At 37.7% G+C, this 144179-nt stretch overlaps 5 protein-coding genes across 10 annotated transcripts in view; 2 read left to right on the forward strand and 3 right to left on the reverse strand.

The window, feature by feature from the left end:
* The first annotated feature begins 999 nt into the window (after positions 1 to 999).
* On the forward strand, positions 1000 to 26605 carry pdzd7a (PDZ domain containing 7a). The gene is made up of 15 exons (XM_082153619.1): positions 1000 to 1290; positions 2095 to 2232; positions 2370 to 2544; positions 3912 to 4088; positions 4219 to 4366; positions 5909 to 5969; positions 7034 to 7495; positions 9143 to 9349; positions 9919 to 10094; positions 10523 to 10614; positions 10740 to 10831; positions 11034 to 11105; positions 12853 to 13428; positions 14445 to 14545; positions 21812 to 26605. The coding sequence occupies exons 1-15, from the start codon at positions 1107 to 1109 to the stop codon at positions 21974 to 21976; spliced, it is 2826 nt and encodes a 941-aa protein (XP_082009745.1). The 5' UTR covers positions 1000 to 1106; the 3' UTR covers positions 21977 to 26605.
* On the reverse strand, positions 23601 to 84486 carry lzts2a (leucine zipper, putative tumor suppressor 2a). 2 transcript variants are annotated; one of them, XM_082153640.1, is made up of 6 exons: positions 84038 to 84486; positions 56080 to 56187; positions 30112 to 30645; positions 28300 to 28872; positions 27928 to 28197; positions 23601 to 27849 (listed from the first exon to the last, which is right to left on the reverse strand). In XM_082153640.1, exons 3-6 carry the CDS (start codon positions 30616 to 30618, stop codon positions 27070 to 27072), a joined length of 2130 nt encoding a protein of 709 aa, XP_082009766.1. In that variant the 5' UTR covers positions 30619 to 30645; positions 56080 to 56187; positions 84038 to 84486; the 3' UTR covers positions 23601 to 27069. The 2 variants fall into 2 exon arrangements, with proteins under 2 accessions (XP_082009766.1, XP_082009765.1); XM_082153639.1 differs by lacking the exons at positions 56080 to 56187; positions 84038 to 84486 and adding an exon at positions 44963 to 45168.
* Positions 84487 to 106757: 22271 nt separating this feature from the next.
* Positions 106758 to 142455, reverse strand: sema4ga (sema domain, immunoglobulin domain (Ig), transmembrane domain (TM) and short cytoplasmic domain, (semaphorin) 4Ga). Its single transcript, XM_082153625.1, has 15 exons — positions 142269 to 142455; positions 135439 to 135739; positions 124721 to 124869; positions 122308 to 122370; positions 122135 to 122233; positions 121930 to 122023; positions 121698 to 121811; positions 120971 to 121125; positions 117971 to 118146; positions 115616 to 115763; positions 113757 to 113979; positions 113369 to 113484; positions 113045 to 113199; positions 112389 to 112450; positions 106758 to 111806 (listed from the first exon to the last, which is right to left on the reverse strand). The coding sequence occupies exons 2-15, from the start codon at positions 135563 to 135565 to the stop codon at positions 110893 to 110895; spliced, it is 2595 nt and encodes an 864-aa protein (XP_082009751.1). The 5' UTR covers positions 135566 to 135739; positions 142269 to 142455; the 3' UTR covers positions 106758 to 110892.
* The window catches only part of LOC309486368 (uncharacterized protein), a 43324-nt gene continuing 27031 nt past the window's right edge, over positions 127887 to 144179 (forward strand). Inside the window, exon 1 of the mRNA XM_082153651.1 lies at positions 127887 to 129091. The gene's annotated coding sequence lies outside the window, so the exon portion shown is untranslated. The remainder of the gene's footprint in view (positions 129092 to 144179) is intronic.
* The window catches only part of slf2 (SMC5-SMC6 complex localization factor 2), a 14692-nt gene continuing 13341 nt past the window's right edge, over positions 142829 to 144179 (reverse strand). For all 5 annotated transcript variants that reach the window (XM_082153616.1, XM_082153612.1, XM_082153614.1 and 2 more), the window contains exon 22: positions 142829 to 144066. In XM_082153616.1, the coding sequence (XP_082009742.1) occupies positions 143542 to 144066 (525 nt within the window). In that variant the 3' untranslated portion in view covers positions 142829 to 143541. The remainder of the gene's footprint in view (positions 144067 to 144179) is intronic.

Genomic DNA, 144179 nt, shown 5'->3' on the forward strand with positions numbered 1-144179 from the left:
TACTTGGGATGCTTATCAAAGTACTCATATATGCTTGTTGGCTGCTTTTCTTTCACTGTTTAGTACAGGCACAGTTAAAAAAACCTTCAATTGCAATTTTTTTTATTTATTTTTTTATCATGATGCAAAACATTCATTCAGTCTAAACTTTTGACTGGAATAATGTATGATAGAAACCTATGTAATGTAAACACATTCAGTAACATAGAAGTGTCTTTTATTTTCCAAAATATGTAGAAAAATTAAGTAATAATATAATAATAATATAAGCCAAATTTAATTTAATTTTCATGATGAATCCATTAAGTGTATATATACTGTATATAATATTAATATATATAACCAATTACCCAAAATTGCTGATGCAACAACACCCTTTATGCATTCTTGGGCTAAAAACAAAACAAAAAACAGGTCCTAACATATTAGTGTCCCACATAAGCTCAGTATCTCTTGCTGTGGAAACAGTGCAACCCTTAGCTTTCCAGAATGCAATAATTGCTGATATCACTTTACCTCCCATGGGAAATTACTCATTGCGCGGCTGGGTTCTCACAGATCTTTCTCTGTCGTCTTGGATCACTGGCAGGTAAAGGTGAGACACTGAGGCCTGGGAGGACCAGATGACTGACTCCTGCCAAGCAAAGCTCCACTGGCCGTGAGGAGGGACTCCAGCCCGATGCCCCAGTCTAACCAGCAGACTTTCAACTCAACAAAAAGACCTGAGCCACCATTATACATCCTCTGTTTTTGTGAAGCTCTCTTCCGAACAATGCACATACGGATACACTTTGCGTTGCCACTGCTTGGATAATAGAATTCATTTTTTCAGCTACTTTATGAAATGATTATAATTATGTTGGAGTCCTTCGGATCAAATCACTCATCACAATATGGCTTGTAATCTAAAGTGAACAATGCTGGATCCATCGCAGTTTCTTCCTGCATGATTGCAGCAGAGTTTCCTTTTGTGGAACTAATCCTGTGGACTGTAATTCTCCTGACTGGCATTGACCCACCGGACCTCTAGTTTTCCCACTCCACCCGTGTTCCTTTTAGGAGCTCAGACCCTGGATGAGGGTCAGAGGGGAGGTCGGCACTTTGCCATGGCTCATTCGTCTGACACGGCACGCAAAGACATGACGAATGGGGCTCATCCCAGTGCCCAGCCAGGGCCCTCGGGCACCTCTACTCTACCACGCTACCTGCACAAGAAGCAGCAGCGCCAGAGAGGAGTGAGATCTTCCTCCCCTATGGGCAGGGTCATCATCATCAATGCGCCTGTCGATGGTGAGTCTCCAACAAACATTTGCACCTTCATATGATATAGATGCATTGGCGAATTGGTGGCAAATTCGTATTATTTCATATGATATGATTCATATGATTTTGTTCACCATAAAGGCTTAGTTTTGATCTAAAAATCATGTTTTTGTACAAATCAAATCATGCAAATTCATATGAAATCGCCAACTTTCTCATGAGAACTGGTTTATTTATTCCATTTAAGGATTAACAAGTTACATACTAGTATCATATCGGTTATCTGGTAATATTAGTTGTTTTGTTTTTTTTCGGTAATTGGTATCAGTCAATATTGGATATTTAAAAAAGTGGCTTATTTCAGTCTTTAGTGTTTTATTTTAAATTTTTAGATTAAATAAAAAAAAAACACTACATAGTATACAAATATAATATCTGCCATTTATTGGTTATCAGCCACAGTGCTTGGGGTAACAAGTAACACTATTACGTATGTAATCAATTACTTTTCTAGCAAAGTGACACATTACTTTTAAATTTACAACAAAGTATCTGAGTTACTTTTCCAATTTATTGACTGACATCTCTTCTGTCCCCATGTCGAGAGAAATCGGGAGTAAGAGGCAGAGGCGTTGTGTGCGCTGTGAAAACATGATGATTATTGTAGTTCTAGACTTTATATTATATTATATTATATTATAAAAACCTTTTTGCTAAGAAGTGAAAACTTGTGCTTTGAATTAAGAATTTGTAATGAAAGAACTTGTGCTTTAAATTAAGAATTTGTTCTCAGAGGTTCCTTCTATTTGTGTTTGATGTCATGTACTGTAGGTGGGGATGACTGTGAAGACATTCACACAATTACTGTGGACAAAAGTGAGGATGGCAGGCTGGGCTTCAGTGTGCGGGGAGGCTCTGAACACGGCCTTGGAATCTTTGTTAGCAAGGTGGAGGATGACAGCACTGCAGGTACACCTGACAGCAGAATAGTGCATGATGACACAAGACTGAGATTTCCATCCAAAATGTTTCTAACATCTTACAACCTGTATAAGCTATCAATTAGTTTCATATCCATCATTTTGAGTCCGCATTCCTCACTTCAGAGTTGGCAGGCTTGTGTGTTGGGGATAAGCTGGTCGAGGTGAATGGCATAAGTCTGGAGAGCATCACCATGAGCAGTGCTGTAAAAGTCCTGACGGGAAACAATCGTCTGCGCATGGTGGTAAGACGCGTGGGGAAGGTGCCTGGTATCCGCTATTCAAAAGAGAAGACTACATGGTAAGTGGTTAAAAATATTAGGTCATCATTTGAACTTGATTAGCTATTTTGTATGTTTTGTATATTTTGTATCAGGCTATGCACATTCTATCAGGCTGTAATGTTACTTCTGCACCAGTGGTTCTCAAGTCCTCCCATTGTATAACATATTTATTGAAAGGCAAAGATATTCCCTCTGATATTATTGCTTGTAACACGGTTTGTTGTTATGGGAAGAAAGAGGTGGGAACTGGCGAATGTTCACAAACTTCAATAATCTAAAATAAATAAATACAAAACGAAAGTAAAATAATATAAACAAAATATAACATAAATAGTCCAGGCCTGGTCCCCTCTCGTCCTTCACTGTCGTCGCTCCTCTTTTTATGCTTCCGAAGCTCCTCCGTGAGAGATACGAGACCGATGCGTCGCACAGGTGGCGCTCATCAGTAATCTCGTCCTGCTTGTCACAATGCTATAATTCTATTAGTGTTGCTTTTTTTAAAAAACAACTTTTTATTAACAGTTAAAAATCAAAACTGCATGCATTTTGCAGAAGAACATTGTTTTGGCTGTGCTTCGGCTCTGCGTGACTGTGCAGATGAATATGACCTATCACAATAGATAATACTTGTCAACTTGTCATACTAGATACATATGTCAATTTATCTGTTCAATAAAATACCTTACTCACCTGTTGAGTAATAAAAACACCATCTCTGCGTTGCTTTTACAACTGCTCAAATCTAGACTCAAATCTACAACTGCTCAAATCTTCAAGGGGTCTTTTGGTGGCCTGTTTGAAATACTAGTACCTTATTTATTTGTTGCAGATGTGCTTAATAAGAATGACTGAACTAAGAAGATAAGAAGAGTGTAGTGATGGGCTGCCGCCCCCCTGCCTTGACTAACGGGGTGGAAACCCTGTGACTCTTGGCCTTTGCTTGTTATCTTTTCCTTGAGCTTCTGTTTCAGCATACAGCGGTGGTAGAGTTACCTCAGTGGTCTTCTCAGCCATTTCATTAACTAATAGTAGAGCAAGCAAGTTTATTACAGAAGTATATGTGTGTCCACCTAAATGTTTATGTGTGTGTGCTAGCGTATTTTCTTTTTTCTATCTTAACTTAATATCCACAGACAACTATAAGTAAACCATTTGTAGGTTAATATCCTCAAAGTGTGAACACTGTGGCTCTGTGCCATATTCAAAAACACTTTTGATACATTTGAATGCATCCTTGCTAAATAAAATAATACATTTCTTTCAACAACAAAAAAATAAAGACAAAATAAAATCTTATTGACCCCAAACCTTTGAATGTTTGTAATTTTGTTGTATGACTGAGATTATTTTGTAACTTATGTTTATTAAATATATATGTATGCAGGGTAGATCTGATCCACCGAAGGATGGTAGTGGAAGAAAGTGGTCGTACACCTTCAGAGGCCAGTTCAGATGGAGCGCTGCGCAGAATAGTGCACCTTTACACAACCTCAGATGACTATTGCCTGGGCTTCAACATCCGTGGTGGCAAAGAGTTTGGTCTGGGCATCTATGTCTCAAAGTAAGACAGAATGACCAGGCATTTGGGGCATACATTTTCATGTCTAAAAACTATATGACAATGGTTGCCTAGATGTTATGGCTAATTATTTAACTTTTTCATGTGATGATTTGTTTGATTTTGTGATAAGGCTGGACCCTGGTGGCCTGGCGGAGCAAAATGGAATTAAAATGGGCGATCAGATTCTGGCAGCCAATGGAGTGAGTTTTGAGGACATCACACACAGCAATGCAGTTGAAGTGCTAAAGAGTCACACTCACGTGATGCTGACAATCAAGGTGAGAATCTTTCTTTATATATATGTCTATATATATGTCTCTGTGTGTACTACCGTTCAAACGTTTTGGGCAGTTTTTATTTATTTTTGTTAATACTTTAATTGAGAATGCATTGATAAAAAGTGACAGTAAAAACTTTTAGATTGTTACAAAATATTATTATTTCAAATAAATGATGTTCTTCATTTGAACTTTCTATTCATCAAAGAATCCTGAGCATTCTACAACATATTAAGCAGCACAACTGTTTCCAACATTAACATTGATAATAATAATTAATGTTTCTTGAGCAGCAAATCAGCATATTAAAATGATTTCTGAAGGATCATGTGACACTGAAGACTGTTGAAACCTTGGTCATCACATGACATTTTAAAATATGTTCAAATAAAAAAACATTATTTTAAATTGTAATAACATTTCACATTATTACTGTATTTACTGTAGTTTCCATCAAATTAATCTAGTGAGCAAAAGAGACCAATTTTGAATGCATTTAAAAATCTTACTGACCCCAGAATTTTGCTGTATAGATAGATAGATAAATAGATAGATAGATAGATAGATAGATCGATAGATCGATAGATCGATAGATAGACAGATAGATAGAATTACAAAATATTTCAAAATAAAAATGGAGACAAAATGTAATGTCATATTTCAGTGATGCAGCATCTTCTGCATCTTCTGATGCTCTATCTGTGGAAAACATCTTAGTTTATCAAGACAAATGATTTCCAAAGTGCTTTGGCATATTAATTGCCTCCACAGCATGTTAAACAACACAGCCTCTTATTGCGTCTGGGAGTGAGAAAGCATAGCAAAGCAGACAGCTGGCATTTAGCCGTCACATTCCTGGTTGCTCGCTTTACTCAGGCAGAGCTCAGGTTCCACCTGTGAAAAACAGCCAGCGGGTGTGCATTATTCACCAGGCCTTAGGGATCAAGTTATAATCAGCAAAAAGCCTCGTTTTATAGCCTTTTCTCATTGCCCCCATGGCAAGGCTCTATTAAACCTGCGGCGGCGCTATAAGTATATAGGGCTGCTAAATGCCTACTTTGTTAGCTATTGATGCCACTTCGTGGTGGTAAGTGTGAGCTCTTCTGCTGGTAAATGAAGTGACAATGTGAGAAAATGTCTGACAAGGATCAACACAAAAGGAGAAAGGGATGTGTTTTAAACTGTGCTGCAGTCTGTTTGAATGTCCTCACAGTGACTTATTTTCCCACAAGGCAGATGAGGCTGCCACCTACCATCATCTTAATGGTGTTCAAGTTTGTTTATGTTTATAGAGGAACAAACTTACTGTGACCTCATGAGAACCTATAGTGAGGTCAGCATACACCTTGGGCATCAAAAAGGAGGTCATATCCTCCTAGTGGAAAATGCTGTTTTAAGTAATTTTTTAGGCTGTTTATACTTTGCATGTAATTTGCACAATGAATTATATCCAACACAGGACATTTGAACTTGTATGCATGTAATTAAGGCTGTATATCTTTTTCTGACTGTGATTATGTCTTGTGTAATGTCCTGTCCTAGGAGGCTGGCCGATATCCTGCTTACAAGGAGATGGTGGCGGAGTACAGTTGGCTCAATAAATGTATGTAAACTTTACCCTCCAAACTGACTATTTAATATCTAATTACTTAATGTTACATATATTAAAGGATAGGTTGCATGCTTTGTGTGACCCACTCATTTGCACTTGTATCTTATGTTAGAAACACAATTTTCATAATTAAATTGATGGTGTGCACTGGGATGCTCCATCTCCAGATTAAAGCTGAACACCAAGCGGCCACATGACAAGCCAGGTTTTACATTGCCCTCTGATTCTCCGTTTTCCATTTAATATGGGCGGTTTATAAAAATAGCCACGGATTAGACCGTAATGTTCACATTTGGATAAGTCATCTGGGATTGTGCTTGTTTGTAGCATCAGGGTGATTCAGGAGTATTTAGGTTGCAGGACAGAAGCTCATGTAATTCTGCTCCATATTTAATACTAGTGACATTGATATAATGTTCGTTTGGATGCAAAAGTGCATTAGGACTTTCTTTAATATTTATTAGGCTTTTAGACTCCATGTCTGTTGCTTATTTTGTTATGCTTTTATTTATTGATCTATCTATTTTTAATGTATTTTTTCAATAAGGGGTACCACTCAGTTGGTGCCCTGGACACTGTAAAAAGTGGTTGCAATTGTTACCTTAAAGAACTCTTTCTACCTGATTTAACACATAACATTTGTTTTGTTGTTATAAATCAATGTATTTAGGTGGATTAAATGATGTTAAATAATTGAATATGTACAGTTCATATATATGTTACCAGTTTTTTTTTTTTTTTTTGGTTTAGGGTGAGATCATTAAAATTAAAATAAATTAAAAAAATAAATTGGTCATTTTGATGATTTTCACAGCTTTTTATACAGGCCCTTTTTCCCCCATCAATTACTGTGTAACTTAATTATCAAAGATACCAATAATTGTGTTTGCATTGAAGATAAATGGAAGCTGTTGCATTCAAAATCTGAGTGTGCTGAATTGGCATGACTGGTGTTGTACTGTAATGTACATCTAAGTTCTCAAGTGTAATGAAGTGGACAACAGATTTCCAGTCTCTAAAAATATTTTATGAAAGTCTCTCTTTTTCCCTCTTAGTGTCTAATGGAGGGCAGCCCTCTTCCTCCCAGGGTTCAGACTCCTACTCCTCCACTTCCTCTCTCTCTTCCGGAACGCCGGTCAGCTCTCTCAGCGGCCTCTCGCAGGTCATGTTCCCTCCTGTATTTGGCTCAGAGATGGTGGATGTCTGTATCTCCACTGAGGACCGCTCACGCAGGCCCAGCTCTGAAAGGATAGAGACTGCCATGCAGACTGACCCACAGGAGTTTGACACCACATCAAGATCTAGTAGGGTAATAACCACAGAAACCAGCCGAACAGTTGGCGAAACTGTCCTGTTGAAAGACACCGCGATCCGGAGTGGGACCAGCCACTCTCGGACAAGGACCTTCTCTGCTGGGGACAAAGAGACTCTGGAATCCCCTAAAACAGCAGTCCTGATGGCTCTCAGCAAGCCTCGGAAACCCATCCGCAGATCCCAGAGTCACATCACTGTGTCAGGTATAGTAAGGCTGTTTTGAAGAGATAAAAAAAAGAGGTTGTGAATCAAAATGAGGTGAGCTACACAAGGCCGTACTCTGTTTGTGTCACTGATGTAACTCATATCTCAGTTGTAGAGCCCGGGCCCAAGGTCACAACCAGATCAGTGATGAGGATCTTGGGTTATTTGATACACACACCATGCTGTGGAAGCTCTGCTCAGAATAGAAAATGCATTGTCGAAAACCAGCAATTGACCTTTAGAGCCACTATGCTACGTCTGTTTGTCAAATAAATAGCAGTGTGCTGCCATTGTATCTCTGAATTTAAATGAACTTGGTGGAATGCATAATACATCAGCATTACTGCATGGGATCTCCCCATGAAAGATTAACGGTTCAGACTGAAGAATCTGATGCCATGAGAAATGTACGCTCAAAATCCACACAGCAAAGTGTATATCATCCTGTTTTATTTGCCAGGCTTAATACCTCACACTGAGATAAATGACTGGAGGGTTTGTGGCCTTTAACAAATACATTCAATCACAAATTCACATAACAGGCTCTTCCTGGGCGAATCTCACCAAAACATGTCCAGGTCGTATTTCAGTAAGAAAATAAGAACTAAAGCCTATTTTAGCACCATTAACTTTTTTGCATGACTTGCATGTCACATTTCTACGGAACCCGGTATAATCCGGTAACGTGAGAAAAAAGATAATGTGGCCAAAAACGTATTAAAGGGATACTCCACCCAAAAATCATTTACTCACCCTCATGCCATCCCGGATTTCAGATGAACACAAAATAATCCATCTTTGAATCCATATAATAGCTTGCATGCATTATCTGGACCTCCAAAGTTGACACTTCAAAAACCACATAAAGTAAATATGATGGTAATCCATACAACCCCGGTTGATGTCTTTCAAAGTGAAACGATAGGAGTGTGAGAAAAATAAATACTAACATCACTTCCGGCCAACTGAACAAATTCTTATATCTTGTTTTTTCCCCCAAATGTGATGTGTTGGGCTCTTTAAATTTCCCATAATTTGCATTAATGTATCTGGATAAAATTTTAATTTGAAAATGTAATGAATTTAAAAAAGGTAACACATTTAGACATTCTACTAACGATAAGCAACTTTGCAACTACATGAAAACCCCCAGTCATGAAACTATTAGTAGATTGTCTGCTTAATATCTGCTAACACTTTATTTTGATGGAACCCCAACAGACATTCTACTGACTATAAGTAACTTTGCTTCAACTAAATTCAACTAACTAACCCTTACCCTAACATAACAGCCTATTAATACTCCGATGAGAGTTAGTTGACGTGTAGTTGCAAATCAATAAAAAAAAATGTATTACTACCTTGATGTGTAAATACAATACCATTGAAACAAGTCAGATGATAGCAATAAGAAATGGCCTTAAATTATGCAATTAATCAATGCACAGTAGCAATGAAACAGAAACTCCAGTTTCTGGGTCACAATCGCTCAGGACTGAACTTGCAAACTTTGCTACCTATAATACATGTATTTTATCACTTTGGTGCTTTCCTAATGTTTATTATTCAATATAGTTAAAATTTCTAATTTAACTCCTTTGCCTGGAGGCTTTTTTTTTACACGTTTCTGTTTGAATGTTAATCAGAGGACAAGCAGAAGAAAAGGAAACATCAGAAGGACAAGGTAGACAAGGAGGGAAGCACCCTGCAGCGCTCCAAAACCTTTGTCAGCTTGCTCTTTAAGAGTGGACGCAGGAGGGAAAGGTCGTCTTCTAGAGATAGAAAGGACACCGGCACAGGGGACGGACACAGAGGAAGATCCAAATCCCCGAAACATTTAGATAACGAACCGGGTGAGTCCACATATGGTTTAACTGACTTTGATGAGGACCACGTTCTGTGGGAACCATAGCTGAGGAAGAGATGAGACCAAGGGCAGAGATGGATATTTGCATTTGAAAAGCCAGAAAGCAGTATAATAAGTTTTTTAAGAGGCTAAATTTACACGGATCTGCATTAATTTCCTTGGAGTGGCCTTGAGTCCGACCCCTATGGTTTTGCTCAGCTAATGATGGATTGCATTGCTGTCTTCTATACAGTGCCTGCCTACTGCAGCAACACACAGAGTCAGACTTAGAAACGCATCGAAAACTCCAAGCTAATCACAGCTTGTCAGCCAGTCAGATTTGTCAATTCAAAGCACATAGTAACAAAGCATAGTGGTCTTTATGTAATGTTGTAACCTTGTAACACTACAATACAGTGTACATATTTGCTGTTGGTTACATAAAATGGCTATTTTAACTACTGTTATGTTTATGAAGGCAGCTGATAAGATCAGACAGTATTATTTTTATTATGCAAATAAAACCTTTACTTGCGGTCAGAGCTTGTAGACTTACTCTAGCATTTGTGTCCTCAGGTAAAGAGCGAGGTCGACCTATAATTAACCTGTTGAGTTCTCCCAGAGAGACTCGTGCTGGGATGAGGGAGCACAGCGCCTTCCTCAGCCCGGAGACCATGGCCATGTTGGAGGACATGGCTCGCAAGCTTCTCAATGAGGATGAGGTGGCCGCTGTCATGAGACACTGTAAAAGGGTGAGTCAGCTAAAAGTCTGCTGAGTTGGAAAATGTCTCATTTATGACTTTATACAGATACTTTATTCCAAATGTTTCTGGCAAATCAATGTGGCTGCTGGTCATGCTTATAAAATGTGAATTTGCCTTGCCATTTACGATTGAGATCAAGTGTTCTAGATCATCCAAGCTCTATTAACAGTGCCACACTTGGTCACTTCAACACAGATATCAATTCAGGAGTCATCCTGACATTAGCTGAGGTTTAAAACTGCTGTTTAGTACTTTATTGATAGCGTGTGACCCTAAATTGCAAGAATGCTTAATGCTTTAGACAAATTTGGTGAGACTGTCTGATCCCAGTGCTTGTGATTGGTACACATTATCTAAATCGCTTGACTCCAAATGTTTACAATGAAACTAGGGCATCTCCTCTACCTGTTCTTTAGTTTCTAGTTGAGCGTGTGGTTGAGGATCTGGTGCGCCCCCTGCTGGCCATCTTGGACAAGCCTGAGAAGCTTCTGCTGCTGAGAGAGATCAGGTGAGGAGAGTTACATCGTCAACCTATGTAATAGTTCACTAACATAACTCATGTTTACACCATTCATGCAGTCACTTGCTTTGTGAGCAATGTTTGCATCTAACATCTAACTTTCTTTTATGCAGAATGATCATCCCTCCCACAGATCAGGGTCGTTTTGACAGTATGGTTTTGCCCTTTGAGCTTGAAGCCTATGACATACTAAAAAGCCGTTCTGGTAAAAAAAAACCTTTAGCTTTTTACATTTTAGCTGCCACAATATAGTACTTTCAGTCAAAAGTTTAGATACCTACTCATTTTGTATTATTAATGTTTTCTCTCTTTTAGAATACAACTGTATATATGTCAAGCATTTACAGTTTTTACTGTATATTAATATATCTTATAATGTATATCATATATACGTCTTGTTTTTTCAGTGAGGTCTCCTGTCCTGAGATCTCCTCGTCATGGTGGAACACCCCGTCGCCATCTAATAACGCCCATCCCAGGTAACATCCCTGCTGGTGTGAACTAGAATGTCTCATTCTTTTTTCTCTCGCTTGTTTTCACTGTTTCCAGTGCTGAGTCATGTCCTTAGATTGATCCCCATAGGAAATTACATAACCAGAAGACACAAACTCTCCTCTGCACTAGCCATTTCATATCCTGAAAATCATTCACATACTACAAATTTCCTGTTGCTGATATTTAATCCGCACCCAAAAACACACACAATCCCTCTGAGCCCTTGTTACCTGTACCCTACCATCACTTTTTTTGATAAGGAGTGTGAAGTTTTGATCATTGTAAGCTGCCATTTGGGACACCAGTGCATCATCAACATGCATCAATGCCAAAAGAAGATAATCTGTGTCTTATTGTCAAATAGCCTGCCTGTTTCTTTCTGCTGCTGCTGACACTGTGTGACCTCCTGACCTCTAACCCAAGGAGCGCACAGTCCCGGCTGTGATTGTGCAGAGTGTCGGACTGCATGTGCCTCTGACTTTTGAATGGAAGTCGTTTCTGAAATGCAAGAAAGGCGCCTTGCATTGTTTAACCTTCAAGCGTCCACCCACGCAGGTCTGAAGCTTAATGCAGCCCCTTTGTACCGTCCACAGAGGAGTAATTCAAAACTCTCTGTGCTAGAGGCCCCTGAAATCTGAGCGAGATGTGCGTGTATGCAGCGCCACACCGCTGCTTACTCAATGGATATGAATGTGTGATTGTCACTCACATTTCTGGATGAAAGGGAAAGTGTGTGTGTGCGAGGTTTTGTAACATCTGCACTGATTTAAGGAGATGCAAATGAATTTGAATGCTGCTGAACCATTTGTACATGTTGACAATGTACAATGTTTGTGGGAGGAGGATCTTGTGTGTGAACATGATGAATTCTCGATTTTATGTATATATCTATAAATTTGCCTGTGTCTGTGGTGCTACCATGGTAAAATTATGATATCAGATGTTGGCATGTACCTTGTTATCGGTCAGCCCCCAAAAATATTTGGACATTTTTCTGGATGTGATTCTGCTATATCGCAAAATAGATGACACTTTTCAAGAAAAATATTTTAAAAAACATTTAGATATAGATATGATTAGTGCTGGGCAACGATTAATCTCATCCAAAATAAAAGTTTGTGTTTACTTAATGTGTACTGTGTATAATTATTTTGTATATATAAATACACACTCATGCATGTGTATATTTAAGAAATATTTGCATATATATATTGCATATATATTTATACATAATTTATATTATATATAAATATTTTATATATAAATAACAAATTTTTCTTAAATATAAACATGCATTTGTGTGTATTTATATATACAAAATAATTATACACAGTATACACACATATATTATGTAAACACAAACTTTTATTTTGGATGCGATTAATCGCAATTAATCGTTTCCCAGCACTGGATATAAAATATAAAATAATTATATTAATACATCCAAACAACCATGGTACATTTAATTAAATAAATCAATAAGTTAAAGGTATAGCGGAGGATGTTTTACTTCCTGGTGGGTAGTCTAAACTATTGGTCCTCCTAATTGTCAATCATTCTGGTGAATCAATCAAACTTTTCAAAAAGTGGAGAGGGCGGGTCTTATCTAAAATTTGGAAAGATCCTCCGCTATACCTTTAATTTATTGATTAAAATCACATGTTATATATTTGTAACTTGTGTAAGAGTGTATGGGAAATGGTTTTAATATCCTCTTGTATCTTCTCATAGATTACAGGGGTGGATTCCACCTTCAGCCAGTGCAGGATCTGGAGAGAGAACGGCAGCTCATTGAAGATATGGAACGACTGCGCTTGGCAGGTTTACCGACTGGACGACTTCCTCCACCTCGGGCTTTCACACCTCTCTTGGATGTACCGGTGGACACCTACATCACAGACTCGCTTCGTAATCGCTCCTTGAGTCCTGCTCGATCCGGATGGCCGCAATCAGAGTCCCATCACAGCACAGAACGCCATGGACGCTCCCCACAGAGAAGAGACAGTCGTTTTCCACAGACATCACACCATGACTCTTTATCCAGCAGGGGGGATTCTGTCCCAGAGCGAGGAAGATCCCCTCATAGGAATGGACATAGAACGAAAACAGACAAATCTCAGAATGGTAAAGAGGTCAAATATACCGTAATGAGTGCACGTCACCGAAGCAGGACACCATTGACCCAGGTGTTTACGCCCAGCTCAGATCAGGACTGGAAAGAACCAGTCAATGGACACTCAGAAAGCCAAGCAGAGCAGGAGTATGAACTAACCAAGGTTTCCATCTCTAAGACAAAGCAGTCCCTGGGTGAGTTACTTGGATTCACTGTATCCTTGCTATATGGAAATGTTTCTCAAATGAACTAATTTTTGTAAGAAAAAGTTAATGCAGTTTGTCCATGCAAATGTTCCAGCTACAATGCTATGGTGTTTTGGTGGATTCCAAGTTATTCTTTTTTGCTTTATGCTTGTTGCTATGTGGTTTATATGGTGTTCTGGGTGGTTGCTAGGTGGTTTCTTACTGGCCCAAGTTCCCAACTCAAGTCTCTGTTATATTCTGATCTATAGACATAGTTTGAGTCCTTCCTTTATTATGAGTCATGACATTTTTATCATTAACCAGGCATAAATTATAAGTTTGATCACTTAGAAAAGTAATCCCTTCCCAGAAAGCCAATTTTAGATGTCATTTATGTCAGTAACATAAACAGTGCTGGATGAGTTATGTACAAGTTAAATACTTAGGGTTAGTGGTTTGTTGAGATCTCTAATTCTGAGTAATAGTATGACTAAAGCCTATTAATACAGTAGATTTGCAAAGCATGTGATTCATTCTTGACACACAATGACTTAGTGTACACTGACAGAATAAAAAATTCTTTGTGGAAATAAAGAAGTTTTTATAATCACTGATAAATTAGTATTAAAGAAGAGATTCTCCCTCAGTTTCTCTTCTCTCCTCGCCAGAAGATGGCAGTGAATTGCCCAGTGCAAACAGTAAGCCAACAGTTATATAGTGCGCACCCTTTTTAAGACAGTATATTATGGAGTTGGAGAAAACTAAACATTATAATTTCCATTAATTTCAACGACAGTTGTTCTGCTGGAGGACATCTGTTTAGTTTGAACTGGAATCTTTTATGGAACAATCATAAGATCAGTTATTTTTTACATGCATCAAAGTAAACAGTATAAACAATACAAGAACATATAACATGTAGATGAATTGGTAATACACTGTTTATTTCATGCACATTCTTAAGAGAACTGAAGTCATTGGTTAACAGTTGTATAGCTAGATGATTTCTACTCTTTTTTGTGCAGGAATAAGCATCTCAGGTGGCATTGAGTCAAAGGTACAGCCAATGGTGAAGATTGAGAAGATCTTTCCAGGAGGAGCGGCCTCTACCAGTGATGTTCTGAAGGTAACTCCTCCTCATATAGCCTCAGCTACTAAGCAGTGTTGTAGTCGCGGCTAAGCAGTGTTGTAGTCGAGACCAGCTTATTTGAGATTGAGACAAGGAGAGGTTTGAGGCTGACTTAAGGCCAATACCAGAAGAGGGTCAAGTTCACATGTTTCCAAGTCCACTACAAAACCAAGACCATGAAAATATGGTCTTTGACTCAGACTCGGGAGCACATGGACTCTGTCTTGATTTGGACACAACCCTGTTCTTTCCACTGGTCTTGACTCGGACTTGAATGAGCTGGTCTCGAATACAACATGGACTAAACAATCTTCAGTCTTGTATTGTGTGCTTCGCTTAATGACACAATTCGGATCTGTTGCGCACCAAAACCTCCAACATCCTCCTGTCAGTCATCTCTCATTACCATCTTCATGTGATAAGTGAAATCTGATGTACTGTAATGTAACCGACTACCCCATCAAGCCTAACCATGTCCCTTTAGGGACTAAATGCGTTATTCATCTTCCGTGCCTTTCCGAATTCGGAATTAGGCTTTGCCACATCCCTACTAAACAACATCCAGGTTGCATTGCATCTGTACTAAGTGAGGCAGAATAAGGGATAAAGGTCAAAGCAGGTGAGGGCACAATACCAATGGCACCTCTGTGACCTCGCATGCAAGGTTAAAACCCTGGAATCCCATGTGTGTGTGTGTGTGTGTGTGTGTGTGTGTTTGTGTATTTGTCAAAGGAAGACGTATCTTTGTAGATCACAGCCTATCAGGTGACAGCACTTCCCTGGCCTGCTCTGAGAGGCTTGTGTTGCCACACTCAGGAGATCTGGTGTCAGGCTCAAAACCCTTCAGTTGCCAAGAACATCCACTCATCTCTGGCCTCCATCTGGGCTTGGTGTGAAAGACTAGTGGGTATTCCCATTCATTCCAAAGACTGGCTAATTCACATTCCACTCAATTCACTTGTTGTCACACCCTGAAGCCGCGACTATCTTCACTGAGCTCTCCAGATTATCAGGCCTGCAGAGGAAAGTGTGGAGAGCCCTGCTGACATACTTCCTGTTCCTGTTGTCTAACTGATAACTGAAATATCTGAGCAGCAAGTATGCTCCAGTGGCATGGAGGTCAGGTTTCTATCACACAACGTCTGCAGTCACGTTCCTCTTATGAAACGTTGTTGACACGCATGGCAGACGGAGGTCAGGTGTTGTGTATGTGTTGGGGCTCCACAGAGTCTGCTCATTCAGCTCATGTGTAATTAGTCCTGCACTTTTTCATCTTGATTATAGTCTGTTGTCTTCATCTTAGCAGTCATTCTTCAGCTTATAAATACAGAGGACAGTTTAATTACTACATTTCAACATTTTGCCTATGCAAAACTTGCCACCATGAGGTAGCGTGACAACTTTCCCAGTATTTGCTAAGGCATGGCTAGCTTAGAGTGTTGCTAGGATAATGCTTGTTGGTTGCTAAGACGTTCTGAGTGTTTTTTTTTTATCACATTACTCTATGGTTGCTAGAGTGTTCTGTGTTGTTGCTAGGGTGATGCTTGGTGGTTGCTAAGACTAAGGCCATGTAATGTACACACATTAAAGTTTCATGAGTGACAATCACATTTAAATGTGGGAGTGAGTCCCCTAAATTATCGTTCCATGTGTGTACGGTACATGACTGATTCTCGCATGTTTGTTATCCGCTGTTCTGATCAAAGAATGATTACAGTTTAGCAGGCGTCGTGTTTTGTTTATGCTTGTTAAGGCTGCTTCAAGGGCCGTTTACATGACACAGTTTTCAACTAAAAACGGAAAAAGATTTTATGCGTTTTATTTACATGACAAAACGTTTTGGGGGCCTGAAAACAGGATTCAAAGAGCAAGTTTTTGAAAACGAGAGAGTTATCGTCTCCATGTAAACTAAACCTACAAAAACATGAATTTGTGAAAACGTTGACGACATGTGTATTATGTGTTCTGTCTATAGGCGGGTAGTGCTTCTTTACAAAGTGACATCGCCAACTACTGGCCTGGCAGCAGAAGACATAACTTTTAGTCGTTTTCGTGGAGCCGTGTGAACAGGTATCGTTTTGACAACGTTGTCGTCCATACTGTCCGTATTGTATAAGCTTGGCTCATAAAGTGATAGCGTTTAAAGAGTTATTAAAGTGAGCAGGTGCGGGTTGCGATATTTTGGTCTTATTGTCAGCATAAAGCATTTGGATTTATAAGTTTGGTTTATTGTGGGCTTGTTCTTGTTCGCAGTTTTTCTAGACAGATCTGGCAACACGAATGAGTCAAGGCTCGTACCGCTTTCCCTGTGATTGTTTGCATCACCCATACAGAAGAGAGACACGTCTCTGATGCACGTCATTAACAACTAGTTGTTCAGTTAGTTTCCGTACACATTAAAAATGCGGTTGTCACTACCTGCATTTTCAGGCGTTAATTTGCTTGTAGAATGCGGTTGTCACTCAAGTAATTACTGAACTGTGTGTGTGCAGAACAGGATTAACCACGAAAAGGTGAATTGACAACGTGGTCTATGTGGTTATTCTCAGTGGTTGCTTACTGGCCTAAGTAAAAAGAGCTCATCCTCAAGTCATTATAATAATCTGGTCCTGTGGCTCAGGTGCCTCTGTTTTATCTTATGTCTAACTGCTTAGAAAAGTAATTACAAAGATCTCCTCAAGATCCACATGATTTAACATATCAATACTGTAGGTCTGTAGCAGGGTGAGGGATGAGTTACGCACCATAACGTTACAGTATTTTGCATCAAAATTCAAAATGGCCAATGGGCAATTTGGCGAAATCTTTCATTATTTTAACCAAGCTACAATTTTCAAAAGGTATAAGCATTCAAAGCATTTGGCTTTGAAGATTCAAAATCTGAAAATATTTGAAAATCTGTTTCTATTCAAACACAATGGCTCTCATTCACTAATAATTGCATACGCTGTTCGTTTTTATATGCACATTTGAACTTCTCATAAATTTGTTCTTAACCTCGTTCTAACGTTGATGAATTCGGAGTATTCTATATGAGCGACAGCGTGCCCGAGGTAAGTAATTTACATAAAGCACACCCAAACCATGTCCATATTAAGGGCATTCAGCACACATACTCAGCAAGATCCTCGAGCAGTGCCGAGAGTGCCATTCTCAACACAAGTTCAAACTCAATTAACACCTTTTATACAGACATTATAGACCTCTGATTAGCCAGCTGAACATACGCGTCTGTACATACTGTACATACAGATTTCATGCACAAATTCGTGCGTAGGCCTACACATGCTTAGTGAATGAGACCCATTGATTTCTACTCCTCCCTGAGTCATCATCTTTCTCTTCACACACACAGTGAAGTACACTGCTATCCACTGATAAATGACTCCACTTGTCCTCTATAACCATAGAATGCTTTGGTGATTTGTTTTTAGTCAAAAAGGCAGATGGCATACAGAAAAGACTGATGATGTCCCTGCGGTCTCCTTAATATAAGTGCTATTTGAAGGAGAATGTCAGCTTAAACAAATCTTAGGCCCCTTAACGGCCATAAAGGGGCAAAAACAGACTAAGTGTAATGTTTTGAAATACTCTTCATAATGCCTCTTAAGTAGTTCTGGTCTTCTGTTCTACTTTTGGGTTCACTTACCATCACTGGAATAATCTTTTGTGTGCTATATTGTAAGAATACTTGTGCAAGTAACTTTAATTTTAGTGTGAATTGATGCTATCAACCCATTTTACATCCTTTTATAACATGATATATTAATGGGCATTACATACTAAAACAAAGCAAGACCAAATGCAATGATTTAAAGAGATAAAAATTAAAATTCTGTCATAATTTTCTCACCTTCATGTCATTCCAAACCTGTATGACTTTCTTCTGTGAATCACAAAGAAAGATATTTTAAGATCTTTTTTTGTCCATACATTGGAAGTGGTCACCAACATTTTCTTTCGATCTTCTTTCAGTCTTCTTTGTTTCACAGAAGAAAGAAAGTCATATACATTTAGAGCAACATGAGGGTGAGAATTTCAATTTTTTGATGAACTATTCCTTGATTTATTTTTGCGTGAACTATCCCTTTAAGAACAACGTTTATCTCAACATTAAAGGTATAGCGGAGGATGTTTTACTTCCTGGTGGGTAACCTATACTATTGGTCCTCCTAATTGTCAATCATTCTGGTGAATCAATCAAACTTTTCAAAAAGTGGAGAGGGCGGGTCTTATCTAAAATTTGGAAAGATCCTCCGCTATACCTTTAACTCTACAATGTTCTGTCCTTATGGGACATTAGAGATGCGCGGATGGGCTATTATTTCATCCGCAACCGCAGCACAAAACTCATCATCCGTCCGCCATCCATCCGCACCAACGTTTTTGACCAATTTTCAAAACCGCACCCGCCCGCCATCCACTGATTGGTGTATACATATATTTTTCATTGGATTGGTTCAACCGCCCGCCACCCGCCCGAATTTAATTAAAATATAATTTTTCGTCACGTCATCCGCCCGATCCGCGGTTTATCCGCGGAGTCCGCGGCTGTAACCGCAAACCGCGCATCTCTATGGGACATCCCAAATGGATTTTTTAATGGAAAATATGTGGAATATATTTAAACATTGGGTACACTCTTAACTGAAAGCTTTATCAGTTTAGCCCAACTAAGAAATGTTTTCCATTTTTATTTTTGCTTGAATGCACAGAGAAATACAATGTCTCTAAGGCAGGCACGAATTAACGCACGGGCCTACTGGGCACTTGCCCAGGGCACTGGGCCAGCAGGGGGCCCTGTCAAATTTACTGTGTCTATTCTTTTCAAATACATATTTGAATTTGAATTTTATTTTCAGTAAAATTGTGTTAAATATTGAGGAATAATGTGATTTTTTTGCTGCGCTGTTGAGAGGGACATCTAGAGGCGAGTGAAAAGCATTGCGTAATATAAAAGTCATGCGTAGAAGACGGTTACTCAAAAACCAAAACAAAAATGAGTTTAAAACCTATGGGCTTATTTTTTTAACGAAATGTCAATGTTCATCTTTATAACAGAAGATAAAATACAATACAACAATCATCAAGATACAGTAAATCTTCAAATGTGTAACGGATTGTCATCTTAAAAAGTGTCTTTTGTGGTGGAACAAGCAATGCTATATAGCATCTTAATTTAATCTTTGTTTTATTATTTTAGTTCATTAACTAATTGTTAACTCAACTAATTTAACGTAAAGACCTGGATACTAGAATTACTAATTAAATAAATGTCAACTAGCCTAAATGCATTGATTAGAATTGCCATTGACTAAAGATTTTTCTAGTCGACTAGTAGTCATTCAAGCAATTAGTCGACTAATCTCACGTTAATATTAATTTCATGCATAAATCTTGCCGCAAAGCGACAAAGCAAAACAAAAGCAGGCTAATGATAATATGTCTGAAAAAAAAAAAAAACTAGGCATTTCTATTGTTTAATAATAAAAAAAATATATTTCTAAATCAGTGTCGGCTGCAATCTATATCTCCGCTGTAAAGTGGATGCGCCTTTAGAGAGAAATGCACCTTTCATATCATATCAGCCTAATCAGCCGGTATTTGCTTTCGATTAGAATTTTTTCGTTTAAAAGTGGACATTTCAAGCTTTATATAGAAATATTCATCATGTCTGTGAGGCTATACACTGTGTTTCAGTTCTTTTTTGAGACGCGCTCCAGTTCACGCCACGGAGACCATGAAAGCGCGGCCCTGTTTGTTTTATTTTATTTTACAAAAGCACAACGTTTTCTTGTTATTGTGAGTTTACAAAAATAAAAGTAGCTACTTGCGACTGATGCATTATTCTTTTCTGTATATGTCAAGTCAAGTCAAGTCAAGTCAAGTTTATTTGTATAGCGCTTTTCACAATACAGATTGTATCAAAGCAGCTTCACAGTATTAAATTTAAATAATACAACAAAGTTTGTATTATGTTTGTATATGACCAGGAAAGATTGAGTATTTCAAGTTGTTTCCACTGTTGATAGGAAAATGCAAGTGTTCGCGCCGACGCCTGCCATGCAGTGCGCGCTGCACACTCCGCACAAACACTTTGAATATGCATTTATCTAGGTTAAAGTTAGAGCGAGCTGCCATGCCAGACGGATAAGTCCTTTTCATGTTTAACAAATCAAATCATGCATTTTCTAGCTACCGCGAGTAAGCCCTGCACCAGTTTGAAAAAGGTAAAAGCATAACGAGCGTAACAAGAGAGGGGCCCCACTAAGGGGGATGCAGAGATGTTGCTGCTTCTTTATATTAACATTTCTGATTGTTTAAATGATCAGCCCTCGGGGGCCCCCTTAAAATGCCTGGCTTGCCTGCCCTATTGCTGCGCCTGTGCATACAGGTGCAACACTGTTGTCCAAAAAATTGGTGAAGGGGGCCTTTGAGACATCCGTGCCCAGGGCACATCATCACCATAATCCGTCCCTGCTATAAGGGGACAATAGTGTTAGATCTGACTGATGGAGAGCATGAAAACAGACCCTAACCTCTAAGGATGGGTGTAGAGAGAGTTCAGTAAACAGGTGCATCCTGGTAAGAGATCGTGACGGAGGAAATGTGCCTACTTTGAACTAAACTTGCGTTTGTGAGCTCAGCTGCACTTTGTACTTTTTTCCTGGCAGGAAAGACTTAATTCCAAAGACACACTCCTGCATCTGTGAGAGTGTTTAACTTTTGGGTTATGCACACCTAGAGAATGGTGTATATAATTTGGTCCTGCTCACTCTAAGTTGACTGTTCCCCCTGATTTGTAACTTTGTTTATACTGTTAGCGGTGTCAGAGATAAGAGAATGAGTTTAGAAAAGAGCTGATGGATATGTCGTGTGTTTTTGACCGGTGAGACCCAAACATCTGTGCTTAAGGGCTGCCAGTGGTTTCAATCAGAGAGAAAAACATCCATTTCTGAAGTATAATAAGCTGATGTCATTCACTGGCAGAGCTTTGACACACACACACACACACACACATGCGCGCAGTGTCTGAAGCAGACCAGATGAGATCATTCACAGGTATTAACGAAGGAGAACAAAGGAAATGAGAGGCATCCTGTGCCTGCAGCATCTGCTTTTTCCTGCCATTCAGACCACGTTCTGTCTGCACTCTGCCAGGAATACTCAGGGATGTGTCAGAAAAACAGACATCTGCATTAATGATCAAGTCTGACATCTGAACTTTTCTAGAAATCTCTCTCTCTCTCTCTCTCTGTGTAGGCTGGATTCGAGCTGATGTCAGTAGATGGAGAGTCCCTCAAAGGTGTCACACATCAGCACGCGGTGGACGCCATTCGGAGGGCTTTCAGTAACAAGGCCAAATACCCCATGGAGTTCATCGTCAAAGTTCCCAAGAACCCAAGAGACGGACTGAAAGCAGCCTGATACCAAATGCGTTTGCGCTAAAGGCCCTGATATACTCAAGGCAAAGATCTTTTTCATTCTTCATTCAGTGGGAAAAATAATTTTGAAATGCCTTTGTAGCGGTATACTGTTAGCGAACATCTCTACGCTGCTGGGAACGGCTTTTAGATGAATATGTTAAGATGTTTGATGAATAAGCTGCACGCTTCCCTCTTAATATGTTTGATTCAGCTCTGCAATTCGGCACTCCAGTCAAGTCACATTTATTTATAGCACTTTATACAATAGATTGCTTTAAAGCAAGCAGCTTTACAGTATTAAACACGGAAAGTGTTACTTTCAGTTAGAATTACAACTTCAGTTTCTACTATAAAGTCACTCTTCAGTGCGTTCATGTTTTTACTCGACGGACTGTCACTGAACAGAAGAAATGGACCAGAGAAGACTTCCATGTCAAAGAAGGCGGAGCCACACCTACCTATTACATAATCGCCACGGACCAATGGAGGCGTTCACCAGCCAAAGCTAACTTTTCCAGAAAGTTCACTTTGGCAAGCTGTTTCAAACTCCAGAAACAAAATCCAAACAAACTTCGTTTTCGGCCTGATTTTGTTTGAAATTACGTCACACCAGTCCGTTCTTTGATTTCGCTAGAAGTATATTGGGGCCTTGATGCTGCTGGGTATAAACAGAGGGTGCATGCTTGGTTTGGAAGAGAAATCATGCCATCATGTGCAGTGGGGGTTGAGGCAGACCCCTGAGCAAGAATTCAAAAATGGGCTTCCACAGAGTGCTATTGGCCATTCACAATGCTGACCTTTTCCCTTCCTATTCCTATTTCCTGTCCCTTTTCTAATTCGCATCTATTCTGTTTTCAAGAATTCTAATAAATCAGTCATAACAGTTTCACATTTAAAGGATCCGAAACCCTGGAATAAACATGATATATTGTGGGTTTCTATTTTTGTTGCGGTTTAAGCCCGAGTACACTGACATGACATGCTGATAATCATAAATCATATCACTATACATCCGGGCTACAGTCTCTACACTCATGCCTGAAAGAGATTACACACGATCGCAGCATGGATTGAGATTAGGTCTTCTTTTTTTCTTTTAAATTGCTGGTTTGGTTTAGTGAATGTCTGGGGGATTATTACAAATGAAGACCCCTGTCTCACTTTACATCCTATGCAAGTTCATGTCTATTTTTGGCAATTAATGTGTACACTTGCATTTTTTATATTTGTGCCTTAATGCTGCACATATGGACTGTGCAATTGAAATATAAACGTTGTGATGATTGTAGGATCAGTGTTATATACTGAACGTTTTACTCTGTAAGCATATAAAAAGCATCTGGTCTGCATTTTTTGCAATTCGTTTATTACAAAAGGCATTGTGTGAATATAAATAAAAAAAGTTAAATATTGCCTGTTTCCATCGTGTAAGCTCTTTTTACTCTGATTCTGACCTCTAATGATAATGCACAAATTACTAAAGCTACTTGCCTACATTCAAACTGCAGGTAAATGTGGCCCAAATCTGAACTTTTTTTGTGTGAAAATTATATTTTTTTGTAAAATAAAATTGTTGACTTGTCAGTAAAAACTGTAGGTAAATTTGAAAAAACACCATACTTAGCTTGAGGTGACTTTCTTTAATTAAAAACACATTTTTACAAGAAATATACAACATGAAAATATACATACATGACTAAAAATACTACAGATTGACAAAGGAAACATACACAAGCACATACACTAGGGAAAAAAGATTAAACGTTAATTTGCTTTGGTCTATTCACAGTGGTTACAACTTCAAAATAGATATTTTGCGTGTGTAAAAACAAAATTATTGAATGTGTCAATAATATTACAATATGAGGAATATTTACATGTTTTCATCAGGGATGTGATTGACATGTCAGGGAGGGATGCACAGGACAATGTCCAGGGGTGAAACGAGTTTTCTTACACTCATATAACATATCTGTGATACAGAGATGATGACAACAAGAGGGATGATAATCTGAGCAAGGTGAGAAATTGCCAAATTCATATTTTTGATTCTCAGGTAGTCAAAAAATACCAGAAGTGATACAAGACCAGACTAATCACAAACAGTAATCCTTTCTGACCAATACTGAAATTAATAATTTGGCCTTGAATGAAAAAATATAAAAATGATTATCACATAAATAAAGTGTCTGTTGTACTGTAGAATCATGAAGAGTATATCACATTGTTTTATATAAAAAAGGAAGCACTGAGTAAAGTGTAAATGTATTAACTACTGTATATGCTGTTTAAAAGAATCTGGAAAATATGTAACAGATTATCTTTGGTTGAGATGGCTAAAATGTGATTTTGCAGTCAGAGTTCCTCATTTAATTTTTTGTATCGGTCTTCCCTGATGTGAAAAAAGTTAGTGTCCCAAACATTGCCTTGATGTCGGGCAATGTTCTTGCCAATTTTCTACAACATGCACACAAATCCTAATGTGATAATGCTGTATATTATTAACAGAGAAGGACATGATAAATACATGTGCGGTAGACTCCATGAGAATATAAAAGCACCAACTACTGTATGAAATACTATCAGAGCTGATGGCAAATGATCCCTCTGGACAACAGTGTGTGAAATATGCAATTCAAATTTATTAAACCCACAAAGTTACCTGTGTTACCACAAAATAGCTTGATGTGCTATATATAAAAATATACATCACATATATATTTAATTTTTCATATCTATTTTGTTTTAAAGGATCTGTTCTGTAAAAACAACAAAGTTTATATTGTATATATCCCTTTAACAAAATGACCACAAACATTTGATTAGTATTTCTCAGATTGTATGTAAATCTATTATGATATATATCTATGCATTCATCAACTATGTCATTACTTCGCAGAATTGGTTGGAAAAACCAACCCACTGACCTGTGTGAAGCCATAACGTGACTCGACGCCAGACTGTCTGGCCACAGAAATGCTACGGTGTCATGCACACATGCTATTCACTCTGTACAGTGTGCAAGGCAATACTCAAAAAAAAAGAAAAAATATATTTGCCTCTATATTTGCTAGTTATGTCTGCTAATATATCATCTAATTATAAAAATAACACTTCTACATCAGTAATTAGTATCAAATGTAGTGTAAGCAGCGGGGCTGTGAGATGAGAGGTGACAGTTCTTGCTGCATAGTGCCGTAAATGGCTGAGAAATGACACAATGTTACTGAGTACTTAACACCAGCACAGCTAGAACACCAAGAATGAATTCAACAAAACGTCAGCTTCGGTGGCCTAACATGATATGCTCAATAGAGTGCCTTCAAGGCTACGTTCACACTGCAAGTCTTAGTGCTCAATTCCGATTTATTGCTCAGATCCGATTTTGGATAGCCGTTCACATTGTTGTTTTAAATGAGTCCAGTATCAGATTCCAGTGTGAACAGATCGTGATCCTGAAAAGAATGATAAAAAGATGTCACGCAGCATGCTGTCATACAGAAGTAAACACCGAGAACATTAAAGTAAGTGATTATCTGTTTATTAATAGTGTGATCTGTCTCGGAAGCCAGTGGATTTATGTGCAGGCGATATTAAAAACAAAGACGTAGGATGCGGAAAAAAAGAGAGCAGAGATTTTAAACATTTATGATGTTTTGCTCGCATATAGAGCGGTCACATAATACTTATGAGCTCTTGACACATCACTGTTCTTCACTGACTACCTTTCGCAACTGTCTTGATAACTTGGAGTATGTGACTCCCCTGAGCGCAGAATTGTAAATCTAGAGTTACATAAAAGTTGCATTCATTCCGATAAAACTGTTCAGACTGTGGTCGTATTGTAAAACATCTGACCTGTATCGGATTTAGGACCACATATGGAAGTGACACAAATCGGAATCAAAAAGATCAGATTCCATGTGTGTTTGTTCTGTTCACACTGTCATGACACAAACAGATGAGGGTCACATGTGAGCAAAAAAATCGGATTTGGGGCTTCATTTACCTGCAGTCTGAACGTATCCCAAATCTCTTCCCATCAGTGTTAATGCTGGTATAATGGGCGAGGCGAGGATTGTGCTCTTTCCATTATAGGATATGATAAACTCCATGAAACCCTTACCCTACATGCTGTATTTCTTCCTATCAGTTCTTCAATCTCATAGCCATTTCAGTATATTTCTTTGCTGAGACAGTCTTTTCTGATTGTGTGTAAGGTATTCAGCTGAACTAATGAAAATATTGTAATTAAGGCTGTGAAGTGCCAATCAATTTCAATTATGTAATCAAATGAATCGCAAATAACTGCATACATCAATATTTGCTAAGAAAAATTTCCGAATGAAATGTTACATTATTGTAGCAAGCGAGTAAAGTATTGAATAGACAGTTTCATATACTGTATGTTTGATTTGTTTCTTCATATAATTGAACATAAGCCAATCCTTGGTCTACAGTCCACAGCAACCCGTTTAGCAAATGGGTTTGTCAATCTGTCCAAGGTAGTTCACAAAGGACGCATTCTAGTGTTCTCTCTACACTACAAACATCTTTGGCCGTTACGTCTCATCTTGCTGCTCATTTCAATATCTTGTAGTTCAAAGTAGTAAAATAAACTTTGGGGGGGGGGGGGGGGGAATATTGAAAGCTCTGTATTCTGTTCAAATGTGTAGTTACGTTTTTCAACAGAAAAACACGTCTTTTGTGAACTTCCTATGTGATTTTTCTTTTAATTCATTGAACTTAATTACAGCCCTAGTTGTACTATAGGGGTTTGTCAGCAACAAAGCACCATTTTTTAGGACATCCTTCCCTTCATCAATGGCATCATTTAACTGCTGTTCACAGTCATTTTACATTCATCTGTAGTCCCTCACAGGTTTCTGAGGCAGGAAGTGATAATAAAGATGTCTAAATACAAACATTCCCTGTTTTATTGGCCTCTGCGGACATCATAACAATAACTTGCCTTGAACACAAGTCTTTTTGAAATAGTGTAGAGAAGAATGCCAAATGACACGGCAGAAAGACTGGTGCTCCTCACACAAGCACAGTGGAGATGTGTTTTTGGAGGGCGGAGTAAGATGTGGGTTAGATTTCAGTGGCAGTGATCTCCTCAAAATGGATCTCGTTGCTGCGCATGTCAAACTCCTCCATGTCCCTGTTCTCCAGCTCCAGACTAAGTTCCCTCATCACACGCTCCAGGTCACGGTTTCTGCGGTACATCTGGATGTAGTTCTGCTGCAGCTGCTTCTGGTAACGGATCACCTTGTCTTTCTCCTCTTGCCACACCCTGCGTTCATCGTCAAAGCCCTCCAGCTGGTCCTCGCTCCGCCTCCTCTCGTACATCAGCTCTGCCCGCAGTCGGTCCACCTGCTGACGGAGACCGTGAAGCATGTCCACGCTCTGGCGCTGCACCTTTGCTTCATCACTATCATATGCTAGAAGCTGCTCTTCGCTGTTGTTGTCCCGGAAAGCAGGGCTGATCCCGTGAGTGATCACCCCACGGCTTTGGGGCAGGGGCAAGCTCATGCATTGGCCTTTAGAAGGAAGAGCTTGGGACGTGGGCACCGCCAAAGCCTCTTTAAGACGGATGGACTCTTCCTCCAAACGGCCCATCTTCTCCCGCAGGAGCTCCGCTTCGCTCTTACGGCGCTGTAGCTCATTCTCGCAAACCTCGAGTTCGAGTGTGCGAGTGCGGGCTGTGGCGTGGGCTTCCTGTGAGCGAGTCTGGCTAGCTTGAAGCTCAGAACGAGCCTCTCTCAACTGGGCCTTCAAAGCAACAATCTCGCTGGCCTTCTGACCAAGATCCGCCTGTAAGTCCTTCAGCTGCTGCTTCAGCAGAGAAATCTCACCTGACTTCTGACACACCTGTGAGACAGAAACATTCAATTTCATTGAATGTAGTAATTACTCATTGCTAGATCCACATGGCTAAAAAGGTCTCACCTCCCACTTTGTCTCTTCTAGACGAGGGCCTAGTTGAGTCTGCTCCCTCTCAAAAGAGGCACATCTCTTCTCCAATGCCTCCCGTTCTTGTAGCAGTTGAGAGAAGTCCTCCTGTAATTTCTTCTTCTCCTGTTGCAGCTGAAACACCTGCAACTGCAGAACCTGTTGTGCCCGTTGTGCCTTCAGCTGCACCTGCTTCATCTTCGATGCACAGCTCTGCCGAAGGTCCTCCAACTCTTGCTCGCAGCGCTTCTGCTTCTCCTCATACACCTGCATGGAGAAGACACATGATTTGACTTAGGTTGTATACATTGTATCTGACAATTCCCTGTCAAATGTCACTAATAAATGGTAGAAAACAGTGATTGTCACCTGACAGATGGCTGCCTCATTCTCATCCAGGTTGTCCCTAAGTTGCTGCAGCTCCAGGTCTCTTTCCCTCAGCTTCTCCTCAAGATCCCGAATGACGCCTTCATAACCTTCTCCTGGAGCCGGGGAGCGGCCACATGATCCGCTGTCTGAGAGGGGCTGGCCACGCCCACTTAAAGACCCTGTACTCTTACTGGATGATGACCGACCGCTGTCGGAGTTAGAGTGTCCGTGGCCACCACCGGAGCGTGCGGTTTCCATGTGCCCAGTGGGTACTTCACTCTGTGCCAGGCTGTACCCCGTGCTGCTGTAAGTGGGTAGGCTAGAAAGGGAGTTGCGGCCTGAGTCGGACATAGTGACGGACTGGCTACTCCGTGCGTTGCGTCCCCCACTGTAAGAGTTGCGCTTTTCCTGACAACCCAACCCCGCTCCATTGCCAGGAAGTAAGAGGTTGAGGCTGCCCTGGCTTTCAGACATACTGCCCCCTGACCGCGGAGGCAGGTACTGCACAGAGTTGCGATTTTTGGGCACAACAGGCTTAAAGGCAGTGGGACGGATCAGTATCTTCTCCATACTCTGTAATCAAAAGTAAATGGTTAATGTAAAACAGTGTTTTCTTATCCATATATTAACATTTTATTTTATTCCTGTGATCGCAATGCTGAATTTTCAGCAGCTATTACTCTCTTCTCGTGTCACATGATCTTTCAGAAATTATTCTAATATGCTGATTTGGTTCTCAAGAAACATTATTATTATCATCAATGTTGAAAACAGTTGTGCTGCTTAATATTTTTGTGGAAACAGTGATAAATTATTTTCAAAATCTTTGATGAATAGAAAGTTCAAAAGAACAGAATTCTTTTGTAACATTATAAATGCCTTTACTGTCCCTTTACTGTCAAATTATTAATTTATTTAAAAATGAATGACCCCATGAATGAATGAATTTACTGACCCCAAACTTTTGAACGGCATCTGCACAATAAATAGCTAAAGAGTGAAGCCACCAACATAACTGAGTGTAAATGAGATGTTAAATGTGTACAGTGAGTGATGGGCATATTGATGTATTGCAGTGATTAAAGGCTCTCCTCGATCAATAAAAATGAATAGCCATTTGGATGTACTACCCACTGTGTGAAATGAGCATCAGCAAAACCTTCTTTCATTTCTTCTAAAACAAATGAATGACCTCAACAATGATAATGATGGACAGCATTTTGAAGGAGTTATTTAAAGAAATGGTTCAAAGACTTGTGTTAACATAAATGCACTTTCAATGGACATCTATATGGTGCCCAGCATGTGTCAGAAAAGTAACGCCCCTTACCATAATTGCGAGCTTAAGCACAATACATGCACAAACAGATACATTACATACTAAGGGAAAAGTAAAACATTAAAAAAGCATCATATGACCCCTTTAAGCACTTGTATTCATTATTTTTCAAGTCATGCTTTGTTAGGCAGATGGTTATGTGGAACAGATGTCATTTCTGTGAGTTGAGACTATTTCTCTATGGGAGTAGTCCCTTTATAGTACCCTTGCATGTGTCATGAAAGTTACTGCCTTTACAGATGAACAACTTGATAAGCTCTAGTAAGTGATTATGTCACACTATATGGGAACATATATTTCACACTATATGGGAACATATACGTTTATTTTGGCCGTAGACCTCTTCCATAAGTGTAATACTCTAATGGCACAAGTTTACATTTATTATAAATATAAAAAGATGTCGTGTCACTAATTTAAAAATGTTTATTGTATTTTTTTAATGTTTACCTCCCAAGCACCACCAGACTCACCTTTTCCAGTCTGCCTGACACTGGGACGAGTTTGGGCGGAGGACCACCAATATTACCATTCATGCCTCTGTTATCAGGAGGCTCTTCAGTATCACTGGATGGGCTGCACGTGGTCACATGGTTATCATTCCAGTCGCCCACTGGCTCGTCACACAAATAGCCATAGTTGCCATTGCCAGCAGAGATGAGGGCAGAGGATTTGTTCTTAGCAGGTAGAGGAGGCTGGCTGGTGAGAAGCTGTTCCTGTGAGCTGGCGCTGCGCAGTGTGCCCTCTTGCTGTCGGAAACAGCTTATAGCGGGAGTGGGCTTGCGATACTTGGCACCAAAGTCGCTGGCAGCTCGGCAGTGGCGCTCCTGGTAGGTACGTCCAGAGATCAGGCTGCTGACGGAACCCATGGTGCCTGCCTCAGTTATGGAGGGGGAGTGAGACACTGAGCAGCACTGCTGGATGTCAGCGCTGGGCTTTGGGTGATCAGTGGGCACAGGCAGCGCCTGAACTAGAGCCATGGCGAACACACGCCCAGGATACACACTCTGTAGAGAGAAAAGCAGGAAGATGAGGAAAAATATCATCGCCTAAATGGGCTGATTGTCATGTAACCTGTAAAATAAAGTTTATAACAACAGTTTTCTGTTTTTGAACACAAAAGAATCACACATTTTTTGAGAACACAATCTGTTCCTGCTTTTGATATATTGCATGTTCAGATATTCATACAACAAAATATTCTGGGGGGCATGACATTTTTGTGAAAATTATCAAAAATGCTGGTATTTTTTAAAGGTTAAAGGTACATTTTACTACCTAAAGTGTATATATTAGTACCTTTTGAAAGGGTACCACCCCAGCTTTTATACCTTTTTTTCTGAGAGTGTGTAACTTTTACACAATGTTTCCACGGATTGAGATCATGGTCTTATTCCAGGTTGTTCAGATTAAGTGCTTTGAGTTATAAGCAATTTGGGGTTAAAAAAAATCATATAAGTTTAGTCCATGTCTGTTAGCTTTGAGGCTATCTATATAGTACACTTTAACTCCTGTGTGCTATTTGGGTCATTCGTGACCATAATAAAAAACTTTTTTTTTTTTTTAAGAAGAAAAGTTCCCTTCATCAAAATGGCATGATCTTGATGACTTTTCTCAGACTTACTATATCTACGCACTTAAAACTAAACTGGAATTATAACTGGTTGTATGTTAGTGTGGGACTTTTAAAAGTCACTTTTAGGGGTCTTTTTTGACCCCATATAGAAAATAAATTGGATTACAATGTATAACGCTCATGCTCATCTTAAGAGAGCGATCTGCATCTTAAGATAAGATATCCATCTTCATTTTATGTGTGGGGTGGTAAAAAATTATAATCGTCATAATGGGAAAACAAATGGGCTCAATGGTGGTGGTCAATTAAATAGAGATAAGCAAGCATTAGCAGTTATTGGTTATGTGTCTGTGAATCAGTGTGTCAGGGTTTAATTTGCGGATGGACATTGAGTATATATATAGCCTGCTGCTGTGTGCTAAGAGCAGTCTCACCATGTGGAATAATCTGCAAAAAGCCTGCCAGTCCAATCAATTACACACACCCCCAGTGCACTTCAGAAAACACTCCCAATGCACTTCAAAGAGCCACATGCAGGAGAAACACACAGTCTGAGTCGCCAGGAGAGATCAGACCGCCCTGACTGCACTGGCATCCCAATGACCTCTTTACCACAGGGACAGACAGGCTATGAGAAAGCCAGCGCCATTCTGACTCAAACTTCTCATAAGACATTCCCTGTTCTGCTCACTCATCCACATGCAGCCCCCCACATGCCATTTTAGCTGAGGTTTGAATTCTGATGAAGTCAAAGAAGCAGACTTCAGCACGGGAGGACAGCGGTTTTGTTGTCCCAAACTTCCTCACAGAGCGAAAAGTTTCGCTCTGTGAGGAAGATTACATTTTTGGGTGAATACTTGATGGTCAATTCATTATCAACCTCTTATATTAACTACAAGTCAAATGTTTTAATATTGTATGGATATCTTAGGGCTTTCCCAAGCATTGTTCAGGGCCATGTGTAAGTTAGAGGAAGCGGGATCTCCATTGGTCGGTCCATTTGCGTTTGTCCTTTGGGGGGTCCCCTCGTTCCGTTCGCGATCGTCTAGCTCCTTCAAAAATCACCACCCTTTGACTAGATTTCAAATATTCCTGATTTTAGACTTCACTCAACCAGCTTCATGAGGTGCAGCCTGGGATGCTTTTTAAATTATTGAAGGAGTTCACTTGTTTGCTGGACACTTGTTGGCTGCTTTTCCTTTAGTAATTGACCCAAATAAAAAAAAGTATAATATAATATAATATAATATAATATAATATAATATAATATAATATAATATAATATAATATAATATAATATAATATAATATAATATAATATAATATAATGTTAGACTTGTAAATAGTAACTTTAGTAAATTCAGCCAAGTGTGCCCAAATTTTTTATATGTTCTTAATCAACGTGATTTATTAATGGGAACAATACAAGCAAAAGCAAATAATCCAAGGCAGACATCAATACAAGTAGTGCTACCATACCAAATTTCCAACTGATCATTTAATCTAAGCTATGAAGAAAAAAATGTGCTAATAGTTCAAATTAATTAAAAAAGTTAATTTTTTATTCTTGGTTCCATACAGTAACATGGACCTCATTGGAATAAACCTTTAGGGAAAATTATGAATCTAGATGATTAAACACCTATTGTCTAGAGGTTGGGTCGGAGGGGAGATTCTGCTCTATTCCTCTGTGTATCCTCTAAATAAATCCAGGTGCATATATTGACTCGGCAAAAGGAATCTTTCTGTCGCAGCCGCGAATGTGGATATTAATAGCAGAATACTTGGATAAAACAGTGCTGTGAAGGAGATGAAACAGAAAGTTTGAGAGAGGGGAGAAAGGAGGATAGCGTGACTCGCTGAGAGTAACAGTTTCCAGGGCGGTTCTCTGCGAGTGCTTACGCACATGGTTCCACTAACGTGGCTATCAGGTATTTCTGCCTCAGCGCTTCTTATGAAGTATGTTCCCGATGCCAATCCAGCTGACTGCTCTGTGGCTCTGCTGCAGTGCACAACAATAAGTCCTTAAATACTAATAAACCTCAACTACGACAAAATAATACTAATAACATTTAATAAAACTTACAAAAGGGTTTATATAGGACAAGGTGCATCATGAAGTGTGTGAAGACATTCAGGCTCAGTTAAACTGCACAACTATATGTCACTTAGATAAATACGCATAAAATTGCAAACTGACTCTTCACACTGAAGGCACATTGCCAATAAATAAATAAACAATAATCAAAATCAAGATACAGATCCATTTCCATTTTCAAATTTGAAAATGTCAGATTTAATCTGAATTCAGTCTGTGATTTTAGCTGTTCAAACAAAAATAAATCTGTCACATGTGAGGGGAAAATGGTTTAGCCCAAATCAGATTCTTGAGAAAGTCCAAGACCACAAAAAGACAATGTCAAGACAATCGTGCTGACTGAGATCATCATGGATCACTTCACTCTTTCTGAACTCGCTTCAACTAATTCCACCCCCTCCTCAAAGCCAGTCCTCACCCTTTGTTAAACCCAACCTACATCATTCCCAACCAGATTCCAACTGTTACCCTAAAATGAGCTGCATAGCCTCAGTACATCCTGCACCTCATACAAACAAACTAACCCAATCATAACCCTGAACATTCTCCCACAGACTGAGATAAAATAATGAGAGGATCCCCTTAGGACCGGCCCCGCACAACCCTGCAAACTTCAAAACCTGCCGGAGAGACCCGACCTCCAGATCTCACTCCCCTCTGATCCACCTCATCGCAGTCTGAGATCTCAAAAGTATTCACTTTGGTTTTGTTTTGCTGTGTTTTAGAGGTGAATAGGTCTTAATACCCTTAAATGTTATGTACAAATGCCCTATTTTATAATATTTAATCATTTGAAACATCTTTTTGTGAAACAATTTGATTACAGAGTGTACTAGTGCTGTTTGTTTGATATTTTATGCATTTCAATGACAAATATAATTTACCACATAACCCCTTTCTAAAATATATATTAGGCACAGGCAGCTATACAAAATTGATAGGCCTACTGTGATAAAACAGTGTGTAGAGACTATTATCAGAAAAATATTTGGTTGACATTAATTGTGGAAAGAAATAATACAAAGTACTGTTAGAAACATAAAAAATGGCTGTCAATAGAATTAAATAATTTATATTAATATCATGATATCAGACCAATCTTGAAAGTAGCATGACACTGTCAAATTCTGTAAATAATTTAAAATATTTTTATTATATTACCTATTGTGTTTTTTTTTTTTTTTAACAAGACACCATGCAGGCAATATTTTAGCATTATTTATATACTAATACAGTAGTTAAACTGTCTAATGTGCTTTTGTCATTTTGGTTGTTTTTCAGATTCTAATTTTTGCTTACATTTAAGTTTATAATATAATAATTATCTATTTTTGCACTTTTCACTTCCCCCCCATTATTTGTAAACCTTTCCACGGACCCCCTAGCACTCCCTTGCAGCCCCCAGTTTGAAAGCCCCTGTATTACACATTTGACACATGTCAGGCTGTTCTGCCCTGCACTAACGGATGGTTAAAACACGCACAGCTCTCTCACTCTCGCTCAGTCTTTGATCTTGACGGTGAGAGAATAGTGCATCTCTCTTCTGCAGGTGTTTCTAATCAAATTCCACAGCGAGGTGGCTGGTGGCTGAAATCTCGTTATGATAAGTCTTAATAGCGCCACCGGAAAGGATTAGCGGCGAGGTGTGAATCCCCTGGGAATCACAGAGCTTCTCTGTGGAGTCTGGAGCAGAATAGGATGGAATGCCAGCATTGAGCCTGGAACCCAGCAGAGCTCCAAATCTCCGGGCAGAAATCCCTAAACCCTTAATCACATTTGGTCTCTCTGTTTGGTTCAAGTGCAGTTGCAGTTGCAGGGGCAGGATATTTGATGTGTGTGATGATCCCGATCAAAGCCTCTTTCCATGGAGAAGTTAGACATGACATTGTGGCATCCAACAACAAAGCCTTTGTTCTGATAAAAGCAAGCTTTTTCCCTTAACTGCGCATACCTCATTTTAGAATCAACTAATTTAAGATTTTAGGTCATGCAAATCTGCCAAAACAAGACCATTTTCAAAATACCCGATAATAAACTTGCGTTACATCACACAACCCTCACAGGCACACACAGATCCACAGAAACACAGGAAACAGCACAAAGGAAATGCTGACCTCATCTACTACCTCATCTGCAACCACACATCCTCATTAACACAGTGTGCTTGTTCCACAAAAATAGAGTGGACAAAAGTACATGCTTGGATAAATGTGGCCCATGGAAAGCAAACAATTAATCCACAAGAATGACTCCTTGTGCACTAAATAGGGAAAAGCGAGAGCTGCATAGTCTCAGTGCGCTCAAGTGAAAATGATAAAGTAATCAGTGAAACTTATGGTATTGTGTTTAACGATTATGAAGCTTTTGGCGGAGCAGGAGCATGTGAGGACTGAAGCGGTCAGCTGTGTGTATTTACATTCTTAAGGGATCTCTACGCCCTGATGACCTTCTAGTCTTTCTCATTAGTCACTCTATCCATTCCTTTAGTTTCTTTTAATCACTCTTCTTCCTTCCTGCTCTCCTTTGAGTGACTCATTTTCATTCCTTAACGGAATGTCCCAGGTACATTGCAACTTATCTACAACATTTGTTGCATAATGTTTCCTGTAAACCTGGTCACTTCTGCACATTTTTAATTTGCTTTATATTTTCAGTTTTCCTTTTTTTATATAATTTTGTTGTGCTTTTGTAATTTGTATTAGTTTAGTAAATATTTCTGTATGTTTTTTGAAAAATTCAGTTTTAGTAATTTTAGAATTTTGAATTTATTTGAGTTATTTGCAAAGGCAACATTTTACATTTTTTTCATCAAATTTTTGTATTTTTATTTCAGTGACTGAAAATTATTTTTGATAGTTTTAGTTTAAGTTAACAATAAAAACGAATATCTGTGATGAATAATTCGATGTTTGCCCACAAAACTAGTCTCACCACAAAAATGTAGACAACTTCGCAGCTCTAAAAATATACCTTTTTAATAAAATAAAAAAAAGCTTTTCCTTTTACACTATCCTCTCATCATCTAGCACTAATGTACATAGATATGAATCAGTGTCCTGCTTCAGTCACACGTCCAAACCCCCCCAGAGATCTCCAAACGGCTGCTCTGCAACCTGCGCCCCGCTCCTCTGCTTCCTGCCAGCTGCACTCGTATTGTCCCCTCCATCAGATAACATACACAATGATACAAAAACACTCACGGTTACATTCACAAACACACTGAAAAAAGATCATGATCACATGACCGCAGCAGAAAACTAAACATACTGTTAGTGATCTGAAGGACCTACTTTGAAAAACACAAAACAGCTCTAATTAGGTTGCTGCAATTACAAGGTGTATGAGTGCTCATTAATTATTCATATATGCCATGGAGAGTAATTGTAGCGGTAATTAAACTTAATTAACATAGTATTTGTTATTTAGGAAGAGGGAAATTAGCAATTTACAGTTACTACAAAAAGCCAAACAACACAATTAATTAGACTGCACTAAATTAGTTTAGAAAAGAATGCTAAAGACCTAAAAAATAAAAAATGTCATATAGTGTTAAGTTAGTGAGTTTTGTTTTTATCTATTGTGCTGATGATTATAGAAATGATCTACATTCAGAAGATTATAAATCATAAAGAATGCCATGGCCCTAGTATAGTGTTACTAATGCTAAATCTCAATTTGCATACTACTGTGTGTGTCTTATTCAGTTTTCTGGATTAGGATTAGTGTGTCCCAAATTGTAATGAAACTATGTCAAAGGACCCTGAAATGGCATTTCTTTTACAGTGTATTTTTGAAGTGTGGATCCATGCTTTTAACATTCACAACCCCACTAAAGAGTTGGTGACAGATCTCTTATATTGTCAACTAGGGAACAAATGCTAATAGCAAATAGCTAATTGAACTAAGGCTATCAAAATTAACGTGTTCATTTAAAAATATTTAACAAAATTAACGCACCATCTGTTCTTTTCTGGCATCCTTTGGCTCGAGATACAGTTTATGTGTTTTTAAAGAACCCAACTGTGACAAGGGTCGTAACACACCAAGCCTGCTATGTTTTAGGTCTGTATATCTGCAATCCTAGTTTTGGTTTCCCTTTGTGAATGATGAAAACAGACTATTGATACCTGCTGATATAGACCGTTATTTCCTTACACACAGGCACAGAATGCACATGCTAGCTGGCAGTCACCTGTAGTCTTTGCGGTGTGTTATGGTGCAGCTTTTTGGACCAGACATAGCCAATGTGAGGTGACAACACAGTCTGCTTTCACCACCGCTAGTTCTCTGACGTCAGCTTGGTATGTCATTGCCTTAAGATGCAAAAGAGAACTCAATTCAGTACTATGAAGTGGCTCTCTGTGTTCACTAGTGATAGGGAGTCTACTCCAGAAGAGTGGATTCCTCAACTCTGATTAGCCCTGTAGAGTTGGGGTTGACTCCAGCACAGGAAACAACCTTCGTTGTTGGCTCTGTTGCTTTGTCTGAAATCAGTGACTTGTTCACTCATTCTCAAATTCCTGTATAGAGCATGGCAGTTTAGTGCACTATATCAGCAAGGAGTGAACGAGATTAATTATAGAAAAATGTGTGATTAATAGTATTCTTTTAATCTACTATGACAGCACTAAAATGAACACTCAATTGTACATGATTGTCTACACAATACTGGTGTACAGTGTTTCTGCATACTCAGAAGTATGTACTTCGTCATCACCAGCGAAGTACATACTTTTAGTGCATAGTAGAAGTATACAATATAGGACACAGCTTCAGGAATGTGGATGTCAGTCACTTTTTACATATATCCTCCACTGTCCTTGTCAGCTAATGCGCAAGACTGGCTAAAATAAATTAGCTAAAGACTTGATAAATTGAATTATGCTATTGGCCAGTCTGAAAAGTCCACCGGCGCCCAAGTCTGGAGAAACAGAGTTTAGTCATGAATGACGCATTTGCAATAATAGAGTCAATGGAGCAAGAGAGAGGGAGTCATTACCATCAGTGGACCCAAATATCCTCCTCAGAGTGTACTGAAGTGATCTGACGGACTGAATTAAACAGATGCAGTATCTTCTTTCATCCTTTCATTTCTTAGTCAGGAGTTTTATTCTGAAGGATGACAATGAGTCACTGATCACACTTTCACAGCCTTGCTGTCTGAGAACAAGGATTATTCTTTCTGGCACATGTACAAAAGCACTGAGTGTATTGTCATTAATTATGTGTGTAAAATTCTCTGTGTCAGGAAAACAAAGCAGAATGGGAACAGGGAGTGTGTGTATGGTTTACTGATAAGGAAGATGAGAGTCTTCTTAACTCTTTTATTATGTCTTTAAAATACTTGTTTGGATGCGTTAGGGTTCTCATGGTAATAGAAATAAAAATATACCTGGCTGGTAAACTTCTTGCGTTTTACTGAACGGATAGTTGTCCAATTTGTTAAAACTGTTAAATTTACTCTTGGCCACATAAATGTGTCTCCCTAAAACGAATATAAATCCGATCTTCAAGTCCCGTGCAATACATTCTTGTCGAATTTATATAAAAATTTTGATAAAAACTACTGAAGTATAAAGTTTGTTTTATAGAGGGAATAGTAAAAAAAAAAAAGGCAAGCCATTATCTATTTATGACTTTTTTATATACGTAATTGGGAATGATAAAACAACAAAACACAACGCATTAAAGGTCCGTTCACACCAAGGACGATAACTATAACGATATAGTTCTAAACATCGTTCTAAATATAAAAGAACAGCAGAGTCCACACCACAACTATAATGATAACGGCACCGAGAAACAATATCGTTGGAATCACTTCCAGAAAGATTTTTTCCAGCCGATGAACGATAAAAACACTGACAGCCAATCAGAATCCATCCTGATGTAAAGAGCACAAGCATTTGACGCAAACGACGACAAAACTGCAAGCGCACGCTTAATAAACAGAACGATATCGTAACACTAATATAGTTATCGTAACAGTCATTTTTATAGTTATTAGTTTCAAATTTTGAAAATTAATTTTGGTTCTAGTGGTACTCAAATTTCAAATCTCTTATACAATGGCATTACAACCACGATTCCCAGAGACCACATGGCTGCTGTTAAATTCTGTGTAAAGCAACTCATTTTTCATGGTAAATCCCTGTAGATCTTTGTATATTTCTTTGATGAAATGCTGGATCGAATTAAAAGCGGAAGGGAAACACTGCCTGTAGAACAAGCATTATTGGCCCTGCTTGTTTCACTGCCAACCTGTTGCTGTTACAGGCTTTTGGCTTTTGGTTCTGTTTGGGGCTGTTGCCATGACACTTGAGGCCTACATGTGCACTGCCTGGGGTGAAAGAGAGCGAGAGGGGGAGGGAGCCAGAGTTTGTAACAAAAACAGAGGGAGAACTCCACAGAGAAGAGAGGAAAGAAAGGGACAATGGATGATAAATAGACCATAAAAGAAAGACAAATTAAAACCTGAGCAGGTGGAGTGTTCGTGAACATGCATAAATAAGTCGCAGGAAGGGGAAGGCCTGAGTGAAGTAGAGGAATCCATAAAAGAATGAGTGAGAGAGGGGAAACTCAAAGTTTGAGAAGACAAGGGGCTGGTCGGCTCTTTAGCATCTCAAAGCATATGGGCTCTATTAAAGGCCCCCCTGAACAGGGGCCCCGAACCGCCTCACAAACCTTCAGAAGACAATCTCTCCTGTCTCACTGTCCGAGCGTCCCTGGGCATCTCATCCAGCGAGAGCCTTTCAGAAAAGAGCCGGCTGCCTCAAACTCCAGAATGAGATGCAGCAGGCGACAGTATTTGCACAATACCACACAGGAGCTGCTGCCAGCTGCTGCCACACTACCTGCCAATCAACTGTGGACATTTTGTTTTACCCAGTGAGCAGTGCTAGACTCACTGGCACAGGCCCAGACGCCAACCGTAGTGCCCATTACAAAGCATCTGCCAGCAGGAACAATCTCCCATGGTCTGACTGGTATAAAGTAGATTGAGTGCAAGCATCTCGGTAATCTATATAAAAAAAAAAAGAATCACCTTGATTATTACATTAAGTTCACACAAAATATGCAATTGAGATGTAAATATGAAAGTATTTCAAGTTATTAAACAGTTGCTTATGGTTCTGAGTACAGTATAACTTGATTTGTCTATTGCAACTAAATAAGGTTCTATGTTAATACAACTTGACTTCTTTAGTTTAATCTTGTGTAAAAACTTGATTTAAAGTTCCCCATATTATGCTTTTTCGGATGTTACCTTTGAAGTAGTGTATAATATAGCTGTTTGTGAATGTAAAAGGTCTGCACAGTTTCAAAGACGCTGTTTTCTGCGCTGCGAAAGCAAATCCATTTTGCATGCACTTCCAGAGGATGAGGAGACCAATCAGGCTCTCGAAAAGGAGGGCTTTAGAGAAACCGAATCCTTTATCGAACCGTTTTAGGCACTGTGAGAAAACAGGTGAAGCTGTAATGTATATAATGAAATAATTAAAGTGTTTTCTGGCCTTGGATGCATGTAAACCCATTGTAGGAGACCTCCAAGACAAAATTAGGAATGTTTAAAATAGCATAATAGTGACCCCCACTCTAAGGCAATTTACTAGTAGGGTTTACTATTAGGGTTGGGTATCCACTGTCCTTTTATGGTTCTTTTTTTAAAAGTATTGGTTCAGGCACCGGTACCGTTTTAAAAGTATCGATTTGGCACTGGTATCGTAAAAAAAAACCAAAAACGATAACCAACCCTAGTTGTGATGTATACAAAAAGAGTGTTTAAAGAAGAACCAATCACTGGACTTGTTAGAGACAACATTTTCTCAGAGTTGAGGCACTTTGTAGAAGGTAAACTAGACAACCACAAGCAAAATTGTATATTCTACTTTGAGTTATGGCTGTGAGATAATAAGTAGCCTACTTATTATGGTACTTTTTAGGTTTGAAAAGATTCTGATGTACACACATTTTGCACTATTTTTCTGTACAGCCATTTACGGTCTTATACTGTGCCAAATTTTTCTAAGCTGGTTTTTGCAGCAAAATGGATCAGGCCTTATGCTGAGAGCCAGGCTACGCGAGACTAGTCAGACGACCACTGTGTGGTCAACAATACTTGGTCAATCTGACCCATTGCAATTCTGGGCATTTGCAAGCAGAAAAGCGTCCAGCGTGGGAATGGCCATGTAACATCCAGGAGCCAGTTGTTTCTGAGTCAGCTGCTCTTTGCCACGGCAGGAATTTCCAACCACTAATGATTATTCAGTTCAATCCAGTGGTCAGAAACAGACACTTGGAATAACAGCAGAACGGAGAGGAGCTGTGGCTCTACCTCATTGTTATTACTTTGAGAGTGGCCATTTTGAGGAGATGCCACTGATAGGATGGTAATAAAGTGATGGAGTTTTTTTTAAATGTACAGAGTACGGTCTGAAAAAACAATACTGATCCATCAGAGTGAAATCCAGACCTTCAGTTATGAACAGGGGAGAGGACAGACAGTTTGTTTTTTATAGAAAATAACATAAGGACGAGTTACTGTCCAGCAGAAATGACTGTGAGCTAATGTTTATTCAAATTCAAAATTCAAATACTTATCCAGATTAGTTGAATAATCACAGTATATAATGTAGCCCGACTGAGAAATCAGTGTCCAAAAATCGATGAAAATACCATGGTATTTTTTGACGATATCTGATAATGTGGAAAACAAAACAAAACATACACTGTAAATAAAATTGCATTATTTTATAGGAAAAGACAGTAAAATACTACAGTAAAATCCTTTTAAATAACTAAAATACTTTACCATACAAAAAAAATTGTAAATGGTTTAACATCACATTAAATGTACTGTAAATTTTACTGTAATTTTTACCATATATGTGTGTGTGAATTTGACCATTTTTATGGACACTTACGAAGTCTAATGAATTCATGAAGTCTGATTATATGAAGTCTGATTCATGATGTGGCTTTTTTTTTTTACCACCAATATTATTATGATGGTTATCAGTACATTTTAAGGTAAAAAGTATTTTAGTATTAGCATTATATTACTTGTTTAATATTTCAATTATAACCTGTAAAATATACAGGCACCGATATACCATCCAGTAATACCAGAAATACTATCACTGTATATTTTACAGTGAGTTTCTGGCAACCACAGCTGCCACTTTACCCGTCACTTTACCATACATTTATCAAGGTATTTTTTACAGTGAAGGAAAATAAATGAAAATTAACTGTTAGTGATAGAAAATTGTGTTTTGCCCCTGTTTCATGAGGTAATAATGGGTTCTTTGTTTTGGACAATAGATACGTTTTTATGTGCAGCCTATCCGAGTAAGTCAAAGTATTTCTTTACTGGCTGTGGTCATTGATTTCCTCAAAATGGCTTCTCTACCTCCTCTCAAAGCTTTCTGAACCAAACATCAGCAGAAAGAGAGAAATAAATAATCTTGCGGTGTTTCTGACAAACCATAATCATCAGTCTTATGATCAAATTGAAATCCCAGCGCAGATATGCACTGCAGTCGGAGGGAAAAGTGGCACAGCGCACATAACAGTAAATTAATTCCACACCAGCGCTTACATAACCAGCGTGGCCTCAGACAAACTATGCCAGCATGAATATGTAATTCATCTCAAAAGTGCAGAGATGGTGAACCACGCAGGAGCCGCAAACAGAAAAAAAAGACAACCTTGGAGCTGGTCGTGAAACTTGCAAACACGCCACAGCGAGACCAGCCGCAAGAGGATGTGGACATACACACACTGTCCCAACAGATTCCAGCCAAGCTCAGACGGAGAGGAAAAGAGTGGCATGGAAAGTTGTGATTCAGTGAAGTCAGCTGAGACTGACTCGACGGTAATGAGCTCTCCCTCTGTATATACGTCTGCAGGAAGCTATAGCCTTATATAAATACTTGGCACATAAAGGCATCTCATAAATGGAAACAGTAAAGTGATGAGATGAGATGGTACGAGGTGTTTTGGAGAACCTAAACCTGTGAGGCACAGCTAGACAGTGAGGCACATTCTGTCCTTACAGAGACAGTGAGCTGACCGCATTTACTAAGGCTGTATTTCAGAGCCCTGTAACATATGAGAGTGATTTAACTCATCTATTATTTTCCGACTCACTGACGCAAGCACCTTTCCACCCCCCTAGGTGATCTCATCTGGAGTGGAGTCTGGACGCTGCTGACACGCAGTAACAGGCCGCTCTATTTCAGGCTTTTTTCAGCAAGAATGTGCCACGAGCTGAGTCACATCCACTTTAAACACAAACGGGAATCTCAATATACTTGGGGGCGCTTCAATCTAAACTTCATCCCATTCGAAAAACGAAATGTCAATAGATCAGGCTGCGTGCTGTGCAAGAAGCTTAGTGGTGTTTGACTAGTTTGAAGAAGCTTTGTATAAGCACTCGGCAAGGAGTGATTGGAGTGGGTGTGTGTGTGTGTGTGCGTGTGTGTATGTTGGACGTTCCAATCTAGGCCAGTTGCTCATACATCAACTTTTTACTTCACATTCACAATAAAGCAAACAAAAAACTCCAAAAGGGAGTTCTCTCCATTATTCCAGAAGAACCATTTTGGGTTCCCCAAATAACCTTTCAGTGCACAGTTCTTAAAATAACCATTTTTTCTTAGTGTAAAGAAAATGTGGCACTTTTTCCACTTCATGGAACAATATATGCTAATAAAGAACCTTTATGTTTAAGGGTGTACTTCCAAAACACTGCTTTTCAACAACGTCCACAAAACAAAGATTAAATCAGCTTAACCAAGTTCTGTAAATCAATCAATTCACAAGGCCCTGCTCTCTCTCTCTCTCTCTCTCTCTCTCTCTCTCTCTCTCTCTCTCTCTCACACACACACACACACACACACACACACACACCAAACTCTCTTTACAACAGACATAAATACCTATAGAAAACAACAAAACACAAAAGATATCTAACTTGTCTCCTAGACAAGAATGACATTAAAATGAGAGCAAATGGAGACTTTTGTTTAAGCCTCATGCTTCTTAGATATTTCTCCTGTAAGAAAAAGCCCCCAAATAATCTCACATGTGAACTGAGTCCCAGATACGATCTCAATAAACAAGACTTCAAAAAACAAGATCTAAAAAACAAGATACCAAAGTCTGCAATAGTTATAAATCTCAACATAAACTCACACATTTGTCAAATTCTTCCAGCATCAATGATGTGAGCTTTTGTTGTCCACATTCACATATAGCTCTTTATTCTAACTGCATATAGAAGGAATTTCAGCAGAAACATATATAGAAAAAGTTGATACTTAAATGAAACAAAACTGAGATCTCTATTATGCTCTGAGAGAACAATAAAAATCCCTTCGAGTAGTAGAGCCAACTTGCTCTACCCTCAAAACAACACATTATGATTAACTTTGTGCCATGCAGTCGTTCTCACACAGATCTCTCTTCAGAAGGAAGCACTTACACTGCTCCATAACTTCAAAGAGCTTCTTCTCACCCCAGTGTGATCAGCTTTAAGAAAGTTAATCATTCATTTCACATCACTTCAAAGCTCTTGTGAGCTGCAGTGGTAATCTGAACTCTCGTGCGTTCAGAGTGTAATAAATGCAGTCGTGTTGCTGACATACCCATAGTGCTCTGCATGGCTACCTCCTCGCGTCTTCCCCCAGTCTGTCCTGGAGGTACAATCCCAGTCTGCTGCTTCTCTTTCTCTATCTTTCTTTCTCTCTGCTCCTCCACCTCATGCCAAAGTTTCCTCTCTTTTCTCTGGTAGAAACCCCCTTCTCCTCTGTCCTGTCCTGTCCTCTCTTTCCCTGCTGTTTGCCGCCACAGCACCGCCCCCTTCTCCTGCAACCCTCCTCCCTCTCTCACTTTGTCTGTGGCCCTTTCCTCCTCCACTACCCCCATCCTCACACACATTTAATCCCTCCTCATGCTCACTCCCTCTCTTTTTCCTCGTCTTTCCTCTACCTTTTCCTTTTCTTCATCTCTGTCAACTATTTTCTGTGGAAAATGGAAGGACTGTCATCCTGTTTTTAAATCTGACCCTCAGCAGCTGCTTTAATCCTGTTTCTAAGGTCTCTAAATGATCAACATGATCAAAACTTTGCTGGAAAAAAAACAGCTGCACACAATATTCTGCATGCCTTCTGGTATCTGATTGATACTTCATACTCTTTTAGTAGGTAATAAGCATTTTAGTCAATCTAAAAATTAAGGCTGTAAGTCACGCCTTTTTGCTGTGAAATCTTTAATAATTTTTTAGAAAGTAAATGTAAGAATGACTAAGAATATATTGTTAGTTTATAGAATATATAGTATATAGAATATATTGTTAATATAACATATTGTTAGCAATATTTCAAGGTGAACACTTCCTGGACTGAAACCATTTAGGTTTAGTTAATTACATATATTTTTTTAGAAGAATCATGTTCAAATGTAAGTGTAAAATATGATAAGGTTTTTGAGGAACATTTGTTTGTATATCTCTCAATCATCATAGTAGTGAACTGCATTATATATATTTTGCCCCAACACTTAAAACTACAGAGCTTTGATCATAAAACTAGGCATTTAAATATCATCTTACTAAGACATATTATTGGGAGATACATAAAATGCCTGTAAATATCAGCTGTCACTCTGTAAGTAGTTTGTTATACTGTTATGCAGATCTCATCACAAGTTGAATCTCATCTTACATTTTGACCATATACATATCAGCAACAAATTGCATGTGTTTTGCTCAGTGTGGGCTTCTGAATAAAACTGAGGTGTTTTTTCCTTCACAAATATGAGCTCCATATTCTCCTATATCATACTATAAGAGCATCTTTGTGGGGACATTTTGACCCAATGCGCGCACGCACACACACACACAGGTAAATGCATCTTTGTGGGGACATTTTGACCCAATACACACACACGCACATCTTTGTGGGGACATTTTGACCTCATAGGGTATACCTGAACCACACACACACACACACACACACACACACACACACACACACACACACACACACACACACACACACACACACACACACACACACACACACACACACACACACACACACACACACACACACACACACACACACACACACACACACACACACACACACACACACACACACACACACAGGTAAATGCTGTGCATAAACAGTTTGTTGTCCACTAACTGGATTAGGGTAAAATCTCTCCAATCTAGTCAAACTCTTCATCTGTTTAGGGGATATACGTTAATCTCAAGGCATGCTGGGACATCAATGCATGACTCACTCTAAACATTGACTCATCACATGCCCACATGCCTTGTTAATGCTTTAACATACGAAAGAGCATAGTAAACACACTCCGTCACCACAACTACACACACCAAGCGCACCACAAAGGGTCTGTTGTCCCATATGATATCACAATTAAACTTTCAAGCAAAGTGATCAAAGGAACACTTTGTAAAGAGGACGAGAACAGAAAACCACATTTGGGTGTGTGTTGTTTTTTCTTTTTCTTCTTCTAACTATATGGACACATTTGGCTCTGTGTACTTGCAGTACATGTACTTGTCACATTTTTACTAATTTTAATTTGTCTATTAACAATGTCCATGAGAGGTCAACTATGATTGTTGGTTTGGTTTTCCATTCCATTTAGGAATAAATGACCTTTTTCTTAAAATATATTAAAATAGAAAACAGTAAATTGTAATTATTTCACAATATTATAGTTTACTGTATTTTTTTTTAGCCTTGGTGAGCATTAAGTACTTCTTATAAAAACATTAAAAAAATGCTTTTACTGTAGTGTATATAGGCTATGCTGTACATAAAAGACACCTGAAAAGTAGCAAAAATATCCCAAAATAGTTTCAATGTAACCTAAAAGTAAAAACATTCTAATGCAAATCAATCCTTGGGACACAAAAATGCTGTATTTGAAGAATCAGCCATTTATCTAAAGGGTTGCCATTCAATGAAACCTATTCACTGGTTCTTCCCTTTCAATCGTTTACCGCTTCACTCCCTCATTTACTGGCCATTCCCAAACAAAAGCAAGGACGCATGACGTGTTACTCCTAACCTGCATGAGCAGAGAACAGTAAATACAGGGACACAGAGTAGTGTGGGACTCTCGAGTGAAGTGAAAAGGAGAAAAGGAGGAATGAGAGAGGCAGAGAAAAAGACAGAGAGAGGCAGGGAGGAAGGAGAGCTAATGAAGCGTTAGGAACAGATGAGCATCTGAGTGATTAATGGACACTTGCCCTCCAGGGGAGTTATCATATGAACATACACTCCACATATACTCACTGGGGAGGCTTAACTTGATACTCTCAACTACAGTGCACACACATATCTCAAAGTACATCCGGTCGACAGTATTCTCCATACTGGAGCGACAGCACATGCACGAATGCTTACAGACCTTGCTTGGTGGTGACGGATTATTTCGTCGTTGTCAGGCAGAAACCTTGTATCTCCACATTTTCTTTTGGCCACCCTTTAAATCTGTCTGTGGGTTTTGCAAATATTTAACCAATGAAAAGTATTAAAAACAGCTTGTAACTAAACCTTGTAACTCCATTGGATCTCCATTGCACTTCATCTTTTATAACACGAGATTTTAGGCCAATTTACAGAATAAAACTGAGTGCCCATATAGCTAGAATAAACTTTATTACCTGTAAATTGTGTAAAATGTAACTGCCTCAGTTGGGCCGTTCTAATGACGGAAAAAACACACACGTCTGGCAAACTCCATTTGAGCTTGATTTTGGTCAAATGTTAATAATATAATGACACATCAAGACCATACATAAAGCCACAATATACACTTTGACAATACAGTGTTTAATTATTTCCTGAAAAGTAGTGTTTTTTCACCCTACAGTGACTATATGTAATCTGGATTATGTAATCAGATTCCAAAAATTAAATACTTGTAATTAGATAACTTATTTTCAATTCTCATAATCAGACTACAGTTTTATATTAATTACTTAATATAAAAAAAATGGCAGTAAATTATTCATAATTCATTGGCTCTCACTAATTCTTCTTTTCTAACTTTTACATATTCCTTTCTAAATATTATATATTTTTTGCTTATATCTGGAAAGTTTTGTGGAATTGCACACACAAACCAGCCAATAGTCAGGTATCTATAATTAAACAGAAGATTGAGAGGCCACAGAGCATAAACAAACAAAATATTTCATATTTTTTAGTAAGCGTTTTATTTTTATATTTTATATTTATTCCTTTTAATTGAACACTTTTAAGATTTAATTAATTATTAACTTTTCATCAATTTACGAACCCCCTGCATTTCCTAATTCCGATTCCTGCAGAATATTAAGCATATTTTGTTTAATTTACTTCATGTTGTTGATAACAAAGAATGAAATTCTCTTTGTATTTTTATATCAATATTGGACAAGATTATCCTAACGTAATCTAAAAGTAATCTAAAAGTAGCCTGATTACAGTATATTAGCTGAAATGTGTAATGTAAAAGATTACTCTTACAAACTAAAATTTGTATCATGTCATTCTTGGACTGCTTACAAAACACCCTGGACATGAACAAGGGAGTAAACTTTGTTTCTTCCAGTACTGTACTGGTTAAAGCTGTTGTTAGTGGGGTAATGAACAGCCTTGATTAAGTATGAATGGGGGCAAGGGGAATTCTCAATCCCCCCAAACTTCCCAGTCCCGCTGTCTCTTTTCAATTCAGAGGGGAAGAACTGGAACGGAATGGAGTTGGTTAGGAAAGGGAGAGAAAATTAATGATAGTGAAGGACAAAAGACTGAACATGAACCTAATCCCCCTTCCATCCCCCACATACACACACACACATTGATTTGATCAAGCATGCACACACACACACATGCAGATGGACACACAAAATGAGAGGTCCTCAAAACCTCCAACAAAACACTTGACCCTTCATCTACTAAGAGAGGGAGAGACATAGAGAAAAGAAGGGGCAAAAACACAAAACAACTGTTGAGTGCCAGACATGGAGTTGTGGTGGGGGCTCTGTCAGATTCATTGCTAAAATGAGTAGAACTCCACTGATATCTGCAGATTCAGGTACCATTCACTCAGAAAATTTGACATTTTTATTGTTTTCAGTTGCAGTAATACTGCTCTGGAAAAAAACACATTTTACAATGTTTAAAGTCAGCCTGAACCTTTCTAAATGCATTTACTGGGCATGATTCATCAGTTAGTGCACTTTATTCCTAAAAAAGTCTCTCTTTGTAATCTTTGATCATGATGTAATAACATTCTTTGCCTCTAAACCATAGTTGGCATCAGTTTTTGAAACCGACCACTCCACCCACTTGTCACATTTAAACCATGTTTCACAACCCAATTAAATTTCCAGAGTACTGTCGAAGACTCACAGTAAGTTTGTTTATAATCAAGTTACTCTTACAAAAAAGAGGTATACTTTTATACTGTAGTATACTGTAGTACATATTAAGTATACTTAATGTTCAAGTATATTTTAAGTATACTTCATGTAGTAAGTATATTAAAATCAATGTACTGGTAGTAAACTTGTGAATGTATTTCAATAGTGCTTGGGACTAAATTGGCCCACTTAATATAAAAGTATACGTTTAAGTGTACTATAAGTGTACCAGTAGTAAACTTTAAGTGTTAACTAGTTCACAACTACGTTTCTCATTTGTACTGCATCTGTACTACAAGTGAACTTATAAGTATACTAGTTTACTATTACTACTACTAATACTTGTAGCACTTTTTTATAGAAGTACACTTAGAAGTATACTCTCTCAGTAAACAAGTACTTTAGTAGTTTTTTACTTGTAAGTGAACATAACATCATACTTATAGTTTAGTATTTACATATCATATTTGCACTTTAATATACTTAAAAAGCAAAACTTAAAAGGTATAAAATTTTTATACTTGAAATATAGGTTTTACATTTTATACTTAAAATATAGGCCTATCTTTAACTCTTTCCATTTTAAAAACATTTTATTCTAGCATCCTTTTTTATCAACACTTGAAAGTGGCAAGTTTAATTTAAAATAACAGCAACAACGTTTTAAACAAAAAACTGAGAAAATCACATTTTTGTCAAAGACTTCTGCATTTAGATCCTTACCTTAAATCTTTCCTTTGCCTGCAACAACACATGACAATTGATAATAATATGATTCTTGAGCAAAAAATCTGCAAATTAGAATGATTTCGGAAGGATCATCTGACACCGAAGACTTGAGTAATCGCTTCCATAACAGGAATACATTTCATTTTAATATATTTAAATAGAAAACAGTTATTTTAAATTATAATAATATTTCACAATTATACTGTTTTACAGTAGTTTTTCATCAAATAAATGCAGCCTTGGTGAGCATATCTGACTTAATAATTAATAAAAAATTTATACAAAAATTAATATAAATAAATTGACACCATCAACACTTTTAAGCAGAGGTAAAATGGGTTTTACCATCTAAATGATCAAAGATCGCAGTGTGGAATGCACACTAATCTTTGATTAACCTGCTGCTGGAGGCAGATTACATAAAAACATCATGGGTTCAGAAAAGTATATCAAATCTGGGACTGTGTATAGACCTAGCCCTGAGCTCAGACCCCCCAGGATCACAGGGCTCCATCACAAAGCATTGAGCTTATGCCAAACACATCTGCTTTCATTACACATCCCATACACTTCTCCATAACAGCACATGTGCAGTACACACCATCAGTGACAGAAACACACATTCACAGTCTAGAACTAGACTATATATAATCTGATTACATTATCAGATTCCACAATTTACATACTTGTAATTAGATTACGTTTTTTAAAATACTCATAATCAGACTAGTTACAGTTTTATTGATTACATGATTACTTAACGTTCACAAAACGGCAGTAAATTATTCATTATTTATTTATTCTCACTAATTTAATTTTTTTTTATCTTTTAAATGGTCCTTTCTAAAACAGCCTATTGGTTATATATGTACAGAAAGTCTCTTAGTTTTGTGGCATTACAAAAGTCAGAGGCCACGAAGCATAACAAATAAAATATTTAATCTTTTATGTGTTTTGTGCTGATTGTTTTTATTTAAAAAATGGTATGGTTTAAATAATTATTACATTTTCATCAAACCCCTTGCAGTTCCTTTGCAAACCCCAGTTATGGAAACCCTGACCCTACAATTTGTAAGTAATCTACCCAGCACTTCATTTAGTACATCAACACTTACAGTGCCAGAAATGTCACAGACACACAAAGAGATTTCATAAGCAAATACAGAGGCCTGGCCTTGAACACTGTAATGAATGGAGTGTAATGAAACTGTATGTGTGAAGCTGCCAGCAGGTTTGAGCATTGCAAACCAATCTACTTTTACTGCTCCGCTCCCTGCCATGGAAAAGCAATAAGAGCACTGAGGTGATGTGGGGAGGGGAGAAGGATGAGGAACTGAGGGAGCTCCGTGTCCATTTTGTGCTCTGTTGAGTGGGATTGCGGAACATTTCATGTTTAAAAAAAAATAAAAATAAATAAAAAAATTGGCCATTGAGTGGAGGACATGTGGCCATGATGCACCTCTATATTCTTCTGCGCAATGTGCTGAGAGTTTACAGGTTATTTGGAACATTGAGTATTCTTTCGTTTTCCATTCAGAGAGTTTCCATTCTTGGAATTCCCCCATTAATGGACAGCCAGCCCTCCAAGCTTATTAAATGCATTTGGATAATCTAAAATATCTGGAGTATGTTATCCATCCATCATCATTATACAATTATTATTTAAATATTTTATATATATATATATATATATAAATTTTTTTTTTACTTATATATTTTTTTATTATTATTATTAATAATTGGTGCATTATCATTATTTTATCCCCAAGTCAAAATTCAAGGATTTCAATATGAAATCAAATATTTATCTTCTGGAAGATCAAATAATAATAATAAAAATAATAAATGTTGTTGTTGTTGTTGTTATTAATAATACAAATAAATATTTTTATTTTGTAAATAATTTTTAAGAATTATTGTTGTTTTTATTATTATTAAAATTAATGCATTATTATTATTATTATTATTATTATTATCATCTTTATTATTATCATTACTTTTTTATTATTACACAAAGTTGATTTGTAAATGACACATAAGGGAGTCTGAGAACTAAGAGCTAAGTCTCCTTAAAGAGAGAGCATCCTTGGAGTTGCTCAAATAAATAAAAACATTCTTATTTTGGGCACTGGCATCAAAGAAAATGAAATAATGAGAGAAAAATTAAGAGAGAGATATCTGAAACACACCTGTTCCTAACACCAGCCGTGAAACACTATTAATGGTGTTTTATGAGCGTCAAGGGTCAAGTGAGGTTAAAGGTCGAAAGACCAGTGTTTTAAAATAGGGCAGGGGGTTGTGGTCTCAGTCACGACGTGAACACAGGTGGAAACATCTAATATAACATCACAATTAGCAAAGATCACATGGACAACGAAGATAATGTCTTCAAATCAGTGGCCATAGCAAAATGAAAACATTTTACAGTGTTTTACATAAGCTTTGATCTGATGATCATAGCTGTGAGTCCATATGGGGTTAGACATGCCTCAGCACACTTTAACAGAGAATGGAAAGAATAATAGATTTCTACAAAAGAATGTAACAGCTACAGGCTGTATATTGCAGAGTCAGTCGTTTTTGCTATGGGAGAATTGCTAACATAAGCATTGAAAGATGTTTCACACAGACAGTTATTTCCCATAACTAAACAAAAGTGATTCATCAGTCTATGGAGAGAGAGAGAGAGAGAGAGAGAGGGGGGGGGGGGGGGGGGGGGATGTCAGAGGGCAGTGGGACATCTGAAGAATTCTTCGTGCCATTCAGGAGAAAAAGGTTACAAATCACAGAGGGACACAATCACTGCTCTGGTTTAATAGGACAGAGGAAAAGGGGTAACGTGTGGCGTCTGTTAAACTGTGAACGCACAAATCTCAGGGCTGGCCTATACTCTTCCACAGTAAATCTTAGCAGGAGAGAGGTGGGAGCAGGCAATGTGTCAGAGACGCTTTACTTGGCCTGTCTTCTCATTCATTTCCCATTAACTCACAGCATGCTCGCTGTTTATGTTCCACTGGCATGAAGAGAGGGCCATGAGAACGACATGGTTTGATGAGACTCATAAACACAAATAACAGCCTGTCGGAGAAAATCCATGTCCATGTAACATTTCACCCCAAAATTAAACTAAATAACTTCAAGATATGGACCATATTGACAGTAAAGGACTTTCCTCCGCAAATTCTCATTACTGGAAATATTTTGCAATATATATATTCGTCTTTTACATATCACTGTTTCCACTGAAATATTAAGCAGCACAACAGTGTTCAACATTGATAATAATAAGAAATATTTCTTGAGCACCAAATCAGCATATTAGATTTAGAATGATTTCTGATGGATCATGTGACACTGGAGACTAGAGTGATGGATATTACTAATGAATATTCAGATTTGCAATCAAATGAATAAATTACATTTGGAAATATATTCAAATATAAAACTGTTATTATAAATTGTAGTAATATTTCACAATATTACTGTTTTTACTGTATTTAAAAAAAAAACATTTAAATATCTTACTGACATGGAAATAATGTCACAATGTTTTTATCGTTAGAATCAAATCACCTCGATCCCAATAAGAAACGCTTCTAGTATCTCTGGATATTATCCTTACAAAAGTCTGTTCAGTATCTAGGCCTCAGATGCCATTTCCACCACAGAGAGGAAGAGATAGAGCAGGGGTCGATCTCCTGAAGGAAACAGACAGCTGCTGAGATGAGTGTGAGCATAGATTGAGAGCTGCAGGGTCAGAGCAGCTGCTAGACCACACACACACACACACACACACACACACACACACACACACACGAAACAAAGTCTTGAAGAACTGCCAGTCGTGTGCTTTAGCTCTAACTGCAAACTAACCAGATGAGTCAGACCAAAGGGGCCAAATCTGCAATCAAATGAACAGCATACTCCTGTAAAACACTTGCAAAGGAACCAAAAATGTTGTCTAGTAAGAAAGGGGTAATCAGATTTGAACCATTTGAACCACCACTACCATGATACCATGTCAAAAACATGGCATTACCATGTTTAAAAAACGTGTTAATCTGTTCATTACCTCGGTAATCAGTTTTTCCTCCATGAAAACAATAAATCCCATCCTAATAATTCCCTGCCCTCTGACCCCTACAGCCCCTCCTCATCTAGACTCAGGTCGGCCAGTATCCATTCCACTGTCACACTCCGCATTGGTCATCCATCAAGAACCTGACCCCCTTACAAAATACACTTCAAAGTGCTGGATGGAACCTTTATTGAAATTTCCCTGTGGGGTAAAAAACTCCGCCAGACACATATTCACACCATTAATCAATGTCCAGACTCCCGCAGATACGATAATCAGCTGTGACAGCGAGGAAATGCTGGTTCCCACTGAGTACAACTCTGCTGATGCTTGTACAATTTTCACTAACACAATTTTTTGCAAGTTTTTATTATGTTTATCTTAGATGCTTTCACCAGATTTAAAGCAGTCACTCATACTGCAGATTTGCTGCTACCAGGGTTCACCTGACAAGATTCCAACAAGCAGCAATTTTTCTATACACACTGAAAAGCTGTGCGACAAGATCCATCCGTCACAAAACACTAGTGAAGAGTGTGTTCGAAACATGAAGCTTTGACACCTTTACAAATCACTTGTTTAGAATCAGTGATTCGAACTGACAAAGTCATGTGATTTCAACAAACAAGGCTTCCTTACATACAGTATATATATATATATATATTCCTAAATATCTAATGAATTTACTAACAACACTTGTTATTGTTTTCAAAGAATGTGTCATTGAACATGTTTTTGCAGTGTTCTCATTGTATTTATATGGCTTTAAATCATGGCTAAACCTTAATAGACTGTAGAGACCATTGTGCTGACTACAGTTTGTGGACAAGTTGTCTTTTGCACGCTTTTTCTACTCACCCTATGATGCCACATGACTTGGAAATTTTTTTATATTGTGACGATGAATTCCTTACCACGACTTGTTGTAATTTTGTTAAATCGTAGCCAGAATTGAACCAAAAATGAGGAAACAAACTGTAGGCGACTAATTCGCCAGATTGTACTAATTCGTTCCTCCATTTTAATTTAGTTAAATCGTGGCCACAATTTAACCAAGAGGAGGGAACAAACTAAGAAACGAATTACCACAAGTAGTATTTGATATACATGAGGAGAGGTACTCCATTCCAAGGAGATTTCTGTGTGGGCAGGGCTACCTAGTAGGACTACTGTCACCTAATTAATATTCATGAGCAAGGCGGATCAGATTTACAATGCATTCTTTTCACTTTTCAGATCCTTCAACCTTGATTTAAGAAATCCTGAGTGCATTTTCATCATGCTTTACAGATCATTAACTTTTAGTGTCTTTAATTAACTGAGCCTAATTAAAACTAACACAGTGAGGGGTAAAAGTTATGATACTAATGGCAGAGTCCATTAAAGCCTGCTTGTTCTGAATGCCTAGGCTAAATGAATGATGGAAATCAATTCCATGTGTCATGTCTGTTTCTCCAGTACTGACAGGGAGGATAGAGAGACGTACAGGGACTCATCACATGTCTTACCTTGCACAGAGGCCCAGAGAGGGGCTCCTAAAAGATGCAGATATCCAGAACTGGTGGAGACTTTACACATGCCCAGAGTCCCACCGCAGTGTCCACCTCCACACACACCTGCAGGGATAGCCACACATACTGGGGTTAGGTGAAATTCAGAAACATGCAAAACAGAGGAAAGCTGAGGAAAAATTCACAATTACTATTAGAAAAGTTCCAAACGTCTATTTAAAACAATAAGAAAGTAGAGAATGCCCAGAGAGCCTCTTCCATCTCTACAGTCAAGACGAAAGAGTTCAAGTATGCATACTGTACGTCACACACCTGCTATGGAGTATTAGTTGCAGGGTGTAAAGGTGAAAAGCCTGTTATTATGTTACCATGAAAGCATGATAAGGTCATGGCTTTCGTTCTCGTTCGCCCATCAGTGAGTTCACATGGGTCTCGATGGACATAGAGCCAGGAGAGATCATATTTTGCCAGGTACATTATAATCTGTGAAAGTTTTACGTTCCTAAAAATAAAATATCTACTCAGCACGTTATTTCTGAGACGAGTGGAAGAGCACACTGCCCCCCACTGGATACCAACCAACATTACCTCTGTGTGAGAAACCATAAAAAACAACTAAAAACTTGACAGCCATTTTGACTCAGTACTTTTTAGATATCCTGAATTTGGAAGTAAATTAATACATTAGTTTTAGTGTCTGTGTGTATCATATGTGAATGTACATATTCTTATGTTTCCACTCTGCCATGTTCAGAAGTGCAAGAATGAAACAAAGTTTAAACCTTTTTAAAGTGTGCAAAATCTGCAGGGTCTTTCCTCTCTCCATTCCCTTATACACTTAGTCAGGAATGCTAGTCACTATTTACTCTGCGTTTAATAAAACCAGTGAAGAATGAAGAGGAGATTTGAGAGGAATGTGTCTGTGGTTATCTCTTCTCTTCGGTTATCAGTCTCATCTAGTGTGTGCTACCACTTCTAAATTGGGTCACATCTACACACACACACACACACACACACACACACACGTGGAGAGGAGAGGGGAAACGGAGGTTCACACGTGCCTGATCCTGTCTGCTTCACAGAAAGGGGGAGCGACTGGGAAAATAAAGGGGGTGAATGGAGGTCTACGACAGTTAAGCATAACACACACAACACTAGTGTTCTGGAAAATCTTCCTGAGCTACATGTTTTTACTACAAGTTACTAATAAAAGTTGTAGCAAAATGAAGTTATAGAAGAGGGAAAAATCTTCTAATAAATACATGAAACAACTGTGGACTTCCGTGTCACAAAAAAAAAGAACAAAGTTTGGGTCGGTAAGATTTTTTAATGTCTCTAATGCTTATTTAGGCTGCATTTAGTATATAGTTAAACCGTGAAATTCAATTACAATTAAAATAAATTCTTATAATATACTTTAAAATGTAATTTGTTCTTGTGATGCAAAACTGAATTTTCAGCAACATTACTCAAGTCTTCAGTGTCACATGATCCTTCAGAAATCATTCTAATATGCTGATTTGCTGCTCAAGAAACATTTCTTATTATTAATAATGTTGAAAACAGTTCATATTTTTGTGGGAAAAGTGATGCATTTTTTTTCAGGATTCTTTGAAAGTTCAAAGAAGAAGAAACACCCAAACTTTTGTAACGGTATAATTTATATAATTATTTAATAATTATAATTATTAAAACATTAATGAATAGCAACATATAACTAAATATTTTTCTGTAAAAAAGAAGACCAAAGCAAACCCCTTCTCTGAGAGACAGAACAGTTCAGGAGAGTCTGCATGATGATTTGTGTGTGCAACACAATGAGACTTTTGAAAACTACTGTCATGCTACTGAAAATTTAATAGCGCCATTACTTCTATTTAGTTACTCCCAAACCCACAACACACTCCTACGTACAATGGATTAATAATAAGTTTTATTCTGACTCATATGCTCCTCCTCTCCCTTATCGGCCACACAGAAACATAAAAACGTTGTGCAGTAATTAATCACTGAGCCACTGTCTGCAAACTGATACAATATGGCCCATTGATTTTGCCATGACCTCAACTGGCCTGTCGGAGATAAACATAAGCCTGTTAATTGGCACAGCTCTTTGGTTTCAAGTTGCTGTACTACCATTCAAGCTGATATAGCTTTCATTTCCGTCTGAAAAACAGGCTCTAGTTCTTGACAATAAAAGCGCTGATTACTTTCAGAACTCAATTACATTTGATACAAGATACAGAGGATCAGACAGCAGAACATCTGCCTGACTGGAGATAGTTTAAGAGGTCAGACTCATCAGAGTTGTGGTGCGACTGTCACAATGAGTCATGATGTTCATCCCTTGTGAAAAAAAGTGTGCTTGATTATATCGTGAATGTGCACTTTTAGTGAACTTCAAATATTCAAAAAAGCTGTACTTGTAGATAATACATTAATGAAATTAAAGGCCACTTAAGTGTACTTAAAGAAAGTATAGTTTAAGGACTGTTCCTTTAACACACTTAAGTAAAAAATATTTTATGTGCTGACCTAAATGACTAAAGTACTTTAATTAATTACTAAAGTTCTTTAAAGTACTATAATATTAACTGTGTTGTGTTATTCGTTATTACATTTAAAAGTAATGTAATTAATACATTTAAAATTAATATTTTAAATGTACTAAAAGTGCAAATTCATCATTGCAAAAGTATAAAGAATATTTAAGTTGACCATAAATGCTTGTCAGAACATTAAACAATGAATTCATTATTAAATTACATATAAAAATGTACTCTTTGAAGTTTAGGATATTATTAACTAAAAATCTTGCCTTCTGCACTAGTTCTCCATTTTCCTGTGTACTGAATATTAAGTGTTCTACTTCCTGCTTTATGCAAATACTTTTAACGAATTGCAAATGCATCAGGAGTGCTACAGCAGATGGTACAAGGGCATTTGACCTTTTTGGAGCTTGAGAGCTACTGGTCACCATACACTTTCATTATATGTAAAAGTGGATTTTTTGCTACTGTAGAGAATTTTTAAGTTCTATGCAAAAAAAAAAAAAATGTGTTTCACTATTAGGTTTAGTTAATGATGACAATTTTTATTTGTAGTCAAACTATCCAGTAAAGACATTTACTATCAACCTTACACTGTCTGTTCTGCACCTGCTCCCGTATGCAACCGTACTGTTAGCTGAGGTAAATGTGTATCTGACCCATTCTGCGCTCAGCGAGAAAAAGAGAGCGCCTGCAGGGTGACAGATGGCGAGGGCCAAGCGTCAGGGACTCAATCAATCCACTTTTCTCCTCCACCTCCTCTCTGACCCCATCATCCCTCCTTCCAGACGGGAATGCAGCTCAATGTCTCTCATCATTTTCCCATCCCTGAGAACCATGCGTATGGATACACAGCAGGACAATACAACGCCAGCCGCGCACCACAACACAGACGCTGATGATTCCCTCTGAACTTGTAATACATGGACTGGGAGTTATGAGGCATCCACACATGGAGCGAAGCTGCCTGGGGTCACAGATTGGCCTTAATTAAAGTGACCTGAGGGATTTAAACTTCAATGAGTCCAGACTGCTACTAGTCATAACTTTCAATTCTATGTCTTTTCTATGTCTGATATGAAAAGAGGAAAAACAGATATAGAGTATAGAAAAACATGATTATACAGCGGGGTATTAATAACTTTTGAGAACCATAAGGTGGCCATGAGAGCATTTTGTTGATGTAACATCCTTATGTCATTGTGTCAGATAATGCGTTGTTCATTAGGTAATGAGAAATATAAAACGAAGGGTAAAATAACCATATAAAATGTACAAATATTAAACAAAAAAAGACAATCAGTGAATGGCTTTAAAAGACTTTGGTATGGGATGAATTTTTAACATATAGGCTACTAATAAAAAAAGATTTGAACTTTATTTGAATACTATCACAAGGTATTTATACATTATAATATAAAATAATAATTATAATATCCAATATTATCCATTTTTGATTATCACAGGTTATCCCAGATCACACAGGTTAAATTATTTGCCACAATAAACAGATGTCGTTCCCCTTACCTTGGGATCTCGAGGCCACAACTTCACATCACATGGCTATGGCATAAAGATGTCATTACCTTGACAAAATAAACTTGTGGCCACAAAATATCATCACTTTGCCACAGGTTCAAATATTGTGGCATCAACATGTGATATTAAGTTAATGTTGTGGGCACAACAAAACTATGTAAACTAAACATGAACCTTTTACAGTGACTTTTCATGAAATAGTTATGCTTATTAAATAACTTTATAATTAATCATTTTGTACTAATTTGGAAAGGAATGCAAAACAAGCATTTTTACTAGGGTTTTTAGACTTTAGGGTGCAACTGTAGATGTGATGGATACAATAAGAAATGTGGGTGCTAAAAGTCTAGAACCTGTTTCAGGTATTAGGAAAAACTGGACTGTGGATTTGTGCTGTTATTTATTTCTGTCATGGAGGATCGGATTACTGTCGAGCTCGCTCTGCTTCTGAGATTTGGGATGGCATTAGCGTTTTAATTTTACTAACAACAAAAAAAAAAAAAAAAAACTCAGCCACATTTGCTGACCTCTGACTGCAGCCTTGTGATTTGGTTCAGAGACAGCATACTCTCATGGGCTTAAAAGAGCCTGAACTCACAATTCACCTGCTTTGCTCCCTGTCTGTATCATCCTATATTCTCTAATCACGATCTCATCTCAAAGCCCTTTCATAAGAACCCTCATCTGATCCGAAAACAGGTCAGTCTTAGGTTCAGTGTGTCAGTACCATGATCCAAGGTCATGGGTTTGATTCACTTTGGATAAAAGCATCTGACAAATGTGTAAATGCAGATGCACTCCAGCAGAAAGTGGATTCATAATGCAGGCCTACAAATCACACATGAAGGTTTGTCTGGAAACCCAATAGGGTACAACAATTTGACGACAGCGCGGTAGCTCTTTGGGCGACCTGAGTTTGAGTGCTGACTGTTTTCCACATTGATAATAACAAGAAATGTTTATTGAGTATATTAGAATGATTTCTGAAGGATCATGTGACACTGAAGACTGGAGTAATGATGCAAATGCATGATACATATGATGCAATGATGCAAATACATATGATTTTAAAATGATCTTTCAATTTACTATATTTTACATTTAGATACTTTGGTTTTAGGGGCCGTTTACATTTCACCATTTTCAACTAAAAACTGAAAACTTTTTATGCGTTTTGGTCATTCCTTTACATGACAATGGCGTTTTGAGGGCCTGAAAACGCAAACTTTTGATAAAGGGTTTCAAAACATTTTGAAAACGATACTGTTATTGTCTCTGTGGAAACTACAAAAACAACAATTTGCGAAAACAGTCATGATGTCATGCGCACGCGTATTACGTGTTCAGTCTACAGGAGCGTCGTGTTTCTTTAGAAAGTGACATCGCCAACTACTGGCCTGGCAGCATAATACAGCGGTTTAGGTCGTTTTCTCGGATCCGTGTGAAGTGAACAGGGATCGTTTTGACAACATTCTCGTCTGTATGCGAAAAACGTTTCCGTTTTTAGTTCATCGTTGTCACGCACTAGAAAGAAAGGCTTAAACAGGATAATTCCGGCATGTAACACCTTGAGTCTATTTTGTAGTTTGTTATGGATGAACTAGAGTGGTGGACACAGAAATGTTGACGATGGGTCCTGTCTCGACTTTTTGACTCTTTTAGAATCGCCTTTGACCGCTTCAGAGTGGCTGTCTATGGACATGCACGAACATGTCCTTAAAACAACCCTTAACGTTCGTTTTCAAAAATGTGCAACTCACCGAGTGGTTAGTGGTGTTCGTTGATGATTAAAAACAAATATATCGGCGCAATGTATGATTTCAATCCGTGTTATTTGCTATGGTGGAACAATTTTTTCAGATACCTCACAACCGCGTATAAACTTCCGCTCGATATTTGAGTCTGAAGCGTTAGCACACTCCCGACCACTTGATGGCGACAACCACTTTGCCGTACAAGGACGCGGTACGGAACTCGGTGTCTAGCGCATAGAGCACAGTTGCTCTGCTCACGCTAGTCTTCTGAGAGACGGAGAACTGAGCAAAAAGACTACAACCAAATGTAAACAGTCCCCTTTTCCGTTTCCGGTAGCGCAGTAATATCAACGAGCAACGAGTCCTCCAACAGAAATCAATGGGATTTTACAAAATGACAAATAAAACACGACAAAAACTGTATTTCGCTACGCTACTTGTTTTTAATCATCAACGAACACCACTAACCACTCGGTGAGTTGCACAGTTTTGAAAACGAACGTTAAGGGTTGTTTTAAGGACATGTTCGTGCATGTCCATAGACAGCCATTCTGAAGCGGTCAAAGGCGATTCTAAAAGAGTCAAAAAGTCGAGACAGGACCCATCGTCAAAATTTCTGTGTCCACCACTCAAGTTCATCCAAAACAAACTACAAAATAGACTCAAGGTGTTAAAATACCAGAATTATCCTTTAAAGAAACAAAAACTTCTGGCCAGTTTTGTAAATGTTACACTATAAGACCACAGGCCCAACTAATTGAGAATGAAATTTGTCAACAATTTTGACTATGTTGTATTATTTTATTAATAATTCTATTAAAACTCTGGATTATGACCGCAACAAGCTGTACTCTTTTTAGAGTATCAGTAACCAAACGCCCCTCTGCAGTTGATGAATGTTGTTCATCTCCATGACTGTCATTAGGCAGGTGTAATGGGTCTAACAACAGTGCAGTGACGTCAAAGTCACACAGCATCTTCAATAATCTCAGAGACACCTCAAGGTCACGAGAGCTCAGCTCTGATGTGAGTGATGCTCATCTGCCGCTTCTGTGTTTAAGACGCTTTAAGACAAACCTCCAATATGACTCTCAATGTCAGGATCCTGACAACTAAACATGTTTTTTCTCACTGCTGTACATCTGCTGTTATACTTTAGTTCCTAATGGACTGGATATAGTATTGTGACCATGGAGGCATCCACCAGCATAGCTCTCTCTGTCCTTTCATATTCAACATCATCACTGCAGAGACACCTCACAAGACAACTGCGATTTAAGCATGAAGGACGCAGCTGCCTGACAGAGAGAGTTACATAACACCAACCCAGAGATTTCTCATCTCGGTCCTGCTCACTCAGGACTATTTGTGGTCTCAAAACAACTAGAATAAAAATATCGCAGTAATTCGTAATGCAATTCTTACCCTATATCCTGTTTGATAAGTGAAAGCAGTAAATCTCTTCATTTTCTGTCAGTGCTAGCATTGTTTTCCAGGAAAATAAAAGCAGCTTTGTTGTCCTAATGCTCTGCTGACTGTCCTAGTTTCCACTATGTTCACTGTGCAAGCACACATACATAAAAGATGATTTGCTGTTTCAATTTATGACTTTTTCAGTTTGATTTGGTGGCAGACAACACTCAAGCTAGAACAACCCCAGAGAGGACACAGTTTAGCATTCACTCTGTGAGGGAAGGAGTTTTAAGAGACTGTAAAAGGACGGTACAGATCAAATATGTAACAGCAAGAAAAAACACTAAGTGATTATGTTTTATGCATCCTGAAGTGCTCATTTTCACAAGCAGCAAAAAGGCAAATACCCGCACAAGAAAACAGGACACAAGAGAACAGAAAACATTAATATTATTGATTATAAAAAGTGTTGACAATATATTACATTGTCAAATATTATAATCATACCATAGAGTAGAAAGAAAATATGCAAAATCATCAAAATTTTGTTACAAATCAAAGCATTTTAATTGTTATTTAAGTTAATTAAGATAAAATTATAGTTAATTAATATTCATATGAATTTTTTATATTTTTTAAAGTTTTACTAAATTAGTTTTTTGTCATTTTTATTAGTTTTTTATTATGTCTATATCGTTTTTATTATTTTAATTTCAATTTTAGTTTTTGTTATTTTAGTACATAAAGTAAAAAAAAAATTTTTTAGTTCAGTTGGTTTATTTTATTTCACGTAACGAAAATGTTTTTTTATATTTTTAGTTTTAGTTCAATATAATAACCCTGGCTGAAACAAGGTAAGAATATAATTATTCAGATAAGTACAAATTCCCACAAATAGTATTTTTACATTCACTCAGCACCTCTAAATCTTCCAAAGGATTCAGATTCTGAAATAGAAGTAAAAATAGCAGTTCAGCCTCAGACCACCAGAGGGAACACAACTGGGAATGAGAGACTATATCTGTAGGGGCGTCTCAGTACAGACTGTTTTTATTAGTGGCAAAGTTTAATTGATAATAATAACTAGCTGCATCATACCATCATGTGACACAGGGCCAAACAACTCCATTGTAAGAAGTTGGAGCTCTAAAGGAAGGACATGCGAGCAAATAAAGTTTTTTCACTATTGTGTGGAAAAACTGTGAAGGGTCTAGGAGGATTTTTTTCTTCTTCTCTATGCTACTCCAGAAATTCCTCAGTTAGCCTTCAACATCATTCTTGATGAGGCAGAAAGACTCAAATGCTTTAAAAAAAAAAAACTTCAAAAGAGAGGAGCTTCTCATAGCGTCTCTGCCTGTCGGATAACCCTAGGATAAATTTCTCACAAATTCCATCTTGCCTCTCCATTCTTACTCTCTCCATCCAGCACTCTCAAATTCCTTCTTTCTCTCAACCCATTTAGCTGAAAATCAGAGGGAGTGCGCAAACAGGCCCAAACCCATCAGTTAGACAGATCTTTTATTTGATATTTGTGCAGCCATTTAATAGTTTGCTGGAACTGAAATCTGGAATAAAATGTGTTGAGTCACACAGAAACAAATGGGGACAGATGAGGACAGCCTGCAGTACATATACTAGTAGGGCTGCACGATATATTGTTTTAGCATCGATATCACGATGTGCGCATTCGGGATAGTCACATCGCAGGAAGTGCGATGTCAAGTATAGGGATCATAGTTGATCAGCTCCGGTTCAGAACGCATGTTATTGGTGGATTAATTGCAAAGTTTAACCATTATTGAGTGAAAGTTTATCATTTGCATGTGTTTTTAAGTCAGTTTAAACATCAAGCGCAAGAAGACGTAACTTGTGCGCTGTTTTCTGTGCGTGCACCAGCCTCTTTAGACCTCTTTCTCTTCTTTTGAGCTTGAACGGACACGTGCACGGTCGGTTGTGTGTTGTAAACAACTGAGAAAGAAAACGGATGCGTATCATTATATTGGATCCGTGCATTCATCTTAAAGTGACAGCAGCCTAATATACTTGCAGCTGTGTGTCACCAATGTTAATCAAACAACAAAAGAGAAAATCACTTTAACAAAGATAAATTATATTAATTATATTATATTTAATTTATACAGTGAATACTATGCAGTGTTATTTTACATTTGATTATTCAAATGTACCTGAATACAGTTAGATTTACCTGAAAAACAAAGCACTACTTATTTTTGTCTTTGTTCTAGTTAATATGAATGTTGTATTAATCTACGCTTATAATTTGTTTATTATTTTCTATGCAGATGCACTCCCCTACAAAATCACCCCAATCATCTTAAGCCCTATTCGGACGGGACTAGTTTTCCAAACGACGTTTGAGTTAAAATTCTTATCAACCTACGTCTGTGATTTCATGTACGGATTCGGACGGGACTAACATCTCCGTGTTTATTACCGAGGTAGGAGTGTCTGTGTTTTACATGTGGGCATTGCAGAAGATCACGTGTTCAGAATGCGTGGATTGCGTATGGTCATATGACCGATCAATAATGTAGTATAAAAAAACTAAACATACATTTATCATCATGATTTTATAGAACTGGGTTCTTATAATAAACCCACTGGAATAAAAAGTTTTAACTTATATAATTTACATGTTATGTAATTAAGTGCAGAAATGAAAGTAATCTTACCTGAAACTGATATTACAGTAGCCAGTCTTAACAGTTTACGTGATTTGGCTCTTCTTGTTGATTTAATTTTTTTATTTCTTCGCAGTGTACCGAACACATCTACATCCATTATCGGTGCGCAAAAAGCAGAAACTTGAATACCGGCGCGATAGCGAGAGATTGTATGGTAGTTCACGTTGACCAAAACACACAAGAAAAAGCGTTTTGAAAAAAAATAAATTCAGCAATCACAGACATTCGCATTCGGATGGGATTAGATTTCTCTGAGGACCGCCGAGTTTGACGAAAAACAGTAGGTAATTTGCTCTGGAATTTTTAAAGAGGTCGTGTGAGAAAAAGACAGACATGGCAGATTCGGACAGGATTAAAATCTCAAAGTACGTCTGTGAAACAGAAATTTCTCTAACGTCCCCCTGTGAAACTAGTCCCGTCCGAATAGGGCTTTAGAATGATTAACCATTTACAAATAGAGCTATTCAAAATATCATCTGGATGACATTTTCTTCATATCACAATATTTATCGCAGAAAAACAAAATATCGCAATGTAATTTTTTTCCAATATCATGCAGGCCTAACATATACTATAACAGTTCGCACATTCTCTGTATGCACTGAATACCTGGATGGCTTTCTACATTTTGCCAAAATGTGCATTATACAACAGAACATCCTGCACAAAAAACTGTATCCCATAACGCAATGTGCTCAACATGACCTTACATTGCCAAATGTGACATCTCATTCTTGACCCGTTAAAACTGTTTAAAATGGCAAATTATTGGACTAGTACTCCCACAAAAATGCACAGGAAACTCAACCCGCAATTGATTTCAACGTGCCATTGCTAACAACATGATAGCGTATTAAGTGTAATAAGCAAAAAATATACAGAAAACACAAATATTAGGTAAATAGTCCATTTTTAATTAGACTCAATGCTTTTTCAAAGTTGTAAATAAAACAAATATTATTGTAGTACACTTTTAGAGTCTTTCTTTCTACTTCAAAATTTCACATCTAATTCAATGTGTTACTTGCCATTTTGGGCAATTATGCAATGTACAAGTTTTTTTTAGGGAAAAGTAAGTCCTATACCAAATTGTTTTTCACAAAGTTAAACTCTTTGTATTTGAAGTGTTTAAACTCCATACTCTATATTCACAGTAATAGTAATAGTATTCATATTCTCTTTCTAGATCACCCTTGGTTTCCATTAGAGCACAATTCAAGATAAACTGAGAATCACATAAAATAGGCATCACGACTCTCCCACGATTTTGAATAGACTTAAAAAAATAATTAAAAAAATAAAACATTTAATTTACTAGAGGTTCTGACAAAATGTAAATTGCTGCATTTTTTTATAAAAAACAAAACAATTCACTGACTAACTCGTAAAGTCTTCACTTGTTACATTACCGGATGAATCAGTGTTTTTGAACGAATCTCTTGAATGATTCAATGACAAATTGCCACCTATTGGTGTAAAGATGTAATTGATATCTTTATATGAAGCATCAATTTACTTTCAAAAGGTGATTTACTCTATTTTGATCGCTACTGTAGACATCAGTTTAGACATCAACACAGATTTGAATGTTCCCTATGATCGTACTTGTTAAAGGTTTAGTAGTCATAATCGAATTGTTGTCATTTAGGAAAAAGATTGCGAGGGTGTTTGAACCGAGATGGCGATCTTTTTACGATTAATCGTGCAGCTCTGGTTTCCACTGAGATCACACCAGAGAGGACATTGAGAGCAAGCATTAGTCTTGACTTCTCATCTGGAGCAGAAAATGAGAAGTATTTGTCTGGGCACAAAGTGGAAGAACAGACAGGACAGGACTGCTGAATTTAACTGGGCTCTCGGTTGTTTGGGCTTTATACATGACTACAGTGGGTTTGTTATTCTAGCTTTGCCTTCCAAAACTGAACAATCATAGCCTTATATAATCAACTTTCACTTCAATGAATCTTCCAAGACTTCATAACCGCCCAACTGACTCAATTCACAGTGTTAATGGACATTTGATTGGAGTGACCACAATTTGGCAGCTTTCACAGCCAAGTGTCTTATAATTGGGCATTTTATTGGAAATGCAGTCTGTCAGACCTCTCGCTTAGTGACCTTAGTGTTCATTTGAATAACACATTCTAGATCCAAGTACCTCAAAGAGCCAAATAAGCATCACATACTCCTACCAGAAAGCGGAACCACACAGCAGCCAAAACTGAAACAAGATTACAGAACATTACAGAGATTTTATCCCACAACTTCAAAGGAGTGGGAGATAAAAGCTTTTTCAAATAACTGTAAAAGCAATATATAACGCGTAACCAAGTCTCTGTGGACAAACTGCTGAAAAATTACTTCCATTGGACCATGATGCAACACAATGTGCAGACAATGTAGAAACATGTCAAAACATTCAGTCCATAAACACAAAGACTGCATGTTATTAACACTCAACAGATTTGAGGTAAAAAAATAATCAAACAAAAACATGTATTAGCTTTCATTAAAATATATTAAATGTATTAACAAAAATGTGCTATGAATATTCAAAACAATGCATTCCTCTGAATATATTCTGAATTTTTTTTTTTAACTGTTAAAAAGTGAATTGGCCCCTGTAAAAGTCACTCCTGCACCCAACACGTTGAGTAGAAACAATAATTGATTGTTTGGTTACTATCTAATCTACCCAGACATTGCAGATAAATGTGGAGCTATCTTGGACTAAAGGCATTTCGTTTCACTTTTTCGTTTTGCTTGCGGTGTGAAGGGGCCTTATGTGCCATGTTTTTGAGAACCTTTTTTCTTCCACATAAAAGAGGCATCTACACTTCCAGTGCACAGTGGCACAGAGGGTGACAGTACGTTTACCAACATGAAACCAGATGTTAGGAAAGGCAGACAGATTAGATTAGATTAGATTCAACTTTATTGTCATTACACAAGTACAGGTACAAGGCAACGAAATGCAGTTTAGGTCTAACCAGAAGTGCAATAGCAGCAAGTGCAGGATATACAGTGGTTCCATAAGTGCAGAACATGGATATGTACTGAATAAATATAGAGTTGAATACTATTATAAACAAAAATTTACAGATAGATTTGTCCTATGAATATAATATACAGATAACTATTACTGTGAACAGAATTTACAGCTAGATATGTACTGAATATAATATACAGATGTATATACAGATGGCTAATATACAGATGGCTATTACTATAAACAGTATTTTTACAGATAGATATGTACTGAATATATATACAGATGGGTGTTACTATAAACAGAATGTGAGCATAATATACAGATGGCTATTACTATAAACAGAATTTTACAGATAGATATGTACTATGAATATATATATACAGATGGGTGTTACTATAAACAGAATGTGAGCATAATATACAGATGGCTATTACTATAAACAGAATTTTACAAATAGATATATGTATAGGTTAGGCTAAAATGAGCAGTATAACAATGGATTTAAAGTAGTGCAAATAAAGTTTGGACAGAAGCTATCCGAGTGAAAGTGCAGTGGAAGTAATTGCATATTACAGTTAAAGTACGGTATTGCAAATGTATATGTAAACAGTCGGTACTGTAAATAAACAGTCGGCAGTGCAAATTGAGCATATTCCAGTCAAGGTAGTAGTGCAAGATGCAGATGTAAACAGTTGTTTCTGTAATAACAGTCAGCAGTGCAAATGAACATTATAGTATTGCAAATAACAAAATGGAGGCAGGTGTGAGGAGGGAGAGGAGAGTCAATCAGTATATGAGGGGAGTGGGATCAATGAGGGTTAGAGTTTAATAAAGAGACAGCTCTGGGGAAAAAACTGTTCTTTAGTCTGCTGGTCCTGGTCCGGAGGCACCTGAAACGCCTGCCGGAGGGCAGGAGAGAAGACAGCAGAGGAATGCCGCTTCCAAAGGGCTCTTTCAGCGTCTGTTCCCAGCCCGGACTAGACTGTTTCCTGTGCTGAAGTGTCAGGATGAGCGCGCTCTCTCTCTCTCTCTCTCTCCGCTCCAGCCCCCAAGGGCAGAAAACAAACAAGGCCAATGAAGTCATCAGCCTGAGTGCCCTAAGGGAGGCCTACAGTTTCCCTGACAGAGCAGGGCAGCAGGAAAACATGCGTGTTTCTGCATGTGTGTTTTTAGAGAGTGAGCCACACAAGGGCCAAAGGTTAAAAAAGACTGCTCTATAGCATTAGAGGACCAGAGTCTGTGTGTCTCAACCACATGAATGTAGGAGCAGCACTGATGAAACTTCATAGATACAGCCTAGCTGAACGCAATCTCCCTCAGTGCATAATCTCTGTAACAGATGGGGAGCTGTGCGAGATCAAAGCTATGATGACATTGCTATGTTACTGCTGTCAAACAGGATTTGACATGTGTATAAACATGCAACAATGTGCAGCCATCCGAAATGGTCACAGACTCTAATGTAACGGCTTCTTGAGAAGATACAAGAATATGTATCTTGTTGTATTTATCTCTCTTACATATAAAAAGGGCAGCATATTACAACAGAAATGAAGCTAAAAAAATAAATTAAATAAAAATCACTCTTTTGAGCAAGTCTTTGTACTTACACCTAGGTAAATCCCTTCAGAAAGCTTTAAATGTGGTGAGAAAGGGAAGACCTGGAGAAATAGATTTGCCAAAGAGCATTTATTGCTATCTAATCCCTTTGGGACACTGGATCAGGATGTGCAAGGTTGCACGATAAGGATTTGTTAACTCAGACAAGATAGATGGATTACACATGTGTGTTTAGTGTCATTTATGGAAGGATGAGTTAGTGATAAAGAGCTTTTGTTTCATGCTATCATCCACATTCATAACACAAGGAAGCTTAATGTATTATGGAAGTGTTTGTATGTGTGTATGTGCCTCAGGCAACAACATTTGTTTGCATTTACATGTTTGCATTTGTTTGCATTTTTGGAGAAGTTTATTACCTGATGCACTTGGAGAGTTTTGTTTCAAGCCATAAAAGTGTGCAATTATACAATGTGTGAGTATTGTGAATGTCATCTCACATTAAATATCAAATCATATATATTTACTTATGTAGGATGAACTATGCAGAAAACAATATTTATATTTAATAAATATTTTCATTAAGTTATCAACATTATTTAACTTTTAATTAGACGTTTAAACCAAGCTTTTTTTGTATGTGGCATTTTCTCTTCAAAAAATTACCCAACAATATACAGTGCAGACACACCTACCAAAACATTTTCTTATTTAGTATTTACTGTGTCTTGTTTTCCAGTAAAAATTCTTTAAAAAAAGACCAATCAACTTGAAAACAATCTTGTTATTGCTAACTAAAGCTATTAAAACAGGTTTCATTTATTCAAATAGAGCTGGAATAAATTAAAATTAAATAAAACTTTAGATTAAAAACTTAAAAAATAGAAAAGTTGCTGTGGCAACTAACTGAAATAAAATAAGTTAATTAAAACAAAAAAAAACTAAAATAAAAAATAAAGCTAAATAATAAAAACATCAATAAATACTTTAATAGTATATAATTTATACTAAAATAACACTGAGTAGCAAAACATATATTAGGATCATGAGTTAATAAAAAATAAAGTTTATAAAAAAAAAGGTTTTCCTGTTTTAAACATAAGACTAGCAAAAGTTAATTTAATTAAATTATTAAATTGTATTTATCATTATGCCATGTTCTTAAAATATATTGTTCATTATTACATGCTGAATAAATTTTTGGATTCAATTTAAAACATTTTGTTATTTATTACTATTATCCTGTCAGGGTTATGTTTAGTTTGGTCTGTATTGTCAGTAGCTATGTTTCCATCACCCTGTTTTTATACGTATTTTGAAGTATTGCATCAAAAACGAGTGATGGAAATGCCAAATTTCGGGGGGGAAAATCCCTTAATTCACACAAAAAAAAATGTACACTCGCTTGAGATGGTTTTTGAAAAAGACGATGCGAATAATGGGAGATGGAAACGCATTTGTCGAATAAATTATGGCGTAGCGAACATTAAACCCACGTGACTAATCGGCTGTTTCCACAGATAATATTTTATTTACTGCTGGTTACTAATAAGTTACCAATAACACCGTCATCTGCTCGAACAACTTGGTGGAAACACACATAATTTACATTTGTTTTCTTTTTTTTTGCGAACTATGAAAAGATTCGCTTCACGTTTGGATGGAAACCCAGCTTCTGTCATAGTTCATTGTTAGAGCTGTTATACTGTTAGATGGTTTGCACTGTTTCTAGATTTAGTTTCCTTTGTCTGTGTTCATTAGTTACCATGGTTTTTGATTTCCCTCATGTGTCACACCTGTGTTTAATTAGTTATCTAATTTCTCGCCTAGTGTTTTCTCTTGAATATAGCCCTGAGGGGGCGTTTACATGACATGACACCAACTAAAATGGCCGTTCTTTTACACAACAACAGCGTTTTGGGGGCTTGAAAATAAACTGTTGAAAACTGCCTTCAAAGTGCAAGTTTTTAAATATGATACCGTTATTGTCTCTGTGTAAACTACAAAAACGTTAATTGTGAAAATGGTGACATCATGCGTATTATGTGTTTAGTTTATAGGCATGTAGCGTTTATTAACAAAGTGACATCGCCAACTACAGGCCTGGCAGCATAATACAGCGTTTTTAGTCGTTTTCGCGGATCCGTGTGAACGGGGATCGTTTTGACAACGTTGTCGTCTGTACGCAAAGATTTATTGCATTGTTGTCGTGTAAACATACCCTCAGTTTGTTTAGTTCTTTGTCATGTTGTTTATTCTGCCACATGTTTTTCCTGTGATCTAACATTTTTTTGTTTAAACTAAAAGTGCTGTAAATAGATCCCCTTCTCATTTTTACCTGACCTTCCGTGACATTATCCTTTAGAACAAAAACAAAAATCTGCATTATACATTCAAACAAAATAATGGTCAAATGTTTTGATTGTAAAAATGCTGAATGTCTTATTGGGAGTGAGTAGATGTAGTATTCTGTGTGTGCGTGAGCTCGAGTCCATATGGAGATCTGATGGGGTCTGACAGGACGCAATGCTTCAGTGAGACAGACCGGCCAGTCCCACAGCAGGACACTCTATAAATACCCCATCACTCCCTCTTCTCTCCTCTCTCATTTAGCTCATCAAACATGAAAAGAAGGCAGATGCATTAATAAACAGAGGATTGTGCAAATTAAGCATAAATAAACCTCAAAATCATTATTTAGATATTCTGTTCCAGACGGCCATGCATGAGGAGAGGCTCTGGAGGGAGTTACATAACTGACTCAAATCCCCAAAACAGAAGAAGCAGCTTCACCACTAAAAGAGTCAGGACAGCTTCAATCTAAAAGCTTCTAGTTTATATCTCGCAATTTTTACTTTTCTACTTGCAGTTATGAGTTTATGTCTCACAATTCTAACATCATAACCCTGTTTTTCACAGAATTATGATATAAACTTGCAATTGCGTGGAAAAAAAGTCAGAATTGTAAGATATAAACACAATTCTGAGAAAAAAAGTCCGATTTGTAAGATATAAACTCGCAATTACCTTTTTAATTTTTTTATTCTCTGGCGGAAACAGTCTTCCATAGCTCTGACAAATATACAACGTGATGTTTTGACTGATACATTCTTATTTACCACATAAATCATAAAGAATCAGAAATACACCTTACATAAGACTAAAATGTCAAGCAAATGAGCTGATCTCAGTACTGTGATATTGGGATCTATATTCTTTTTGTACTTGGGTTCAGTAGGCAAATGCTGAGTCACCAAATAAACCGAAGTCCTCTCAAATCAATACTGACACACAGCTTCAGTATTCTGCACTAATCTGGCAGCAATTCACAAAGTGTCCTGTAGTGGCTGGTAAACATCAAGCACATTCTCACTGGCTGCTCTCCCAGCTGTGCTGTCCTGGTTTTGTTTTCCTCTCCATGCTGCTGCCTCAATGACAAGAGATGTAATGCTCAATTAAACCTGACTCACTTTCTTACAATTCCCCACCGAGAGGCTCAGACAGGTTAAAGATCACACATTCAGGACAGACTCCCGCTTTAGGCATAGGACCTACATGAAGAGGAGGTCATACTCAAAGGTCAACCAATGTATCGTTTTGACTATCACTAGGTTCTGATAACAATTTTTCAATGAATGCTGATAATGGTTGAATGCAAAATACAAGTATCATCAAAAGCAGCTATTTAAAGTGATAATTCACCCAAAACATTTTAATTCTTCATTATTTACTGACCCTCACGTCGTTCCAAGCCTAGAAGACTTTTGTTTGTCTTTGAAACAAATGAAGATTTGTTTGAATGAAACCTAAGATTTCTGTCCCTCCATTGAAAGTTCATACCACTAAAATTTGGCACGTTGACAAGTTCATAAAGTCATTAAAAAAGAAATCCACATGAACCGAGTGGTGTAGTCCAAGCCTTCTGAACAGACACGATTGCTTTATATGATGAACGGATATCTTTGTGGGGTTTTGTTTATTAGGTGTCGCTACCAAAATGAGAAAAAGCCTTGCATTTATCTGCCCACTGTGATCATGACATTGATAAATTGTTGTAGTGCAAGAATAAAGTGTTAGCTGACTGTTGAGAAAATTAAATGTCTCAAAATATGTATGTATGCAATCCATATGTGCCTTCATGTTAAGGTAGACTCCTATTTCTTTCTACAAGGACCAGAGGAAATCCATCCTGCTCTATTAGTCCCACAAAAATGTTAATGGATGTGAAATAAACTACTCAGTCAGATTACTCAAATGGTCCTATACAGATAATAGCTTATGGCTTCATAAACTGACTTTAAAATATTTTTCTGTTTGAGCAGGACTTAGGTTGCACCCAGGCCACAAATCTTCCTGTGAGTGTGAGTGGTATGAACTTACACTACTGTTAAAATATTCGGGGTCAGTAGAAAGAGAGAAAAAAAGAAAGTAAAGTATCAAGGATGCAATAAATTGATGCTGTTGTTTTGAACGTTCTATTCAAAGAATCTTGAAAAAAAAGTGTATTACAGTTTCCACAAAAGATTAAGCAGCACAACATATATGTTTCTTTAGCAGCAAATCAGCATATTAGAATTATTTCTGAAAGATCATGTGACACTAAAGGAGGGAGAGCATTTTCACATTTGGCTCCAAAACTCTGGAATAGTCTTCCTGATACTGTTCGTTGCTCAGACTCGCTCTCCCAGTTTAAAACTAGATTAAAGTCGCATCTCTTCAGCCAGGCATCCATACAATCCGTCCTCTAGCTCATAAATGCCAGAGGAGAACTGGCCCCCGACTGAGCCTGGGTTCTCCCAAGGTTTTTTTTCTCCATTAGGTCACCTGATGGAGTTTTAGGACACCATTAGGTCACTTGATGGAGTTTTTCGGTTCCTTGCCACTGTTGCCTTTGGCTTGCTCAGTTGGGGATATTTTGGGGATATTAATCTAATTTTATCAATCAATAAATTCCTCTTGAAACAAACTTTGTTGTATTATTTTAATTTAATACTGTGAAGCTGCTTTGATACAATCTGTATTGTGAAAAGCGCTATACAAATAAACTTGACTTGACTTGACTTGACACTGAAGACTGGAGTGATGATGCTGAAAATTCCATCTTGCCATCACAGGAATAAATTACATTTTAAAATGTATGATAAATTACATAGAATAATTAAATGTGATATGACATTAAAAAAAGTTATTTTAAGTTGTAATAATATTTCACAATATTATGTTTTTTTTACTGTATTTTGATCAAATAAATGTAGCTTCGGTGCGCATAAGAGACTTTTTAAAAACGTTTTTAAAATATGAAACCCCACTATTTATCATTATTGGTCGATGAATTATATATTACTACTACTATATATGTTTCCATGTGGATTAGAGTACTAAACGTGAGACTGTTCGGCTCTAAAACAAATATACACACACACACATTACTGATTCCTCCATTAACAGAGCAGCAGCATCAGACCTGTCCCTAAAATTAAGTTAAGAAGACAGAGCGCCCAAACAGCATGAGGGAAAAAATATATATAATCAACCTTACCATGCATTTAAATCAAGAGTATTGAGTGGAAATCTGTCTGCCCCCATCACAGCTTTATATGACAGCTCATCTCAGCCATGAATGCTGTGATTCAGAAAGTCTCCTGGAAATGTCAGGGAAGTTTTTTGGACAAGGTGGTTGTAGTGACATAAATCAGAGTTATGGAGTGGGAGGAGAAGTTTAGTGTTTGCGTTGTTGAGGAGAGGGGTAATAAAATTACTGTGGGGCTTGAACTGAACCCCAGAGCTTACAGGCGGAGCTGCGAAAACATCAGGAGCCAAACAGACCATTCCTCATCTCCTGGCTCCAATGAAGGGGTATGAAGACACAGCCAGAGGGTGGACGCCACACCACAGAGAGAGGAAAAACAACTATTTATCTTCTTTTTCCAACTGTCTGCACTTATGGTAAAATGTGAATAGCGGCAACATTCATAGAGACAATTTATGGAACACCCCTACTTTCTTTTCATTTTGGAATGGGAAAACACGAGAGAGAGAGAGAGAGAGAGAGAGAGAGAGAGAGAGAGAGAGAGAGAGAGAGAGAGAGAGAGAGAGAGAGAGAGAGAGGGTGGATGAGAATCAGCTGATGGAGGGGGCTAAAGAGGGAACAGCACCACAGGCGATCTGGCAGAGTCATTCACTAAACTCCATCCACATGGAGCTCACAGTAACTCAACTTCCCACAATTACACTAAGTGCAAAATTTCCCACATGTGCGCACGCACACACACGCACACACACAGATCAATTCTTTATATGGCGATGCTGTAAAAGTTCATTTGATTTTATGGGCTATGAGGAACTTTACCTTTGGGAAATGGATCCTATGAACCACAAGGTCCTGAATTTGCTGCTTTTTAGCACTAAAGCTTCAGAGAAGTATGGAGAGTTGTGTATAGAGTGCTACAGGGATGACATCATTTTGTAGGCCAAATCGGAAATTATCATCACCCTGGTTCCTTCGACAAAAACCCAACAGGAATTTTACATTGGCTTTTGGATAATTGCAGAAAATAAGCTGCAATTTTATGAGTTTAAGACCGAGTTTATGATTCTTGCATGTTTTGTTCATCAAGATGTTCTTTACAATTTACACAACAATTCCAAAATTCTAACTCGTTTCTGGGTTTTGGGACTCATTATTTCAGTATTCTATTTGCAAAGGAAAGAACAAAAACATTACTGGTAGTGGGTATAATAGGCCTATGCTCTTTTACAGACTGACTAATATTGTGCGCTGGCAAGAATGTCACTCTGAACTAAAAGTTACTGTGTGAAAGTGAATTGTCCAATACCGATATCTAGAGAGCAATCACAGTGCTTACACTTTTTGGAGAAACATCATTGGACCTCACTGACTTTCAATATAAAAAAATACTGAGACATTAATGTTGATATGAAGGCGAGTAAATTCTGACCGAAATTTCATTTTTGCATTTAGCCGACCCGTATCTAAAGTGACTTACAATATAGAAACATAAGCAATTCATCAAAGAGCCAATAACAAGTTTATTAGAAAGCTAGATTAGGAAATGAGTTGAAGCAAAGGAGAAGAGGAGAGGATTTGTGTGTGTGTGTGTGTGTGTGTGTGTGTGTGTGTGTGTGTATTGGTTTAAGCTTGTGGCGTGGTTAATTGCTTGCAGTATACATTTAATAATGGTAAATGATACATAGTTCAAGAACATATTTTAATTTTATTTTAATTATTAAAAACTCTTTAACACAATATTTAGTAAAATGTTAAAAATAAAAATGGTTAATTATACCCTGAAAAAGGGCTAATGCTTCTGTTAAAATAAAGTGGGCATGACCAAAGCCATTATAAATGGGCAAATATTGGCATATTAATCAGCCTGGCTAATAAATCACTGCAAATTAGTTTAGTTATTAGTAGAGTAACGGTGGATATATAGCATGCATATATGGATTTATAAAGTGATGGCAATTACAAAGAATGATAAAGGCAAATGTAAATGTACAGATTCCAAAAACTATTTGTCGCTTAGAATCTCATATAAATTCACTTCAAATAATTGTGTACCAATATAGGACTTCCCAGATAAGTCTTTTACACAATGCATCAGTGTAACCCAATGGAATGTCAGAAAAAATGTGTGCTTAATTTAATGGGACCTCAGCATTCAGATCTGCTCGTTACTCTTAAACATTGCCATCCTTCCAAATGCTTGCTCCATCGGTCAACACATTCCAAGCTGAATCCTTGCCTGTTATGGATGCTTCTGGCTCAACATGTCCTGTCTGGATGAAGTGGTCATAATGGACAGCACTGAGACAGTATTGTGTCTGCTGGACCATCTCCTGACACTCTGACCTCATCTCATTACCTTCACGTACTTCACAGATACCTCTCAACATGGGATCAGCAGAGAAGAAAACGGCCATTGAGAGAGGTCAACAACATTGCTACAGTCACTCAGGGCTTTTGCAGATTAAGTGTCTCTATATCGCAGACGCTAATAAGTCTGTCTGTCCACCATGTGAGATGGGGGTGGTTAAGGACACAAAATGAGGGCTGTTGAAGTTGCATTGCTATGTGGACATAATCCCCTCACAAAACGGGGCAATCTAAGCCTACACGGCTCTTTGGAGATGCCTGAGACTGCCGTTATGGTTCAGCATGACTGGACTGAGCATAAGCCCACTGGTTTATGTAGCATGCTGTGTCAAAGACAGAGACACATTATTCCAAACTATCTGCAATTTATTAACCTGAGGTTCGGATGCATGGATCAATAACACAAGTGACAAATTCCACGAAAGATTGATTTCAGGATTATCTTACATAGCTGGTAAGAACCTTCAAAGAGGACATCAATATATGATTTCTTCATCTTCATCGTACTTGACAAAGTACAATACAATTTTCATTGATAAACATACTCTTAGAAAAACTGTTCTGTTAAAAGTCTGTGATAGTCTGTCGATTTGACTCTCTGTGGTCAGGGATACAAACATTTTGAAGTATAATCTGTAGTTTTCACGCAAGCCCTGAAGCTGTCAAAAGGTGTTTTGCATTATCCGGTGGACTTTTGCTGACAGGTAAACACAAATTTCTCGGTCCAGGTAACACGGAGAACGAGTAAACACTGTTAATTTTTCAAATACTACCAACATTCAATACAAAGCCAGTTAAAAATCATCTACATTACACTTTAAGATCTAAGGATACTCAAAAATATGACAATAAATTTCAGTGTAGGAATTAAAAACATGTTCATCATAGGGATATACTGAAAAGAAAAATGGCAACAAATGTTATTATTGTTGAATGCAAACTAAAATGTGAATCATTACGTTCATTTAGCCTTATCCCCTCCCTGTTGGATTGGTCTTTTGAGAGGTAGGTGTTGACCACACACACAAACACACACACACAAGAGAGGATTAGAGGGTCAGTCTGGATAAATGGTAAGGACATACTGGTTAAACAGCTTCTTTGCCTCCAAACACAAATCTCAGACTTTCTTCCTTGCAAAATCAAATTGCAAACTTGGCATTCCTCTACCCTATTCCGCTCTTGAACTAATGTTTACACACCTAATTACAGATCAGAGGTTAAAATGCAGGCAAGGTTAACCGTTGTAAAGCAGGAAACTCTGGCATGTCACACAGTTTGCTTGCTTGTAGTCAGTGGGAGTTGCACTGGACAAGCCAGCAGCACAGCAGAAAGAGGTGAGAGTCAGAGCGGCTTGTCTCCTATAATAACTCACATCACTATGGGACGCACTGTGCAGTGAAAACAGTCGTGAGCGGAGGACCCCTGCGTCGCATCAGCTTGGAGACTTAGATGGAGAGAAAGTGCTGCATGCTTTACATCTCTGGCAGGCCAAAGATCATAAATCAGGGGACGTACAAAAAGGACAGTGTTTTCATAATATTTCTTTCTCAGTGTGGGGGTGTACAGATTTGCAGAGCCCTTTGACGGGGCAGATTCCTGACTAATGGAAAGCAGGCTAAGCACAAGATGCTGCACTAGTTCAGTGAGCCCTTGGTGCACCATATATCGGTGGCAAAAATATTATTCTTTATAACATGGGATTCTTTATTTTATTTGTCCTGGTATTCACCTTATTTTTAACGTAAGAGTGGGTGCGTCCATTTGTAACTTGAATGTGCGAGGCTTCAGGTGTCAACCTCTTTAAGATATTTCAACTGTACATAAAATTGCAGTGCATCCCTATTTCTCTCATCATACAAATGGCCAAAGTACGCTATACTGGACACATCAATGGGAATCACGTCTTGCTGCTCCACAGACCTCCACGGGTAATGAAGGGTCATCTTTGTGGGAAGAGCTAACAGACTGTCACTATCATTATGCTAACTTCACTCTCTGAGGTCAGTAGTAGTGAAGCTTGGGTACTTTGCTTGTCCTCAACATCACAGCGGCCAGCACTACACTGACATCTTGACTGTGGATTTAGCAGAATAATGGCTCCTCACAGCTCTCATTATCACAACCCATTCAATCACTGCATTTGATTAATTTATTCTGTGTAAACAAATCTGTATATGAACAGCGTTTCTGCCTAAATTAAAATATGTCAGTGCTCTGTGATGGATTGAAAATGAGGAATCCAATCAACAGCCACAGAGAGGCCTATTGACCATAGAAATGCAGATAATACTGTTTCTATTTGTAAAGAAACTTTATCCATGTGACGTATTAGTAGAAATAGAAAGACAACACCAAGAAAACAGAGCTGCACACATTGATTTACTCTCAGGAATATTAATGGTTGGCTCCACCCCCAGCATGATACAGATCAACTGCTTCCATAATCCATACACACACACACACACACACAAACACAAACACACACACACACACACACACACACACACACACACACACACACACACACACACACACACACACACACACACACACACACACACACACACACACACACACACACAAACACACAAACACACAAACACACAAACACACACACACACACACACACACACACACACACACACACACACACACACACACAGAGACCCATAAATAGACACATACACTTATGCATATCTCAGCAAATGAGCCTGCAAGCGGGCAGCCTTAAGAACACTTGATCTACTCTCAGGACTCCAATCACGTAAAAATACAATTCTTCATTGAAAACATAGACAGCAAAGTCTTGGTGAATTTAATAAATGGCTATGAAAGAGCAACTAAATCAAAGATTTATGGTATTCTCTGAGCCAGCGCTGAATTTTTCCCACATTGAACATATCAGAGATAACCTCATAAATTTGGTGCTGCTAGCATGTTGGAGAATCGATGTGCACTTCCAATCAAGACAAACACGGCAGGCAAGGTTATAGAGCGATGCCTGCCAAAAGCCATCCAACGTCCTATGAAATTACAAACTCTATCTCCATTGATAAGGTATGATGCCAAATTCATTAAAACAGGTGCTTTGTTCATTTTATATCTCTATATTTGTCAAATTAAACACCATACTGGGAGTTAAAATGAAAACTGATTCAGTGAGGCTGTCAATGCAGTTGGTTCACAGTTCTATGATCTACATGTAATATCATTTGATCTAGTGATCAGTGATTCCCACACACTGTCAGCAACAGCTGGGCATTCATGCTGTAAGCCTTCCAGCACATTGACTTGCCTCTCTTCACACTATAAACACTCTGACAGCTCCTGTGAGTGATTCCACTCCGCTTGACTCATAAAAGCAAGTCTGTTGATATTAAACTGCCTGCACTTGTGAAATTATAAAACTTCGTGCAATACAACTACAGAAATGTACAGCATGCAAAACTGTTTTCTCTTGGGAAGAAAACTGTTTTGGCAGAGAGATTTGGGAAATTTCAAATACTGACAATTTATACTTTACATTACATCTTTATCTGTGGAAAGGGTTTGTATTATTCAAAAATAACTTTTAAATTGACCCCTGTAGCTAACTTCAAGGCCTAAAATTAAATACAGCTGCCAGGATAGTTTGTTATGTGAAATATTTAGGATGGAACTGGGTGGGTGAAATGGTTATGAAATATAACTTATTCACCCACCCACTTCTATCCTAAATATTTCCAGTGGGATGCCAGAAAGCAGCTGGGTATGGTACGGACCATGTGAAGTACCAGGATTCAGAGCTTCAGTATGTAGGCATTGCCAATGGAGCAGATAAGACCCTCCAAATCACAAAGATGGCTACGAGCAACTGTGCATGAATGCAGCATATCCTTTTTCACATAGACTTTATGTTAAAGCCCTCAAAAATAAAGATAAACTGGCTAAATATGTTTCACAATAAGACTGAAAGTCCAGAGAGAGGCTTTGTTGACAGTGTGAAGAATGTCTTTATTACAGCAGAATCGTATCTAGTCTAATATTTGATCTTCTAAAGATGGGTGGTGGTGGCACAGGTATAGGTTCCTAGAGTCTTACATTAAGGGACTTTGTGTTTTCAGTTAATACAATCTCAGACAATGTCTGTATTATATGTTGAGAAGAAACAGAACTCGTTTGCTGAGTGTGTTGAGCACGACAGGTAAGTTGGTCAGAGATAAGACTGATTATTTTAAAGAACTGGAGGAAAAATATGACTGATGTTCTTGTAGTGTGTTTAGGCACTTCAGTGTTTTGGATCGTTACATTAAAATGATTGGGTATTTTATGTCTTTGTCTTCAGTTTTAAGTTGTTCCAATGATTTGCAAAATAGAATGTTTTACTGATTTACAATTTGACTCAGAATAAAAACATTGCTTTACAATTAACACAACATGTACCATAACTCTTGTCATACAGCGCAGAACATAAAACAAAGGCTGTTTTAAACAACAACAGCTGGCTGTGAGAAGCTGCTACTATCTAACATACTGAAGTAATAGTAAGTGGTTGAATGTCACAACACTTTCTAGAATATCACTGAAAATCCAAAACAAAAAAAATTGAATTGAGAATAATTGGAAAATATTACGAAGATCCTTAACACCGGCAAAACCTTTGAAAGCAAACTGTTATGTGAAAAACACACACTGAATTCATTCTCATATAACATTAAGGGTAATTAACTAGGTAAAAGTATCATAGAGTAGCCTACACTATAGTCAAAGGTGAGATCTGAACCTAACTACAGGGATTGTGTTAAATACAAAACTCAGAGCTATTCAGACTATTCAGACAATGTGTCTCCAGGAGGGACGCTCCATATGCTGTAATTAAAAAAAACACACTGGGATGCCATAATTACTTTTGCAGGGATACAGTACATTGGTGTATGTCTGAATTTAACATAATTATGACCTTTATGAAGCATTCAGTCACTTCACTCTCACAGCAAAAACAACATGCATAAGCACAAATGAAGATGAACTGTGATGAACTTTATATTTTAGAAATCAGTAAGAGGGCAAATCTACAAATGCTGCACTTTGCAGAAAACTGAAAAGGTCAATAATGAAGTTTAACTTTTAATCTTACTTAATTTTTAGTGAGATGTTATAGCATCAGTTGTTACAATTAAAATATTATTAAAAACTGTGTATCTCATAAATAGGTATAGGCTAAGTATGTTTTTAAATCTGCAATAAGAACAAGCAACAAAAATAGTAGTTTAAATTAATAGGTGATATCTAAACAACAGTTTCCCATAGAATGTCAATGCCATTTCTTTACAGAAACGTTAGCCTAGCCTACTAATGAATAGGCTAAGTAGCCTACTAATATCTATTGAATTGTTAAGTAAAAAAAAAACACGGTCGTCAGTAGTAACTAAAAGTACTAGCCTACAGTGAGATACAAATATAGTATGGTTAGTTAAGCAATGCATGTTAAAACAAAACTTACAAAATAGACAAAGCATAACGCTGTGAGCTCAAACTTTTTAAAGCAGATTTAAGTCACTCACCGTTGACTAACGTTACGTGAAGAGCGCTTGAGCAATACCGTCCATAAAGAAGCTTCTGAAGAAACAACGTCCTGCTATTTTCAATGCCTCCAAAGGCTGGTGAAGTTCACGCAGATCTGAGCCGCCGTTTCTCTTCTCTAAAGTAGGACAAACTCCCGTAGCTGAAGGTTAATACACGGAGCCACTGCATATCTCAGCGTCCATCCTGCTGGAAGTGACTGCTGCAAACTGCCTTGAATCCCGCTGCTCCCTTTCCCTGTCCCTGCCCCCCTCGCTCCGAGTCCGCACTGGCCCGCCGCTGGCAGAAGCGCGAGAGTGCCTCACATTCGGTCCCGACCGCTGATCTGGAGCGACAAGCTGTAAGGCTATGGGAGAGTGGCCACGTGCGGGGGGCTCGCGACTAACGACACGTTCAAGTTCACGAAGCAACTTGAGCTGTCTTGTAATTTATGGTGAATGTCAAACCAACCGTAAACAGGCACTGCTGAGTGCTGAATGGATACATTTAATACTGACGCTAAAATGTGTCGAGTCGACTACAATCATTTCGTAGGCTATATAAAAAATGTGTCATCATGATCAACTGAAAATGCAGAGGGAACCCCCACGCCCCACTTTGTCAGAAAACTGTAATATTTTGGCATGGTAAAATTAAGTTCACATAAGGCAAGTTGTAAGTCAAATATGTACAGTCCAATCACAATATTTGTTTACCAAAACAATTGTTTGATATTTTCGTTATCCACATGTGCAGCTTCATAAATAGTTTTAGGTTTCATAATCGTTTTACTGTGTAAATTTGCTGAAAAATAAAGGTTACTGTAGGCTATACACTGTAAAAAAATATTTTCATGATTTATCGCATGTTTTTCTTCTGTCAAATAAACTTAAAATTTGAAGGCAACCATGTTACTTTTTTTAAGTTAAACCAACAATGTTTTTACAGTGAGGTTCCACCGTGACAACATACCCCATATAGTATGTGACAGCATATCGCAATAATAATAAGTGAAGTTCACAACGTAATTTCGGGAGGAGTAAACCCATCTAATCGTTCAATTAACTGCTGGAGCATATAAGCAGGCGCTCACCTTGCTCTGGCATCAGCTGTTTTGGCATCCCTCCACCTCCAATATAATTCAGGAATCTTGCTACCATACTCATCATCCAAGCATTAGTAGTCCCACTTGGGGGTATATCTAAACTCGAGTTGAAGCTGCCTCCTCGAGCCCCTCCACTGCGGACAGCAAGCCAAACACGCTTAACCTTATAGCTTAAAGATTATACGGGCAAAGGAACTCGTGAACTGTTTAATATCTTTTTCTTTTTTCTTTTTTTTTTAATCAAGAATTTTGCCCATGTGTCTTGATTTTCAGAAACATACACCCAGTAAAATATTTACTGGACTACAAAGTGTGACAATCATATTCCATAGTCATTTCTGAAACAGTCCTTGGCCAGGAAGGGTCTTTGAAATATGATTCATTATTGTTTGAGGTAAAGGACTAAATAAGCACAGAGGGTGAGACACAAAGAGCAAAGGAGTGGTATTTGTTATATCATCAAGGTACACATTTCTTGTCTAGTGACTCTGCTCAGGGCAAAACATTGATCTTTCAACAAAATGTTATATCTGACAGAACATCATCAAAGAAAGACTTTGATCAGCACGCACATCACAACTATTCCATTAATCACGAATAGACTTTATATATAGATATGTTGTAAATATATACAGTATAGTAAATGAAAGCCTGTGGGGGGCTCATCAGGGTTCTCAGCAGGACAACAAAAGTGTCCCCATCATTCATTGTTTATAACCTGACTTCAAAGCCAGTAACATTGCTAAAGAAACCATGACTGATGGCAGTAATCATAAACAAAACCAAAATTGAAAGAGGCATCAAATGGCATGTGAATAAGCTTGATGTTAAAAGATTATTTCAGCAACAACACTGTTACTGTAGATCAACTTTTTTGTACTATATCCCTATTATATAGATCATAAATTGCACATCAGTATACACAGAATTCCACAAAAATATTCAAAGGTTCTAGAAAATATGTCATACATAAATCAAGTTCATATTCATTTTGACTATAGCCAACACTTTATTATGTGAGTTGTCAAGACTCTAATTTTTCACAGTCACTACAGATGTTTTCTTTGTTGTCCGCATAATTCCATCTGATCATATTGTTAAGTGGTGTAATGATGCACTGTGAAGGGAGCGTGAGAGTAGATGAGTCCAATGAACGTTTATCTCTGACGGCCCCTCGTGCATTTCAATGCATGTTTCAATGCTTCTGTGGATACTCATATGCATTTATTTAAAAGCATATACATTTAATGCACTATAAATCATGATTGACTCTTATAACTGACTCAAATATGAAAAAAGTTATTTACCATTTGCAGTTTAATAAAATGCAACTGCAGTCCTGGTTTTGAGCCATGGGTCGCCATAAAACAAAAATAAAGGCTCTTAGTTCATATGAGTTCATTAAACTAAAATGTCATGGGGCTCAATTAGACATTCAGTTTCAGAGCAACATAGCAAGCCTGAAGGGATACATTTGCATAATTCAAAACCTGTTAAATCAGCGGAGCGCACTGCAGCATAAACATTCTCACATGTACTGTACACTCTTGTACTGTACGACCTCTCACACAAAGCTCATCTCTTTGTCCACAAGCTTCCCCATAACTGTGTAGAGTAGACAAAGACAAAACTAGGCCAATAACAGTCTATTTCCCCCTCGGCTTGTTTGAAGCTCTGTTAATTGTTGTGTTGTCCTTTTATTATTTAAGACTTGCTTGCTAAAAATGAGTAACAAAGTCAGTTATTTCACACATTAAAAATTTCAGAATAATTTAAATAAGCTATGTTTAAATAAGCACCCTTTTTTTTTACCAGAAAGTGAATTAATAATAACAGAAGCTGTTTTTAACCTGCTCTTACGCTTGGGAAAATCGCATTGGATCTGGGCTGTTGAAAGAGAATGACCATCACTGTGAATTATTATTATTCAGACACTCCAGAAGTGTCACACATTATACAGCAGCAAAGTACTTTGAGATAACTGTCCACTGTAGTCTCCATATTGAAGATTATTTAAATCAGTTTCAAGCCTTTCAATATGTATGTTACAGACAATAACATGGCAGACGTAACACTGACATAAAGGACAAACCTTACTCCTAACATATTGTGTGAGGCATTAATAGTCAGTGAAAAAAAAAAATGTTTGTCTAATTTTCCATCCCAGAAACTTTGAGAAACTCTTCTGCAATTCATCTTTAGTCTTAGAAAGTAAAAAAAAAAAAAAAAAAAAAAAGTGTACATGTAAATTGTGGACCCTTTCAAATAGAAACCGACAGCAGAGGGCATCTCATTTCTCCAGCCAATTTCTCAATCATTACAATATTGAAGACAAAGATGGATAGAGAGAAAGAGGGAGAGCAAGAAATAATGAGCTGTTTACCTTAATTCCTGGCTTCATTTGAACTTTTCAAAGTCTCTCAGGTTCAGAGTTTGTAATCAGTCAAAGTCAAAAAAAAATATTTTAATAAAACAAAACAGAATACTAAAAACTAGTATTGATAGGATGGCAAATTAAATTTTAAAGGACAAAACAATTTCCATATCTTGATCAAATTCTGGTGAATATTCATCGGACCGATTGGCTATGGTTAATAATACAATATTTGGTCCAGTGTTTAGCCCATGTGTTTATCACATGCTGGGATGTTATTATGTTCATGTAAAATAATGTATCATTTACTTCTTGTAAGTTGCTCATGATACATGGATGGATGATTATGTGGATAACAATTAAAAACACACTTTTTTTGGACACATTTGTTTATCACTTTTTAAGCCAGTCATTTTCTCAGAAACATCACTCAACCCTTAAATGAAAGAGCAGAAACAAAAAAACAAAAATGTAAACAAAGTGGCCAGCATAATCAATGGCATGCAATAATGTGAATATATTGTAATCAGATCTGATTGATAAAGACAGGATCTTTAGTCATTTTGTTGGAGAGAGCTTACAGAAATCCCTTAGGGTTTCTGAGGATGAAAAGCATTGCCACATTTTATAATGCCTGCCATATTTTCTGATCAATTGCCCATTTCACAAATGCTCCAATAATGAACCAGAACAAAAAACGCCATCATGACTTTCGTCAAACAAGTACCAGGAATAAACAGAATCATGCTTGTTCTAATTTATAATTTATTACAGATTTTCCAGATGGAAAATCTCAGTAATGTTTTGCAGATTGAGGTACATAAGAGACACTAAGTCAAAGATTTAATCATGGAGAATAAAGCTAAATTAATCTATACGTGAGAAGAGTGCAAGCACCAAGGGTACTGGGAAGCATACCGTACAATATCCGAGCAGGATCATAATTACTCTATCAAGCGACTTCAAAGAAAATCCAAACATAATGAGTGCAGAATAACACTAGAGTCTGAGCCGGACTTTAATTACTTCAGCTCCTCTGGAAAACTCTTTCCAATAGCCTACATTCTTGCCATTCCTGTGATTGTACATGGCCACAAAATAGGATTATACATTTATTTAAATGGATGTTTTCCCAGTAGGGTTTGCTTCAGTCGGGCACTGCAGAGCAACTTGACAGTGAGCAGTTTTAGTCAAAGTAGACTAGTTCAGAGTCGCTCATTGTGAAGCAAAGCCATTGTGTGGCTAAATTAAGCACCCTTTCAATTCAAAGAACCAGTCTGTAACCCTCACCCAAGCCCCAGCTGACCCACTGAGTAGCACCACAAAAGTGTCTTTGCTTACAGGGGAGCTTTGTGCGTATAGTTAAGAGTATCTGGCCCTTTTCATGGTATGGTGAACTACTTGATTATGCCATTGCAACCAACCAAAGAGGAACAAGTGGAGCCTCAGATCAGCAGTGAGAGAATTTCAGACACTAAGGCTCCGTTTACACTTTGTTTCAGTTCTTTGCAGAGTTGTGGAAGAGGAATGAGTGCAGTGTTAAGCAGCTGAATCCTGCATTGTTTGGGTGCCAAAGCTGTATGCACACAGTGTTCTGTTGCTGTCAATGGTGTGCACCACAGCATCCTGGATCTGTGTGTTTGTGCAGGATGTGGCATAGTGGATCTACATGGGCATTTTTTTTTATGTGAGGAAACATTTGTGTGAGCACATGTGTGTGCTGCGTATGTGTCACCATTACATAAGTGCTCACTGCTGTCCTGAGGGTGGTGAAAACCAAGCGCTGCAGCTCACTGGATGAAACACAGAATCTTCTGACTTTTTCTCCACTGATTTTAAGGGAAAATCTGCAAGTACTGATTTAAAGACGGTAAAAATTTTGCAAGGTTGAGCAAGGATGTGTGTCCCCACAGATAATTGAAATCCCAAGTGCAAAACATCCTAAACTGCTATAATTATACTTTTTTTCACATAAATTTTCTCTGTGGGATTGGACCATTACAATTTCTTCATCATCAGCTTCTGTTATATCAGATTATCTCAAAACTGAACGCTTAGCTAAATTATCTTCAATTCTTAAAACACCTCAAAGCTGTTGAGGAAATACCTGAGGACTTCTACTGTTAGTGGCAAAACGCTTTCATTGTCTTTCTTAAGATGCTAATAGAAAGGATTCTCAGTAAAATCTGCAGAGAATTTGGAGGACATATAATGAAGAAGCATATAAAGAGGAGATAAAGATATGGCGCAGTGGGAAGGCTAGTTTATGTTCCTCTACAGTGAAGGTGATAGGATCTAAATTGAGGAAGTGGGGCACAAAGAGTCATCTCTGTGATGTTATTGAAATCCATGGGGCAGACAGAGATAAAACTGAACTTTATCAAAGAATGAGGCACAATCTATATCTGCATCTCACATAACACTGCCACTACACAAAACACACACACACACACTTTTCCTGCTTGTGTTGTTCTTAGAGCAGGTGTCAGCATTAGCCATGATAACATTGAGCTAACACCCTCCAAACAAATGCAAGGACATACAGGCATCAACAGCCGTTAACTGGGTGTAAACACACACTTTCTACTGTTTGCGTGACTATGGTGACATTTTGAACTCGCCAGAGGGAAAACTCAAGCCATTTCAAACGTTGTTATCATCATTTCTTTTCTGTAGATGGATTTAGAATGGTATACAGTGCGGGCTGTAGAGAAATAGGTGATGGGTGAGTGTTTATTGCCATAATATTACACCTTTACAATACAATACAATACAATATTATTATTATAGTACATAAAGAGGTGTTAACACTTCATATTAGAGCGTTTACATTAGTCTTACTGAGGCCCAGATGGAACCTACAGACTTTCTTTGCATGTTATAAGCTGATTTTAAGGTGTAATCTATTAAATTCTACAGTTATGCTGAAAAATTGAAATATTGATACATGAAAGAGTATGTGTAGGAAATCAGTTACCAAAGACATCAATCATAGTTTAGTGGTCATTGTGTAAGGGATAAGGTAATGTAAGTTAGTCAGTCATAATGGCAAAATATCCCTACTCATCAAATAAATAAAAATATGTGAACATAAAATATTATCAGTAATAATAATGTACAAAACAATCGGCCAAACAACAATATATATACTTGGAATGTTCTCACCTTTTACTTGAAAATTATGACTGGAATGAGCTTGTGAAGTGTCATTTGACAATTTTATAAAGAGACTTTATTTTTTGTTTTCCATCAGCTTTTCTAAGGCAAATCTGAGAATTCTGTATTAATGACATTTGTTTGTTGCCATATTTGGCATAAGAAGTCACTAGGCGCTCCCCAAATCGCATACTTATGCACTATACTATGCCGAGTGTAAATAGTGCAAGTAATGTGTTCACACTAAAGATTCCAAAAAGAACAAGTGCACTTAAAATACCATGATGCACTTAATTAACCAAATAAACGAAGTGTGGAATGTTGAACACTTCATGCAATCAACTGTCGCAGCTTTAATTTACAGCTTTGACTTGGACGACGATATGAGTCGAAATGAAATCTCTCTCTTTCACAAACAAATAAAAAGGATACGAGGTATTTGAATCTACAGCTAGAACTTTCTGTTTGCAGAAAAGAAGATGACTGAAATGAACCAGCACATTAAACAGGTTAATGGGGGGAAGAATCCAGTGGATTTTTCCTCTCCTCCTCAATTGGCAGCATTACAGAAAGCTTTGCTTAAATAACATGGGTGGATTCATCAATAAGTGATGTAACACTTGGACTAAAGGGGGTTAAGCAGTTGACCTCTTCCGTGAAACGCAGGTCTGTAGTGTGCCAGTGGCTGAACACGGCCTAAACTCAACAGGGGAAAGAATGATAGCTGGATCCTGAGCTGCCACAGCAGCTGTGGAAATGTTATGCTTGGCTGAGACAAGCACCAACAGCCAAAAGTTCCCATGGATGGTGCATTGATGTCTGCTCAAACACTGGCTTTGTTCACCAAAATGGGCTTTTTTGCCCACGTTAACTTTAAGCTAAAGGAGTGATGGGTATATTTTCACACATTTATTCATCTTTTGGTTTATTTTTGTGTAGGCAATTGGAAACATTAGAGTTTTTTAACACCACCAACCTATTGAGACTTTCTATCTGGTAGGAACTTTGAATTGCTTTGAACTGCTTTTGTTTTTAAAGCAAATTATATTTGCTTGGCTTCACAAAGTAGGTGATTTAAGGGTTTACTATCCTCTTGGAAACATTTGGTTTAGTTTAATCTAGGTAAAACCTGACTCACGTACACGCACACAGTGTATAATGCTCAGTGGTGTTTTGGTGAGTGACCTGTAAAGCACTGTCATTATCTGGAGTGATATAAAGCTAAATCAAGCTAAATGGGCCACATTCTCTAGTGCCAACAATCACTGAGAAACGATTCAGGGTTTGTGTATCCACTATAGGGGGATATGAGAATAGCATTTTGCTGCTGTGTTAACAAAATATTTGGACTGGTGACACTTAAACAATATAACACAAGTTGTGCGGCAGCTGCCAATTATCACCAGGTCTGTCGTTGTTCTGAAGCCACAAGGTCACCGCTAAACAATCATAGCAGTGTTTGTATTTTTTAAAAAATAACACAGTTGTGAATGTGGCATTGCTTTTATACAATAACAAGAAGTTAACTTTGAGTAATTTACATTTTAGAAAAAATATAGCTTTGTGTTACTTTGTTTTGCTCTGCCAACAAAAAATAATACTAAACTAAGCCACAATAGAACCGACGGTTGTATATGAATCAGCATTTTGAATGATTTAGTTAAATAAATGATTCAGTGACTCAATCGTAAAGTCCCTTAGTTTGTTCCAGAATGAATCAGCATTTTAGAATGAATCAGTTGAGTGTAGTGACAGTCAGGCTGTGTTTAACTCCACTTTTAGACATAACACTCACAAACTTCCCTAGTAGTTCCCCTCAGGTGAATCCCCATGCAATTTCGAAGTTATTTGGAAAGACCCCTGAACCCTCGATTTTGACCAAACGCTTCAGGCAGATCCACAGACCGCAATGCAACATGACTGTGACATCACAGCAGATTGCGCTTAATTTACCCACATCCTACTGTACACAACTGTAGTGTATGATATTATGTATTATTTTCCCATTTAACTGCATTTAATACGTGTAGCTACCTTAAGCTGACTGCTTTTTTACACTGTTATAGTTTATGTGTTATTTTCGTTTGTGTATTTTTATATATTTTATATTTAAAATAAATATATTAATATTTAATAAATGTTTATATTCAGTTTTTTAACACCCCGAGCGTACATACAGGCCTATAGAATGTTGCGTAAACAAATGTATAAGGAAAAAACGATACAATTTTATTCAGCTCCATATCAGATTCCAAGTGATCAAGGGCTTAGAGCCAGTTCACACAAAACGTGTTTTTTGCTGTTAATAACGCAAGACACATGTCAGTGGAACGAACAAAAGTGCAAGGTCTAGAGATGCGTTTTTTAAAAGTTGAACTTATTTTAATGTGAGCGCCACGCTTTAAGCATTCCAAGTAATGCACGAGACGCTGCAAAAGACGCAGGCACAGCGGGTAAAGACGTCCATCTAGCATGTGTTTACAAATAATGGAAAATTAGTGGAATGGAAAAAAGCGACACAACAACGATGGAGGACTCGGCATGTGGCTGTCAAAAAGAAAAATGTTTTTGTGTTGCAACGGTAGTGTGTTATATTGTATATTAAACTGTTTTTTAAAAAATGCTGCCTCTCGTGTTCTCACTCATTCCCCCTTACAGCACGTGTAAGTTACGATTCTCTGTCAACCAATCAACGTTCTGCAGTGAGTCTAGCTCCACCCTTTGGGTACCAGACTACTGTGCTAAGTACCACAATGGAAGGGTCCCAAAAAAAGTGGTACGGTTACGGTTCGGTATTTTGGTACCATTCACAACTTCTGACAATCGAAACGGAAATAATTGCATCCCGTACTGTAGGCTACTGTAGGCCTACGGTAGGCTACTTCTAGGTGTAAACGAGTCTTTAAAGTCCATAACAATGAAACTCCGTGACATTACCAAGGGAATGGCATAAAAACATTGGACTTAAACACAGCCTCACTTGTTCCGCTCCTGAATTAAATTGTTTTTGAAGCAATTAGTATGAATGATTTATTGACTCACTCATAAAAGCAGGCGTAACGATGTAACCTGAAAAATGTCTCTGACTGTCACTGAAAAATCCCCACCACTAATGCAGAGACTGAAAGTCTGGAACAAACAAACAAGCGGAGTGATACAAAGAAAAAGACTGTGCATAGACAGCATAGCAGTGCTGCATACAAGTACTCCTGGAATGCTGCTCGACCAATCACATTAGAGGACTAAACCTAACTGTTGCATAATAAAAAGGTTACTGTATTTTGGTAAAGTTACACAAAAAAATACATGTTCTGAATAGTGTTACGTCTGTAAATAACTTGTATTATGTATAATAGATTAAATATAATACTACTGGCAGTCTTGTACACTTGTATAAAAGCAACAGTAAATGAATACAGTGCATATAGAAAGTGCATGAATACAGAGGCAGGGTGAGATTGAGGGTAAAGGGTAATTTGAATCCATTTAGGGATGTCATTCATTCAAGGATATAAGCTTCAAATGATGGTTCGGTGCCTACAGCAGCACTGGAGTAAGTGCACTGATCGTTCAATGCACTGATGAGAGGAGACGGGTTAGAGGCATGGGAGCATCTGTTTTTAGTGTTTCCTCCCTCTGTTTCACCTCCTTGTCCTTCCGCTTCAGTACGTAGACCAGCGAGGGCCCATCCAAGCTGTCTCACATACAGTTTAAAGTACTGCTGTAAAGTATTTTGTGTACTTCATTACTTTGGGCAATTTGAACTTAAGTATATAGAACAGAATACTTGGAGAATATACTATATTAATTACAACAACTATTAACTATTAAATAAAAAATAACTATTTAGACATATATGTTAAAAAAAGATATATATATATAAACAGTGCATTATATTAAGTCTAATTCAACTAATAAATTCTGTCTCCTGATTTCATCAGCCTATTCCTGAAGCAAAGCGAACGAAATTTAAGAAAATTGTATGCTTAAAAAGTACAATTAAAAGTGGAAAGTACTTAAAGTATGTGTTTGGTTGGATACTGGTTAGATATTATCAGTCATGTATAGAAATGGTGTTATTACTTCACATTACAATGTCTATGTTACTTGTATTATATATCAAAATTGTTTTGTACAGTATTTACTGTACATGCTGTTTCCACGACCAAACTGCATAATATAATCTGGTTGCATATTAAATACATGTCCATGGTGTATGTAGAAAACATCTATAATGCTTTATATAGTCTATTTACAGTAGATATTATTAAATATTTCAGATGAACATTTTACAAGCATCATGTGTGTAGTGTATTGGGAAAAATATATAGGCTAATATTGCTAAAATTCACCTTTACAGCAAATACAAAAAAAAGAGCAAAGCTATTCTTCTGTAACTAAAGGGTGCATGTATGGATGAATGAATAAAGAATGAGCTTGGACTTGCTTAGAAAGTTTGGTGAATGACAAATGAACAAAAGACAGGAATAGAAGTAAAGGGCTGCTCTTAATGTGGAACGGCTGAAACTCCCATGGAGAACATCCACGTGCGCTATATCCAGCAACAAAGACTACAGACTATTTTAGGCACTATGCATTTAAAGAAACATTGCTTAACTGTAAAACTGCCGCATATATGCTTATTAGACACAACACACACACATAAAGTACAACTTCAAATGTAGTATACTAATGTGTTGTTTGCATGCTATTATTTACAATTATCAGCAAATCTAACAAAGATTTTGCTTTCCAATTGCATCTGCATCATTTGTTGTTTATAGGTCCGCCAATTGATTTAACTTAATTAAATTAATTGCAAGACATGTTGATTAAATAACGATTGCATTGTAGAAATACAGCATGCTACACTCTTTGTGGTAGAAGCATGGAAATTATGGAGCACATTTCAATCTTTAATCTACTGTAAGCACTGTCCAGCCACATCAGCACAGCACATTCATATTTTCAAATTATACAGGATTTTCTAGAGAATGAATTCAGCATCAGAGTTAATAAGGATGAAAAAGGACATAATTGGTGTAAATGGAGTATGGAGAAATGTGGGTCTAAGACTGAAGTTAATTCCACAGCTTACTGACCCTTCCTTAAGCATTGCCTTGTGAAGCAAAATTAATGAATGTCTTGAGAAAATGACAGAATGTAATCTAGGAAGTTCAATGAATGAAAAGTTTGGAAAAATAAAGACAAAAGTAGTTAAGTAGAAGACAAATATAATTCTTATATGGTAACACTTTAAACTAAGGTTCCATTTGTTAACGTTATTTAGTTAACTACATTAGTTCACATGAAGTTAACATTAGTTAAGTAAATAAAAAACTAAAATACTTATGAAGCATTGCTTAATCTTAGTTACATTTATTTTCAACATACTATTAAAACCAAATGTTGTATATGTTAATATATAAGGAGAATAATAAACTGTTGTATGTTTATTAACGTTAAATAAAGTAACAAATTGACGCATCTCGTGAAAACCTTACAACAGTTCTAAAATATATACAGTAAACACTTATGATAGGCTTACCATAGTGAACCAGGTTCAGACAACATTTTGGAAGAAGGATTGATGATGTATTGTCTCATTATTTAAATGTTTAAAAAAAAAAAAAGCTATAGTAGTTTAACTAATAGGACATTATTATAAAGTGTTACAGTTTATGGATACATTTTATATACATTAACATTTACATTTAATCATTTCGCAGGCGTTTTTATCCAAATTGACTTGTCATGAGGAGAGCAATAGAGGCAACATTAGGACAACATAAAAACTGCTGGGTTGTTTCAACCCAACTTTGGGTCAAATATGGACAAACCCAGCCGTTGGGTTACATTTTTTAATTACATTTTTAACCCAACGTTTGGGTTTGTCCATATTTTACCCAAATTGGGTTAAAACAACCCAGCATTTTTTAGAGTGGTGCAAGTGCTGTGACTAGTCCAAATTATCCTAACACAAGTAGCAAGGTTTTTACATATATATATATGTGTGTGTGTGTGTGTGTGTGTGTGTGTGTGTGTGTGTGTGTGTGTGTGTGTGTGTGTGTGTGTGTGTGTGTGTGTGTGTGTGTGTGTGTGTGTGTGTGTGTGTGTGTGTGTGTGTGTGTGTGTGTGTGTGTGATGATAGATAGATAGATAGATAGATAGATAGATAGATAGATAGATAGATAGATAGATAGATAGATAGATAGATAGATAGTGTTAGTATATAGTACATCACACTCATTTTTAGTGACTTTTTTTCTCATTAGATCCTTATGTAATTACCAGTAGGGGATCTACAAAGGGAAAAGCATTAAAAGCTGTTAAGCAATGTCAGAGTGGTTAACTCAAAATGTTCTTATGTTCCTGATTTAGGTCCTATCTCAGTGGAATAGTCGGAGACGGTTTTTAGCTCGGTTGCATTTGTTTCCTGTCTGTAGCTGAGGATGTGGAGGGGTGGGCTGTTTCTGCAGAGGAATGTGCAGTGAACCGAAAACACAACCAGAGCTTATGTGTTAACATAGTTATTTATGTGTTTATAAGTTTACATATGCGTGACTGCGCTCACATTCATATATTCAGGATGAGAACTGAGTTTAACCACCTCAACAGCTGTGCGTTTGTCATCCCTGGCATTTGTACATCCACACGGGAAGAAAACTCCAAGAATACTTCGGTACATGCAGCTGTTCACTCTGTCTTTTTCTTCCTATTATCCACTCCTTCATCTCTCTCCAGTGGGCTTTCACCAGGAACAAAAACAAACCCTTTCCTTCACTTGCTTTCATTCGCAATACTGAAGGAGTACGGTTGATACGAGACATGTGGAAATACTGAGATATAAACATCTTCAGGCTGGATCTTACTGCTGCATTAAAAATCCATTATTGCACTTCGCTGTGTTCACTTTATGGTGTTTTCCCATAGGACTTTAATGTCTCATCTAAATTAAAATGCTTAAAAAACATAAAATCAACTGAAATAATTTTTATTTTCCCTAAATAAAACAAAGTTCTGTCATGAAACTCTAGATGGCGCAAGCTGATAGGTCCTAAACTCAATCTTTTTGCAATCACATCTTTCTCTACAGGGCACAGCTGATTGGTTCCTGCTGTATCAGCAGCCAATGAGCTCGTTGCTCTACCTTCAAATACTTGGTCAACGTCTGTAGCAATTCGCAGTGCGGTTTCAGAAACCCTTCATCTTTCCCAGCTCCACCTGTATAGATCTGCTTCGGGTAATTCATGTATGCTATCCGATTGTTAAGTCTGACGTCACGCGTGACGTTTAGCCTTTTCCGGGTCCAAGCGCTCCTCTCGTCCAGAAATAACAATGGTGGAACCTGTAAATTTATTTACGATCACGTCCTTCTTAGTGAGGCACCCTTGGCGGTCAAAAAGGGTTTAAATTCCTTTAACACCAACAGAGTGGTTAGTGTAGCTCATCACTCAGGTGGCATAATTAAGGGTAGAGTCCAGGCATCAATGAAAAAGAAGATTTACGAGGTTGAAGTGAGTTAGCTCGGGACACGGGACACAGCACTGCGGCATTGTAAAAACACTCAATAATAACCAAAACACTAGTGAAAGCGGTAGGTAGGTAGAGAGGACCTGGACTTTGGACCCGGAAAGAGTATTATCGGAGAGTGGTTACGTCACGACTTATAACAACCGAATAGAGAGCCTAAGTCCCTCCCCTTCCGGTTGACCGCCATGGGACCTTAACTCGGAAAAATAATGTATGGTAGTCAATGGCGAGAGACAACAAATATTTTGATCTCGTCTGAACTGTGCCCTGAATTACACATATGATGTTTGTCAATTTAAAAGATACATTTTAAAGTCAAGAAAGTCGCAGTTTGATGTAAAACTGTTGAGGTATAAGACTGTGAAAATACGTAATTACAAAGACTACAAACTCAAAAGGCGCACATGTTACGTCATACCCTTTCTCTCAATGAATGAAGCTGAAGCTAACGTCTGTCATTTTTTTCTATAGTCTTACCTTATAATCACAACGTTACGCCGTCATGCCTGAGTGTTTTGTACCAGACTGCACACAGACTGTTGGTGACGTACATAGTGCGAGACGAGAGATGTAGTTCATTGCGCGATTTTCACATAAAACTAAATGTTACTCTTCTGTTTTATGACAAACTGCGACTTTCTTGACTTTCATAATTATCTTTTAAATTGACAAACATCATATGTGTAATTCAGGGCACAGTTCAGACGGAATAAAAAGATAAGTTGTCTCTCGCCATTGACTACCATACATATTTTTTTCCGACATAAGGTCCCATGAGCCGGAAGCGGAGGGGAGGGACTTTGCTCTCTATATTGTACAGCAGCAGCTTCTCTTACTTGCTCACAGCAGCGTGTCGTGTATGTATAGGTAGCAAGTCCCGTTCTGAAAAAAGTCCCGTACAAAATGTAATTTAATATAATTTTATTAAAAAAGTTTGAAAAGAAGCAGTTTTGTCATAATTCCGGCAGGGGGGGAAAACTAAATATCTTATAGGGTGGGTATATATGGAGGGGGCTTTAAATATTGTGTTGGACAATATGGGTCTTTGAAAAAAGGTCTGAAGGGGACACAAAGAAACCAAAGTCTGCAAGTCGTAGATTTCAAAATGAACTCAAAATTATTTCCAATGTGATTTTAATTTGATTGTTTGTTCATGACATGGGTGAATGACTAAAACAAAAAGAGGGGGTGGGGGAGTTCTTCATAATGGTTCCCACAATGCCCCAGTCTTTTGCCTGAGCTTCCAGCAGATGTGGGGTTCAGATTCCTCACTGTGTCATTATTGAGGCCCTGCTTCGGTTCAGAATGACACACAAAGAAAAGTAAACCTCTCTGCATGCTGGAGACAGAGATCGTGTGTCTCAGATCATAAAACAAGATTCTCACATTTCTTAAGCATATATAGAAACAGATCAGACATTTACATTAAAATAAAACATCCAGAGAGTCAATGTGTCTGTACCATTTTACAAAAGTAATTGCAGCAATAGTTTATAATTGCACCTTTAAATCAGTGTGTTCAAAGCAGTTTACTGAAAACTGCTGATGTTTCAGATAACATGGTTCAGTGAGTGGACAGGAGGAAACAGAATAAAGTGAGTAACAGCAGCCGGTTTATCTGATCTGGGACTGGAGCTCTACAGCAACAAATGTAACCCAGTGCATATTCAACTATATGTATATTTAGCTGCATATATGATCCTATTAACTTTTGAAAGTTTTGGTAACACTTTAATTCAAGCCTATATCTGATGCATTATAAAAATGTACTTAATGCATTCATTACTGTATGTCTTGTAATGCATTGCATTATCTCATGAATAATTGTAACCACACTTATAATACATTAATACTTCAAATGTACACAAAGTATAATGCATTAAAACACATGAACAACCAATTTCATGTGTAACAACGAATCTAAAAATATGATAATTTTTGAAAACTTTGTTAAAAGAAAAAGAATTTGAAAAAGAATTTAGTTTGAAATATAAATATTTTGTAACATTATAAATGTGTACTGTCATTTTTTTTTAATCAAATGAATAAATCCATTCTTAATAAAAACGTTAATTTCTTTAAACTGACCCCAAAACTTTTCAATGATGGTGTAGTATGTTTCTATAGGTTTCACAGTCAAGCACCTATACAAGCACCACCCAGCCAGCAAGTGTCAGTATTTGATTCTAAACTGGTCTCTAGTAATTTTAAGTGAACTTTATTTGAGGACAGCACTGTTACAGGTTGATACAGTTGAGTTTGCGACACACTGCCATCTGCTTCCACTGGCACACAGTGCGCCTGTATTGTTAACTGGGTCAATTCCCTCTGGAACATCCTCTGAGAGATAAACGCTCTGTGAGATAATCTCTAATCCAGGATTTTTCTGCAGCAGGATCATCTAACTCAATTAAAGTTAACTTCATTTGCGGTCAGAACTCAAACAGTAAGCTTCTGCTGAGAGCTGCTGTGTTTGATCTCTCTGGAGAGAATGACACTGAATATAGATCACAGGGATGTAAGGGGATGAGTGTGTTGCAGTTGTCTTCACACATCTGGAGTAAATGGCATTCTGACAAAAAAAAAGTATTTATTTTTTTCCTTTCAATGTTAACCTCACAGACACAACACATTCTAAACACTGTTATTGGTATAATTAAAAAAAAGTCCACTTTAAATCTAATTTCTCTCCTGTTTATGATGCTTGATTGAATTCACACAGCAAGAGTCTGAAGAAAACAAGTAACTCGCTTCTTTGTCAAGAAAACTGTCCAGCTTTCCAGGCGTTCATTCAGCCTCAGGGTTTTGAGTCACACAAATGGAAGGATATAACATTTGTCCATCTAATTTAAATAAGCATTGGATAGCTGAATAATTTTCTGAGACAAATCACTTATAAATAGGTCTACTTTAAGTATTTAAAGTCACCATGTAATAAAATTGACTATTCTTATTTTTTTATCCATGTGCCCTTAGTTCTCCCTTTTGCAGTGACATCTCTTTACTCTGATGACGTGTTTACTGGCGCGAGGGAGGGAAAATCTGTCACTCACATGACATCACATCAATAGCAAACCACAACCATCCAACGATCAAATCAAATCCTCATGGACAAATCAAGTTCTGCACTTCCATTTCATACCGACCTTAATAAATATACATTGCAAAAAAATGAATCTGCTGTCAATAATTTTTAATCATCATTTGTTATTTGGATTTCATCAGAATTGCATGTCCAGATTCATCTCCATTTAATTTTTCATTTCCACATATTAAAGAGTTCTATTTTCACTGTTTGTCATTTTTTCTAAAATCCTTTGCGCATTTCCTTGGATATGCAGTCTTTGTTCTTGCAGTCCCCGTTATGCTGTCTTTTTTTGCCTTTAACAATTATAGTTTGATATTTCTGACACCATATTTGAGAGAGAGCGACCATATGGTTCAAGTTTTCACTATTCAATTATGTTTATTGGCCTCGTAAGCTCAATAAATGAAGAAAATGCAAAGGGTTATTAATATTTTTCCAATTGTAATGCTATAAATATAACAACTTTTTATTTTTGATATCTTTTATTTTTGATACATTTTATATTCCAAACTTAATGTGATAGGGTTGAAATAATTTAGCCCAAGGGTTCGAACTGTATGTCATAATTATAATTTTTTTGCACAAATGACATGACCTTTTATCAGTAACCAGAAGTATTCCTTTACAAAAGAGAAAGGTTAATAATGCTTCTAAGTAAGCTATATAATGGTTATAATATTAATAATCTGTTCGTTGTTGTCAAAAAAAAATCAAACACGACACTCATATCCTTTACCCATAGACTGTAAAAAAATATGGACGTAGTGTCCGTGACGTCACCCGTAGGTTTCTGAAGAGCATTTTTGAAGTCTAAAGTGGGCGGAGCCGGCCGTCGCCATCTTGGCCTTGCGTCACTCCCGGATAACAGAAAATAGGCAAACAGGCGGGGCGTGAGTGGAGCTAAGAAGCCTGGCCATAGATATGAGCCTGGCTATCTGAAATCACCTAGCTCGACGTGATCGAGTTAGCTGCTGATGTAAAGCCAATTAAAAGTTCCTATTTTTGCCCTTCGAAATATTATAATAGTTAAAAGACATGGCTACAAGTGAGACTGTGTATTACTTCGAGAGTGTTTGTGCGTGACAGTGATTTATGTGCATAACGTTACATGTCAGTCACTCTTTCATGGTCCGTCAGCGCGGCATCGCTCAAGTTCGTAGAGAGCTTATTCAGTCCATTTTAAATTCTGATTTTGGCCGCCTCTCAAATTGGTTAAACCGTTAAACCATAGATATATTGCCTTTGAAGTGCAAGTAAATGCGCTAGAAAATCCGCGCTCATTCATGTGCATTTAATGCACGGACGGAGAAAGCGCCGACGCCTGCATGATTTCATCTGACAGTACATAAGCATATTATAATCCATCTGTTCCATGATAGCAGAATGAACGAGCCTTTATTGACGTTTTAAATTTGAGAACCCCAAAAAGCAAAGAAATTGTCAGACATCCATCCATGTTCACAGAGGAAAACAACTGAAATACAGCGCTGGTTGTTCTCTCAAACGATAACGACGGAATCCAAAGACGTGGGCTTTGTACCCAAGTATTAAATTTTATGAAATAATCCCGAAAAAAAGCACAAACACTGCAGAGAAGGCAATTTCAGCAGCTAACATTTGCTGAGGTGAAGTGACGGCTAGTAACAGCAGACAAACGGCTAGCATTGACAGCGGCAATCCATCTGTCACTCAAGTGGCCACACCCTTAAATTTAAATATTAATCAACTAAACGGACGAGTTATAAAAAAATTCACCCCCCTCACAGTTGTTATGAAGGGCAAAATTAGCTGTATAGACCAAAGCCACATAGAGATCCAGGCTGTAAACATGTTTTTTTCTGCTGTAAAGTTGGCAATTTTAACATGAGGGAGATACAGATTTGACTCACTTCTGCAGCCAGGCCAAGCGGCCAGTTAATGAATTGCAGTTTAACTCACTTCCGTGTTGGTTTCAAGAGAGAGACGGGGAGGTTGCCGCTTGCCTTTACCACACAGATATGATGCATACTCTGAGCTCGTGTTGTGCAGTGCTTGTATTTTACATGATTTTTCACTAGGTGGCGCAAAACGACCATAAAACGATCAGAGAGCGAGAGACTAGAAACGAGATCAAATATGTATAACCAAATGTAGCCTATATGAGAGTTTTCATATTTTTGAGATCTGAAAGAAAAGACACTAGACCTTCATAGCCTACTTTCCCATTTATATTATCAAGCATCGTCTAAAAGGCAACTGTAATAGGATCTTGCAAGTCTATCATATTCTGAGGAGTAACAAATTCTTGTCAAGCACCATGCAGTGTCAAAACAAACGTTGTGAAAAAAGAAGCGCAAATACGTGATTCTAAATAATGGTAAAAAAAATAAAATAATAATATATAGGCTACTGCAATGGGAATAGCCTGTTCCTCTGGTTCAGGGTGTTGCCTGCAAAAACAAACAAATGCATCTGAGACAGAGACAAAAGAAAGGAAAGAACATGTTATAAAGGACAATATCTTTGTTATTGTCACTTTATTGCCTATGGTAACAGAAAATGAATATCTTTACAGACGTGACATAAGGTGAGTTAAATCCTAAAGTATCTAAAAATCTTTATAAACTAGATAATTGCTTCTGCCCCATAGCTTCAACCAGTACCAGCATAGAGTATAAAGTAGTCTTTTCCTGCAATTCTCCACTCACAGTTCACAGCAGTACCAGGGTACAAATTTAAAACAATCCTTTGTTGCCTGGTAACTACTAGCACACGCACAGTAGAAGTATGGTGGGTTCCTCCAGAGTATGAGAATCCTCCAGAGATTTTACAGTGAGGTTACCTGGAATTCTCCTACACAGCTCAGCTTGAACCTTCAAACGCCTGATTAAGTGTGGTAAGTGCAGCGGGCTGATCGAATAAATTCTCGAGTCTCCAATATGGATCACTGCACTTTAACCTTTAACACACACACACACACACACACACACACACACACACGCAAATGAGATGCTGTTCACTACAGTGAGTCATAAACAACTGACATAATAGCAAATAAAGTAAAGAATGCAGAAGGGCATGAGTCACGAGTGACGTTGTTTTGACTCATTTTGCTTGCCTTATCATAATTCAAGATGGACCGATTATATATGAATGTGACTGGGAAGAAATGCAGGTCTATCTGGTGTTTTTAGTCCAGAATCTCCAGAAGCAGTGACTCACTAAGTTTGTCAGAGATTAAGTAAATTTTAGTGTTATTTATTAAGATGGTATTGTATAATGCAAGTATTAATGAAGGCCTATTGTCCAACTTATAAATAGGTCTACTTTAAGTATTTAAAGTTGCCATAAAATAAAAATTTACTATTCTTATTTTTTTATTAATTTGCCCTCGTAATCGTAATTCCCATAAGTTTTGAGAATTTGAGCCTTGACAAAATGTGATCACATTTACCTTTTTTCATGTGCGTTCACATTGGTATTTTACCTGGGGCTGATCATAGGGTCGGGATATGTTCACAACCTAATTGGTCAACTTTATTTCGTGACGGAACTTACCGAACATCCAAAACAATGCTTTGTGCTGGGCTATCACACATACATCTCAGATATGTCTATTTGATGTTTGCTTATCTGCAATACGTAGGACGTTTCCTGTAAGATGTTAAATAGACATTTCCAAAATGTCTAAGATGTTTATGATTTGGAATGTAAAACTGACATCTTAAAGACGTTTCTCAACACAGCAAGTGTTGAGAAACGCTTGCTTGTACACAGCAAGCGTTTGTACACAGCTTGTACACAGCAGATGCTTTTAACAGACATCTTATCTGGGAATGCGCTCATACAGTATGTGCGTAGACATTCTCTGGCGTAGCCTACTGATGGTATTTTGATCAGCTGGAGAACTGGAGAAAGGAGTCAAAACAGAAGCAGAAATCCCTCCATCACACACAAAAACGAAGATCTGCTGCGAGGAAACACCGTTCTGATGATGTCATACCGAACTGTGATGGGCAACATTGTGATGATGAGAAAAAAACAGGTATGCTTGAGGATTCTGTCCTTAATGAGACACTTTCCATATAGAGACTCCAGCAATAAAAAAAACTACTCTCCTCACGTACAAACACTGCTTATCTACCTTTCTTTTCTCCTGTATCATTCCACTGGGCGATAACCAACATAAGGACCAGCATAACCCTGCACATTTCTTTTGTCATGTGACGTCATGGTTTACTATGATGCCGTATGTTTGAATGTCTTTAGAGATTCATATGATTGCTCTTTCAGAGCTTACAGTTACAGTATGTCCCTATGGCGAACGTCATTTCACCAAGTACAACATGTTCATGGATCAACATCTTTGTTGATCCTGGAACAACATTTCAAATCAACCAATCAGATTTGAGGGACAAGTTTATAGTTTATGTTTAGACTTGCAACCAAGGTTAGGTGCTTCTACATCAGTATTATTCACATATTTCCCTCTGATTTAAGGGTATAAGTAGCCTGTTTAAAACCAGTCCATTCTCAGTAGTAACTGAGTTATGGTCTGGCAAAGCTTCATTAATAACTCATTTCCAAACGGGCGTCACCAACGGACGTCGCTCAAATGCCTCTGGGCGCAATTAGATAGACCTAAAACCAATCAGAGCGATCGTCATTGTGTAAAGCCCGCCCCAACGTTTCTGATTGGTGCCGCGATTTCGACGGATTAGAAATGGGCTTGAATGAACTCTTTGCCAGACTACTTGCAGAGCAAATCTAAATTTGCTGGAAGTTGTCTGGGTTTTCCCAGGCTAGGGTATAAGATAAGTTAGGACTAAATTTTCAGACTAGAAAGTTGTTCCAGGGGAACATGTCTTACTGGGCAAAATCACAGTGACCGTTCCCTCCTCGGCTCTGGGTACAACTATTGTCCGAACAATAAAAACATTAATGCGATGGTGACAGATTAATACCCGTTTATGCAGGATGTGTATAGACCAGATTAGATTATAGCACACTAGTCATTATTAATAATACAATAAATACACTCTCAGAAAAAAAGGTACAAAAGCGGTCACTGGGGCAGTACCTTTCCAAAAGTTACATTTATGTTCCTTTAAGGTACCAATATGTACCCTATAAAAAAGTGTACCTTTTGAAAAGGTAACTCCCCAGCGACAGCTTTTATAACTTTTTTTCTGAGTGTAGCCTACTCCTTTTTTAATGGATGAACTGGTGATTTGTGGCTACCCTCATCAATGAAGCACCACTCAAACAGAAAACATTGTCATAGTGAATACCACTTGACCACAGAACAACCTGTTCCAGCTGTGTTTGATGTATCAAGTGGCATTTACTGTACATGTCAACACAGGTGAGGTATGCTAACCTCATTTTGAATATGCTTGACTCATGAAAGCAGACTGCATTTCAGACTTCCCAAAGTGCCCAAGCTGCATTTATTTAATGTAATACCAATCCAAAAAGACACAAACAGAAGCTTCAATACTGTTTATTAAAAGAACTGACCAGGTAAAATGTAAACAAAACAAATGTCAGACTTACAAGTTTCCAATGTTGAACATAATGGATTCACACTTCTCAGCCTCCTCCTCTGCAAGCATGTCCCTGTAGTATTACTGTTAATTAAACACAAAACATAACACTTTGCCAAAGGGAAAATATACACATTAAATTCATACCTTGGGCTTTGACTGTCTGAACAAACACGGGGCAAGAATGAAACATTAAGCAAATTCATAATAATTCTATGGTCTTTTCACCATGGTGACAGGCGTAGGTCTAAACAGCTTCATTAAATGCAGTTCCAGAGGCAGCCCACACAAACCTACCCACGACTGAAGAGGCATACAACTGTGTACTGAAGTGACTCGAGACATGGTCTGCTCTGCAGGAGATTTAACTATATTTTCAGAACACAAGAAATCTTACACAAGGAAGCATACAATCTTGGTTGGAATGTTGTGTAACATTGTAGCACATGTACAACTGGAAACAATTTTTTACAATTTTGGAAAATACTGTAATAATAGGAATTTTATCATGCTATGGGTATTACATTTCCTTTATTATTATTTTTATTATGATCAGCATCATCTACTGTATGTTATTATATCTATTATCATTTTAGTTTTTTCGAAAATTGTAAATAATGTTTGCAAATATGCATAGCATGCACCATTAACCACAATTTAGAAAATCCCAGTTTGAAACACTAATTAAATAAATATACACAAAACTGTACAAAGCTATAAAATAAATATTTCCACTGACACATTTTTTAATTATACTGTATGTACTGGAATAAAGTATGCATGACTGAAGGGACCATTAACTTAATATATGTCTTTTCTGGTCATCTATACAGGGCATAAACCTCTTTAATTATTTATTAAGTAATTATGTAATTCATATAGAAAATAGCAAATGGCTTAATAGTACAACAACAAAACAATGTAACACACTTGATCGATAACAATTCTCACATATACCTCAGCGATGACTCCATTATATTTTATGGATTACACGGCAAAGAGATCTATTGTTTTGTAAGGACTGAAATGTCTGAAAATCTCATATTTTGACAATGTCATATTGTCTTGATCCATTCATTTCACTTCTTGGGACTGTGCATCAAACAGAAGTTGATCTGACACTCTTGACATCTGTCACAAAATGTTTATTTTGCCCACAATGGCCAAAGGCTAAAGGTTCTGTTTTGTTTGAAGGGATATTTTAACCAAGAATTTGGTTATTATTTAGTCTCCTTTGTGTCATTCCAAACATGTATACTGCTATTATTTGCTAAAATTGAAATCACTATGTAGCTTGCCATTAAAAAAAACTGTATTTAATGAAAAAAGACCAAAAAAAAAGTGTTTTTATGACTCTTTATGTGCTATATCAACTTTTCTGAAGCCATGCAATATGCGATGAACAGACCGAAATTGCTCATGCCTAGAATTCAAAAGTACCATGTCTTGTTCAGTTACTTCACCCAGGAGAACCAATGGCATTTTAGCAACATTAACGTGACATTTTTGAATCTGGAAGCAGATATGAGCACTGCTGAGTGCTTTGTGTAGTTGCCCTAAATGAGGATAAAAGGCTTAATGACCATTTCCCAATCTATTCAATGCAATCTCCAGTCTCTCTTTTGATCTTTCTCTGTCAATCTCGTTCTCTCTCTAGTGCACTTTAAATTCACTTTGAATGCGGGCAGCAGTCGAGATATTTCTCATCCACAAACCTGCCCTGGCATGTTAGAAGATTCTGCAGGAGTGCCTCTCTCGAAGGAATATAAGTCTCACGGGATGTAAACATTGCAAGCACAGACCGTACGAGCTGCATGAAGACAAGCATCTAATCACAGCTTGTGACCCTCTGGGAGAGTCGAGGTCAGACGTGGATGCAGATCCATTCTGCTCTCATTAGAGACTATGATGGAGGTGTATGCACGGACATGAATGCCTTTTGTCAAATGGAAATTGTGGGGGATTCAGAGATGGAGAGATGATGGAGTAAAAAATGAAAGATTAATGGCAGGAATGGCTCCAAAAATGACAAAGCTCCATAAAGGCATCATTAAAGTGATCCACGTGTCTTATGTGCTTTATTCGCACTAACTATTAATCAAGTGCATTTCTCATTGCTTTAAAATGAGAATATTCAAGAGATTTTAGCATCGTGATCCATTTTGAATCCGGCTTCGGAATATTTTAAATGCGTGTTGTATTTTTCATTTTATTGCATCCTTTTTGGTCACTATGAACTGTCGTTGTATGGAAAGAACTGAATATACTTCAAAATGACTAAGCCCAATGAAAAAGTAACAACATACTGTACAGGTTTGTAAAGACATGAAGGTAAGTAAATAATTAAATTATGAAATTATTTAAATTTTTTAGGTGCACTATGCCTTCAACAAAGCACTTTGGAATAAAAAATAAAGTGAAAAAAATAAGTTCTACTAAAAAATACAGAATCATTCAACAAGACAAAAAACAATGAGTCTAAACACAAAGATTAAGGAAGAAAGCAAACTACACTTATCAGCAGTGCTCATCTTAGCTCTGTTCTGAACATGTGGCCTTAATGTTCTCCATTCGGCTCCGCTGCAATCTGCATATTCTGATCTAAACAGACAGAACCAGGTGCTACGCTCTCCTTAAGTGGCGGGAGATACGCCAAAACGCTCTTGCACGCAAGTGTGGGCAGCTGAAGCTGGACCAGTTCCAGGACGAACATTTACACAACAGTTTAATGGACTTACTGGAAGAGAAAGGATAATCAAACCACCCCAATATAACCATGTTACAATACTCACTGTTCATCATGACCCGACTAGAACTGAATTTAGTTTATTTACTGGCAGCAGAAGCCCAATTTCAAGCTGTTAAGCTGTTAAGACCTGACTGTAAGAGGTGCTGAAATAATTGGTCATGTCAAAAGGATAATCTAAAAAGGTCAGCATCAGCTTTACCTCTACTCTGTGGTTGCCATGGAAACCTCGCAGCTAATGACTGGAATTCTGATCAAGGAATCCAATAAGGAATCATGTCAGTTCTTGTGCATGTTGACTTATTAGAGACGTACAGATCCGAATCAGACAAATCCACATTTAGCATGTTTAGTGGTCCATTTTTCAGGGTCATACAGGTACTCATTCTGTCCACATACTGTAGTCTTCCCTCTCGCAGCATTTTCAATTCAGAGAGCAACACAGTTTTATCGTATTGTCACTTTCACATAATTCGCAATCTTCCCGTCCTTGTAATCCATTCCATCCTCTCCAGATCTGTCAGAATAAGCAGCACCTCAGGGAAAACAAATGCTACCGGTACATAAAGTGCATCTCAGTGGTTAATACTGTCATCTCCCCTGGTTCCCACCCCTGTGAAACTATTAATAAAAGCCTTTTTTACACAATTAGTACCATCAAGTGCATTTCTCATTGTATTCAAAGTCCGTTATCCCTGCTCTTCTTAATCATGATTATTATTACAAGCTGTTACTGATATGGTCAGTGTTGGCATAAATTAGAAAATATTCAAATAAAGCACATATCAGACACATTCAGTGCTTTACAGCACTAGAGTTTCCACACGACCTCAATTTGAGTTCATCTCGTAGCTTTTTTACAATTCTTCCTTGTAAACGTCTCTTCTAACCAGTTGTAACGGAATCATTTATATGATTCCCCAAGATGGACTCTTTTGCTTTGAAGATTCCCTTGCTGCGTGTCCCTAACTATACATCCCCAACTCCATCCTCGATTTTAACACAAGCACGCTGAAATAAGCCGAGAGCTGTGTGATATAACTTGCTGAGGTAGAATTTCCATGTGTTCGTTCTTTGCTATTTTGTATCCGGTGGGCATTCCTCAGTCTGCTGAAAGTCAAAAGCTCTACTTTTGAAATGTAAACGGAGAAGCAGTTTGTCCTTTTAGAAGAACACCAATGTTTTGTTTATCTTCCAATAAAAGCTGCTGCTGTGGCTACTTATTAGCATCCCGTTGAAGTAAAAAAAGGGGTATTAGACAATGATACATCCCTTGAACATTTTAGAGGACACCAGCAGTTCGAAAACATCTCCACAGGGTAGGTACGGTTCACACCGAGCTCTCGTCAGGTTTACTACACAGTTGCGTGTGCTTCCTCTTCTCCAGGATCCTGTTGAGCTCCTCCGTGAAGGAGTAATAGAGCGGAGATGTGGTATCTCCATCCGTCTGTCTCAGTAACACATAGCTGTTGCCATTCATCTTGCGTAAGACGCTGGGTAAGGTGGCAGAGAGTCCATTGACGTACTCTGATTCTGAAGGCGGTGGGAGAGGTGGAGCGGGAGGAAGCTCCTTGTTGGGTGACGTTGCTGCTTCTCCGGGAACAATCTGCAGCAGGCCGTCGTGAGCGTCGGCTTTCCCGTTGCAGTGGCTGGAGATGGTCTTGAGCTCCATGTGAGCACCTCGCTTCTTTTCAGCATGAGAAGCGGCCCGCAAAGAGTATTTACCTCTCCGCCCTTGCAAACAGAATCCCACGTACAGCAGGACGACTGTTAGAACAAAACAAAGGCCTCCTAGGATTGTGATTAGGGATAGGTACATGGCCTCCATGTTCCTCATGGACAGGAACTCGAAGCGAGGAGACATTGGGGTTGGATTGAAGTCCTCCGGAGAGTCACTTTGGGAAGTCTGAAAGGTCCAGTAGATTGCTGTGGTCAAGTGTGGCTGCGTTGGGTCCACAGGAGGAGGTGCAGGAAGCTCCTGGCGAACTGTTAAGCTGTAGATCACCACAGGAACATGGACACTGTTTTCCAGGGCGAAGCAGCAGTAGTGGCCACTCTGGTAAGACCGTGCCTCGATGACCAGGAGACCGTCAGTGCCGACGCGGTAGCCAGAGTCCAGCCCGTAACCCTGCAGTTTCTTTCCATCCAGCGTCCACTCAGGGGTTGCCAGATTGGAGCTGAGCTCACACTGAAGCAGCACGTCATCGCCCGCCATCACAGAGCGAGAGCGATGTAACACTTGGTCTATGACACACACAAGCATCAGTTACAGTGATATTAGTCACTCAAACTTGGCTTGATTATATCACTGCAGTAATGGTAATTCATTGGACTCTTCTAATTAGGAATAACCTGTAACCTTAGATATTGGCTAATATCCACTTCATCCCATCCCGACTTATCTGACATATACCATTTGCTATGACTAACTGAGGAATAAGGAGACAAACTGACTACACTGATATGGAAAGCAACAATCACAGTGTTGTTATTGTTGACTAAAACTATTAAAATAGTTTTCATTAATTGAAATAAACCTGAAATAAAACATAAATATAAAAAAAGAAAAGAATTTAAACTAAATGAAAAATTACAAATGTTGCTGAAATAAGCTGAAGTACTAAACAAAAAGTGAAATAAATTGTAAAAAAATTAAGAAAACAAAAACCAGTAACAAAGACAATAGAAATTAAAATGAAAACTGAGAATATAAAAATTAATGCTCATTCAAAATATTAATAAATACAATAATAGTATATAAATAATACTAAAATAACACTGAATCACCACCGTAACACTGACTAATACGACAAATGTTTTTCATACCGTCTGCTGTGGATTCCTCACAGCCCTGGTTTCCATTCAGAATATCCTGGGTCAGATTAGCTCTGTAGATAGTGAGAGGTTATTATTTGGGACACACCGGCATTAGAATTCTGACCGATACTAATTATTTTCATATAATGGCCGCATTGGCCGGTCACTGATAAATGTATGATTATCTAAACGAAAAATAAACATTAAAAACTATAAACAGAGATTTTTAATGCTACAAGTGAATCTAGGTATCAAATCAATATAATGTACAACATGAAAAAAATGGATATTCAAGTACTTGATTGACTTCAGGTAAATGAGCGTTAGATGACAGCAAAGGTAATCTAAATGTAAAAATATGGGAAAGGAGCATGCTCAATGAAATATTTAAATATAAAATATAATTAAATATTCTGATGCAGAAAATAATAAATAATAAATTGTCTGACAACTAATATGGTACATATTGTGCGTTACTAATGTTTCATTGATCAAAGTTCACCATGTTCCATGACATGCATAAAATAAAATAAAATCAAGCTGTCCTTATTAACAGAGTACTTGCATTGAGATGATGTCAATCCCAATCGCACAGTTTCATTCAGTTAATTAAATAGTTAATAAGGACAGCAGAGGTACTAGTATTTATGGCCATGCATTCGTACCTGTTGTTGTGTGATGTAATGTCCACACACTCCAGTCCATCCCAGCCACAGAAGGGATCGCGTGCCATCACGCAGTCAAAGCACGAGGAGTATCTGCTGCATGTGGACAAGGGCAACTGCACCACTGAGCTGGGCGAACCCACATACACACTCATCTGACAAAGAAAGGTTCAAGTGGGTAGTAAGATTCACATTGTGGGCTGTGCATAAAATCAAATTACACCCATATAAACAGGATATAATGGACTTGCAAACTTTATAATGGGAACAACCTGTTGTAATAATGTATTTACAACTTTCAGAATGTAGACACTTCTTTCTCACCTGTTTCTCAGAGATGACTATACTGTCCACTGGCTGGGGCTCCTCGAACAGCTGCAGCTCCTCAATGATGTGCAGCTGACCATTAACCATCACAGCCCGCTGTAGCCAACCTTCATCTGGAGGAACATCGAAACCAGATTAAAGACATTCCAATGTCAAACCACATTTATTTTAGATAAATGATTTAATACTTTAATAAAAATTGTTATAGCAAAGCAAAGAAGTTCATAAATTATATATATATTTTTTGGCTTCACTGAATATATTCTGTAAATTACCAGTACAGATTATGTTTTATTTGGACATGCACAACCCTGCTGATCAAAAAACCTCAAATAAACTGCCAGGTTTTTGATAGATAAGAGCTAAAGGGAGGTCACTGCAGTACCTGTCCCAATGAAGAGTACGTGGTATATCTGACCATCTAGAGCAGTCACTTTGTGTACGGCAATTTTAGTGTAGTCCACATTCCTCCTAAACAGCAGGGGGCGCTGTCCTTGAGGAAGGATCTGCCTGTACATGAGCGGATGGCGACGGACAAAATGAAGTACGTCATCTGGCAGGTTGGTGGATGAGTTGATGCCTCTTGCTCTAAGTTGATCTGTGATGCACTGAAGAGAAATGGAAAGCACAAGCGAGGTAAAGTCACCTTCCAACAATACACGCACAGTAGTGGCCAAAAGTGATGTCCGTCCTAGGAAAATTTACCTCTTTACCCTTTATTCAAATATTATTCCAAATTTGTTAATGATTTAGTAAGCATTTGCATAGTTGTGCTTGGAGTCAAGTCAATTGTTTTATTTGTGATAACGCAATAATGCCCTTATATTTAAAATATTAAAAAATATATATATGTACATAATATTTTCCTTATATTTTGATGATTTAAAGGTATTTTCCAGCTTTCCGTGTTTTCACTGTTATACAGTAGGGGGCACTATTATGCATCGTCCGAAAGACTGATCACCTGATCAAAACACAGGCGAAGAAGCAGCGGAAACAAGCAATAGCCTATGTAAGCATATGCATATGTAAAATAATGCAACCATCAACATTAAACCACATATAAATCAAAACTGATGTCAAGTCAAGTCAAGTTTATTTGTATAGCGCTTTTCACAATACAGATTGTATCAAAGCAGCTTCACAGTATTAAATTAAAATAATACAACAAAGTTTGTTTCAAGAGGAATTTATTGATTGATAAAATTAAATTAAATATCCCCAAAATATCCCATGATGTCTAATGTTACTGAATGAAATGTCGACCCAGGATGAGCTATAGGACTGAGCAAGCTTTGGGGGTGTTGATGGACTCAATCTACTCCATTAATGTTTTGATAATCATTCTGAATCTTTGAGAAAAATGCGATTTTCTCAGCCTTTTTGCTCAAAATGTTGCTTTTTTATTAAACTCGCACATTCAAATGTTGATAATAATGCAATTATGCTGGTGATGACTGGCAACTTTTTTCAAAAACGCGGGTGGGAAAAGAGTTAAAAACAAATATCCCCACCAGACATCACTTTTTGCCATTACTGTACGCAGCCATATTTTCACAGCCTTGAAAGGCTAGCAGACATCAACAATGCAGGGTCTGAAATTATCCCTTCTTCTTGCTCAGTGGGATTACCAACTAATTTCCAAGAACCCATCGAGAATGTAGGACATTCAGCTATTCTCAGTCTCTTGACTGAAAATGTACAATTTAACAGTCATTTTAATTATCTGACAGAAATTGCTAAGCGTTCACAAAGAAAATCTTACAGGAAAGGCTTCTTTTTCAAAAACCTAAAATAGGCCAGGGAAAACCAAAATTGTTATTTCCTTTACATTTCTGAAAACTTTCAAACATCAATTAAAAGTGCAATATCAACCCTCACTCGCATTCAGACTCACTCATTAGAAATATCACACATTCAAAATTCATAATGCAGCCAATCAGCAATGATTTTCTGCCTGCTGCTAATCTCCATGGCAAAAGCTTTGATGAAATAAACCCCTTTTCTCCATGTGCACTCTATAAAATTGCTCATCAGCGTCTGATTTCTGGATGAAACTAGATCAAGGCTCTACCTGTACCATGCACAGCGGTTAGAGAGCTTTAGTAGCTCCACCTGTGAAGTGCTGACTTGTGCTTCCCCATCAGAGTCAGCAGGCAGGCAGAGTTTCAGGGATGAGGATAATCAGGCCAGTGTAAGATGAAACAGGGGATCAGTATAGCTGTAATCCTGTATAGGCCTTACCGAGCCGGGTCGAGGTTCTGGCACTTTCCCTGTGTACTGTGCCCATTTAGAGCTGGAGTCTTCTTTGCTCTCCATGTAAGGCCCCTCAAAGGCCCATTGGATATCCGAAATGGAGTACTGGCAGATAGCAGATGCTTTTACATTTTTCCTGAAAAAGAAGCTCTGGTGAGTATTCTTTCAAAGCAGTACAAAGGAGAGAAATCCAACACTACATGATGTCAGGTAAAACCCTGAACCGACGCTGGGACTATGAACACCCACACTCAGCCATTTCTTTAGGATATATTTCTAGGGAGCACAAAGAAAATTAGTGAATAGAAGGAGCATTCATGAAAGTGGTGAATCAGCCTAGGTGTGAGCGCTTTGTAGCTGATCCAGTTTCTAGTTGGTACACTTGGGTTTATTAACCGAAGAGCCTCTCAGCTTGTGCTGCGCTCATTGTTTCTCAAGGTCTTGGCATGTCAGCATAGAACCCTCATAAGCCCACTGTGTAACCATGGAAACAAGAAAAATAGATTACAAATTTATTAAAAAGCGTGTGAGAGAGGTGAGGGATGACAGTGAGTGGGTGAAGGGGGCGAGACAGGAACATAGACAAAGCTCCTCAAGTGATCAGTGCAAACCTATTGAGAAAAAGAGGAAGGGGCACTTATTAGAAGTGACAGTAGAATGTAAAAATCGTACGCGAATGTCGGATATAGTGGAAATTATGCCTTGAAATATGCTGATTTGAATGTATCATCAGGGTAATGTTACTTTGCGATTTTTAGCGAAATTTCAAGATTGTCTTGAGAGATCAATGGGTTTATTTGATATATGATTTAGAAGATTTAATGTCTATAAAACTATATATAGCACATAAAATCTACCTTTATGGAGCCTGAGTCCACAAAAAAAATCATCAACATGATCAAATGATGTAATTGAGGGATGCCCAATCCTGTTCCTGGAGATCTACCTTCTTGCAAAGTTCAGATCCCACCCTGATCAAACACAACTGAACCAGCTAATTAAGATTACTTGATAATTACAGACAGGTGTGTTGTGTCAGGGTTGGATCTGAACTCTGCAGGTAGGTAGATCTCCAGGAACAGGATTGGGAACCCATGATGTAAACAATGAACATTTTTCATTTATGGGTGAACTATCCCTTTAAGAGAAAAGGTCTTTTACTGGAGATTCCATGTCTGATTCAAACTTGCCTAATACTCAGGAAAACAAACACCCACGTCAATGTAAACTTTACACCCAAGCTGATGACATGGTGACAAAGCAGTCGTTCAACCTTACGCTGCCAGAGGTCAGTGTGGTCAGGCCATCAGAGCTCAGCTGACGCACTCACTCTCATTTTATTTATCTGTCCTTGTTTTGCTCGCTCTTCTTCTGCTTACTAATTATTTTCTAGCGTAGCAGACATTATGGTTCATCCAGTCCTGTCATTCATCAGTGTTACTCGTATGTTTGTGGTTTGCGCCTCAGGCAGCCGCAACCCACAGATTGATTGCCTGGCAGCTCATCAGAACCTCCCCTCTGGTTTCAGCAGGGCGTCAAAACTGTCACGTCAGTCACAACGGCAGACGTAACGCGCGTGTGACCTATGTGCTATAACCAGTTTAGCGCTGAAAATATGTGTGAAAGGAAACAATTGAATAAAAAGAAAATTCTTTACTCTCATGCTGACAAAAATAGAAATGTGGCCCTCAAGCTTCAAAGAACAACTTTTAGGATTTTACAGTTTTATCAATGACGAGTCAAAGCCTGGCTATACGTGTCCAGAGCAAATTTTCTGATCTCCTGAGAGAATGTGACCTGCTTATGAATAAAACATGCTTTGTGCTGCAGGCAGCCAGAGGAGGTGTCAGCGATTTTCATTCTGATGATCCTGGTGGACTGTAAATACTGTCGCCTCACTTGATGTATACGGCCAGAATGAGCCAAAGCACAGAGTGTGTCCAGACTGACAGATGAACTTACTAATAGACAAAATCTATTTCAACAAACTCAACAACAGTCACAGCAAAATGACATGATGCTACCTCACAGAATCCTTTAATCATTATCGACTGAGGTGTTATTTGCATGCCACCCTGCATGTATGGCAACACAACACTTTAAGCTCCCATGCTCAACTGCCAGGATCATTTAAGAAAGGTGGTTTGCTTTCATTTAAGAGTTTAAGAGCTTGAACCCACTGCAGATCACTAAGATCCAGTCTTTCTGAGAAGTAGAACCAGAAGAAGTGGCTATCATCATGACAGATAACAAATGTAATGGACATCAAAACACAATTGCAAGTAAATAAACAGCCCATTATGCGATATTGGATATTGAAGGATTGTACAAAAGTGATCTTACCATTCCAGGCCAAATATGCCATAGAAAACAGAGTCCTGAGAGCTGGAGCCCTCCAGAAAAAACACACTCCGCAATACGTTGAAGTGAAATTCATAGTCCGGTAAAGAACACGCCAGACGTGCCTTCAGGAAGGAGGTCCACTTCTTCTGTAGCGTGAGAAGACCTCCTCTGTCTTTCTACAAGATGAAGAACAGAAAACAGCTGAAAGAAAATCATAAGACGCAACAGCAGATTCCAGAAGGTATGCCAACACTACCATTCAAAAGTTGGACACTGAAGAATGGCTGCTGAAAATTCAACTTTGCCAGGAATAACTTACATTATAAAATATATTAAAATAGAAAACAGTCATTTTAAATATTACTGTTTAAATGTTTGTTTTTTTATCAAATAAATGCAGCCTTGGTGACTTCTTTCCATCCCTAAACTTTTGAAAGAGGGTCTACATTTAACATGTATTCATTAAGCATATGAAGCCACTTTCAAATAAAAGTAAACAGTAAAAGTAAACGTAAACACAATAAAAATAATTTTCATTAGGCGCACTTAGTGACATAGAAACATTATTAAAAAAAACTTTTATAATTTAACACTATTAGAAAAACTCAAGTGTGCTGCGAAAACAGCTGAAGAAAGCCTATAACTTATTTTTAACATGGATCACTGGTTATTGGCATGGCTGTTGGAAGCAAACATTATTATCAGTGTGACTGTGGGAAAAGGAAATGCACTAAATTGGATGGGTTTTTTTTGCATGTAAAGGAATCCCCCATCATGTCAGGGGGATAAAGTGAATTTTCCATGCTGCCTCCAAAGAGGAAAATAAATCTTCATGGAGGAATGACTTTGACGGGACCCAAAGCCTCTTAGCAATTCTTGGTTTCTCCAGTACTAAGTTTTCAGTAATAACACTGACATTATAATGTAATGACCTTTAATTCACTGTGGGAAAAAAAGGCTTTTGACTGTTGATTCATGATGCCATCTTCTCAACTGGTGATATTCAGAAGCAGATGTATGGTGATATAAAACCAGAGCACAAAACATTGGCACTTTACAATAATCCACTGCAGATCTTTTTGGAGATTTAAAAAAATAATATGATTTCTAGTGATTTCTAACCTATGCAGAACATGATTTCGCCAAGTACAACATATTCCTGGATCAACATCTTAGTTGATCCTGGAAAAACAGTCCATTCAACCAAATCAGGTTTGAGGGAAAAGTTCAAAATTTATGTAAAGTTTAGGCTCACAATCAGGTGTTATTCACCTACAATTTCCCTCTGATTTTAGGGATAAGTTATGGATAGGGTTAGGATTTTCAAACAGGAATATGTTGACCCAGGAACTCAAAATAAGGATGTGCCTAGCCTACATCAGTATGAAGAAACTGAAAGCTTTTATTGAGACTTTTTACAGACAGTTACTCACAACAACTGAGTTACTATCCTTAATTATGGCTTTCCTCCCAGCTCAATGTCAGTTAACAGCCCTCAGCCCCACTAGTATGTGGATAATGAACAATAATCTACTCATTAATGTGACCCTGCTGTGTGAACTGCCACAGAGAACTGCTTTTACCCTCAATCCTCAGCCTGCTTAACACACTTCACCAGCCCCGGACACAATCCACTTGAATACAGTGTAATTCAGTCTATGTTATCTAAGCTACTATTGTGTACACAGTCAATACGATTTCATTTATTCATTTTGAAATAAATTAATAGTTTTATTCAGCAAGGACACATTAAATTGGTCAAAAGTGACAGTATGTGACATTTATGATGTTAAAAAAAAGAGTTTTATTTTAAATAAATGCTGTTCTTTTGAACTTTCTGTTCATCAAAAAATCCCGAAAACATATTTCCACAAAAATATGAACTGTTTTCAATCTTAATAATTAATTATATTTCAAATGTTACTGTTTTTTTCATCAAATAAATGTAGCCTTGATGAGCATATGGGACTTTTTTTCAAAAACAATCCTCAAACATTTAAATGACCGTGCAGGTTATTTGGGTAAAAGTTGATATGAATGACAGCTGCTAGCAGTTTGCTGGTGGCTACTTTACAAAAATGTATCACAGCTGGGAGGTCAGGGGCAATTGTAAAATAAAAATTGTACGACTGATTTAAAAACTGAAAAACAAATTGATTATTTCATTAAAGTATCAAATTATAGACTTTTGTTGTATATTGAGAGTACTCTATATGATATGTAGTAGCCTATATTATCGTAAAAAGGATTTAACCCATTTTAAGGAAAAGTTGAATCCACATGCATCCCCATAAAGAAAAATGCAACTTAATTCTGTGGTAATGTCTAATTTCACAATAATGTCAGCTGAACTCAAATACACTCACAATTTGCATCTTGTATGCTAACAGATAGATGTTAGACAGCTAGATCGGATGGTAAATAAACACTGTAGAGTAGCAGTCTTGAAAAAATGTGAAATTGCAGACATGTTCAATTGGCACTTTGATCTGAATGTGTAGAGCTAGACTGATGGGTTGAGAAGCGAGACAGAGAGGCAAGTCTCGTGGGAAGGGAGCCACCGAGAGAAAGAGAGAAATGCCTGGCAACCACACTGCTGTAAAACCCTGTTAGAAAACCTGTAGAAAACCACACTACAAATAAAGGAGCATTTTTAAGACAGAACCCGTACAATGCTGTGAACAGTTTAGCGCTTAAAAACAGATTTGTGTATATTAAAATAATTTTTCAGGGCAGGGCAATGGATGTCTCTGAACAAATTAAATGCGAGAACCATGTATTATTATTTTGTGGAGAGAATAAAACATTTGTTCCATCCCGTGTGTGAGAGATTAAACTCTCAACCATTTGTTCCACTTTACTATGCAAAGCATATTTACCACACTCTGGATTTACACCTACTAATTTTAAGAATTCAATTAAATGATTTAATTTAGAGTCACATGAAAAAGAAAAGGTACAGTGACGGGTGGAGTGAAGAGATCCTCTGTAGTCTCGTACCTTGCACACACGTGCGACCCGTGCTACTCTGCTGTGACTGAAGTATGGACTGAGCTCTTGGCTCTTCTCGGTGAAGAAGAAGTAAATCTTATCGTCGTCTCCCAATGAGCTGCTCGCGCTCTCATTCACCAGCGCTGAGCCCACAAAATCAGCTTCTGTGTGGGACATGACAGTAGATTGCTGTTAGTACATCACTCCACAATTCTGACAAGTGAAATAAAAATATACTGCAATGATGCACATTAAAATGCTTAGTTAAAAGTAAATCTTTCTTATTATTATACTAAAGTAACTACACTACACCTTTACTTTCGTTTTGTATTTGTTTATTTATTTTATTAAAAGTTGTGAAACGTTCGCCGGTTCCCGCCTCCTCCTTCCCACAATATCTAACCTTGCTACATCTATATAATATATGATTATATTATATTTGCATTTAAAATTTCATTTTTGACTTGTAAACATACAGTGGAGAACCATTTGATTAGTGACCTAATATAATCCAGAATTTTTTATATTTTCCAAATTTTCTTTACATTTTTAAAATCATTCTACAACTTTGATTATTTCCCAGTTTAAACGGTGGACTCAGACTTGTGGACGCCACTGTACTGTTAAATGTCCAAATATTATTAACCTACTATGACTTGAGAGATCCAAACATACGGTAATGTTGATGGTGAAGGATGAAATATTGTACTAATAAAATGTGCTGCAGTAGACCCACCCTGTAGCCATTGAGTTGGAGCCTCTTCTGTTTTCAATGTGGGATTCGGAGAGTTGCGTCGGATATCTGGAAAGCTCCGGAACTCATACTGAGATGCTGTGTACATCTGCTGATCTAAGGGAAACAGAGGGCCAAAATATAGCTCAAGAATGTTTAGCTTAATATCTTTAAGATTTTAATATTATTAATATCCAAGGACGAAATGTAGTTTGCTTATTAATTGATGCCATACCAATTAGCAGGCCAGTGTAGCCTTTGGTAGGGTCATATGGACATTTCTCTCGACCCTCCTCGAAGGCTGACGAGATTTTAAACTCCTTCGCATCCTGAAAAACGCAAAAAAATTATTAAGACAATCCTAAATGTGAAGGTTCTCATCTTAAAGTAAGAGTTCTGGGTGTTAAGTGACTTAAAATGTAGCCATTACAGTTACTTACTATGTATGCACAAAGAGGGCTGAAAGCATGTGTACCACAAGTGTACAAGTGTGTGCTGTTGAACCTCTGCAGGAATCGTATGTGGTTGTAACACTCCGTCTGTTAGGATGAGGAAGTCTACATCAGTATGTGTACTAGAGATGAGAACACAATGGATGGAGATCTTGACTGACCTTGTTATCTTTCCCTTTGTTCAAGCATTGTTGCTTCTGCTCCTCTGATGCCTCCCAGTCAATCTGTCCAAGTAAAAGATTAACAAGAATTCTTGAAATGTCAAGACTTGTAAAAATGTTTTCCTGGCAAAACAACTTCCTGCTGTAGGTTGCAGTGCCAAATTGTACTAACTGGTGTTTGCAAACAACTCTCACATTAACCTTCTGTGCATTAGTTGGAAGTGGTACACAGTGAAAAAAAATCTAAGGTATTCTCAGGAGGAAAGGAATTTACAAATTTTAAAACCATTTGTAAGTTTTAAAGAGATAGTCCACCCAAAAATGAGAATGTTAGTAACTAAACAGTTTTGGTTCCCATTGATTTCCATTGTATGGACAAAAAATGCAATGGAAGTCCATGGTCACCTGTTGTCATCAACATTCTTCAAAATATCTTCTTTTGTGTTCCAAAAAAGAAAGAAAGTTATACAGGTTAGGAACAACATGAGGGCAAGTAACTATCCCTTTAAGTGTAGGATACTGTAACACATAATTTGACATCTGTTCTCCTTTGCAGCGCTCATGCACCAATATTATGTAAGAAAGAAAAAAAAGAAAGAAATTCGGAATGCAGATAAAAAAGAAAGAAGACCAATCACAAATCAACATGCAAATATCACAGTGATGTCATAGTGGCCGTGATGTCAAGGAGCTGATTAAGGATTTTTTTATAATTCTTTTTTTTTTTTAAACACAGTACAGAATAGTTTCTGCAGTTTGGGCCTATTGGTTAGAGCGTCGGACTTGTAACCCGAAGGTCGCTGACTCGCGGGTTGGATTCTCAGTACTGGCAGGAAATGACTTGAGGTGCCCTTGAGTAGTGAAGTGTATCCTAATGTATGTGCACTAACTTGGGTGGGTTAAATGCAGAGGACAAATTCCGAGTATGGAATACCATACTTCACTTCTCTTAATCTACATTATATTCACATATGCAGTACATAATGTATTAGCCCTATAGTTACAGCATGACATATTTAAACCTATAAAAATTGTATTTCATAATTCTGACTTTTTTCTTGCAGTTGCGAGTTTATATATAAATTCTGAGAAGGAAATACTTAGAATTGTGGGATATAAACTCGCAATTCTGAGGGGAAAAGCAGAATATTGAGTTTATATCTTGCAATTCTTATTTTTCTTCTCAGAACTGTAAGATATAATTAAAAAAATCAGAATTGTGAGATATAAACTCAATGTTCTGCATTTTCCCCTCTGCACCCAAAAGGTCTATGGAGTTTGATTTTAATAATTTATTTCATTCATAAATTTCATTTCCATGTCTAGAAGGTCAAGACATATCCAGCTTTTCTTCTTTTTCTTTTTTTTTGGAGGGGTTGAATTAAAATAAGAAGCATCTTGATTTTTAGTTGTTTTAGCTTATTTTAATGGTTGTTTTGTCTTGAATTTGTTTAAATCATTTAAGTCATCTTGAGGCCCCCTGGTTGAGAACCACTGCTCTAGAAGGTTGTCTTTGACAAAGCATCAACTTAACATACTTTTAAAATACAGCTCAAGAAGTGCATTTTGTTCCATATCATGTTTGAAAGTAGCCTAGAAATCTAGACGCACCCTAGCAGCAGCAAAATGTATTTTGCAGCCAGGGCAGTCTAGCAACTCTCCATTGACTTTCGAGCTGCAAAAACCTAAATTGGGTCAGGCCAATCACGTCGTGTATAGAGTAGGCGGGGCGGGCTTAACATTATGACGACAGAGTTGCGACGGTTCCCCCTGCCACTTGAAAACAAAGAATGACGGCTGCTGCTGGCGAACATCTTTCGAATTGGCTTTGTCCGCGACTCTGGAGGACTTGGAGTTAGGTTTTTCTTTGAGAAAAGAGCAAAGAACGGCACTTAAGTCACTCTTAAAAAAAGGAAGATGTGTTCGTAGTTTTGCCAGCCAGATATGGCAAAAGTTGAATCTATCAACTAGCTCCGCTGTTGGGAAAACGCTCTGGTTGGTTGAAGCGCTGTCCTATTGCGTGCAGAGGGAATTTGAAAGACAGCCGTTTATCCCGCCCCTCGGATTGAGCCGGGTCTATGGTGAGTTGCCAGACCTAACATCTTGATGTAGGTGAGGTCTGGCTTGCCAGGCTAGTTTGAAAGGCCACTAGCAATGTACATTCCCAGGAGATTTTCAAATTTCTACATTTCTCAAAAAGTATAAAGTTTGCATAATCCAAAAATAGATGGCAACACTGAAATTATTCACATAATGTTTGAATGCAGTCTGCATCTTAAGCAGTTTTTGATGAATTAATTACAGAATATTTCAGAGGAGAAGAGGAATAAAAATAGGATATTTCAGGAATATCAATACAGTTTTTGGCTGGCAAGCTCTGTAATGAAGTGCTGATGTGTTTGTGGGTACATACGGTCTGCGGAGAGCTGCTGGAGATGTCACTAGCCTGCAGGGCATATAAAGCCCCTCTAGCTCCCACGTACAACATGCCTGTCTCCTCCTCCAGCAGCAATAAACTGTAATTCAGCGTCAAGCCTCTGAAGCGCCTGCAGCCCAACAGCCCTGAAACACACAGGACATACCAGTTAAAGAAATATTTTATCCATAAAAGGGATCTGTAAACACTTCAGTAAGATCTGTGGGTGCTTGGTGTTGAGAAGACGAGCTGTTTCCTGTGTCAGTGAGACCATGTTTGACTTATTGGCATTCAACTTCAGCTTTGCTTTTCCAAATCTTTAATTAATCTTGAGGGATGCATGCTGTGGATATTGTGTGTGTCCCCATTATTCACAAATGAACATGTATAACACCAGTTAAGACACCAATATTAGTAAAGGACAATCACTCATTCCATAAGTGTAGGAGGTAGAACGCCCTTTTAACATAAAGGTGAGGTAATACACACACACACACACACACGCACATTCCTGGTTCCTTGTTTGCACAACTGCTTGTTGTGTATCGCACTACTGTGATGATGTTTTCACGACACATGGTGTTCGGTATGTGCACTGCAAAAATAACACCACGCGCTGTAGAGCATCAACACACACAGGACACACATCTCATTCGTGTGTAGGCAGCAGAACTGCATGCAGGGACAGGACAGGTTATGCAGCACAGCCAGATTTGGCTGACAACCCAGAGCATTACAATGACAGCAGAGCTGAAAAATACAGCTATGGAGAGAAAGATGGGAGCCGGCCACAGGCACAGCGTAAGAGAGGCAGACGGAAGTAGAGATGCACAGAAAAAGAGAGGCTAATTAAGGTGCCCTGTGACTCCCTGCTGACATAGCACTGCTGTATTACGCTAACATGCAGAATAGTCTGCATTTCCTCAATGCTTCCTGCTCACACACGCATGCTCAATACACTTAAACTTCTCTCTAATGCTTAAGCTGTCCCATTCATTCACTCTTCTATTTTTGTGTCTGACTGTGTAGGTTGATTGTGGTAGAAATGATAACCTACTCTGAGATTTAGTGTATTAACATCAAACAAACAAATTATATTATTTACGACCAAAACGTCTTTATCAAATACATTCAAACCATCAGCAACTCAATTCTTGACAAACATCTTCACACCAAGGACGATGATAACTATTCTATAATATTAATAATCACTCTGATTCTGTGAGAATAGGGGAGTCCACACCACATCGATAATAACTCAGAGGAATGATTTTATAGGAATCACTTTTAGAACTATATTTTTTCAGCTGATGAATGATAAAAACATTGACAGCCAATCAGATTTCACCTGATTTTGACACGTTTGAGCATTTAAAGTGGTACAGCAGAATGCGCTTATAATAAACAGAACGTTATTATCCATTATGTGGATGCTAATATAGTTATTGTTTATATATAGTTAACGTTCTTTGTGGGTGACAACAGGCCTTTACAGTTAGGAGAGCCATTCGCCAGTTTGTTTACTTTTGAATGCACATCAGGATTATCTGAAATCGCCCAAAAAAATTGCATGGGTTGAGAAACAAAAATATTGTTATCAAATGTAACATGTTTGCTATGTTTCATTGTGTTTTGGTTATCCCTGCTTTCCTGTGTGACCTAGTTTCCAAGTCTGTGTCAGCTTCATTTTAGTTCACCTGGTGTTCATTAATTATCTCATTAGTTCCCTTGTTTAGTCCCTGTTTTGTTCACTCCTTTGCCCAGTCTTGTCAGCGTTTTATGTGGTTGTACTATTTTGTTTCCTAAGTTTGCCTTGCCTTTGTCTTCATGCGCTTTATACAGCCACACGTAACAGAAGACAGGACCAAAACAATGATCATTTTTGCGGTGTCTTTTCTTTTCTACCTCTCTTCACCACGGACCTCCCCACTGTCCAGCTTTTATGCCTGGAGCAGAAAGACCACTCCCTGGAACCACATACCAGGGACTTTTTGGAGTTGGCGTGCCAAATGCACTATCCGGACCGCTTGCTCTGCGTGTTTTACCTCTCGAGTGGTCCAGGGTATGCCTTCCAGGGAGCGGTCCCAGTGACAACTTGGCCGCATGTGTGGAGTGGGTACTGGTGAACATTGCTTCGGCATTCACCATCGGCCCGGCGGAGGACTCAAGTCCCACTCCAGACCCAGAGGCCAGTCAGCTACAGCAGAACTCCACTGCCCGGAGCCTGTGCTCATCCACACGTCTGACCAGGTAAGTGAGACTGCAACAATGCCTGTCCCTGGGGGAGTACTAGTGGAGCTTGTGGACTTGAATGGAAGCCCCACCCAGCCTAGAGGTAATTTTTTTGGATTTATTTGAGGAAGTAATACCCTTGTACCTCCCATTACCGCTGGTCCCGCCCAGCCCAGCGTTTCCTGTGTCTCCAGTTTCCTGCATGCCCACCCAGCCTCCCTCTCAAACCTCCTCTACCAAATCCAGCCAATTCATCAGCCCTTCCTGGTCCCTGTCAGTCCCTCGGCTCATCCACAGTTTGTCCCCTGCAGTGCGGCGGATCCGTCTCGTGTCTTCCAGTCCCCAGCCTCGCCTCGTGAGGATCCCCGGACTCCACCTCAGTCCACCGACCCAACAGCTCCACCTTGGCTCAATGCTCCCTCAGATTAATTTCACAATCTATAGATTTCAGGTTTTCCTTATTCAAGGGCTGTACTTTGATTCATAAATAGCATTATGAATATAGCCATCAAATTACGTACCTTACAGGGATTTTGACAATGTTAACCAGATGAAATTTGACCTCTTGGGGTGAATGACAATTTAAAAATCAACAAATGAAAAAACATAACCATTACTCTGAATACTGTTCCCTTCAATGGTGCTTATGGCCTTGCTTCAAAACTCTGCTTCTACCGAACAGTCATAGAATTATAAAATAATAATTAGTGGGCAAGAGGTCATTAGACCGGAAGATTTAATTTATCAAACCAATTTCTTGAACCTTAAGAAAAGCTATGAGTCTAATCCGCTGGCTCAAAGTTAAATAGAAGAATGATCCACTCTGTTGTCTTTTCCAATTGCTGTCATCTCTCCTTTTAATATCTTCACCTCCAACCCCCATAACAGAGCCAACAATGTTAATAGAACAGATTGATTCACAGTGGTGGACGAAGTACACATACCATGTACTTGAGTTAAAGTAAAGATACTCAAGGTAAAATATTACTCAAGTAAAAGTAGAAGTGCTGCCTTTAAACATTCACTTGAGTAAAAGTACAAAAGTATTTGCCTTCAAATGTACTTAAGTATCAAAGTACTATGATTTTTTTTATGGCTATAATGTCCTATTATAATTTTTGTCACAAGACTCTTGCTTAACTCAGTCTACGTGAAGACTCGAATGTCACTCTTGGCACATCAATCTATTAATAAAATGACATTAATTAGTCATATATATATATATGAATTGAATACATTTTTTGTGTGTTTAATTTTTGACGGAAGGGGACTGTTCCCATAAGGTATAATACATTTACAGTATTTACTGTACATATTTTTCACGAGCGTCTATGGTCATAATTATAAACATCCTAATGTTATGATACATTCACATAAACCTGCACAATGCCATTGAATATATACACACTACATTATGGGAGCAGCCAATTTCCCTACAAAATTAAACACCAAAACGTATTAATGCAGTGTTTCTGCTACTCCTCAGAAAAAAAAAAAAGGCTATTATAGCTGCTGCTCTCTGCCCCGCTTAAAATCATTGGCAACACAAATTGTTTGGAACTATTGAGAGCTACACGAATCACGTGACCGCGCGGCGGCGAGATCACAGTAGGCTTGTTCGACTTGAAACGGCACTGCACAGACCAATCGGTGAATGACATTAAAATACCGCAAGAGCGATTAGAGAGTAGACGGCTCTGTATGCTTTTCAATCGCTCTCGCTTCAATCAATTTCATACTTTGATGTCATAAACTGATCGGTCTGTGCAGCGCCGGTTCAAGTCGAACAAGCCGCGTGTGTCGCAACCTCTTATATACTGTCTATGGTCGCAACTCTCATATTTAACGGCTCTGGTTCGCGCTTAGTAGATACCGCCAAGGCAAGTTCAAAACAAAGCGCGCACGTTGTAGGCTACTGTGATAGGTGGCTCGTTTGACCAGTTAAGTTTTTATCCACTCATAAATAAAAAGGAACGACTGATTTTGAAAATGTAGTAGAGTAAAAAGTAAGATATTTGACTTTGAAATGTAGTGGAGTTAAAGTAAAAGTCTTCCCAAATTTAAATACTTCAGTAAAGTACAGATACGCAAAAAAGCTACTTAAGTACAGTAACGAATTACATTTACTTCGTTACTGTCCACCACTGTTGATTCACTCAGACATTCACTATCAGATTACAAAATGTGTTTTCCACAGTCCTCCAGGATATTATATTGCCACTCTTCAGTGGGCAGTGTTAGCCTGGAGAAGTGCTAATGGCAACCTCAAACCCACGGAGCCCAACTGAGCTGAGAGTTTCACAAATTATTAGTGTAGCAATGTAAAATATGTCTGGTCACAAAACGCATTACACATATTGAACGTTGTCATACTGACAGACACATCACATTTAGGTTGTACTTTGCCACTAGGCACCAGATTCAACACAAACAGAAGTTCAAAATGGTAAACGAATTACAAGCCAAGGTTATTCAAACACAACCAAGGTTTACGTGAGCACAGCACAGAGACCTCCACAATATTCCCGCGCTGGGGTGAGCAGAGCAGCTTTGAACTTCAAACAAATGTCAAGAGATGTGTAAAAATGGCACCGGCCCAGCATAAAGCAATGCCTTTCCTAACCAGACCAGCAACCTGACTGACAGCAGTCTACAGGCCTGCTATTACGCAGACACAAACCACACAAGTGCTTGTCATTTTCAGGCACATGGTAGTGCAGAGTGGAAGAACGCTATTATTTCCCCAAACCGGAATTACTTGTTTTCCTAAATGCTTGAATAGAGCGTCTCAAGACTTTAAAGCTGTACAAATGGTTGTCTGTTCAACATGGTCATGAGATCTTACAAGGAACTGATGTAGATCATTGAAACATTGGCAAATTAAACAGACAGACAATGAGTTTATTCAGTGGAAATGAGTTTTGGCTTCAACCTCCATAAAGTTCTATCAACATAAAGTTTGGGATTATCAGTGTAGCTCAACTTATAAACAGTGTTTCCCTTGAAAAAGTAAAGTAAGGGATTGATCTTAACCTTTCTCTAATTTAATTACAGTTACAGGCTGATGTAATTGAAATACATACTGCATAGAACAATTCTGTTTAAAACATTAGTGGATTTAACATCAAAATGTAACATTTTTAATGTAACCTTCTCCCTTTAAATACAGTCCAATAATAATTTATGCAATTTTATATTACTTATTTGAAAGAATTAAAAGAGCGGTTTCAAGCATTGTTCAACTGGTGGAGGTTGATATGGGATTTAGAAAGTAATTATTAATGCAATACTTTTAGTACAGCAATCTACACTGTTGAAGATGTAATAAGTAGCTAGTAATTAATTACCTTTTTAGAGTAACTTAGCTAACACTGCTTATAAATGAGTTTTTTACCATATCTTTTTGGACATGATACCATGCTAATACTATTCTTTTATATAGAAATACAATGGTAATGTTTTGGGTCGTAAACCCATAAAATGTCCATATTGTTCAACAACTGTTCAAAAATCTTCAATTTATCACTAAATTGTGTAACTGAATGACAAAGAATGCTGCGTAAGACTTTATAAGTACTTGTTACATACAGTATGTTACATGTACTTACAAGTAATAACAGTAAATTATGCATAATTACACGCAACTTACCCTCAACCAAACCCTAATCCTATCCTAACCCTAAAGTACGTGTTAATTACAATTACTCAGTACTTAAATATCTATTTTTTATAATATATAAATATATATTACACTATAACAATGACACCTTAAAATAAAGTGTAAACGAATGCTGTTGTTCGCTAATAGAAAATGCTAGCTATAACAATGTTTACACAGTAGATAGTAGTCGTAGAAGTAGCCCCCCCTATTTTCATAAAATTATACACTTATAAGAAATTCTAAATAAATAGACCAAATGAATAAACTAAATACATAAAACAGACTAACAACTCTAAAAACATAAAAGAGTCTGTTTGATGTGGTGCAACGGATGACGTCACAACTCCCTTGCATTTATATACACAGGTATATGAAACCATTCAATACCATGGTATAACCCTCTGACATTATTGTTCAATGCAACCACCATAGCAAATATTTTAATCTAAATATTCCGGGAATAAACAGGCATTTAATTGCTATTCAAACATATAGTTATGACTCTAAAAACAATATCTCAGAACTATGACAACTGATACACTCTCCTGCTTTTACCAGATGTATTTCAGTCTGGTATAAGATCCACTGTGGTGTAACAATGAAGCAACAGAGAACAATACTAGCATTTCTTGTTCTCTGGATGAAGTATAATCCAACCATTGTGACCGGTAAGGTGAGGCAGCAGCCGACCAAAATGACTCACCCACTATAAGAAACGCCATCTGACTGTAGCATATTTTATTTGTCAACCACTGCAGTACACAACATTGCTAACAAGAAACTCACGATATACACTAGTGTTCAAAAGTTTGTGGTCAGTAAGATAAAAAAAGAAAAGAAAAAAGAAATGAATACTTTTATTCAGCAAGTATTCATTAATGCTGTTCTTCTGAATGTTCTGATCAACCATCAGTATTAATAGAGGGTTGGTCCACTCTAAAATCACTCTTCTTTTCCAGTAGATCTTGTTATAATGAAAAGAGAAACAGGCCCTCACCAAACTCTGGCCACAAAGTTGGAAGCTCAGAAATTCTCTAGAATATCACTGTAAGCTGTAACATTAAAATCTGTCTTCACTGGAATTAAGGGCCTAACCGAACCTGTCAGTTAGAAGGGGATGTCAACATGCAGCTAGCCATGTGGTGAATATGCAATGAATAACATCAGACCTTAACAACTGACATTACAGTAGTACATTTACTTAAGACACTCCCATCCAGTCTGCGCTCTGCACACACACACACACACACACACACACCTCCCCCTGTCTCCTGAACTGTAAAGGTTAACTAATTAACAAATCAATATGACATCCACAACATGATTCAGACTGTCGTCCCAGAGGCCTTGTGCATGTGTTGTGAGAGAGAGACGTGTGTATTTGCTAAATAAACAAATGAAGGTCTCCCGAGAACCAGCGAGGAACACGGCGTTCACCGTCATGTTTCAACCAGTCACATCATGCAGTTTCACAGCAGTGTGAGCTTTGATATTTGACAGAAGCATAATGAGTGTGCTCAGTGTGTCTTTGAGGAGTAGGCTACAATACATACAGTGTAAATATAATTTACACTGTCCTCCCTCAGGTAGCCTGTCACTATCTCTCTCTCGTGTCTCTGAGGGTTACTAGGTATAAACTAAAGTACAGAGCTCTCTGAACTCATTAATGATTAAGCAGCCTCAGAGAAGTAATCAATGGTTTTTAGAGGTGCAGGATACTGACTCTGTTTCTGCTTTGGGGTTCCTGAGACATACAGCCCAAATTAAATGTTTGTATGTTAAATTTAATGATCTTGCATCAACATGAAGGGTTTAATTTGCAATAATGACAGACTAGCTGTACATAGTGCTTACAAAAAAAAAAAAATTGGTATGACATATTTATTTATACCATATTACCATAAACAGCATATTTCATTGTAAACTCAAAAGTAATAAAATGTAAAATAATCATAAAAATAATAATACTTGAAAATGAATAGTATACAATAATTTAACAATATTATCTTTACAAACAAAAACAAAACAATAAATAAATACAACAACAACACCAACAATAAACAGTCATAGCAAATCTTTCAATTTGTTATTTGATAAAAATTCTTATATTTTCCCAGGATAAACTTTATTAAAAATGTCCATTAATGTACTTCCTAAACAAAAACTATAAATTATTACATGTTAGAAGAAAGAGAGCACAGATTGTTATGATTGAGACACACGGCTATGTACAGTATGAAACTTTTATATACCAATTATACACTTTAATGGTCATTATATACAAATATTTGATGAAAAAAATATAGAGATTTTGATTGGAAAAAATATTTTAGCCAATATATATCTCACAACAGACACACTATTTTTGACAAAAACGCATTAAAAAAAGACTAAGAAATGAATGAATAGAGGTAATTTTGACCTAATTCACACAGTCTTGGGGTAATGATACACAAATTGAATTTCTTTCCATCCTATGACCAAAAAATATGAAAATGACATTTTTTCATGTGTCAGAAACAATTTTTTTTAGGAATACACGAATTCTGAAATAAATTATTTTATAGATAAAATATTTTTTTAAACATAGCCTTCCGGGTCAATGCATTCTTTATGCATTCTAGAGTTTTAAAAGGTATTTGTTTTCCTTTGGTCATGTCTTATCTCACTTATGCCGGGGACACACTTAATGACCAGCTGAAACATTCTAAGACTGAACTGAACACACTTACAGACTTTTTCCAACGACTGGAGCAGATTTTAAAAACCGGCTGTGAACACCGACTTAACGCAACTGTCTCTGACTCAGCGTGTCTGGGCATGATCAGTCGTAAGTATCAAATTCAGTCGTTAAGTGTGTCCCTGGCTTTAGGGAACCAAGTGATCCAAGAACACTAAAGTTTTAATGTATTCCTTCTTACACACTTTCATCTCTTGCCTGTTGCTGAGCAGGGGTTTGATATGAACTCAGATTAATTGATATCTCATTTTCCACTCACAGTGATAATCTGAGCTCATGCCTGCACAGGGAGGCTTGATGAAATGATGAGGAGAGATGAGCCCATTGGTTTCTGTAAATGCAGTAGAAGCTGCTAAGTACTTTGATGAAAAGATCTGTCAGACTGATGTATACAGGGATGGATTATGGTCCTGCAAGGCTCCAGCCACACCAACCTGCTTTTTTCTTAGTGCACTTCCCTCTCAGCTGCTTCTCAGCTTGTGCACCACGCAAAGTCGTTTATAGGTACCCTAAAAATGTATTTCAATAAAAATATAATAAATGTGTAAACACTGAAGTTGCACACTGCTTGACGCAAGACAACTGCAACTGCTGTTTTTATACAGTTATATGGAGTAAGATTTTGGACCCATTAAATTTCACTGTGGGCAGGGCTACACACCATAATGGCACAAAAGTACAAATCAAGGTTAAATTATAGTTAACTAAAACTATTTAAAAAATAAATAAAAACACATTTTATTTCAAGCAGGTTTTCAAAGCAACATTGCTCATTTTCATTTAGTCGATGTATTAAAAGAAAGAATAAGTAAAACTGATAAAAAAAAATTATAAACTAAATAGAGCTTTTTAAAAAATAAAATACAAAGAAACAATACTGTCTGAAACACACAACAAAATTACTAAAACTTTAAAATTAAAATAGGAAAAATAAAAACTAATTCAAAATATTAATAAAAACTATAGTATCTCAATGATACTAAAATAACAGTGTAGCATCAATGAGCAACTGATTATGAATGCATAATTGATTAGATTGGAAGTAATAAATGTGTAACATGATATGTTTTGAACTGAAGAGATTTTTTAAGCAACTAACTTGTTCACAACACATAACTCAACTTCAACAAAGCACAGCATTATTGTCCTGGAAGAGAGTTTCAATCATCTGAAGGTGAGAAATGGTTATAAATAGTAAATAATATGTTGCTTTCCACATGTTTAACGTAGTTTGCAACTTAATGCAAATATAATCCTCCAACACTATTTGTAATCGTCTTCTGCACTGAAAATCTGCTGCAACGCTCCTCCTCTAGGTCACTGAACTGGCAGGAAAAGGTAGGACGAGTCTTGGAGAGTGAACCTGCTGCTCTCTCAATGTTTTTACACTCAACACAGGCCTCAAGTCTCTCAGTCCTCTGACATCTCTGCGATTGTGTAACTAAACGCAGGCGATAAAGGAAGCCTTAGGTTGACTTATTGTGCCTTCTCTCCTGCATTTCTGCTTCACAGATGTGAGAGAAAGCGGTTTTAATGTTCAACAGCGAAGAGAGATACAAAATTCAAGCTGGCAAGCAGCGAGTCATCTAAACGGCTGTGATAGAGCTCTTGCTTACATCTGAATGATTAAGTGCATAGTTGTAAACAGTCCCTGAACCCACTCCCCCTCATGTAACCACACAGCTGATTCACTGCATCTGCCTAAGCACCCATTTTTATTTACTTGAAAATTAACTGTGCTGAAAAGTACTGCGGTGCCACAGTAGTACCATGTTACAGTGATTCTAATGGACACATAAATGATTACACTTTGCTTTTTACCATGGTAATGAATGATTGTCATATTTAACTAATAGTTTTCACATAACATGACAGATGTATAGGAACACCCACCTGGAGGGCTAAAACAAGGCTTTCCTCCATTGCCTGCCAGTCATTTTACTAATATAAAAGTACTAATGTAGTAAGACAGTGATATTAGAAGACCAAATTCAATGCATATTCAAACTCAGAATATAAATGCAACGCACAGTTTCTCGCTAAGCATTTAAAAAAAAATAGAAAACACCATTTGTATCATACCGTTGGAGAAGACCGTAGTTCTGGGGGTCACATCCAGGTCTAGCGGGGGTCTGAAGGGGTAACCCCATAGAGTGGACACAATACACAGCAAAAGCAGGAACAGCAGCCATGCACTATGGGTCATCATCTTCAGTCTGACCAGGAGGGGTCAGTACCACAAGACCACCGCCCACCCCCTTAGAAGGGAGCAGGAAGTCACTCACGCCGTCTCTGAAGACCCTTTCCTCAGGTGTGCACAAATGCTGTTGTTTTACTCTTATCTAAGAAGTCGAACAGCTGTCCTTCCCTCGAGCAATTCACTCTGCAAAACAAGAAAAAAACAAGATGGTTAAAATGTCTAGTCAGTGCTGATGTCATAGTTAAGCTGACAGGTGATCAGGTGAAGCGTGTGCACTGACGCTGTAGTTAAATCAGGTTTCTTAAATAACACAATTCAACTGTGGTTCCCTGCCCATATCGCCGAAGGACAACTTACTATCAAGATTCTCATGTTTGCATGGAACAAAGGAACGTGGGCATGTTAAAAGGAAACCAGTGCACCCTGTGGCACTAAAAGGTTACCTTAATAGAAATGAACTCTTCTTTTCAAATATAAAAAAGCCTGAGTGGCACATGCACAAAGCACATGGACACCCAGAGACACGTCAAACGAAGATCAAAGGCTTTATTGGATGCATCACCGCGTCCAATGACACCGACCTTTCAGGCCTTTAATCCTGAGCTCAGTCTGAGGTGACTGTGTAGAATAATAAGCCAGTGATTAAAGTATGACAACTGAATAGTGCGAGTCCTAATCCAAAAGAGCCATGACTTTATCCAAATATCACAAACTCAACCAGAGCTCATCTCTGACTTCTCTCAGCTTGCATCAAAAGCAGAGTGGCTTAGTCTGGAAATGCTCTAGGGTTTTCATATTCAGAGTTCATGAGAATACTGCAATAAACTATGTGCGCGGGAGAAATTAGGAGCTAACTACATACGTTAACGTCACCTGAACAGAATATTCCAACACAGTTTAGTTTAGTAATAACAAAGACTATAGAATAACACAAGATTAGCCACTCGTATTGTTTTGAATGGGGAAAAGTGCTACGCTCAATATGGTGGAATAAGTCCCGCCTTCTAAATAAGAGCCAATCGCCGATTGGTAAAGTCATCGTGTCACTGCAGCTGCCGTTAGAAGCTCCGGTTTCAATAGAAACAGTCAGACACAAGCTTCCACTGTGCATGCACATTTGCTTAATCCAGCCTTAAAAATTTTGTTTTCTGTCATGATTCGAGCGTGTATAAACAAAATTGATTTCAAATATGAAATTTATTCGTAAGCTTGTGGAACAGTTTTGGAGAATTTGATGTTTCCCCATTCAAAGAGATAGGAGCTGCACTTGCATGCCCGAGAGGCATTTCAAAGATGGCCACTGAGTGAAATGACTTGTCTTAAAGGGACTTTGGTAATAATGACTTTGTGAATTTCTTCAATGAGAAAATCGAAAGCATCAGAAAAACAACTGTTTAATCTTTGGCAGCATTTTATGATTCAGCCTCATTATTGCCCCTTAAGAACAATTACAGTGCTTTTCAACTATCGGACAGGAAGAGCTAAATAAACTTATCATTGCATCTAAACCAACAACATGTTTATTAGATCAAATACCGACTAAATTACTAAAAGAGTTGTTACCTACAGCAAAAGAGCCTCTTCTCAATATTATTAATACGTTTTTATCTCTAGGTCATGTCCCAAGACCCTTCAACCTGGCAGTTATTAAGCCTCCTCAACTAAATCCAAATGAATTGTCAAATTACATACCCATTTCATATCTTCTATTTATGTTTAAAGGGGTGGTACAATGCCCTTTTCACAAGATATAAGTCTTTGATGTCCCCAGAGTGTGTATGTGAAGCTTTAGCTCAAAGTACTCAACAGACATTTTTATATAGCATGTTAAAATGGTCACTTTTTGAGGGTGAGCAAAAACACACAGTTTTTGTGTCTGTTCCTTTAAATGCAAATGAGCTTCTACTCCCAGCACAGAGGGCGGAGCTTCAAGAGTTGGTGTCCTTTTATCTCACACACACATGCACTGGAAATTTCAAACACTTTTAGCCTTTTATGTTCAAACTGAAGATAGAATGAAGGAGAGATTCAAGAAGAAGTGACAACATGTAGAAGCAACAGGACATTTCTGAATGGTTAGTTGATGAATTTATGTAGCTTATGTGTAGTTATCTTCTAGTCATTGATTAGCATATTCTGTCTTGATAATCTATAAATCGCGTTCCGAGGGCGGGTTTATGTAAATTTTAGGGTTAGTGATGTCACTAACCCGGCAGGAATGTTGTGTAGTCCTTACCAGCCGTTTGTTGTAGTCCTTAAAAAGCTATTTCTTTAAAAGAAAATATCTCCCTTTGCTTTGAGCGTTGTAACTTTAAAATACTAAAAAAAGTTGTGTCTGCTTAATTGTGCTCCTTCTTGCAAAAAAGTGATTTATTCAGGATTCAGGCCATCATATCTGACCATTACCATTTTGTTTGTTTTTTAAACGAGGAATGATCCAAGTTAACGTCAGTAAATTATGAAGTGCCGTAAGCACCCAGTAATAGGGGTCATCGAGATGACGTGAGTAGTACTAAATGTTGCTCAACTTAGAATAGAATAAAACTACTTTTTGAAAGTCACTAATACCACTTGAGTTATGGATCACTGGATCTAATGTACGAACATCAATTTAATAAAGATATCTATCAAAACTACTATTAACCTCTTTAGTTCTAAAACATTTTTCTCCATATTGGCACTGTTAACTATCCTTCCTGCTGTTGGTTCATTAGGTTGTTACTGACCTGTAAGGACATGGTTGTTACTTAAAAAGGAATAGTCATTGTGTCACAGACACACAAACACACACTCAGTCTGATGTGATTTAGAAGGACAGTGGCCTGAGCATCCAACTGTTCGCCTCCCTTCGCCCACTACTCTAACACACTCAATCCCTCTCTTCTGTAAACACTCCAGACTTCTCCCCCTCTCTCAGATAAACACACTCTCTCTCCCTCATTCCATTAAACAAGCTTACGCACCAGATGAGCACTGTTTTCTTTTCCCTCTATCTCCACTTCAGAGAGAACATTCCCAGAGGCTTTCTAGGCCTCAGTATTCTTGTTCATTCAAAACTATTTCACTCCTTTCCTCTCTGTTTAAATGAAACACACAAAACAAAACTCTCTCAAACATAACTGCACAGATGTGCTTGAATTCACACCTGCTATAGCACGGGAATCAGCAGCACTGTGCCAGAGAAGTTCATCGCATCAGCATAATTTATTCCTGATGGCAAAGCTGAATTTTCAGCATCATTACTCCAGTCTTCAGTGTCACTACAGAAATCATTCTAATATGCTGATTTGGTGCTGAAGTAACATTTAAATAAATGTAAATAGTGTAAATATTGTAATATATTTTTTAGGCCATATCCATAGTTTGCTCAAATCGTTTTGGAATTTTTTTTTTTTTTAAATAATCACAAATTATTGATTTTAATAAAGAAATGATTTTTCATCACAAAAATATGCTTTGAAAGGTCTGTGGAAAAATTCCTCCAGGGGCTGATTTGTGTCAACAAAGCATTAGCAGAATTAACAGAATGTGGTATTAAATCTGAATGTTTCAGGAATCAAATAACTTTTCTGCTGAAATGCTCAGAGAACAGTGTGGATTGAAAAACAGTTTGGTCCAAAACTAGAATCCAGTTTAAGTGTAAGAGGTTTATGAATGAAATCCATTACAGGATTATAACTGCACAACCATCAGCAGTATTATTATTCTGCCAATTCAGATGTCCTAGAGAGAATGAGAACTGTGAAGAAAGAAAGATAGAATAGGTCAGGCACACAAGGAGCAAGATCTTCCCAGAGGAAAATCTCTTAGCACTAACACCATAAAAAAGCAAATGAAAGCAAATTAATTGGCGTCCACTGTAGCCCACAGCTCAGCACAGTGGTCTTATGCTGTGTGGTCGCATCAGACAGAAAGAGATCAGTCGAACACACACTGCTATTTCTTATTCTGCTACAGAGCAGCAGAGATGGGCCAAAGCCAATTCGAAACAATATAAAATCAGCTGCAAGTTCATTTAAAAATAAAGTGTTGAGTTGTACAACAGGGTACATGGTATCAGGCTGTAGGATGGACTGAATTAAGTGAAAAGAATTGAGCAGCTGCAGAGAGAAAACGATAGCTCTGTTTCTGCAAGCAGCTCAGCTCAATAGTGACTGCATGAGACTTAAAGATTCATGCATCTTTAAACAGCTGTCAATCACTTTGAGCACATTTACATCCGAGTCCCTCAAAAAAGAGAGCAGCACCGACAAGCACACTATCTTCATATCACGATTTCATGAATGTAATCGAATGACAACGACATGCTATATTCCATGCGTTAATGACCTGCAGGGACTTTGTGAGTGAATGCATAACCAAAATTTTGACATTTAAACACTGCATTTCTTAATTTACAGACCCTTAGCAGTCTAAAACAGCAGACCAGCTGAAGGCCTTTTGAGTGTCTACAAATCTGCCTAATAATCGTCCGCAGAAATTCAACAGCACATCCGACATCTAGTTCATCGTCACTGAAACATGATCCATCAATATTCTAGCACAAGGCAATGAACGAAGAAAGTAAATAAATAAATAAACTTTTCATAGAGGATGGCAGACCAATGAAGCTAGCCTAAGATATTATAACTAAATCAATGAGACTAAATCAATCTTATGAATGAGAATTGCATGATTATGAAAGCCGTCTTTTACAAAAATGTTATTCTTGCATGCATAAGACCATGAGGATAAGCAATGATAGTGCCTGATTGTACACTGGGTCATTGACCGGATGCTGAATCACATGAGGGACTGTCTCTTTTTCAGTTGAGAATAAAAAAGACATTCTGTTGAACTATAAAAAGCAGTTAATAGAGAAGAAAAATCATATGGCAGTATGCAACAAATCCGTCTCTAAAGGCTTCTTTGCACAGCTGAGTTATAGCTGATCTGAGCAGCTCTGTATCTGCTTCAAATTCAGAAACAATACCACATAAATGTCATTGTAAAAATGCAGCTTTGACCCACATCAGTCCCTATAGTATCAGTGACGGCTCTGATGCTGCTTTGCATCTGTGTAAAATGATGCAGCTTTAAACTTTGTTGATGCCATGAGAGAGCATGTATTTTGTTATTTAAAATCGTAATATGTAAGACAGCACAAGCATTAAACACTTAAGACTTTCTGAATTATGTCAATTATGTGTTTTTATATTTATAAAGCAATTATTAGATATTTCAATTTGGTTATATTCTTGACAAGTACATTCTGCTACTGGTGTGTCGCTAAAAGACTTTCTTCTCCCAGATGCCATTTAAATTGGACAGTTAAATGTGTTTGTGCCAGAAAAACTGCCCAGGAAATTCTCACTGTCAGGTGAAGTAATACTTAATGCATTAATCTAAATAAACGCAGACATGTCCACATCTTTCTGGCACGCTTTCACATCACGTACCAGTAGCCTGAAGTAGCCTATCTCTCAGTCATATGCCCTTTAACACAGTTTAATGGTTAACTTTTAATGAACTGCTCTTTGTCAGAAATATTTTACATTGTATGGCAAGCTATTCTCACATGTATTCCCAGAAATAAACTATATATCGCTAAAAGCGATACATATATCTATTTTTATGTTACTAGTGTAACTATTCACTTCCTACTAGCACGTTTCCCAAGTGTAGCTTTTTTCTTATTCTGCTTTCTCTTGTAGTACGTACTTGCAACCATTTGCTAGCTCTTAATACTTTACCACTAGTCACTTACCAATACTTACAAGTGAGTATTACATTTTTAATGGAAACAAATAGCAAATTCGGTGGAGATACATATTTTAGTTTTACCATTACTTATTTCTTATAGTTACCAATATATATACACCCAATAGTTTCTAGTGTATTAGAACTTTATTTATGAGAAATTAGTATATATCCTGCCTGTTACAGTAACATTTTTATCTCACCAATTTTTTTTAACTTATTATTAGTGTATTTCAGAATGCGCTAAAAACTCATCTGTTTTCATTAGCATTTGATAATGTTTAGGATTTTGCTGTTTGTTGTTGTGTGGTATATGTTTTATTGGTTCTAAGTTTTTTTTTTTTTTTCTGTACAGCACTTTGGTTTCCACATTGTGGTGTTGAAAATGCTTTATAAATAAAGTTTGAGTTGAGTTATATGAAATGACTACTCAGACTGGTAGTTCAATCTAGCAAGAATAAAATATTAATAACAATTTGAATACCCAGTATTGTCTAATAAATAGTTATTAGAGTCTGTCCAAGTAGTATTAGGAAGACTATAATACTAGTAAATATTTGAGTAGTTACAAAAAATAGAAAATAGTTACTTGTCACTACTGGGATTAGTGACTGGTATTAAACAAATAAGCATTAGTGACTAATTTAATTCTAGTAGCCTAAAACAGAAAAGGGTGCAATTGGATTTCTTCCTAATAGTTAAGAACTAGTCAAACAATTCTTTTTAAGTAATAAATGTTAAGGCGGCTTGCCATATACGTTGGTATTTCGTCTGTGTGAAATTATAAATTCCAGCTTTTTCGTGTCGTCTATATGATGTTGTCTTCACTCAACAACATGTAAGAGACTTCATACTGATCTGTCGGAAAGAACTTCACTTTCGTGCGAAGCTCACCATTAAGGTACAGACGTGCATTATCGACAACAAATATCACAAAAAGAAAAAGTGTATAGTATCAAAGTGGTCTACTTACTGAAATGCCTTTCGTCACAAACCGTCCAAAAACGCAGGAAAGTCGTCTAGTAGTTACTGTAAAGCCGAGTAACGTAAGAAAGAGCAGAGGCGCAGAATGAACTCAGCTGTGATAGTCTCTGCGCTGAGCGTGCCCGCGCGCGAGACTCGTCACTCGTCACAGGTATAGCTACTGTACGCCCTCCTGCGACACCATCTCACAATACGCTCGAGCAACAAACATAATGGGGGGGAAAACATTTGGGCTACCGCCTTCCTTCGCTATCTATTGTACAAAGCACGCTTACACAATTATTATAACAAAGAGCACTGTTAAAACATGCAGTCTGTCCACTGTGTACAATATGGTGTTGCAAAACAGATCAAAGAACATGACAGACTGATACTCACCACAAAACACACAATTGTGAATATCCATGAAAGAAGCATGCCTTCTTTTTTTAAATCATACGTGTTGCTCCGTGAACACCATCATTTGGAAGAGATGAACAATACAAGACTATGATGTAAACACTTGTAAGACCAGGCTGGTCTTGAGTGTGACTGGAAACACACAGACCCTTTTTTTTTTTATCAGAACAAGTATTTATTTTCATAAAAAATAACCAACGGATTTTCTATCTTTTTACGAAATACAGCCTTTAAAAAAAATTAATCCTTATGATAAACATCACTGTGATTTTTTTCTTTTTTGAGGAAGACTGGATTGCCAACAACAAAGTATTAATAAAAATACACTATATCCACTATACCTAATGGGATGCTTAAACATCCGGAAACCTACAGAAAAAGTTGACAAAGATTTTAAGCCCTTGCTTTTGCTGTTATATTGTCTGGATAAAGATACCCCAGGTTTTTGGCAAACTAAAAACATTAATGGAAGAGATTACACAGCAGCATAAAGAGCAGATCCTGAAAACTAGCAGTGTGCACTTTAACCTAATAGATGTTACGTTTCAACAAATGAAATATATGTACATAAAAAAAAATGTAAGGTCTCGTTTTCAGAGAAACCAGGGCTAAACATTTAATAATAGACCTTATTTCTTAAAAGAGATGAACCTTGTAAAAACAATATACTCAGAATATATATTATTAACAAGATGTAAACAACTACAAGCATCACATATATCACTGAAAGACTATAACTATTAATTAAATAATGTGCATATGAATGAAGGGCAACAAAGGTGTGGTGTAAAATTAGGGACATGACCTGAGAATGTTTCAACTATTCTTTCTCAAGACCTCTCCGACTCCACATACACCCCCTCTCAAATCCCTTTCTCCATTCCCCCTTCGATCTCTAACAGCTCCATATCTTTCTCTAACAAGTCCTCAAGCTCCTCTAATGCCTCAGTGTTTTCTTCAACAGGTATGTGCTTTCTGTCTTCTTCATGAGGCTCTTCATCTTTAAGAAGCTCCTCCTCTCGGTTCATGAGATCATCGTCATCGTCATTCTCTAAGTCTTCGTGACTTTCAAACAGCTTTTCCTCAGATATTTCTTCCAACTTTGCATCATCACCTAGCTCCATCAGCTGTTGCTTTGGCTCTTCACTTTTCTCCTCTACATCGCTGATGTCCTCCACACAATTTTCATTGCCTCGTTCCATCTTCTCCTCACACTCCTCTTCCTTCTTGCTCTCAGCATCTTCGTCTGACTCTGTACTGCTCCACTCCGCGGTCAGAGTTTCTTCTGTACCCACTGAAGTGTCTTGTGCTTTGATGCAGGACTGGCCCTGAGGACTGCTGGGCACCTCATCCTCTGGTGGGGGCTTCCAATAATCATACAGCTTTCCCTGTGAATTACACAAGAGGCCAACTGAAGAGATAATTCACACAAAAATTTAAATGCAGTCATTATTAACTCACCCTCAACTGTCGTGCCAAACCTGCATGACTTACTTTCTTT

The sequence above is a fragment of the Leuciscus leuciscus genome (assembly GCF_965113295.1).
Source record: "Leuciscus leuciscus genome assembly, chromosome: 22".
In the NCBI taxonomy this organism is placed as follows: domain Eukaryota; kingdom Metazoa; phylum Chordata; class Actinopteri; order Cypriniformes; family Leuciscidae; genus Leuciscus; species Leuciscus leuciscus.

Bases quoted from the DNA above. Each gene is read 5' to 3' on its own strand.
- sema4ga (XM_082153625.1), bottom strand. From the start codon at position 135,565: ATGATGACCCATAGTGCATGGCTGCTGTTCCTGCTTTTGCTGTGTATT. The intron at 122,024-122,134 runs GTAAGTAACTGT...TGCGTTTTTCAG, and splicing joins GCCCTCTTTGTGCATACATA to GATGCGAAGGAGTTTAAAAT. The intron at 113,485-113,756 runs GTACTGCAGTGA...ATGTTCCTCCAG, and splicing joins CGTACTCTTCATTGGGACAG to ATGAAGGTTGGCTACAGCGG.
- lzts2a (XM_082153640.1), bottom strand. From the start codon at position 30,618: ATGGCTCTAGTTCAGGCGCTGCCTGTGCCCACTGATCACCCAAAGCCC. The intron at 28,873-30,111 runs GTGAGTCTGGTG...TTTTGATTACAG, and splicing joins TGTCAGGCAGACTGGAAAAG to AGTATGGAGAAGATACTGAT. The intron at 27,850-27,927 runs GTGAGACCTTTT...TCTGTCTCACAG, and splicing joins TAGAAGAGACAAAGTGGGAG to GTGTGTCAGAAGTCAGGTGA.
- pdzd7a (XM_082153619.1), top strand. From the start codon at position 1,107: ATGGCTCATTCGTCTGACACGGCACGCAAAGACATGACGAATGGGGCT. The intron at 4,089-4,218 runs GTAAGACAGAAT...TTTTGTGATAAG, and splicing joins CTGGGCATCTATGTCTCAAA to GCTGGACCCTGGTGGCCTGG. The intron at 11,106-12,852 runs GTAACATCCCTG...ATCTTCTCATAG, and splicing joins TCTAATAACGCCCATCCCAG to ATTACAGGGGTGGATTCCAC.